Source organism: Haliotis rufescens, unplaced genomic scaffold, assembly GCF_023055435.1.
Source record: "Haliotis rufescens isolate VD_foot unplaced genomic scaffold, xgHalRufe1.0.p SCAF_1, whole genome shotgun sequence".
Lineage (NCBI taxonomy): Eukaryota > Metazoa > Mollusca > Gastropoda > Lepetellida > Haliotidae > Haliotis > Haliotis rufescens.
This window is the reverse complement of record NW_025963779.1, coordinates 85,746,760-85,868,655: the sequence shown is the minus strand read 5'-3', so window position 1 is coordinate 85,868,655 and position 121,896 is coordinate 85,746,760. Positions and strand designations below refer to the sequence as shown.

The 121,896-nt window shown below is 41.3% G+C and overlaps 7 protein-coding genes across 13 annotated transcripts; 4 read left to right on the top strand and 3 right to left on the bottom strand.

The window, feature by feature from the left end:
* Window positions 1-271: 271 nt before the first annotated feature.
* LOC124147110 (chromatin assembly factor 1 subunit A-like) lies at window positions 272-18,440 on the top strand. The gene is made up of 15 exons (XM_046517740.2): window positions 272-451; window positions 2,049-2,123; window positions 3,250-4,397; window positions 6,407-6,589; window positions 7,435-7,544; window positions 8,615-8,675; window positions 9,453-9,533; window positions 10,674-10,799; window positions 10,958-11,034; window positions 11,625-11,832; window positions 12,231-12,308; window positions 12,903-13,016; window positions 13,389-13,550; window positions 14,445-14,568; window positions 14,933-18,440. Exons 1-15 carry the CDS (start codon window positions 406-408, stop codon window positions 16,138-16,140), a joined length of 3,801 nt encoding a protein of 1,266 aa, XP_046373696.2. The 5' UTR covers window positions 272-405; the 3' UTR covers window positions 16,141-18,440.
* A 1,765-nt stretch (window positions 18,441-20,205) lies between these two features.
* LOC124147111 (snRNA-activating protein complex subunit 3-like) lies at window positions 20,206-32,499 on the bottom strand. The gene is made up of 9 exons (XM_046517741.2): window positions 32,308-32,499; window positions 29,673-29,762; window positions 27,801-27,906; window positions 25,650-25,766; window positions 25,098-25,238; window positions 24,030-24,112; window positions 23,144-23,314; window positions 21,727-21,834; window positions 20,206-21,320 (listed from the first exon to the last, which is right to left on the bottom strand). Exons 1-9 carry the CDS (start codon window positions 32,484-32,486, stop codon window positions 21,179-21,181), a joined length of 1,137 nt encoding a protein of 378 aa, XP_046373697.2. The 5' UTR covers window positions 32,487-32,499; the 3' UTR covers window positions 20,206-21,178.
* Window positions 32,500-32,853: 354 nt separating this feature from the next.
* Window positions 32,854-55,213, top strand: LOC124147112. 5 transcript variants are annotated; one of them, XM_046517743.2, is made up of 3 exons: window positions 32,854-33,007; window positions 46,745-46,958; window positions 53,365-55,213. In XM_046517743.2, the coding sequence occupies exons 2-3, from the start codon at window positions 46,750-46,752 to the stop codon at window positions 53,552-53,554; spliced, it is 399 nt and encodes a 132-aa protein (XP_046373699.2). In that variant the 5' UTR covers window positions 32,854-33,007; window positions 46,745-46,749; the 3' UTR covers window positions 53,555-55,213. The 5 variants fall into 5 exon arrangements, with proteins under 5 accessions (XP_046373699.2, XP_046373698.2, XP_046373701.2 ...); XM_046517742.2 differs by lacking the exon at window positions 32,854-33,007 and adding an exon at window positions 38,783-38,863; XM_046517745.2 differs by lacking the exon at window positions 32,854-33,007 and adding an exon at window positions 42,622-42,688.
* A 9,524-nt stretch (window positions 55,214-64,737) lies between these two features.
* LOC124147113 lies at window positions 64,738-72,198 on the top strand. Its single transcript, XM_046517747.2, has 4 exons — window positions 64,738-65,763; window positions 69,249-69,482; window positions 69,982-70,987; window positions 71,268-72,198. The coding sequence occupies exons 1-4, from the start codon at window positions 65,337-65,339 to the stop codon at window positions 71,287-71,289; spliced, it is 1,689 nt and encodes a 562-aa protein (XP_046373703.2). The 5' UTR covers window positions 64,738-65,336; the 3' UTR covers window positions 71,290-72,198.
* Window positions 72,199-82,591: 10,393 nt separating this feature from the next.
* LOC124147048 lies at window positions 82,592-91,788 on the bottom strand. Of its 2 annotated transcripts, none has more exons than XM_046517651.2 (4): window positions 91,304-91,788; window positions 85,907-86,140; window positions 83,884-84,886; window positions 82,592-83,690 (listed from the first exon to the last, which is right to left on the bottom strand). In XM_046517651.2, the coding sequence occupies exons 1-4, from the start codon at window positions 91,749-91,751 to the stop codon at window positions 83,663-83,665; spliced, it is 1,713 nt and encodes a 570-aa protein (XP_046373607.1). In that variant the 5' UTR covers window positions 91,752-91,788; the 3' UTR covers window positions 82,592-83,662. The 2 variants fall into 2 exon arrangements, with proteins under 2 accessions (XP_046373607.1, XP_046373608.1); XM_046517652.2 differs by having other exon boundaries at window positions 82,592-83,687.
* Window positions 91,789-96,868: 5,080 nt separating this feature from the next.
* Window positions 96,869-101,237, bottom strand: LOC124147049. 2 transcript variants are annotated; one of them, XM_048402698.1, is made up of 3 exons: window positions 101,028-101,237; window positions 100,013-100,129; window positions 96,869-98,242 (listed from the first exon to the last, which is right to left on the bottom strand). In XM_048402698.1, the coding sequence occupies exons 2-3, from the start codon at window positions 100,042-100,044 to the stop codon at window positions 97,270-97,272; spliced, it is 1,005 nt and encodes a 334-aa protein (XP_048258655.1). In that variant the 5' UTR covers window positions 100,045-100,129; window positions 101,028-101,237; the 3' UTR covers window positions 96,869-97,269. The 2 variants fall into 2 exon arrangements, with proteins under 2 accessions (XP_048258655.1, XP_046373609.2); XM_046517653.2 differs by having other exon boundaries at window positions 100,013-100,099.
* A 197-nt stretch (window positions 101,238-101,434) lies between these two features.
* On the top strand, window positions 101,435-119,572 carry LOC124147050 (probable UDP-sugar transporter protein SLC35A4). The gene is made up of 10 exons (XM_046517654.2): window positions 101,435-101,564; window positions 102,076-102,170; window positions 108,513-108,618; window positions 108,730-108,894; window positions 109,821-109,879; window positions 113,249-113,311; window positions 114,152-114,296; window positions 115,171-115,270; window positions 118,439-118,500; window positions 119,203-119,572. The coding sequence occupies exons 1-10, from the start codon at window positions 101,517-101,519 to the stop codon at window positions 119,389-119,391; spliced, it is 1,032 nt and encodes a 343-aa protein (XP_046373610.1). The 5' UTR covers window positions 101,435-101,516; the 3' UTR covers window positions 119,392-119,572.
* The last annotated feature ends 2,324 nt before the right edge of the window (window positions 119,573-121,896 follow it).

Here is a 121,896-nt window from a genome sequence, read left to right as displayed (position 1 = left end):
TGACACCTACACAAGTTGCCTCCCCTGTGTTACTATTTATGAAGACATTTGATTAGTTGTGTGCCAAATAGAATAATTTATTTGGTCAGAGTAATTACGCAGAAAAGAATAATATCATCGAACGATAAATGTTTTTTTAAAGTACGTAATTTAGGGTACACATTTTCTTCATGGTATATTTTACTGTTGCATGTCTTATAAAAACAGTAGTGAGAAACCTAAAAATACTAGCCAATCATTTTATCTCTCTGTCAATACTCCGTGGAAAGGCGCCAGGGATGAACACACAACATTCGCGCCAAGTGTGAGCATTGTCATGTCGTGGTAACATAGTGAGGCTGGTCACCAGTTCTGTTTGTGTATTTATGTTTTTAGGTAAACGGGCTTCGCACCTTACTTTGGAAAATGGCACAAGTGGCCAGCTGTGCCGAAAAACATGTTGATCTACCAGGTGAGTACAGCTTATTGCGACTAACTCCTAAAATATGATTATAAATGGAGTTCTAAGATTGACGTTTCTGGAAACGCCAATGTTTGCTTTAGCTACATTTATTAACTGAGCTCTTATTTTGAAGATACACGATTCCAGTACGGCCCAGTACGTTTTCCTCACAAAATAATGTGATCGTTCAGAATTCTGAGTCCTGCTGTTGTTGATGCAGCTGAAACGTTATCACAGGTCTACGTCATGTTTATCCATGCTGTTATGCGCCTCTGTGATCGAGTTTGTCAGTAGCAGTACTTTTTATAATGTATGCTCTAATACCATGAGGCTAGTCACAAGTTGTTATGCTAATTTAATTATAATAATGCTTCATTTACGTACTATATATTATTTCCCCTTGGCAATGGGCATCAACACCTGCTGGTTGTCATGAACACGATAAAGATGGGTAGGGTCCTCCTCAGTAGCACGAGTACCTTATGCTTGTTATAAGAACTGACTGTCATACTTCAATTACTTTGATGGTTGGTCATGCTATTAACCACTAGTTTATCTGGTCCAGACTTGGTTATTTACAGGTGGCTGTAATATTGCTGTAATATTGCTGACTGGCTCATTGTCAGTGAGGTGACACTCGTATTTTCAGTTTACAAATTTGATCAACCTACCACATGAACCAGGACCAAAAGCCACAAATAAAACAAAAAAGTTATAATATATTTTATTTGTTCCACAGCTCAAGCTTTGATGGATAAAAAAAATATAACATACTACTTAAAAAAACCTTTATATAAAATAATTGATGAAATAACACTTGATACATATTTATGACAGCGTCAAAACCGTAAACATCCTGCTGTATTATGGTGTGAACCAAATGTAAGAGGCATGTAAGAGGTTAGCAAACCATCTGTGTTACATAAAACGTGTAACATAAAACGTGTCGTCTGAGCACTAAATAATACTTTTCCCACACATTGCGGTTATTTTACAGAGTAGAACATCAGGTTTGCATAAATGGCATGACGTTCACTCCACAATTTTTGGTAGCTGAATTTAGCAGTCTGGGAGTCTTCTTGGGATAATGATGACCATTTGTTATGAGCCATTTTTCATTAGGAGGAATTGTTAACATCAGTGGTCTATATCTGGACCTGCTCACAAGCGGATAATTCAGCCCAAAGTCTGCAGCAAATATCAGTAAAAGTTTGTAATTGGAAACACAACTTTCCCTGTTATATCATAACAGGTAATGTTATGGCTTGATAGAAGTGAATTTTATTTTAGTGACCAACTTGAGCATTATTCCCAGCCTAGGGCACCTAGTTTGGAATCTCTTAACATGAACCATGAACACATTTAGCAAATGTTTAGTAAACTTAAACATGTTAAATGAAGTGAACAATAGCTTCAGGTGCTTGACTCAACGTCACCTGTTCAGAAAACCATGTTCTATAGAAATTATTTTATTACCATATAGCATGTTTTTGTTTTGTATGACGGACATGCCAGATGACCTCATGACACTACATGCATGTTGTTATGACACATTTAGGATGTCTAAAGACAAGATAATAGTCATGATAATTTCTCTTCTTTACAGGAGCGCCATCCTCTGAGGGTATGACCATCGTTGATGATGATGATTCACCATCATCTGCAAAGAAATTGAAGCAAGGTGAGCTGAGATTTTTGTGTTAACATGGAGTGCGTGCAGTCAATGACTAAGGCCACTAGCCTGAAGCCAATGTCTAGTAACCTTGGCTGATATTATCCTTATAGTTATAATAGGCCATACTAGCATGAAGTCTACTGAAAATAACATTTGGCTACTGAAAATAAAATTTGGCTAGTACAGTAAAGTACGGTTATTACGAACTCAAAGGGACTACTAATTTTAGTTCGTTATAACCGTAGTTCGTTATAAGCGTGTTCGTTATAACCGTAGTTTACTGTAGTTTCAAATGTTTTTTGCAACAGACTGAGAATGTGTTTGCCAAGTGACATGGCAGTAATATTACTGGTAATACTGGTGTCGGAGTACTTGTTGGTATTGGTAGGGGGTTGTTGGTTGCATATTACAATAACAATGTACTTTTTGTAATCAAGTAAATGTTTGAAGGGCCTTTGAAAAATGGAAATCAGCGTTTAATATTTAGAGAATAAACCAGCAAGCTACAAGGATTTAAGGATTACAGTAAACTATGGTTATAACAAACTCTAAAGGACCTCTAATATTAGTTGTAATTGTAGTTAAGCATAAATACAGCAAATGTCTGGGACCAAAAGGGTGTTTGTCATAACCATAGTTTGTGATATCCGTCAGTTTGTAATAAACATAGTTTACCGTACCTGATAATCAGATCTTTAAGTAGGTTATTCTTTTTATTTCTTGACATTTTTAGAGAGAAAATTAAGAAAAAAAATGAAATGTCAACCCTACAGCAAACTGCATCGAAGACAGCCCATAATTTTTAGAAGCTGTCATGTAATCAGTTTGTGATGTCATGAACAATGTGTTCTCAACAATGAAACACTGTGATGTATTATGGCTTCAATTGACAAATCAGCAATGAGAAACTCTAGAATGCAAACATGCCTTGCAATATGACAATATTAAGCATATAAATTCGGCCAGTCCACCTCTCCATAGTGTAGTGCATAAACATGATAAAGGCGTTGAAAGATGGCAACTGCAAGTTGCTACATAAGTGAAATAATCTTCTACACCATTTCACATGTTTCACGTCCCCCACCTCACCTGCCAGTAACAGAATGTAGTTATATTTCTTCATGTGTTTCAGCACGCCTCCCATTTAAACCAATTGGCCCAAAATCTCAAATATGTGTCAACCCCGCTCCTCATGGGGTGCCAAAGAAACGCAAATTGTCAGATCAAGAATCACCAAGCGCCAAAGCTCCCAAGATTTTCAACAAACACCAAGCTGACCGGCTCAAGCACGATATCCCAGAAAAGACTCCTTCTGACATTGCCGACCATGACAATGAGGTGAGCTCCAGCTCCGAGGCAGAAAATGTCCCCGTCTCGGGGATGGCGAAACGCAAACCCTGCGAGACCAACATCCTGGAGAGGTTTATTCGCAAGTCATCCCAAGAGGAGATATCTTCAACCAACGAAGTAGTAGATTTAACCGAGATTAGTGAGGAGATTATTGATAACTGTGACAATGCTAAAGCCCTTGAGGTGACCAGCTCTAAGGGGACCAAGAAGGCAGGTGACAAGCTCACTGGTACGTCCGATGAGAAGGCCCAGCCTGTTGTTGATGAGAAGGCCCAACCTGTTGTTGATGAGAAGGCCCAGCCTGTTGTTGATGAGAAGGGAGGTGAAGTTCAACCTGAAGATGTAAATAATGTTCTGGCAATAATAGATGAGGATGAAGCTAAAAAAGACAGTATTACAGAACCTGAGTGTAAAGATGAAGGGAATAAAACTGAATTTACAACTGTTGCTGAACCAGAGCCTATTAAGTGTGTGGATGTTGATATGGTGGAAGAGGAAGACGTACCTATTTCTCATGAAAAGGAACAGGTGACACAAGTCGATAATGCCAGGTTGAATGATCTGGATGCATCAGCCATTAGCGTTCAGTCTGACGAAAACAAAAGCTCAGAACTAAATGGTTCGTCAAGTAGTAAAACTGATAGTGATGAGGAGAGTAGCACCTCTTCAGACGAGTCTGATGATGAGGATGAGGATGTTGATGATACCTCATTGAACGAAACCCAAAACAGTGGTGGAGATGTCTCCATGAATGACAGCCTGGCAGACAAGTCGGTGTCCTCCCAAGACAAAAGCCCAACTGCCAACTCATCCACTTGCAAAACACCCAAAACAAAACAACAGAAGTGCAGTGTTTCCAAGACACCAGGTGGCAGCACGGTACAGACAAGTACACCCAAGAACCTGCGTGAGAGACCAGCAAGCATCAAGGTATGTCTGATCGTGATATGTAGGGCTCTCATTGTTAAAGTATCTATTTTAGCATGGATTTACAGGGATAGACAAACACAAGTCCGTTACTCATAGACAAGTGAAAATCTAGAGGGACCAGTTGTTTTCCCCCAAATCTTTTTTTTTTTTCAGATAACCACTAATCCAAAATCATCACTTTGTATGTAACTTTTCTGCAAGTCAGTTCGAACTAGTAGCTTATGTTACATAGATCTGTTGAGAAAACAACTGGTCCCTCTAAATTTTTCACTGGTCTCGGACTAATGGACTAGTGGCCATGTCTATCCCTGGTTGGGTTTGAGCATTGGTGTCTACCCCTGATGATATTACCGTAATATAAACTAACTGCCAAAAGATATGCAAATACCATACATATTGGTTAATATATGAGGAATTACTCATATTCAAGAGATTGGATCGATGCACAAATAAACATACTGTTATGCTGTGTGAATTTAAGAATAAAGACACTCTATGGTAACACTTGACTGATTGTTAGTTTTGTCATTAACTTATAAGTAGTACACATTGGAAACATCTCTTCTTAACCATGTTAACTTACATACTTCTCTATATGTTTCTATGGTTCGTTCTTTTCGCGGCGAGTATATGTTGTTAGAATTCCATCCACAGATAATGGTTGTCATGGCTTTGTGCAGATGACTTGTATTTCACTGATAACATGGCCAATAAAGAGGACTGAAAAGATTTAGTAGCAAGTTTCTCAATTTGCCTTCCTCCACAAAGTTTTGAAATCCTAGATAAATCCTTGACATTTAAAGATTAAGCAGAGTTAATATGATTTGCCAGTTGGAGTCATCTGATTTATCTGAAAAAGAAATGCTGGTTTTGGCTACTTTTCACAAATCTCAATTTCAAAATACAAGTTGTTGACCAAAAAAACACTTACCTTTAGCATGTGTTTAGCATCACCCTGCCCTTTGTTTCACTTGAGACTTACTACGCTTTTGCAACCAAAGAAAGACGAGTGAGTCATCTGCTTGGATCATGTGGATACTTCATTTTGGAGGCTTATACGATAATAGTCTTCTCAAACCAGTCGATCTGTAACTGAAGTGACCTGAGAGTATACTGGTCAGTGACAAGGAACCATTGCTTTCAGTGCTGAACCACCAAGTTTATAATATCAATAAAAGCAAAAAGTATCTTGGTGCGGAAAAGTCAAACATTATTTCTCACCATGTTGTGAGGATGCTGTGATCATACCCATTCCATATGTTTATTTCTGTCCCTTTGACCGAGGGTGTCTGAAATTCACGGTCCAACCTATTCTTTACCTGTAACCTGAATCTACATATGTGTAGAATTAATGTTAAGATTTCTTTAATTATATCGATCACCCTGGATGGAGTGAATAAGCATGGTGATTATTGTACCTGATGATGTGGATCACTGTACGTGATGTAGGGCGTTGTACCTGATGTGGATATTGTCTCTCTCTCCCCTCCCTGCAAAGGGAAGGGAGACATATTGTTTTGGGCCCAGTTCCTTTTCACTTTGGCGTCGGCGTTCCCATCCTATTCCGAGACTTAACTTGGAAACTGTTGCCATATGCATTGCTCATCAGCTTAACTGGTGCCTTGTGCTATTTGAATTTGTTCACAATTTTACTTTTTTTTACGTTTCCATGGAAACAATTTTGACTTAGTCTCAAACAAGGTAGGGTTTATTTCCGGGACAGAACTTGAAAACCATTCAACATTTTTGTATGAAACTGCACATATGCATTGCTCATCTGCTTAACTGGTGCCTTTTGCTATTTTGAAATCTGTCAAAATTGTATTTGTTTTATGTTTCCATGGAAACAAATTGACACTTGACTTGTGAAGTAGCAAGGCATGGGCAGCTAGAAGCTTGGTATGATGTGCTACATAATGGTGTGAATGTGATCTACATGAATTTGAACAGTGTGAAGATAACTGCAGGATATGGGTGCCCGATACACAATTTGAATATTCTGTTTTTAGATGTCGGAAATCAAAAAGCAAGAGAAGAAACAGGATCGGGAAGCGAAGAGACAGAAACTCCGAGAACAGAAGGAACAAGAGCGACAACAGCAGAAGGAAAAGAAAGAACAAGAGAGGTTGGAGGCAAAGAAGAAAAAAGATGAAGAAAAGGCTGAAAAGGAACGGAAGAAAAAAGAAGAAAAGGTAAGTTTCAACACACGCTCTTGTTACATCATAATAACTGTTCCTCCTCTTCTTGGGTGGGTGGGGGCACAGGTGGCACAGTCAAAGGCACAGCAATTCGCCATGCAGCGTTGGGTCCTTTGGGCACGCCAGAAACACATGATCATGGGTTCTTGTCTTGTTTCGCCCTGATTATGTTTCTAGTTTTGTCAGCACCATACCCTTGCTCGTGGGTTTCACCAAATGGGCAAACATCTGAGATCTGCATCACTTGGGGCTTTCCTCCCACATTTTGCTGATGTGCTGTGATATAACTGGAATACTGTGCAAAGTGGTGTTAAACCCATCCCAAATCTGCCACTCACTCACTCACTCACTCACTCACTCACTCACTCACTCACTCACTCACTCACTCACTCACTCACTCACTCACTCACTCACTCACTCACTCACTCACTCACTCACTCACCCACCCACCCACCCACCCACCCACCCACTCACTCACTCACTCACTCACTCACTCACTCACTCACTCACTCACCCACCCACCCACCCACTCTTTCACTCACTCTTTAGGCATGCCAGAAACCTATGATCATAAGCTCAAGTCCCAGTTGAACCAGATTATGTTTCTAAGTTGGTCATCACCCTACCTGATCTTGTGAGTTTCACCATAGTCTTAGGCACCAAAGACCTGTTTCACTTCAGGCTTTCGTCCCACATCAAGCTGTCACGACTTGATACTGAAATACTCCATCCTCACACAGGCTCAATCACCAGGTCAGTGAGCAGCACTGAGCACTATAGTGAGAACTACTCCCTCAACCCTTTGTTTTGTACGCTAGTTGACTGTTTACCTTTTCCAGGACAAGAAGGAACGTGAGCGGCAGGAGAAGAAGGATCAGCTGGAGCGTGAGAAGCAGGAGAAACTCCAGCAGAAGGAGGAGGAGAAGAAGAAGAAGCAGGAGATAATAGAGTAAGATTGGTGCACTCGCTGGAGATAAGGATGTTCAGATGTGTAGGTTTGGTATGAGGCTGATGAAACAAAATTGTGACACAACTTTGTTCACAAAAACATGTTTTTGTGTGTGCAGCGTCGTCATTAATTGTGATCATTTTTATTTTTCTGATCGTGTTTCCTGCCTACATTATTAAATCACAAGACGCTGTGGATCATTATGTATATCATCTTGTCTTAATAAGAATTTGTAAGAATAAAAGTTTGGGTTTGTCAGGCACGAAAAAAATAATTTTCTCAGACAATTTATTGTTACAGCATAAGAGCTGTCATGAACAATATTGAACAACTCCAATTATGAGGACTAAATCACTGATATGACATCATTTTGAGATGGGCAGGGATATGAACTATCAAAACAGTTGGGAGTGCATTAGCTGGTGAGTCACACCTTGTTGAAGTCAAATATCAGTGGTTCTTGAAGGGCACATTAGGACTGCCTATGGTGCAGATGCAGGGATCACTTTGGGGTGAACTTTGGGATGCACATAATCGATTACTATGATTGCATTATATTTTCCGATTAAATCAAAATCTTAAGAAAGTTCTGTTAAAACATCACATCAACAACTTTGCAGGAGATGAGAAACAATGTTTTTTATCAGTTTCCAACAGGAAACAATGATTATCAAATGATTAATGACAAGAATTTTACATGTACATGATGGTTGTTGACGATTACAGTGGCGGAAACTAACATCTTTAGGCCACTTGTCCTCATAATGATAACATAGCTAACTCCTTAAAAATGGCAAATTTCTACTAGTCCTTATGATGCCTTTACTTTTGGGCAGTTTGGCAAGGAGTACAGGACGAGCTTCAATTTCTATCACTCCATTGAAGGTCAAGGTCACTGGAATGGTCAAATGTAAGGAAGTTCTTGTTCTGTGTGTATACTGAACCAACCGCCTGAGTTTGTATCACATGGTTGTAAGAGCTGGTGCACATGTTTCCATATAGAAACAACTGAGCATTTACTAAGTGTCAAGCATATACTTTTCACAGCTAAAATATATGACTCTTTTCAGCGCTAAACTGGAAGAGAAGCGAAAGAAGGATGAGGAAAAGCAGAAGGAAGAAGATGAAAAGGTAAAGATGAGGTCAGCACTAAGTCACAACTGTGCAGTCAGTCTGACATAGCATGTTTCCCAATGGGTTATAAAATGCAATAGTTTTGCATGAAATCCTTTTTAGCCCCTATTCACTGGCAAATCTGTCTCACGAATGGCCTTGTAGCAGTTGAGGTCTTAAGATTATATGTATAGGTTAAAACACGTCCGAGGGTTGTTATGATATTTAAAACCCGCATCCCGAGGGATACACTCACTGGGCTACAGATATGAAGGTTGCGAGTTCGATCCTCGGGAATATAAAGAAAACATTTGTCATTTGATTTTACATTTCATTACATGTTACAATCTGAACGGAAGTTATATTAATTAAATACCCAGGACATTATATAAAATCCCTGGGATATTAAAACACAATTTATAGCAAATATGACTTGAATATCCTATAAAATCCAGGGGATATTATATAAAATCCCAGGGACATTACAACGTCCCTGTTTATGAGATTTAACCCGACTGGAGAATAATAGGATGACGTCACTGGAGGTTTATAAGGAGGGGCACAGGTGGCCCAGACGTCCAAAGTGCTGCAATTCACTGTGCAGAGTTGCATCCCTTGGGGATCACCACCTATGATTGTGTGTTTGATTCCTGGTTCATCAGATAGTCTGAGATCTGCATCACCTCAGACTTTATTTCCACATTTAGGTGCCACGCCACGCCATGATATAACAGGAATACTGTTAGAAGCAGCCTTAAACTAAACTCGGTCACTAAAAATTATGATCATTTTCAGAATAAGAAAAAACAGAAGGAAAAACAAACATTCACCAGCTTCTTCTTCATCAAGAAAGCACAGTCACAGACACCATCGAAGGTAAGGCACTTTCCCCAGTTCCAGGAGCAACTTTTGATGCATCCATGCAAGATTTTTGTATAAATGCAGATAATTATTTCCAAGTTGTATGGCATCAATGTGCTTTGCCTTGTCTTGTCACCCTGTACCTTTTGCCTCAATCTCATTAAAATCAGATCTAAGATCTCTCTAAGATTACGGGTCACGTCAGAACGACCTTTCGCGAAACTAATAACCAGAAGTCGATATCAGCCAATGAGATAGCAGCTTTCTCGAGCTTTACGGCACTCGTTTCAACCTGGTGACTTCCATTTCAGACTAAGCTTGAAAAATATGTTGACACAATTCTCGATTAAAATTTTCAAAGCTGAACCAAAGAACATTCCAGAATGTCTAATATATTGTTGTGATTGTATGGCAGAGCTTCCCACATACTGTGCAACGCCTCCTCCGTTCAAATGTTTTTATCACGCGAGAGATACACGATAATTTTGACGGAATCAGTCGTACAGGCCATAACTGTCGTTCGGAATACCCTGTTAACATTTTCGAGGTTGCTTGATTGGAAAACACATTCTGACTATCACTTTCATGATCTGGTAAGCGACGCTCTGATTGGTCAGATGAAAGGTCGTCCTGACGTGACCCGTAATGGGATGTCCTCACATCTTTGTTCAGCGATAGCGAGAACTAAGATCTGATTTTAATGAGATTGCTTCTGCCTGAGCACTGGTTAGTGAGATTGTTTTTAGTGATATGGGACTGCCTTTGTGGTCTAGTGGTACAGCGTCCGCCCAGAGAGCACAAAGTCCAGGGCTTGATCTCCTGCTGAGTCATACCAGTTGACGTTTTTATCCTGTCTGGCGCTTGACATTAAGGGTCTTAAACAAGGACTGGTCGGCTCGCAGTCAGTATACTGTGTCTGAGTGGGGTATTCATGTTAAACTGCAGCATGGTATCAGTGGGCTAGCACTATTAAATCGGCATTAGTTTGGACTTGTACAAGCAGCCTCACACACATGTACCTGCACATCGCTATATAAGTGCAATAATCTTGGACTCGATGTTAAACCCATTTCACCTCACCTTCAGTGATAACAGTGAGAGAAGTTGTTACAGGAATGGATGCTGAGTGGTAGTCAACATGTCTTGTTTTCGCAGGTGAAGGAGCAGTCCCACTTCTTCATGCCGTTCGAGGTGAAGAAGGACATGTTTCTGGCACCGCCCACTCGGCGAGAATTGCAGGAGGAAGACAAGGCAGTGCTGGACCAACATCTCCAGACACAGGTCGGTACGCTTGTCATCTTCACCACTGTCCATTTCAGATGACGTTAAATCCTACATATGAGACTCCAACTTGTGGCAGTCAAATCAGCAAGATGTTTAAGAAATGAATCGGGAACGATTCACAGGGGAATTGATAATTGTTTTTTGTCTCTTTTTAGGAAAGTCAACCTTTGTACATCAAGGAGATAACAAATTCTTCATACCAGAAGAAACAGAGTTCTCGAACTCTTCCACGGTAAGATTCGGGTACTTGAACAGACTAATGTGAGGTATCATGTTGTATATTCTATCATGGTATTGCAGGGCATTGGCACTTCGAATCTGCACACACACCCAAAGTAAATTGAAGTCTTTGAGTCCTGGGTCCTTGAGGTTTGCTGCTATTGTATTTCATTTTCAGTCTTGTGTCCCCTTAAGTGTGGACTTCCTGGCTATAACAAGGACTCCCAGACACTTGGACCCTTATTGTTTATGGGTAGTTTCCAAGATGGTTGTCAACACCATGCACCCATAAAGATCCGGGTTAGAATAAGTCTCCAGCAACCCATGCTTGCAACGAGAGGCGACTCTGCTTGTTGTAAGAGTTGATTAACTGGAACGTGGTCAGGCTCGCTGACTTGGTTAATGCATGTCATCGTATCCCAATTGTGTAGATCGATGGTCATGATGTCAGTCAATGCATTGTTTGGTCCAGTCTCGATTATTTACAGTCCGCTATCATGTAGCTGGAATATTGATGAGTGAAACATTTAGCAGCAAATCAACCATACAACCTACCTACTTTTGTTACTTGCTTGTCATTGTGCAATAATCTGTCTTTTTCAGACTGGCAGTGTCGCCGCCTGTCGATGTGGACGATGAAGACAGTGTGAAATGTATGGACGTCATCGAGGAGGAGGAGAAGAATAAGAATCTAGTCCGCCATCACTGCAAACTGCTGCAGTTTCACACCAACTATCGTCCGCCTTACTACGGCACCTGGCGCAAGAAGAGTACAGTGCTCAACCCCAGGAAGCCATTTAAACAGGATACGGTTAGTTGCATTGACAGCTTTACGCCCTTACATTGGGGAAAACTCACCTGTAGTTCGTTTGCAGCAAAATCATACCAACAAATAAATAAGTTTTGTGCCATTTCAGACAAATTTTTGCTTTCGGATTTATATCTGTTTTGCATTTCATCGGTACAATTTTGCAGCAAACAAACTATAATATAGGCTTCAAATATTTCTGACAGAAAATAAAGATTATGTTGCAAGGATAGCACACTTTATTCAGTACAATACAAATAATCTGCCTGTCATTGATAGAGTACACGCATATACATGTAAGTAGTAACTTTTATAAGCAGCTTGTTCGACTGCTGTTCACTTACCAGTGAGGTGAAGCTTTCTGATTGGATTGTAAGTCTGTGTTTTTTGTTTGCTTACAGGAACTGTTTGACTACGAGGTTGACAGTGATGACGAGTGGGAAGAAGAGGAACCGGGTGAGAGTGTCTCCAGTAGCGAGGTAAGGCTCAAGTCTTCTCACAGGGGCGTGTTGTCTCACCCAGCCGAGGGCTTTAAAGATTGGCTGTTTCACATGTTCAAGTCACATTATTGCAGCTGTGGCTTTATATATTAATTGCTCATTACACACCCTCCCATCCTCAACACAGGGGTTTCTGTATTCTAGATTTGGTTACTCTTGAGTCTCATTTTCAGGCTCGTATATAAGCTTAGGAAACATCATTAAAATTTTCATCAATACCAAAAAGAGCACAAGCAGGTTGCCTAGAACAAGTTTCTAAAACAAGATCCATTTTGATTCATTTGATCAGAGAAAGCCTTCTGTCAGTGATGATAAATATCTCTTATATTTCATGTAAACCTGTGGTCAGTATTCAGCTGTGAGTGGAACTAACTGATAACAGTAAATGAAACGGGTCAAGAACTAAGGAGGGGAACTACTACAATGTACAGCAGTAATAGGACAGAATAATGTCAGGCGTGTTTAATTATGGATTAAATGTTGCATTCGAAAGAAGCACACTCTCATTTTAAACAGTTAATCTTGTGAGATATTTTGTGTTTTTGAGACCTTGATTTGTCGATCTGTCTCCAGGATGAGGGTGATGAGAAAGAGGACAAGGACGAAGATGAGGAAGAGGAGGAGGACGGGTGGATGGTCCCCCACGGTTACCTGTCTGAGGATGAGGGCTGTGAGCAGGACGAGGAGGTAACTCAACAGCTCATCACGTGACACTTCAAATTATTACATTAAATTAAGTGTGGGATAATAGTACAATGATAAATTCTTTTAATATTCAATCTAAAAAAATAGATTGAAGTAATTTCTGTCAAGTCATCTCGGACACTGTTTTATCTCAAATTCATCAGAAATGGGTGTTACCTTTGTACTTTATCACAACAGTTCTGTGGCAGAGCTTGCATTGATGTGAGTATATGTTCAGGGTCTAGCAGGGTATCAAAAATACAAAGCCAGGGAAATTTGTCGTAAGGGTCAATTAAGCGAGACCCCTTGTCAGCTGAAGCACTGCTAATGTTTCTTAGACACATTTCCTGGTTTACATCTGGTTTATGTTCTCAGATCACCCCTGATGTGCTGAAGGCTCGTCAGATGGCGAAGCAGGAGGCATGGGAGGCGGAGCAGAAGCGCCAGAAACAGCCGGTCCGAGCTGTCGTGATTGGCGTAGCCTGGGAAGGGGAGGCTATTGCGTCTCACCTGGCGGCCAAACTGGCCCAGTTCCAGGTGAGCCAACTCTTCACCAAGATTATCATGAACTTGGTTGCTTTATTTGATTTATTACCCATGTGGTGAAGATACAGGTGGTGAGATACTAAATCAGTAAGTCACATGTGTCATACAAGGTTCAACTTGTTTTACTCATTTTGATTGGATAACCATGACCGCTGTCACACTGGAACTACTTTTTTCATTCATAAAAAAATCACAAAATGGCATACATTTTACAAAACCTTTTTCTTCTACGAGACAGAACTGAACTTTATTCAACCAAACAAGATAGTCACACGCATCAGATTTGCTTTGCATTCTATATTACACACTCTACACACATTATATAATCAATAAATACCACTTTTACAAAACTCATGAACTTTCTATGTTATCTGACCTCACTTTCGCAAGTTCAGATACGATAGAAATTCCATAAGTTTTGTAAAAATAGTATCTAACGAGAATAAGTGTAGTATTCTCTATGTAGCATTCAGGTACTCTTTGAATAATAGAAATATGTCGAAACTATGATGTGTTATTTTGTTTAGTTTTACTGAACCAAAAAATTGGCAAAGGAGAAAAATTTTCAGTTATATATTTGAAAAGTGACAGTTTCTCGAAAGTTCAGTATGTCAAAAGATATGACCTTAAGACTCCTTGAACAAAAATGTTCAAAGAAAAGCTGTGTATTTGAAGTTTTTAGTTTGAATTTAAGTATGTATTTGAAGTTTTTAGTTTGAATACAAGTATGTATTTGAAGTTTTTAGTTTGAATTTAAGTATGTATTTGAAGTTTTTAGTTTGAATTTAAGTATGTATTTGAAGTTTTTAGTTTGAATTTAATGACAAGGAAGCAACTGTTACCAGATCAGGTGTCTTGGAGTTTGTAATGGAAGTGTGTTTTCAGGCTGTGTGTTTGTCTATGCTGCCAATTGACACGAGGTCTCGGCCCGGGGACAACGCGGGTGGTGGGAAGGATGGAGACAGGACATCGTTTGGAAAAGGAAACAGGAAACCTGTGCCAGAGGAGGGTGAGTACTTGTCACCTGGTGGAGGTAACAGAGTTCATTGTAATGTTAGCTTTAACAAGTGACATCCCTTTCCTTTTGTCATTGTTTATGGTCTTACTTAACATTTCGAGGGGTAGTAAGGTGTCCTTGTTGTAGAAATGTTTGTTCATTGTGTTAGACCTGTGTTCAATTCTCACTATCTGTATAATATGTGAAGCTCGTTATTGGTGTCACAATGCTTGATTGTTACAAAAGGCACTACATCTTTTGTTTTTAAGTACTGTTTGAAATGATCAATATTTGACATCTATTGGTACTTCCTACCAAATTTGAGTTGTTCTTTTGAGAGTATGTGTATTCATTGTTTCTAATTTCTCATTTTCAGCCATGCCTGATCTTATACGGTTATTGCATGGCAACTTGATTGGGATCAAGAAACTGATCAAGGAGTTCAGGTTGTACTGGAAGAAAAAGACTTCGGGCAGTCTGGGTGAGGCAGACGGTGACAATATGGATGTGGATGAAAGTGTGACCGACAAGAACGCCTCAGTGTTGGAGGGCTCTTGTACGGAGGAAAAGAACGCTCAAGTGAGTGCTGTGGACGTCAATTCTGGTGGTGGCGGAGGAGGAGAGGAGGACAATAAGGACACATCTGACGGGTTTGGGATGTCAAAACGGCAGCTAGAGATGAAAATCATGTCTATTGCCTTGCGGGAAAGGAGACCAAATTTTAAGAAAGTGTGTTGGTATGTGAAAGAAGAGGTTCTCAAACAGTATGAGATAGAGGAGCCAGCTCTACCCAATGCCTGGCAGTATGTGTCCAAGGGCTTGATCAAGGTGAAGAACGAAGAGGCTGCTGGGAGGAAAACTCCCAATAACTTGGCTGAATCGTTCACCGATTCAGTGTCAGTCATCATGAAGGAAGAGCCGGCTGCAGAAGAGGCTGAAGCTAAACCCCTTCCAAAGGACCAACCCTCAATCATGCAGTTTGCAAAGAAAATGCAACCTAGTGAACTGCCCAAACCCAAGATACGAAGAGTACAGCTTAAGCCTGCTACTCCTGTTCCCACTCCAAGTGCTGAGAGGTCCCCTGTCGCCGACTTTGATACATCAGCAGGTGAAGAAGTGCTTGGTCCATATAAAACACTGCCAAAAGATCAAAGATCAATTATGGATTTTGCCAAGAAACCTCCAAATGGTGCACGGACTGTTCCTCCAAGCGTTGTTAAAAAAATGCTCTTGTCACCCAAGTCATCATCTAGTGCTGATCTCAAAACAAGCCCAAAACAGGTACTCTCAAGGGAGACAACCCCCAAACAGAAAGTATCAAGGGAGACAACTCCCAAACAGAAAGTACCAAGGGAGACAACCCCCAAACAGATACTTTCAAGGGAGACAACCCCTAAACAGACAATATCAAAGGAGACAACCCTGAAAGGGGAAGCTGTGGCTAAGGTGTCTGTGAAGGGGGTTGTCCCAACACCATCTGCGACAGCAGTCACTTCTCAGGACAATGATGTTGCCAAGAAAACAGTGATAAGTGCTAGCAAGGAGGAGGCAATGGACGTAGATGATTGCATTATCATTGACTAGGGTTTTTAGGTGTAGGTATAATCTAGAATATTCTACTTTGTGTTTAATAGCAAATACTATTAGTTGTGTGTTTATGTGTACAGATATTGCATATATATTTAAAAATTAATTAATACAAAACATTTTCATCACTCCTAAGTTTACTTTGAATTAATCTTTAAGACATTTGGTGTATGGTTGATACAAGGCATGTCTTGACTTCTGCCTCTTGCTCACAGCTCAGAAATCACTGGATTGCATGGGTCAAGTCCAACTACACCAAAGCACACATGTGGTTTATGTAACTGTTTTGGGGGTGAGAAATCATTTGTCCTTCCAAACGACATATGGTGGTGTTCTTAGCCTTTCAATGCACAGGAAATATTTTTGTTGGAATCATTGTGGAGAGGAAGGCATTTATTAATTTATTTTTTATTAGTTCAAGTTTGTCTTCCACCGAGATGGCGACTGAACTGGGACTGGAACTTCACAATTGTCAAAAAAAACAACCCCAACTGTTTCTTTCAGTGACAAATTATGTATGTTTCTGAACTATCAGTAACTGTTACCACAACTTCTTGCATGCTCCTCAAGGCGATATCTGCCGTTCTGTAAATGGCGAAGCAACAAATGGAGGTAATAAACAGTTGTCGTGTTTAAAGAGATCAAGGAAAACAGGTAGGGATGCAAGAAGAATTATGTCTAACGTCCCTCAGCCTGTGTAGTCTGTGTGGTGATGCTGGGCTGAGATGACCCGTCTTCCATGTGTTTAACCTTTAGCCTGCTGAATTGTTTTAGCATACGGCGCTGTAAAGAGGGTGGCCGATTTCAAACAGTCTTCCATGTGTTTAAAGGAGAAGCAGGAGGGAAAAGCTTACAATTTCAACATTGAATACAATTTTAAAAAGGTTATAGTCAAGGATTTGTGATTGCTAATGAATGGGAATAGAACATTTGAATTCTTGTTCAACATCATTCAAGTGGGACATTTCGATACGTGAAGAAATGTAATGTCTCTGTGAACAGTGGAGTATTTCATTTTCCGCATACTCTGATATCTGACAAGAAGTAGCAACACAAACAGGGTTAAGCATGCAATTAGTCTAGGGCTTCAAGGTTGAAGATTATATCAGCGTTTTGATACTCTTTTGTTAACTTACGTGACACAAATTCATCATATATTTCATGACTGCTTTCTTTTTAAGAAACAAACAAATCTTAAATAAGATTAATTGAACAGCGGTATGACTGTGTAGTGGCTGCATGATTGAACTAGTCATGTGTATAACACCGATGCAGTCCGCAACATTAACCAGTAGTCTGAAACCCAAGTCCAGTAAAATTCTGCTCGGTCTAGTTAACTGCTCATGATAGTTTAACACTAAAAATCATCTGATAATGATGAGCCATGTCTGGGCTAGTTGACTCAAGCGTTTGGCAGACTGCCTGTGTTTGCACCACAAGGCAGCTTTCGGTATACGAAACTTTCAGATAGTAATACCCAGGTGTGTCCTGTTAATCTACTAAGTAGTCCATCTCTCAAACTATTCAGAGAAAGTTTTAAATGAAGTGCTGAACTGTCAGTGTTGTTCGAAGTTATGTATAATTTGTAAGAATCCGTAAGAAGACCTGAAAATTTTGTATTTTCAAGTTGGCTGTGCTTTATCATCAGGTATATCAACTCGTTTACCTGTTACCAAAATCGTGCAATCATGCTCCATAGAGGGGCCTAGTTTTAAACTTTAAAGATTGAATATTGGTAGTTTATCTGGCGAACTGAAGCTAATTACTACTTTCGCTAACCCAGATAATGTGTAAGTAATGCATACATCAGTTATTTGTCTTACTGTACAAGTGTTCAAGGTATTTATTGGTTGGTGAAACCAAACTTGCAAAAATTCTGTCATCTGCTTAATGCAATAATTTGTCAGTGGATGAAACCCATTTTGGGATAGATTTATTACTAATATTGTCAGTATTAATATGAATATATAATCGTAGATTACCAACTGAATATATACCGTACCATTCTTCTTTTCCATATTGTCTCCAGGTTATAAGTAATTTAAATGTGCTCAGGGTATTGTTAACATGTCAGCAGCGTATCTTCACGACATTGCCGAGTCGGCCCTCCAGTGCATCATTTGGTAAGTGATACTTCCTTCTTGAATCAAATAACCATGAACTTTATTTATAACAAAATTATTTTAACAGTAATACCATTATGTACCTTTTGTCTTCAGTGTCACGTCGACATTTGTGTGTATTACAGAGAAGGGTGAATGAGTGATACATGTAAATAAATAATCTGATCAAACATCTTCCTGTGTTGTGTGTATTCCTTCAACAGATCAGCATGGGTTAATGTGTTGTACCCAGATTGCAGTTATTGGTTTGACGCCAGTATCAGTACCTCACCAGTTTGTAGATCCTGTTTAATGCTGCATTCAGCAATATTCCAGCTGTTGGAGGCGGCCTGTAAATACTGTAAATTGTGAAATTAATGTGTCTCCAAAAGAATGCGACCACTGGACCCTAGCCAAAAATGAGACTCAATATGAATGCGACACCCCCTCCTCTCAAGCATCAGTGGATTTCTATCTAAAGATGTCCTCATACAGGTTTATAATCCTCACCTTAATCCAACCTAACTTTAATCCAATCACACACCAAATAGCACCTCTTATTAGTGCTGAGTAAAGTACTTCTGCAAAAAACAATACATGCGTGCTGGCTCGTGTCGGCCTTTGACGCAGTCGCAAAGAACAAGGGTGGCGTCTGTCTGGACTTGCAGGTGTGATCAGTGATGACATAAGTGAGTAGAACTCTTGTCTTGACCCCAGCAGTGACAATTCACAGGATGTAATTGGTGCTTGAATGACATTGTTTACATACTTGCAAGTATAGAAGTGCTGCTCAATAAACTGGTGTGGAATACATCAGCGTATGTCTAAGTTGGTATTTTTGCTTATTGTTGATATAAATGCGATTTTTAAAAATGCGAGCAAAGACCACACGCATTTTTCACATTTAATTCACGCTTGCATTAATTTCAAGATTTACAGTAATTGATTACACCATCAGCATTGATCCACAATGACATGCAATTGGCCAAGTCACTGAGCTGAACCACCTGATCTATTTAGTTGCCTCATATGACAAGGGTAGTTTGCTGGGGGGACCTATATTCTTACCCTGATTCCTCAAGGATAGCAGTTGATGGAGGAACATTGAGATAACAATGAAAGTACCCAGAAAGTATTATTGTTTGAATCCCTGATTTGCCAGGATGCTGATCCTGGTCTGAGATCAACTTGTCCCTGTGTTGGTTTCAGCGGAGTTGATAAGGAATCAACCTACACCCCTTTGTGCTTTCCTCCCACAATAGCTGACAAACCGTAATACTGTGCAAAGCATTTTAGAACTCTCTCACTTTTACAGTGCTGAAGGGGAGATTCTTGGGTAGTTTTCCATATCTCGTCAATGAGCCAAGTGAAATGAGAATCAGGTGGTTCCAGTGTGACCCGGGCACGGACACAAACTAACCAGCATTTGTTTGTTTAATGCCAAACCATAGCAATATTCCAGCTATATGACAGCGGTCTGTAAATAACCAAGTCAGGACCAGACAATCCAGTGATTGACATCATGAGCATTGATCCAAACAATTGGGATATGATGACTGCATCAACTAAGTCAGCTGCCTGACACTCGATCCCATTAGTCGTCTCGGAAGACAAGCATGGGTTGCTAAAGACCTATTCTAACCCGGATCTTCATGGGTCATAACCAGCATTAAAAACAAAATTTTCTTTCAGCACCAAAATTTATTTCAAACAGGACTAGGTTTGTGCTCAAAAGGTGATATTGCTGTAATAACACGATTGTGTATATAATGCTGGCTTGTATATTAGAATCTTGTTAATGTAATCCAACAAACATGGGCTTGACATTGCTGGGTCCATGTTTCTGTTAGCAGCGGTTTGTGGCACGTAGTCTTGGTCTTGTACATCATAGCTTCCATCAGCAGATGTGGCATATACAGGCGAGGTGCAACAAGTCGTCTCGTTCAAGAAAACTGACAAATATAGTTCCAGTTTTATTTACAATGTCACAGTGGAGTTCACAGTAATGCCCAAGGAGGATTCACTAAATGTGTCATCATTGTCATGATAATGGCCTGCCCGGGAAGGAAGTTGATCAGAGATAATAAACATCAGTTTTCATTAAGCCGAGTTTGCATTACCATTAGTAAGTGACATGTCAGTTCTACATCCATAAAAAATTCCTGGGACTGGCATGCACAATATTGCTATTACACAAGTTTGGCTGAATTGTAGTATAATTCTACATTTTAACGCATGTCTATGTCAGACTACTTTTGTCCACACTCCATCTGATGTTGACCCCACTGTTTTTCACTGGTGAGCCCAAAGTGCCCTCCCTACCTTGCAAAAACATGGGGACTGTGTCTCAGGGTGATAGTCTTCAAAATACCAGTCCTTGGACATTTGATTTTAGTTTACAGAATATTCATGTTGATAAACTGTCGAATGTGAAAAGTTGGGTGTTTTTTTCTGAACCACAGTCTTTCAAAATCATCTAGTTTAATAACGTTCTCATTATGAAAACGAACCAAACAGATTCCCCACTGAAAGCAATTAGTATTGCCTTAAGATTATGTTAAATTAAACCAGCTGGTCACAAAACAGAACATTTTCCAACAGAATATCAAAAACCTAAGACCATCCAGTTAATCCATGAGTGAATGTGTGAATATTGTCTTGCACTAATGACAGCAACATTGTCATGGTGAGAATATGACAGGTATTGATAATTAGATGTTTTTCATCACTGAATTGTCATTATTCAAACCAAATATTTGTGAGGTTTGCTCAAGTAATGAGGTGTGAACATGACCTGTATAGGGCGTATATTCAGGTGATATCAGCATCCATTCCGATGTTATTGCTGTTTACTGGCACGCCAGGATCGAGACTCAGGATCTGTTCTCAATGTTGTCATATCACAGACAGCCTATGAGCATGAGGACACACGTTCATGTGGGGTGCTCCGAACTCTTGTAAGCAACGAAGTTGCCGATCTTATTGCCGTCTTCATCATAGAGCAGAGCTTTGAAGCACCTGTGGCACATGAAGGCTGGATTGCTGGGGAGCAGGGGGCAGTCATAGATGATCCACCTGCAAGTGTGACGCACATGTTATATCACAGATACAATTACACAAAGCGTTGTTATGGTTGAACTATTAAAAAAAATACTCAAGTGTGTATGTGAAAAAAAAAATCAATTCATTTGGTTATGGTTATTTAGTTTGCATAATTTACAGAAATACAGTTTATCTTGAGCTTTGACCCATGTAGTGATCAACGTAAGCCTTCACCACAAGAATAGAGCACCTCGCATCTAAAACCTTGAAACAAATACTGTACAAAATACTCGTGACTGAACCATTTACTTAGAAACACTGACATAAAGGTGAAAACAGTATCACGAGTTCCCCTTTGTGTCAAAGTTAACTTCATGATTGGAGGAAAGCCGTGCAGATACTACATGCCAAGGTAACCTAAAGTTCAAAGTGCACTTACCCGGCAGTGTTTATCATGCAGGATTTACAGATCTTGCGTTTGTGGTTCATTTCGCGGCAGAGATACGGGTACGACCGCAGGTCCTGGGGATCCATGGGGTGGAGCATGCTGTAACAGGAAGACACATGAGGCACGCACAGCTTGGCACCGGCACTTTGTGAACAACTCAGTCGTACAAGGCTCTCTTTGTTAAGCTAATAAAAAAATAGTCTTGGTTCTCAGGCACCGCCTGCATCATCATAAAGTTCACAGCATGTTTGCTTTTTGTTTCCATTTAAAAAAATAGAAATATCCTTAAATTTTCAAAGCCCAATGGAGTTAAATACTGTATTCCAGTATTTTACTCAAGAAGGAATACATTTATGTAGGGAGGCCCTTTCCCAGGTTGATTGTACACAACTGTTTATTTGGTTACATACTAGTTTGAACAACCGAAGAAACAAAAAAGACACTGCCCACCTGCACTATATTTAAAAAAACCATTGCCTGAGAACCAATTTCATTTTTTAAAGCCTTCTGTGATTGCAACCCTAGTATGAGATGAGGGGAGGTGAAATGGGGGAAATGTCGCCTTCAAGATTATTGCACTTACATTGTGTTTGTTTGTTGTTTGACGCCGCACTCAGCAAATTTTCAAGCTACATGGCAGCGGTCTGTAAGTCATCGAGTCTGGACCAGACAATCCAGTGATAGACAACATGAGCATCGATCCACGCAATTGGGATGCATCAACCAAGTCAGCGAGTCTGACCACCCGATCCCGTAAGTCGCATCTTACAACAAGCATAGTCACCTTTTAGGGCAAGCATACACTTATATTGTGACATGAATGAATGTGTGTGTGTCTGCTACAACTGGTCTGGACTAATGCTGGTTTTATAGTGCTAACCCACTGAGATACCATGCAATAGTTTAAAAAGCATACACAACTCAGGCACAGTATACTGACTCCAAGCCACCCAGTCCTTGTTTTAGCCCCTTAATGCCGACAAGTACCATCTTTTAACGTCTATTGGCATGACACAGCCAGGGATTGAAGCCCCGACCTTCTGCTCTCTGGGCGGACGCTCTACCACTAGACCACAGAGGCAGTAGGTCTGGAAGTAATTCTTTTGAATTAGTAGTATGAACTTGGAGGCCTTGAGGATATGAAGAAGGATCTGCATCTAGTTTTGCCCCTATTCAGGGACCTACTCTACCCCAGAACACAGATTGGATAATGAAAATAGATTCTAAAATAAGAACATCGATATGAATGTTATATGTATCTAAGCAGTATTTGTTATGGATGCTATGCTACTATGACCTGTATAATGGTGATGTTTGGTGATGTATTATAATGTATTATAATGTATTATGATGTATTGTGGTGTATGGTCATGTATTGCGAGGGCTTCCACTGAGAGAGGAGACCTACCGAATGTCGGTGAAGATGAGGAGGTGTTCACAGTCACCCTGATGCTGGTAGAAGTAGGGTTTGCCCACCACAAGGTCTAGGTCAAGGAAAGTTGTGTCCTCCATCTTGGCTTTCTCAAAAGGACCAATCCTGTCCCATCTATTCTCCTGACTGACCCACTCTGTTATGATTCTAAAAATAAACATTTAACAAATATGAATACTTCTGGTAGCAAATGAATAAAACAGCTGCTTCATAGGCATCAGCTTCAGGGAAATCAATGTATCATGGCTGCCTCTTTAGGCCAAAACACAGGCTAATGCGCAGAGGAACTAAACAATGAATATAGTACTTAGTCCATAACTACTAATACTTTCTAACCCGTGAAGATCCGGGGTAGAAAAGGTCTTCAGCAACCCATGCTTGCCTTAAAAAGAGACTTGCTTGTCGTAAGAGGCAACTAACGGGATCGGGTGGTCAGACTCGCTGACCTGGTTGATGCATGTCATCGTATCCAAATTACATGGATCGATGCTCATGATGTCAATCACTGGATTGTGTGGCCCAGCCTTGATTATTTAGAGACCGCCATCATATAGCTGGAATACTGCTGAGAGCAGCGTTTAGCAACAAACAAAACAAAACTGATACTTTCTACGTTCTGTCTCCTCCAACACTGTCAAAGTTGAAATATTTTTCTACTTAACAAATAACACACCTTGCATTAAATGTTGGGGAAAACAATGCTTACAAAATCGCTCATTGCAATTCAAAGGCTCACAAAACTCCTGCTATCCTACTTCACATGCTCAGTAGAAAAGAAACCGTAAAGAGATAATTGTTGTCAATATGGCAGATATTCAGTGACTGTTGGTTGCCAGAAGGTGGGCTACACAGACATACTCACTGGCTGTAGTCTCGGTTGTCAGGATAGCGCAGATCATTGTAGAAGGTTCCTTCGATGAAGAAAAACCCTGACTTGTAAATATCCTACAAAACATGTATGCAATACGTCACTGAGTAGTTTGGTTATTTCAAGTATCAAAAACATGAAAATATACAAGTTTGGAAGTTAAAACATTTTCATGGGTTTCACTGGAGATGAGTTTGCTTTTCAATTGCAGTGAAACATCGTTGTGTCGAACTTTGATGTGTCAAATTTTCGGTTGTCCCGAAGTAAAAACTCGGTCCCTGTGCATTCCTTCTTTATTTATCATTTTCGGTTGAGTCGAACCGCGCATAACTCGGAGTATTTAAGTAGGTCTCCTTCCACTTCGACACAACAGTGTTTGACTGTATATGCATTTACTTGAAAGGTCAATCAGAAAGTGAAAACAGAATGGCATCCTGTGACAAGAGCTCACTTTGTATCATGGACAAGCATTTGAAATCATAAACACAACCTAATACACAGGTAACGTTAGAGGACTGTCAGGATAACAACAAGCCCATATATAGGCAATGATGGAGGACCCTTTAGGATAACTTTAACACCATATAAGGGCAACGTTAGAGGACCGTCATGATAACTACAACACCATAAAAGGGCAATGTTGGAGGACTGTCAAGATAACTACAACACCATATATGGGCAATGTTGGAGGACCTTCAGGATAACAACAAGCCCATACATGGGCAACGTTAGAGGACCGTCATGATAACTACACACCATATATGGGCAATGTTGGAGGACCTTCTGGATAACTACAAGCCTATATATGGGCAATGATGGAGGACCGTCATGATAACTACAACACCATAAAAGGGCAATGTTGGAGGACCGTCAAGATATCTACAAGCCCATATATGGGCAATGATGGAGGACGCTTTAGGATAACTACAACACCATATATGGGCAATGTTGGAGGACCGTCAACATAACTACAAGCCCATATATGGGCAATGTTAGAGGACTGCCAGGATAACTATAACACTTATTCCAATGTTGAATCTGTACAAAACACATGAGCTTCACCTTTGCATATGTGAACTGTGTGACGTCTGGGTGTGCACTGTGATCGCCGCTGACAGCGTAGTCGTTGGAACACCTGATGACGTCGCGCAGCTCACTGAGTCTGTGGCTGCCAAGGACCAGGTAGGTCTCCGACATGACCAACTACAAACACAGGCCAATACATGTATCCTAGGTGTGGGGAGTGGTTCATACACACCAGAGGTCAGACAATCAGTCAAGATGCAGTAAATTCCATATTTATGGTCTCAAGATAATGGCAATAATGGCAAGATAATGGAATAAAATGGAATAAAACCAGGTCTTTGAAAGGCAATTATACATATAAGGAAGATAATTATGGATGCCAACTTCTTTATTATGAGGAACACAATGTTTCGGAGTATATGCTTACTCCTTCATTAGGTGAATGAATGCCATGAGGCAGAGAGCATATATATGTACATGTAAGGACAACTCAATGACGTCAGGACAAATTAGTCAGTTAATCAGAAGACATTTTTGTAACAAACAACTAAACATTTCATTAAAGAAGTTAGAATTCCATGTCCTCACCCGTGAACTTGGCTGATTGCGATACGGCTTGTGGACTTGGACTGTCAGCACAACGTTGGGTTCCCTGACCTTGGTGTCAACGCCATCTGGTGCCGGATAGCTGAATTTCTCCTCTGTCTAACAGAAACACATAAACATCTACAGACATCAGGGGGAAATATTTTTCCAGTCGTATCAGTCTCTGTCTGTGTCACGTTTAGGCATGTTCAGAAGAAGGAGCTTCTCTTTGTTGTTAGATACATCTTGATGAGTTTTATTACCAGTTACAAATTTAAACAAGAGTTTGCCACTAACATGGCTATATCCCCCGCATCTGTTTCAGAATTTATGACATGATTAAATCTAAACAAACCCTCATCTTTTTTAACCGAGGTGAAACTTGTCATGGAAATTGTGAAAAAAAGAAGAGTTTGGAACCTAAGTCCATCTTGTTGCCATGGAAACGTAAAAAATAAAAATTTATAAAATTCATAAATAGCAAAAGGCACCAGTTCAGTATGTACCTGACAGACCTGCAAAGTTTCATGAAAAAGTATTGAACGGTTAATGAGTTATGCTCCGGAAACGAAACGTGACAGACGTATGGACGGACGGAGCCCGTATCTATATCCCCCACCAACTTTGTTGGGCCGGGGATACTAAAAAATAACCTAAGGAAATGATGGGCCATGAGATACTGGCACATCCTGTTTGCCATACTACTTCCCAAGCCAGGGATATGGGCCAGGTTTCCCTCATCCGAAAAAGGAATGCAAGTTGTGCTGTTGAGACATTTTGGATGTGTCACATACTCACTGTCCGAGTCAAATCGTCAATTGTCTCACGCAATATTTGACATGGGTAGTAGTTTGTTTAGTAAACAACGAATAACAACCAAGCAAAACATGTTTGTTACACAGAATGTTACAGTCACTCAAACAAGAAGGGGGATAACTTTAGTCTTGCACCACTGACTTGTTAAGGATATTTTTATTTTTTTTATATTTTAGACGGCCGTAAAATTTTGCTGGCCACAGGCTAGTGGGCAGCGTCTATTTTGAAGACTGAAAATGTTTAAATTTGCACCACAATGAAGTTATGTTTATCTCCTACAGGAGGTGAGATAAATGGGGCCCAGGGCTCTGGATTGCATTATATAAACAAGGGCAGATACAGCATTTTTTAAAGGGAGGGGTCCAAAATATCAAACTCCTCTCAGATAATTTTACTGCCTACATCATACTACATTTGGTTTTCAAAAGGGAGGGGTCCGGGCCCCCTGAACCCCCTCTGGATCAGCCTATGATAACACATGCACCTGTGCATCCCAAAATAGAGAAACGCAACATTATATTTATGACCACATGCACCAAGTGCACGTAACAAAAAATCATTTGTTTTGTCTGACTAACCCTTACTTGTCCACACATCTTTGAACACCCTCACTGACTTTATTAACCTCACTACATCACTAATCCCTGCGTTATGTGTAATTCATGACACATGACCTTTTTTATGCATCTGTGTTTCAACTTTGAAAAGGTTATGGGTGTAACCTTTTTTTTGTCTGGTGCAACTAGCTTTTCATGTCAATATGCACCTAGTGCAAGCTAAATCAAGTGCCTTAAATCGTACCCTGTGTTTTTACATCGCTTTCTAAGATTATCACATTCATATAGCAATGTGCATGCATGCATGAGTTTGCCTGACTGTACTAGACCAGACTTACATCAGTCTTATTGTGCTTGACACACTGAATACCATGCCATAATATGACATGGATACCCCACTCAGTGCCACCCAGCAAGTACTATCTTATGACATCCTTTGGCATGACACGGCCAGAGGATCAAACCACAGACTTTCCGCTCTCTGGTCAGATGCCCTAACCATGTCTTCTACACAAGACTAGACACAATACTCTAGTCGGAGACTAGACACAGTACTCTAGTCTGTGTCACAGTCCCAGAACCCTATAACTTCCACTCAACTCTTACTGTAATGCTATAGTCATAATGAAGCAAGTCCAGGTTTTCAACAGGCTCTGAATCTTGCATTTCACCGGGGCTCCTTTTTAATTAAAATGTTGTTTGTTCTATCAAAATTACATAATCTCAGAGACTAAGCAATAGTCTAATGACACACAAGCATAGAAGATAAGGAGTAAGCTACCTTGAAATATCGATACCAGTCAACATAGTTGTACTTCATCTTCCGTAGAATATGATTGTGATATGTCGGGTTCTTCATCCTCTTGTCCAGCTCTGCTGCTTGGTTCCTGGGAAAAGAAAGTTGGTTTGGTTGGTTTGTTGTTTAACGCCGCACTCAGCAATATTCCAGGTATATGACAGCGGTCTGTAAATAATCGAGTCTGGAGCAGACAATCCAGTGATTGAAATCATGAGCATCGATCCACGCAATTGGGATCGATGACATGCATCAACCAAGTCAGCGAGCCTGACCACCCGATCCCGTTAGTTGCCTTTTATGACAAGCATGGGTTGCTGAAGACCTATTCTAGCCCGGAATCTTCACAGGTCGGGGGAAAAGAAAGCATCGGCTTCACTGGTTTCCGGTTTTCGTGACTTTAAACCTGTTCAAAATCAGACTTCCCACACAGCAAAAGACTGCAATATTGGTATCACTGTCGGCAGCTTATGAGCATACACCTGTACACAGGTGTCAAGATCAAATGCACCTTTGTAGGGCTTGGAAGAGTCCAAATTTACTACCCACGTATCCGACCCCCTATGACCAAATCCTACCTAGGTACACGCTGTTGGTCTCAAGTGTTTTACTGGAACCATGGCAAAAACTATTTAGATACACATATAAAATGATCTGATCATGCATACACTGAAGTTGAGTTTTACCCACACATAAATGTCAGAATGACTGTGTGTTTAGTCAGAGAGAATGCTAACATCATCGATGTGTAGTGTAACCATGGAATTTTATTGTTTTTGCAGTTGAACATAGATCACATGACTGACCATGGGTCCTGGTTGTCCTACTCAGGACACAAGCCACCCGAGTAACCGAGTTACCCATCCCAGCTGTAATGTACTGGAAATTGGTTGGAATCTCATCACTGATCATGTTGCAGTGCCGTAGCCAGCCGGGGGGCAGTTGCCCCCCTAATTTTTTTGTAGAAAACAGTTTTATTTGAATCAAGTTGGGGATAAGTGATACTTGTACAAATATTTGCCCCCCCTGTCAAAAAAAGTTAACTACGCCCTTGTGTTGATCATTGGTTTATTGGCATGTTACATCTGATCAATCTAGATCATAAACAAAAAAATTTAACGAATTCTGTATTTTCTAGCAGTTCACATGTCAAAATGCCTGATTTTATCATGATTTGAAATAAAAAATAATTATTGCTAAAGAAAAAGGCCTGAATGTTTTGTGTGTTTATGTGCAATGCAGTTACCATGGTTACATTTAATCACATCGGGATCAAATAAAATGTAAAACTTAAAACAACAGTTGCATGTTTATAAACATTTTCCCTTCAATCAATTATTGACACCTACAATTATGTTACATCTAAAATAATGAATGCATTTTGATAAAGCATTCAAAATGCAAGGGTGTCCTTGAGGATTGCTCCTATATCATCACTGGAGTCACACTCGAATGGGCGTGTCACAGTGATGGAATTAATTAGTGTCAAGTGCTTCCCTGAGTACCGCGGAGTGCACCAGTGACGTGTACAAGAGGCGGTATACCGTCTCACGTGCACATTACGTCTGTGACTGATTATCTGAATTTAGGGACCCCATGAAATTGTAATTTTTAACATTTGGGCATTGACAAGTACCCCGTGACTTTCATAAGACAGCGATAGAAATTGGAATTGTCCTGTAGTCCTTGCCAAACTGCCCAATAATTAAGGTATCCTAAGGACTAGTAAAAATTTGCCCTTTTTAGGGGTTTTGCTAAATGTTGTCATCATAAGGACTAGTGGGCTAAAACTGTTAGTTTCTATCGCTGTGAGACCACTGTTAGTATAACCAATCATCAGAACATATTAATACTCACTTTAAGGTTGTCAGGTCGATATCACTTGGAACAGTCTCGTACATGACTTTCCTGTCAAGGGTGTCGCTGCTACTCATCAGGGTTTCAGGGCTGTAGGACAGACACAGTGGCTTCTAATGAGTTTCACAATAACCGATCTCGTTAAAATCAGATCTTAGTTCTCGCTATTGCTAAACAAAGATCTGAGGACATCCCATTACGGGTCACGTCAGAACGATGTTTCATCCAACCAATCAGAGCGTCGCTTACCAGATCATGAAAGTGACAGTCGGAATGTGTTTTCTAATCATGCAACCACGAAATAATTAACACGGGGTATTCCGAATGACAGTTACAGGTTTTATGATTATGTCCATACAATCTAGGCCACCTGTAAATCATTCCAGAATGTTCTTATCAGTTTTAAATTTTTTAATCGAGAACATGTCAAAATATGTTTCGAAACTAGTGTCGTAAAGCTTGAGAAAGCTACCTTCTGATTGGCTAATGTCGATTTCTTGTCAGTCATTTCATTAGTCGATCAAAGGTCGTTCTGACGTGACCCGTAATGGGATGTCCTCAGATCTTCGTTTAGCGGTAGCGAAAACTAAGATCTGATTTTAATGAGATTGCACTATAACTAGCAACAGTATTCACAGGGCCAAGGTTGGTGATATTGTTAACACTATTTGTTCATAACTATTTGACTTGACTATTATACTTCATTTGACCTACGACTTGAGATGCACCATTTGTCTCGTGCAGGAATAACGTGTAAAATTTGGAAATCACATGCAGCATGTTGCATATCGTGATAAGATTAAAGACACTCTTTGGTAACACTTGACAGATTGTTAAGTTTTGTTCTCAATTAGTATACACTGGAAACATCTCTTCTTAACATACATATTCCTCTAATGTTTCTATTGTTTGCCTTTCTTTTGGTAGTGAGTATATATATACTGTTAAGACCAAATTAGTTGGTACACCTTGACACTCTTCTGTTTTTATTCGTATACCACAGCATAATGTGTTCAGTTCAGTTCAGTGGCCAGTTCAGGGGACCAGTACTACAGTAATCAATCCAAGTTGGAATGCGGTGAATTTGTAGTCACTGCCAACTCGTAGACAGAATTTACGGTGAATTCGTACACAAACCAGGAGTGAATTTGTAGTTACATTTGTTGTATTGGAATTGAATGACAATATTTACCATCTGTTCTTTCACTCACCTCAACAGTGTTTTGGGTTTTACTTTGTAACTGCTATTATAAATACATAATACAGAAAGAGGATCATTCAGTAATTGTTGAGCGGGGTGGATTACTGTAATAATTTCTGTAAATCTGGAAAGTATAAATTATTGTGAGTGGCTAACATTAACTGTAACTGTCTGAAAAGATTTGTGACACCCTGTTGATGAGATAAAAGCTAATTTGCATGTTGCTATCTTTATAAGTAGTAGCAGAGACCATATATCTATTATATGGTCTCCGGTAGTAGGCATTTTTAGGAAATGGTAACTCTTGTGACAGTGTCAGTCAGTGATTTTTAGACCATAGATACATGTCTTGTTGTAATGGTCTAATTGACAGGGTGGATTGGAGTTGTGTGTTTATCGAACAGCAAAGACTGGCTTGCATCTGTCTGGACTACTCAGTGATATGCATGCAACTTGACGAGATGTGGGAGATTAATTTACTAAGCTTTCTTGATTAGACTATTGACACTGAGTGACCATATGAAATTAAGGTAACAGGGTGTGAGAGATTATTCATTTAATCATGTATTGACTGGTTTGACAATGTGTGAAATGAATAAAAGAAACATGCCTCCTTCATTTTAGTTGTTTGTTATTGGTCTGCCAAAATAACTGCATCAATAAACTATTGCAAGTGTGTGTCACTCGCAGTTTTCACAGTACTTTCCTGTTCGCAAATATTTCCAGATGGACAATATTTTGTTGTGATAGGATTTGCAGGATCCTTTGTAACTATCATAAATAAATGATCAGCTAAGTATCTACAAGCTGAGATGTACAGTTGGTCAGAAGTGAGGATCTATGCTGAAGGAGATTAATTGTCGCTTCCGCATCTATCGCTATTAAAGGTAACTGGCAGAACTTGCATGACATTTGGTTCGAAATGGACAACTGTGTAAAATACGAGCAAGAAGTAAGGAAGCGTCATAATGCATGAAATTTTTATTTTCATTCAAAATTGAAGACTTTTTCGTAAGAAATATTTTATTATTCAGTTATATTTCTCTATTGTATTTTGTATTGTACGTTTCACCGTAAATTTTGTCTACAAGATGGGATTGGCGACAAATTCTCCAAGGCTACTAATTGGTTTGGTTACAAATTCACCTGCAGCCATTCGTTGATACAAGCCCATGTTATCTGTAATGTCTTAAGATTGCCAACATCTTCGACCCTCCCACAGGCCTATATGGATAGGTTATGCGCAGGAACTTTTTTTAGAATTCTTAACTTTAACAATCTCTCATGTATGTGGAGTATTTTGTATAAACCAAACTCGTCATCTATTTCTACGGTACGATATCTCTTCACAGCATTAAAATCAGATCTTTTACGATACAAAGTTTGTTTAACACGGGGACGTTATCACAAACATGTCGAAGACAGCGGACTTGCCTGCACACTTCAGATACTTCTTTGACAGTGTCAGTCGGAACGTTCATCATGGCTGATATAGATTCAATCTCGCTATCATTTGCAATATTTGAATATTTAATCTGGTCGCCCCATTGCTCAAGAAACTGTCGAACGTTAACCCTGTTTTCCCCGGTTTCTGAAGCCATGGGGGTCGCCATTTTGTATGCTAAAATATGGAATGTTCAATTTAAAGCGAATATAGTTCTAGAGTCCATGATATTGTTATATGCGGAGTCAACAATCCCCGGTAGTAATCTGAAATAATAAGCTTAACACATATTTGAAGTTTGATACGAATTTATATCTGAAAAAGTATTATTCAAGAAGTATGAAATCACAGCAACAGGTGCCCGATGTCATACATTTGATTTGAACCTTTTCGATTACCCGAGGAAAAACTATTCAGGGGGTTGTCTGGACCCTCAATTGGTCTTTTGCATGACTACGATAGAATAAAGATTTCAGTAAATTTAATCACAATCATGTTGTTGAAAGACTAGTTATTTACAAAATCAAATGGTAACGGTGTTGATTTATTAATCGATATTGAATATAAAGTACTAAGAGTGAACCTACCTATCCCCGCTTGAGGCAAGTGGATTATTCCTGACTCAAAATTTGGCGGTAAATAATAATACTAAGGCTGGTGTTTGTTGTTGCTGTTACAAGTAATAATCTGGTAGGTTCACATTTTATTTATAATGTGTGCTGGTTTTCGTACATTCGCCTGCAAAAGTCAAATAATCGAAAATAAATTCTATTTCACTTTTACCACGATCATGATCTGATTATTATTTATTAGATCCAAACTCGACATCAAGTCCGTGTCCCAGATAGGCACATCAAAGCTGTACTTGTGCGCCGTCAGTGGTGTGCCCTGCTGATATATGATGGTCCAACGGCTGCAACCACAAACGGTGGTAAGCCAGTGGCCCACCCGTGGCAAGCAACTACACCATAACCCCATGGGGACCCTGGGTAGAATGTGACTCCAAACTCCATTGGTGGTCATAAGAAGCGATCGAATTGGGCTACCCATGAAAATCCTGATTAGAATAGATGTTCAGCAACTCATGCTTGTCGGATAGGATGGCCAGGTTTGGTAACTTGGTTGATACATGTCACCACATACCAATTCCGTAGATTGATGCTCATGATGTCAATCACTAATGGGCGATCTATTTCAATTGATCTTCCCGTCACTAACTCGCTAGGTGCGCTGATCCGCACATCTTCCTGGGCCAAGAGAGTTAACTGACTATAAAAGTCCATTTTCCACCCTTGCCGAACTAGGCTGGTATTATGGAGTTACATTTTGGCTGGACTAACGAGTCTGTGTATAGTCCAATCAAATTTGCGAAACCGAAATCAAAATCCGGTTTGTAAACTGTCATGAAGATTTCGGTCGATTGCAGGATTTGGACAGCATGTGCACCTCAACTCGTCAGATATTTTCCAAATCTTTTCATATTGTTAATCAAGGTGCTCATGTGATTTGATGCATTTCGTGATGTAAGACCCGTTTTATCACAATATAGATCTTGATTATCGATCAGATTGTTTTGACAGGGCGCCTCCATTTTGTGTGAAGCAAATGCAAGTGATACGAGAGGTGGAATTTGATTGGTCCATAGGAAGCAGTGATTTTGACACAAAAGGCTGTATACAGGTCAATGACTTGGACCTAAAAAATGTAATAAGTTAATGGCAAAAGTCAAAAAGTCAAATAAACAAAGATGGCAGATGCAGTAAAATTTCAACGTTACATCACTCCTTTAAATAAAAATCGGGCATAGATTCAGTGGGAAAACATTGTGATGGGTTTCCGGATGCTGAAGAAACATTCATTGTTTTTTCGCTCATGACATGAACAACTGTAAAACATCTCATTCACTTATAACGGACAACTTTATGATAAAAACACACCATCATCTGAGTATTTACAATTTCTGTTTGACGCCAGACCTCTCGATATAGTGCAAGTATTTGTGATAGAGAACGTATGTCCGAAAAACCTGTGATCCGACAATAGTAGTATTGTGTCATGAATAAGAATAAAGGCATACATGATGCTGAAAGCTCTGATCGAAAACAGGACAATATGTGTACTTTACATTCTCTCGATTGACTCAAAACTTCATGAGAGCATTTCATTGGTCATCAAAATCCATACCGTAAGTAGGAATAATCCTTACTATTTACTTTTTAATCATGAAATTATGACATGTGTGACCCCTTGCTTGGCATTTCTATCGGTCAAAAGTCCGACAAATTCAACAAACCATCAGCCAAATTAAAATTTTATCGGTCTATACTGGTGACCGACGGATATCTGAAACTCTATGCAGAGGTTGAAAATTATGGAAAATGTTACTTGACCAAGTGCAAGTATGACCAACAATCCTTCTTGCATTATTTCAAAATGTACTTGCCCAAAATCAAGCTAATAAATTCAGTGAAACATTTCTGTTTCAGAACTGATATACACCTCCATGGAGGTAATATGCAATAACAGAATGCAGTAATACAGTATTTGTATAACTTCTGCATTGTCTGTTCGTTGTTATTTTGTACCACTTTCATGACAGTGCTGTATGTAGGACCAGACAGCAGCGACGTCACATCACTGCAGCCGCATGTACTCCCTGTACTTCTACATAGAGCAGGGGCGGTCGGGTAGCCTAGTGGTTAAGGCGTTGGATCGTCACGCCAAAGACCCGGGTTTGATTCCCGACATGGGTACAATGTGTGAAGCCCATTTCTGGTGTCCCCCGCCGTGATATTGCTGGAATATTGCTAAAAGCGGTGTAAAACCATACTCACTCACTCACACACTCACTCTACATAGAGCATCCTTCTCATATGACACACACTCCAAATGTACATCTGAAATGTTGTCCTTTTCAAATACTCATTTATGAAATTTGAACATCCATCAATAAAAGTTCTTTTTCGATTGCGAGCTTATATATTTGGATACTTCAAAAGACGTATTCAATAAAACATTTCATCAAAGCATGACCTGACAAAGCTAGATCATCCTCGCATTATAAATGTCTAGAAATGTAGTCAACTGTCCGTATTCCATTTTCTAGAAGTGTGTGCCGTATATGGAAGGGTTGCTATGATTTATCAGTGAAACAAGACTGGTCCTTTTCGTTGTCCTGCCTGACATCGACGTATATTAATCTCATTGGCTGACTGGTGTAGCTGTATGCATATTAGATTGCTTGTCTAGGACATTAGCAACATATTATCTAATCAAAAATAACTACATGTGGAGATTGCACATTTTTTTACACCACATAAGTTTACAGAACATACTCTTCTCGCATGTGATTGGATGAACTTGAAGGTCAAGGTCACTCTTTATTTCGGCATAAAAAAGGCTTGTTTACAAGATAACTTGAGTATTAACAATTAGTATTGGCGAAACTTTGAATACATGATCTCCAGGCCGTCCATAACTGAGATTGAAGGTCAAGGTCATTAAACCGGAAGTGCTTATCATTTTGTCATTAGGATAGCATAGGACTTTCGATTTTTGATGTACTGCATTGACCATGTATTTTCCCAAATCAATAGTGATGTTATTAAAGCAGAAGTGCTTATAACTTTGCTATTTGGGTAGCTGGAGGTGTGGCACTTTCTCTTTCAAAGTTGTACTGCATTGGGCATGTGTGAGGTCAACAGTCACCTTAAGTGGTCAAGTCAAATGGTTCATGTTAATGTTTCTGGACCCGTGAAGATCAGGGGTAGAATAGGTCTTTATAAACTGAAACTTACAGGAAACGGCGACTGTGCTTGTCGTAAGATCGGGTGGTCAGGCTTGCTGAGTTGGTTGATACATGTCATTGTATCCCAATTGCGTGGATCAATGCTAATGATGTCAATCACTGGATTGTCTAGTCCAGACTTGATTATTTACAGACCGCTGTCATATAGCTGGAATATTGCTGAGTGCTGCATTAAACAACCAAAGAAGCAAAACAAACAAACATGTTTCTGATGGGAAAGTTTTTGTTGCATTCAGGAAATGATGGCGATGGGTCTGCTTCTTTTTTTGCATGTAATGGAAACAACTGTCTTGTTTTGTGATAATTTCTTGTATCAGTAAATGTGGGTCAGGTGATTGAACACACTAGCAGAAACAGTCGTGGATCCTTCACTTGAAGGCTTAAAGCTATTAATCAACTGTCCACTGTGCCTGTTAGTTGCTGGTAGTGGAATGATTCTCAACATGAGTGTCCCTGCCTCAGTCTGTTTCACACCCACTGATAACCTCAATCCATTTTAATTTTCTCTGCTTCTAAATATACACTCACCTGTCTGTTATGCCTCCTTGCTTATAAAGCTGAATTCAACTATTTCACTCATTCATGAGGCCTCTTGGAGGTTTTGTTTCTGAGGTGGCTCAGTTGTTAGTATTTGTGAAGTTTGTTTTCAGTAGTGACTGTTATTTGTTGATGTTTCTGAGCAAGGTTTTGAGAGAGACAATGGCATTCAGACATTTTCACGATATTTATCATCTCTTAATAAAAATATATTCTTCTTTAACATAACCAATTTTGAATAAGATGATCTGAAGGAGATTTTGGAATAAAATCAGGCACTGGCCCAGATAATTAACTGATCTGAAACCCTGTTGTATATGGGTCTCTGTTTGATAGCTACAGACCGCCTCCGTGGTGTAGTGGTAGAACGTCTGCCCGGATAGCGGAAGGTCTGGGGTTTGATCCCTGGGCCGCATCATACCAAAAGACGTTAAAAGATGGTACTTGTTGTTACCCTGTCTGGCGCTCGGCATTAAGGGGCTAAAACAAGGACTGGTCGGCTCGGAGTCAGTATACTGTGTCTGAGTGGGGTATTCATGTTAAACTGCGGCATGGTATCTCAGTGAGCTAGCACTATAAATCGGCATCAATCCGAACTAGTACAAGCAGCCACACAAACACACACGTACATGCATGTCGCTATATAAGTGCAATAATCTTGGATGTGATGTTAAACCCCTTTTCACCTCACCTCACCTTGACAGCTATAACATTTCACTGATGGCGGTGCAGGTGTCACGACTTGGGGATTTACCATGACTTAGAAAAGTGGGGGTCCAGGGAACCCCCGATGATTAGTGTTGAGGGTCCTTGCCGGCAATATGAGGGTAAAGTAATGAAATGATGTATGTAGTTAACTGTACTTTAATATAATTGCCCGGAATGAATCAATGATCATGTGGACAGTGCTCATGTTTGATGGATGAAAATTAAACCATTACTGCTCTTGATTTGCTGAAGGTAAAATGTATATTGTTGTGCATCCAGTATAATCCTTTTTTGCGGCCATTCTCTTCATTTGTGAGTACTGGACGAGTGGACACACATGTGTGAGTTGCGTAAGGCCTGCCACTGAGTATATCGAGAGTGTATCAAGGTACATATCGTATTCTTGCATATGTCCCTACCTGAGAGCTGAATAACATCTTGAGTGGTTCCTCATTGTGTTGCCATGGTACCCCATGGACATGGAAAAGGTGCGTCACAATTTTTGTGTAAACTTAAGAAATTTACGCTTTACAATACACAGTATGAGTGTCCTTGTCGGGGTAGATTTAACAACAAATTTGTAGATAGCAGGGCTTGCTCCTTTTGGAAGTTACTGGTCTTTCTTCAAACTTCCTGGCACCTAAATTGTTGAGACAGCAAAGTTGCTGAACCTGTGGTCACGTAGCCACCTAGCCGGGCTCTGAAAACTTTAGAACTAGTCTCACCTGAAACGTCTTTTACTGCACTCTGAGATTAAATCTTGGCCTCCATTTGCCTCATTTCGTGGTGATTTATGAGCAAATGTGGATGTTGCTATACACATTACAAAATGGCGGCAGGTTGTCATTGTACGGAGCTGGTCAACATCTATCTTTCTTTTAGTGAATCATTCAAAAGACACGCACGCATGCACGCACACACGCGCACAAGCATGCACGCGCACACACACACGCACGCACAATATTTTCTCATTGAAATTACATGATTCACAAGTAGTGTCCAATTTAATAAAATTAAACAAACATGGTGAAGGGATGAAATTTTGTTGACTGGCCATCGACTTTACATTTCAGCAAGCCCTTTGTAATTTTAACTGGCCACAGGCCAACAGTTAAATCAACCCCTGCTTCTGTTGATTCACATTCTTATTCTGTGTCTTTTTTTGTCTTTTTCAAATTTACTTTCTTTTTAGTGTTAACTTAACACCTATCAAAAACGAAATACTACCTGCTAAATCTGTTTGCATTTTCATGAGCATGAATCAACCAGTAGTGGTTGATAGCATGTGGTAGATCCAGGAATGGGATTTGAACTCCCCCTTGCGAAAATAACATGAAGACTGGTCTACTGCTCCCACCCTCACCTTAAGTGTTTGAACTAATCTTGCAACCCTCTTGGGGCCCCTTGTGAAGGATGTGTTGGCTGAGTGTAGACCTGCCTGGTCCCAGCCTTGTGTATAGCACTGCATGTTCAGGCTCTCACAATGATACCTGGTAAGTTGCTCTATCCTTATTGTGGAGGGGAGAATGCTTTACAGTAACACTTTGTGTTTGTTTATGTGCATCGTCCATCCAGCTGGATGCAGACACCTCAGTCTTCACCGAGCATGTGGTGTGTTTATTGATGGTTGAGGGGATGTTTTGATGATGGTACAGATCCTCTTAATCTTGGTACTTTACTCGGAATGTTAAACAAAGATGGTCAGTATGGATGAAAATAAAGAAAACATTTACTTGATAATGAATAGATATTACAATCAAGTGTTCATAGAATCATTTTATGGTTCAAGTATGAAAACAATTTGTCGAGATTTTTTCTTTCCAGGGCAAAGATATTTCCTGTTTTGTTTTTAGTTATTTTTGAGAAATTCTTCGTCAAGAATTTGTATAAAGCTAAGAAAAATTCATCATAGTGTTTTATGTTTTTGCAAGTATGATACTGTATTAGGAAAACAGTTTTATTGTAGGGAAATTTGATTTTTGGCTCAGTGTATGTCTGTCTGAAGTATTTAGAATTTATGTTTCTATATTTGCATCTGAGCTTTGATTATTTTTGAACATGTCTGTGAACTTATGTTTATTTGAAACATTTTGAAGCATCCTCTTGAAATTTGATCCTGTTAAAGTGTATGTCAGTTTACTGATTAGTGTTCAAAATCAACAAAAGTCCACTGGTCAAAGACAATTTAAGTTCATGAAGTACCAGTGACATTTCCTTGTGGACTAGTACTTTTACCATTAGGTAGTTGGTGGCAACTCTGTAGGATGTTTTTTTCAGACCTTAGAAGTAGGAACCAGTCCTGTTGTCCTTGCCAAAATGCCCAATAGTTAAGGTATCATAAGGGCTAGTGGAAAATTGCCATTTAAAAGGGTTTCGCTGCATGTTTTTATTATATTAAGGACTAGTGGACTAAAACTGTTAGTTCCTATCACTGAATTGGTGTGGTGGCCATGGATATTGGTGAAGTAAATTAACAATGATTGAAGAGATGTTGACAGTTTGAACTTACCCCTAATAGTATACATGTATGCACAATGTGGATAAATGTTCGTAAGTTGGTGTGTTCGACAACTCAGTTTTCTTTCATCCAATTGGCAATACACTTTTGCTCTTCCACTGAGATATAAATTGGTAGAGTTGGGGTCTGGAATTACCTAATAAATATTCTCTTGTCACCTATTAACAAATGGTAATGAATTGGGTTATTGTAACCATTGATCTGAATAAGACAAAATAACCACTTGAGGAAGTTTCCAGCCTGATCGACCAATCTTTATTTTAGAACCAAGTAATTGGAAGTGTGACATTTATGTATTTGGCCTGATGCACTGAATGTTCCAACACAGAACATGACGCTGATGGGTTGCAGACTCCAGGTTGGGGGAGAGTGTTTGTGAAGCTGTAGCAAGCACCTGCTTGTGTTGTGATGTCCATGCTACAGCAAGTCTCACATACCTTCCGTGATGTTATCTCCCTCAGACTGCCTCGTGTGATGCCACTGTTAGAGGTAGCATTGGGAAATGGCTTACTTCATTCATGTGAGATCTCTGCGATCACTTCCAGATGGCACTGGTGACTAGAGGTGTATTGTATCGGCAGTCCATCTGTCTGTTTATTCATCTGCCTTCAGTGCCTTGACCTTATACCTTGTACTTTCTCTTAGAAAGCTGATACAGAAATTTGATGAAACTTCTGCTTAGCCATAAAGGTACCAATCAGCTTCAATTGAAAGGTCGCGTACCAGTGAGTCATTAGTGCTTCATGATTACGAAAGTCCCAAGCTACAAATTGGGGGTCATGTTATCTTTAGGTAGAAACTTACGGGAACAATATCCTGCAACCTTTCTGTATACAAATCTAACACGGAGGCAAACAAATTCAGAGTGCGTCTAATGGGAATTGTGTGTGCATATTTAGGAATGAATGATGCCGTGTCATAATTTGGTGTCTATTCATATTAATTTCCGTTATAATCATTTAAAAAATACAGAACAGTTGAATGATATGTTTCAGTTGGGGAACTCCATATCTGTTTTTATCTAAAGTCCTCTGAGCATGTGTAATCTTACATCCCTTGTGGGAGAGTACTGTATCAATTTCTAGCTTGGGACTTTTTTTTATATGGAACACTTACAATTAAAGGGTCCCCTTGACCCCCAAAATATATAATCCAGACATAACTGAGAATCTATGTTTAGGCCTACTATAATTATATAGTACTGATTACACTTTTACATAAGCCTTTTACATTTTCAAATTATTTTCCAAATTTTCTTTCCAACTGATAGTTTGTTTGGATGTTTGTTACTATGAACTGATTCAAGTTTAATCAACACATCAAAATTGAAATTTCACTGTATATAGTAACCAAGTTTGTTGGAACTTGATTGGAAGTCAAATCTTGCTGCCAGTGACCATATCTGAAAATAAAAAAAACATGAATCATTCATCGTAACATCTTCTAAGAAGCCACATGACCAATGTAATGAAACGTGCTTGATGCCACTGGTGGTGACACCTGAATTTGTTCAAGAGGTTTGCTTCTGATGGTGCCATGGTAGCTCTATTGAATACCTTTTCTTTATTGCTACTGCGCAGCCATATCTGCTCAAATTAGATTGAAAAAGGTATTTATGGCCATTTCTCTAGTTTTAGAGGAAACATGATGTGCACAGCATGTTGGGGCTTTATGCAAAGTATGCACACTGGTTGTTATGTTTAGAACTCCTTATTAGCAAAAGATGATTTGACGTCAGTTCCTGTAGATATAAAAAGTAATACAAACAATAATAACTCCACGGACTTCTGTTCCAATCAAAACCAAGTCTGTACACAACGGTATGAAAACAGGGACACAACCCCTCCCACTCTATTATCAGCCAATTAGGAAACCGTTGCTCGCTAGTGGACGTATCCTATTCAGTTTATGGATGAATTAATGTAAAAATAATTGTTTGGTTAGCCAATCAAATGACATGGAATCACTTGCAATGTATTTGTGAAACACATGAAACCCAAACCCGCATGGTTTGCAGAATGGAGAGAAAAAAACACCTATGACTCATTTGGATAAATATTTATCGAAGAAACTAAGTATTCGAGGAATGAGATATTTATCTCGTTCATGTTGAAAGCAATGATTCCAAAATTCAGATATGACAAAGATCAAGAAATGTATTGAAAGTTGGTCTGGAACAACACTCACTCACTCACTCACTCACTCACTCAGTAATGAGGCCCGTGGTCTGGAACAACACTCACTCACTCACTCAGTAATGAGGCCTGTGGCTTGGAACAACACTCACTCACTCACTCAGTAATGAGGCCTGTGGCTTGGAACAACACTCACTCACTCAGTAATGAGGCCTGTGGCTTGGAACAGCCCTCTATCAGTCAGTAATGAGGCCCATGGTCTGGAACAACACTCACTCACTCACTCACTCATGAAGCCCATGGTCTGGAACAACACTCACTCACTCACTCACTCACTCACTCACTCACTCACTCATGAGGCCCATGGCCGGAATCAACACTCACTCCCTGGTTGCCTGCTCAAGATCTATACCCTGCGGTGCTCATGCCATCATTTCATCTTTTCTATAATTAGAGCAGTTCCTCTCCTAATTTGTCAGCCGAAAGTCTTGCAACATCAAACAGGTCAGGTCTTGCAACATCATATTCATGTCTGTGCTTGTTCAGTTTCTCGTGTATATAAATCGGGGCATATCAGCTCGCATTGAGACATGTTCCTCCTGTTGGCTGTGAGGTGTCCTCGTCTGGCGTGCTCCTGTATCTCCATTCCTCCAGGTGGTAGTCAGGTAGGGGGACACAGCGAAGGCTACAGTGTCACATGTGTTATCACCGTGTACACACCTTGACCAGTAGCTAGGCTGTGTCAAGTGGTGCTTGTATAGTGTATAGATGACCAGGACATCCTCACAGTAAGAGGTGCCTGGAGTCACAGGTATTGTATGCTGCTATACCGCCTAGAAGATCAGAAAGGATTGTTGATTGGCTTGTGTTAGGAAAACTGGTTCAAAGATAATGTATGGTTGAGGAGGCAGTTGTTGGACTGATTTTTAAAAGCTAAACGTTTATTGGAAGAAGGTAGGTAAGTGGTACAATTGAAGTTTTTTACCTGTGAAGAATGGTGCAGAATAGGTCTTCAGCAACCCATGCTTGTTCAACATCAAAGATTTATGAGATACTTTATTTGCCGGTCCATAGGGATTGGCAGTCATATGAATTACCGGTCCAAGCCCAATTTTACTTGTAAAAACTGGTATTTACCGGTAAACGGGAACACTGGTTCTAAGTTAAGGAGAGGAAGAATAGGTTCCCTGTACCTGGTGTTTTACGCAGGAGCTATCTAGGATAAGACAGTGGATGTTTACAGTATGTGACATCATGGATACTTGTGAGGGACTGTTTGTTACCAGATACTGGGGAGTGTTGCTCTTGCTGTCAACCACTGGTCTGTCTGGTTCAGACCACTATGATGGGTGATTTGACTAGAATATTTCCAAAACATTGAACAAGACACTAACACAAGCCTCATGTGAAAATTACGGCTCATATTTCCCCTATTTTGTCATTGCTTTGCCAAGCCTGCGACTTTAGCCACTAGTACGAAAGCCAGAGCGTCGTAAAATTTCTGCCATTAAATTCAGATTTTTCAAGTTTAGAAACTGGGACTGAAATACACAGACAGTAATGCTCAATTTGTGTTTGGATGCAGACCTTAAAGGTTTTGACGCAGACTATTTATCTTGGGAACATTAGATCTACTGGCCATTAGTGCAGTCAGAGAACTGGCATTAAGAAATTCTGACAAGACAGCTACAACAGATACGGTATGAGTGTGGCCTATTGACTGGACCACTTTAAATAACGGGGGCACGGATGGTACAGTCTAAATCGCTACAATTCACTCTGCAGAGTTGTGTCCCTTGCATTATTTACACCCTACGACTGACAGATGTACCAAACAAACATGTGCAGTCGTTGAAGTAGTTAGTTACTTTGAATGGGCCAAGCTATATCAGTCCTTGGGAGGCAGAATTTGACAGACATGGTCAATGAAATCTTTTATAACACAACACATTTCTCTGCTTCTTTAAATCTATTTTCCTCCTGATGCTGAATTCATAAAGCTGGCTAGATCAATCTAGATTGGTTTTTTTACATAAAATACATACATTCTAGTCGTGGTACAGGACTAGAGGCAGAATGTACACATCATTAATTATTGTTGTGAATCAAACAATTTGGAAAGGTTTCAGTGCACAATAGGGCTGTTACGATTCACTCGCGTATTCGGTAAATCGAACCGTATCCATTCATGAATTGAATTCGTTATTCGTTGCCATTAGAATCGAATATTTATGAATATGCAAGTATGTGCATTTACATACCCTGTACCTAAAAATATCCATAAGAACATATTATATGCATAGATTTCTTTAATGACAACACTCTTACAATATTTAATTTAACAGTAGTGTGGTTACTGGTCATTGTCGCCTTTGAGCAGATACTACTAACTGGATAAGTGCAGTATATAAATGTATAATATATTTATAATTAACAAACCATGTCAAAACACTTATGTTGTTAATGTTTCTCTGAATATAACAAATAATACATCAACTGCTGACTTGCTATTGTATTCGTGAATTAATATTCATATTCGTTACCCTATATTCGTGATACGAATCGTATTCACCTCATAGTGTATTCGTTGCAGCCCTAGTGCACAATATGCTTTGAATTCTGTGACAATGTTTTATTTATCTGATAGATGTAGATCCTCCCATTTACCTTGTTATCACCTACTGATGATGTAAGGGGATATGTGGAGGAGATGTTGCTGTACCATACCATGTGGTAGTCAGTGTTGTTGGAGTGCCTCCCCAACTGACGTGTGAACACCTGCACTCATGAAGTTGTTGTGAGGGAACACGATGCTGTGGATGATATTCTGAGCAGGTGCAAAATTATCTTGAGTGCTGAACATCTTGAAAAAGCATTAAACTTAAATTTATAGACTTGTGCCATTATCATATGTTTATGAACGCAACTTCGTTCAATGTACCATGTGATGAAATTGCAGAGCTGCAGATAAGCTGTGTATTTGCGTAATATACGCATTAAATGATCTGAAATACACAGACAAATCCTAGCATATCAAATACGCAACAAACACATATAAATATGCTATTGAAATAAAATTAATGCATATATAACAATTATTAGATAAAACGATTGCATATATTACTGTTAGATAAAATCGTTGTGTGTCAGCCGTTCACCAAATTCACTTACCAACAGTTACATTCGGCAAAGCTTCTGCAACAGCCCTACTGATAGATGCCAATTGATAAACACATTGTGCCTAGTCAATGTACATGTTGTATCTTAATTAGGCGCTGATTGGTCATTAAAACAATGGCACCTTTCTTACAATGCTAGGTTTTGTAAACAAAAATGGCTTCCTGGAGAGGGAGCCGCAAGCAGACGGAGATGTGTATACTACAATTCACATAGTTTTAAATGATTTACAGGGATTGTTCAAAACATGTTTTAAGTTAAATACCCAAATGTGAAGAAAAGGGTGGGTAAAATTTTTTTGAATACCCTCTAAAACTTGTGGATATCTGATCAAAATTAGACCCGCAGGCCTCAAAGTTTAATTTTTTAACAAGTTCCTTTTTCCAGTTAGCCACTTGTAAAATCAACAAGACAAGCAAAAATGTTAGGTAGCCAAAAACATTTAAAATTATCTTTTATTAAATAACTATTATAATATGTATACAAGTCCATTGCTTTCCATTGCGACCGTGAAAACACGATCAAGAAAATGGCGTTGCAAATGTCAATCAAATTATTTACGTTTGTGTCTACGTATGTGAAGCAATAGAATTTAGTTGCCACAAGATATTTTTCAAGGTAGCCATTTGGCGACCTCTTAATTTTAGTCAGTAGGCAAATTAAAAATTTAGGTCGCATTGGCGACGGTTTTAGTCACAACTTTGAGGCCTGGACACCTGGGTAAAATACCCAGATAACCAAAAGCTTATCTATAGCTCTGAAATTGTGCTTTATGCTTTTGATATATGTTTAATTTTTAATTCTTGGGCATTTCATGGAAAAAGGCGTCTTAATTCACTTTGACTTGATCTGTTTCAGGAACATATCTGAACATGTCAATATTTCTTCATGATATTTCCACCAAGCAGGGAGGAAATGTCATCTGATGACTACTGTTTGTGAGGTGTGATTACCTTTAAATGATTCAGGAATACCAGGCAATATTTACTCTTTACTTTTTCCCTATCTGGCAACATGGTCAAGTTTTATTTTCATCAATAGAAGAGTCTAACTGCCTATGTGGCAGAGCTTGTTGATGTATTGTTATCATGGAACCAGCCTCATTGTCATTGAGTATTGGGGCCGGTGGGGTAGCCTGGTGGTAAAAGTGTTTGCTCGTCACGCCGAAGACCTGGGTTCTATTTCCAACATGGGTACAATGTGTGAAGCCCATTTCTGGTGTCCCCAGCCGTGATATTGCTGGAATATTGATAAAAGCGGTGTAAAACCATACTCACCCACTCACTGACTATAGTCTCAGACCAAATGTTCTTTACACATGCACTTTTGCATTTTCCCAAAAAGAAAAACATAGATTTTCAACATGGTTGATAAAAGCAGGATTATTATTACTAGACTGAACAGAATTTTACTAGACTAGGGCTTCAGTCACATACTCTATTGTTTTTAACATTCATTGATGTTCACACTCACATAATACCCACCTCCTTCTCATATAGATTGTTGATAAATTGTTGTTAAAGTAGTGATTGTGTTCTTTTCAGACAAGATGGTTTGGGGTGCAATCGTGGGTTTCCTGAGCAGCCAGGTCCTGGGAGCGCTGTGGTACGCTCCCTTCCTGTTTGGGGGTCCGTGGATGAAGGCAACCTTCCCGGGGAAGTCGCCCCAGCAGATAGCACAGAACGGCTTCGCCATCGCCTACACCTTCACGCTGGTTTCTACAGCAACGTTGGCGCTGCTCCTTCAGTTCATTCTCATGTAAGTCCAGCAGAACCCTCTGTATTCCACGACAGTGCAGTGAAGTCCAGCAGAACCTCTGTATTCCACGACAGTGAAGTGAAGTCCAGCAGAACCCTCTGTATTCCATGACAGTGCAGTAAAGTCCAGCAGAACCCTCTGTATTCCACGACAGTGCAGTAAAGTCCAGCAGAACCCCCTGTATTCCCTGACAGTGCAGTGAAGTCCAGCAGAACCCCCTGTATTCCCTGACAGTTCAGTAAAGTCCAGCAGAACCCCCTGTATTTCCTGACAGTTCAGTAAAGTCCAGCAGAACCCCTGTATTTCCTGACAGTGTAGTAAAGACCAGCAGAACCCTCTGTATTCCACGACAGTGTAGTAAAGTCCAGCAGAACCCCCTGTATTCCCTGACAGTGCAGTGAAGTCCAGCAGAACCCCCTGTATTCCCTGACAGTTCAGTAAAGTCCAGCAGAACCCCCTGTATTTCCTGACAGTTCAGTAAAGTCCAGCAGAACCCCTGTATTTCCTGACAGTGTAGTAAAGACCAGCAGAACCCTCTGTATTCCACGACAGTGTAGTAAAGTCCAGCAGAACCCTCTGTATTCCACGACAGTGTAGTAAAGTCCAGCAGAACCCTCTGTATTCCACGACAGTGTAGTAAAGTCCAGCAGAGCCCCCTGTAATCCCTGACAGTGTAGTAAAGTCCAGCAGAAACCCCTGTATTCCCTGACAGTGTAGTAAAGTCCAGAGACCCTCTGTATTCCACGACAGTGCAGTAAAGTCCAGCAGAACCCTCTGTATTCCCTGACAGTGCAGTCAAGTCTAGCAGAACCCTCTGTATTCCACGACAGTGAAGTGAAGTCCAGCAGAACCCCCTGTATTTCCTGACAGTGTAGTAAAGTCCAGCAGAGCCCCCTGTATTCCACGACAGTGTAGTAAACTCCAGCAGAAACCCCAGTATTCCCTGACAGTGTAGTAAAGTCCAGAGACCCTCTGTATTCCCTGACAGTGCAGTAAAGTCCAGCAGAACCCTCTGTATTCCATGACAGTGCAGTAAAGTCCAGCAGAACCCTCTGTATTCCATGACGGTGTAGTAAAGTCCAGCAGAAACCCCTGTATTCCCTGACAGTGTAGTAAAGTCCAGAGACCCTCTGTATTCCCTGACAGTGCAGTAAAGTCCAGCAGAACCCTCTGTATTCCATGACAGTGCAGTAAAGTCTAGCAGAACCCTCTGTATTCCACGACAGTGCAGTAAAGTCCAGCAGAACCCCCTGTATTCCCTGACAGTGTAGTTAAGTCCAGCAGAACCCTCTGTATTCCATGACAGTGCAGTAAAGTCCAGCAAAGCCCCATGTATTCCCTGACAGTGTAGTAAAGTCTAGCAGAACCCTCTGTATTCCACAACAGTGCAGTGAAGTCCAGCCGAACCCCTTGTATTTCCTGACAGTGCAGTAAAGTCCAGCAGAGCCCCCTGTATTCCACGACAGTGTAGTAAAGTCCAGCAGAAACCCCTGTATTCCCTGACAGTGCAGTAAAGTCCAGCAGAACCCTCTGTTTTGCATGACAGTGCAGTAAAGTCCAGCAGAGCCCCCTGTATTCCACGACAGTGTAGTAAAGTCCATCAAAGCCCCCTGTATTACACGACAGTGTAGTAAAGTCCAGCAGAAACCCCTGTATTCCCTGACAGTGCAGTAAAGTCCAGCAGAACCCTCTGTTTTGCATGACAGTGCAGTAAAGTCCAGCAGAGCCCCCTGTATTCCACGACAGTGTAGTAAAGTCCATCAAAGCCCCCTGTATTACACGACAGTGTAGTAAAGTCCAGCAGAACCCTCTGTATTCCAGGACAGTGTAGTAAAGTCCAGCAGAACCCTCTGTATTCCACGGCAGTGTAGTAAAGTCCAGCAGAACCCTCTGTATTCCATGACAGTGCAGTAAAGTCCAGCAAAGCCCCATGTATTCCCTGACAGTGTAGTAAAGTCTAGCAGAACCCTCTGTATTCAACGACAGTGCAGTGAAGTCCAGCCGAACCCCTTGTATTTCCTGACAGTGCAGTAAAGTCCAGCAGAGCCCCCTGTATTCCACGACAGTGTAGTAAAGTCCAGCAGAAACCCCTGTATTCCCTGACAGTGCAGTAAAGTCCAGCAGAACCCTCTGTTTTGCATGACAGTGCAGTAAAGTCCAGCAGAGCCCCCTGTATTCCACGACAGTGTAGTAAAGTCCATCAAAGCCCCCTGTATTACACGACAGTGTAGTAAAGTCCAGCAGAACCCTCTGTATTCCAGGACAGTGTAGTAAAGTCCAGCAGAACCCTCTGTATTCCATGACAGTGTAGTAAAGTCCAGCAGAACCCTCTGTATTCCACGACAGTGTAGTAAAGTCCAGCAGAGCCCCCTGTAATCCCTGACAGTGTAGTAAAGTCCAGCAGAAACCCCTGTATTCCCTGACAGTGTAGTAAAGTCCAGAGACCCTCTGTATTCCATGACAGTGCAGTAAAGTCCAGCAAAACCCTCTGTATTCCCTGACAGTGCAGTCAAGTCTAGCAGAACCCTCTGTATTCCACGACAGTGAAGTGAAGTCCAGCAGAACCCCCTGTATTTCCTGACAGTGCAGTAAAGTCCAGCAGAGCCCCCTGTATTCCACAACAGTGTAGTAAAGTCAAGCAGAACCCCCTGTATTCCCTGACAGTGCAGTAAAGTCCAGCAGAGCCCCCTGTATTCCACGACAGTGTAGTAAAGTCCAGCAGAAACCCCAGTATTCCCTGACAGTGCAGTGAAGTCCAGCAGAACCCTCTGTTTTCCATGACAGTGCAGTAAAGTCCAGCAGAACCCTCTGTATTCCATGACGGTGGAGTAAAGTCCAGCAGAAACCCCTGTATTCCCTGACAGTGTAGTAAAGTCCAGAGACCCTCTGTATTCCCTGACAGTGCAGTAAAGTCCAGCAGAACCCTCTGTATTCCACGACAGTGCAGTAAAGTCTAGCAGAACCCTCTGTATTCCACGACAGTGCAGTGAAGTCCAGCAGAACCCCTTGTATTTCCTGACAGTGCAGTAAAGTCCAGCAGAGCCCCCTGTATTCCACGACAGTGTAGTAAAGTCCAGCAGAAACCCCTGTATTCCCTGACAGTGCAGTAAAGTCCAGCAGAGCCCCCTGTATTCCACGACAGTGTAGTAAAGTCCAGCAGAACCCCCTGTATTCCCTGACAGTGCAGTGAAGTCTAACAGAACCCTCTGTATTCCACGACAGTGCAGTGAAGTCCAGCCGAACCCCTTGTATTTCCTGACAGTGCAGTAAAGTCCAGCAGAGCCCCCTGTATTCCACGACAGTGTAGTAAAGTCCAGCAGAAACCCCTGTATTCCCTGACAGTGCAGTAAAGTCCAGCAGAACCCTCTGTTTTGCATGACAGTGCAGTAAAGTCCAGCAGAGCCCCCTGTATTCCACGACAGTGTAGTAAAGTCCATCAAAGCCCCCTGTATTACACGACAGTGTAGTAAAGTCCAGCAGAACCCTCTGTATTCCACGACAGTGTAGTAAAGTCCAGCAGAACCCTCTGTATTCCACGACAGTGTAGTAAAGTCCAGCAGAACCCTCTGTATTCCACGACAGTGTAGTAAAGTCCAGCAGAGCCCCCTGTAATCCCTGACAGTGTAGTAAAGTCCAGCAGAAACCCCTGTATTCCCTGACAGTGTAGTAAAGTCCAGAGACCCTCTGTATTCCACGACAGTACAGTAAAGTCCAGCAGAACCCTCTGTATTCCCTGACAGTGCAGTCAAGTCTAGCAGAACCCTCTGTATTCCACGACAGTGAAGTGAAGTCCAGCAGAACCCCCTGTATTTCCTGACAGTGTAGTAAAGTCAAGCAGAACCCCCTGTATTCCCTGACAGTGCAGTAAAGTCCAGCAGAGCCCCCTGTATTCCACGACAGTGTAGTAAAGTCCAGCAGAAACCCCAGTATTCCCTGACAGTGCAGTGAAGTCCAGCAGAACCCTCTGTTTTCCATGACAGTGCAGTAAAGTCCAGCAGATCCCTCTGTATTCAATGACAGTGTAGTAAAGTCCAGCAGAAACCCCTGTATTCCCTGACAGTGTAGTAAAGTCCAGAGATCCTCTGTATTCCCTGACAGTGCAGTAAAGTCCAGCAGAACCCTCTGTATTCCATGACAGTGCAGTAAAGTCTAGCAGAACCCTTGTATTCCACGACAGTGCATTGAAGTCCAGCAGAACCCCTTGTATTTCCTGACAGTGCAGTAAAGTCCAGCAGAGCCCCCTGTATTCCACGACAGTGTAGTAAAGTCCAGCAGAAACCCCTGTATTCCACGACAGTGCAGTAAAGTCCAGCAGAGCCCCCTGTATTCCACGACAGTGTAGTAAAGTCCAGTAGAAACCCCTGTATTCCCTGACAGTGCAGTAAAGTCCAGCAGAGCCCCCTGTATTCCACGACAGTGTAGTAAAGTCCAGCAGAAACCCCTGTATTCCCTGACAGTTCAGTAAAGTCCATCAAAGCCCCCTGTATTACACGACAGTGTAGTAAAGTCCAGCAGAACCCTCTGTATTCCACGACAGTGTAGTAAAGTCCAGCAGAACCCTCTGTATTCCACGACAGTGTAGTAAAGTCCAGCAGAACCCTCTGTATTCCACGACAGTGTAGTAAAGTCCAGCAGAGCCCCCTGTAATCCCTGACAGTGTAGTAAAGTCCAGCAGAAACCCCTGTATTCCCTGACAGTGTAGTAAAGTCCAGAGACCCTCTGTATTCCACGACAGTGCAGTAAAGTCCAGCAGAACCCTCTGTATTCCCTGACAGTGCAGTCAAGTCTAGCAGAACCCTCTGTATTCCACGACAGTGAAGTGAAGTCCAGCAGAACCCCCTGTATTTCCTGACAGTGCAGTAAAGTCCAGCAGAGCCCCCTGTATTCCACGACAGTGTAGTAAAGTCGAGCAGAACCCCCTGTATTCCCTGACAGTGCAGTAAAGTCCAGCAGAGCCCCCTGTATTCCACGACAGTGTAGTAAAGTCCAGCAGAAACCCCAGTATTCCCTGACAGTGCAGTGAAGTCCAGCAGAACCCTCTGTTTTCCATGACAGTGCAGTGAAGTCCAGCAGAACCCTCTGTTTTCCATGACAGTGCAGTAAAGTCCAGCAGAACCCTCTGTTTTCCATGACAGTGCAGTAAAGTCCAGCGAAAACCCCTGTATTCCCTGACAGTGTAGTAAAGTCCAGAGACCCTCTGTATTCCCTGACAGTGCAGTAAAGTCCAGCAGAACCCTCTGTATTCCATGACAGTGCAGTAAAGTCCAGCAGAGCCCCCTGTATTCCACGACAGTGTAGTAAAGTCCAGCAGAAACCCCTGTATTCCCTGACAGTGCAGTAAAGTCCAGCAGAGCCCCCTGTATTCCACGACAGTGTAGTAAAGTCCAGCAGAAACCCCTGTATTCCCTGACAGTGCAGTGAAGTCCAGCAGAACCCTCTGTTTTCCATGACAGTGCAGTAAAGTCCAGAGACCCTCTGTATTCCCTGACAGTGTAGTAAAGTCCAGCAGAACCATCTGTATTCCATGACAGTGCAGTAAAGTCCAGCAGAGCCCCCTGTATTCCACGACAGTGTAGTAAAGTCCAGCAGAAACCCCTGTATTCCCTGACAGTGCAGTAAAGTCCAGCAGAGCCCCCTGTATTCCACGACAGTGTAGTAAAGTCCAGCAGAAACCCCTGTATTCCCTGACAGTGCAGTGAAGTCCAGCAGAACCCTCTGTATTCCATGACAGTGCAGTAAAGTCCAGCAGAACCCTCTGTATTCCATGACAGTGCAGTAAAGTCCAGCAAAGCCCCTTGTATTCCACGACAGTGTAGTAAAGTCCAGCAGAACCCTCTGTATTCCACGACAGTGCAGTAAAGTCCAGCAGAACCCCTCTGTATTCCACGACAGTGTAGTAAAGTCCAGCAGAACCCTCTGTATTCCACGACAGTGTAGTAAAGTCCAGCAGAGCCCCCTGTAATCCACGACAGTGTAGTAAAGTCCAGCAGAAACCCCTGTATTCCCTGACAGTGTAGTAAAGTCCAGAGATTCTCTGTGTCCCTTGGGCATGCCAGAAACCTCTGATCATAGATTTTGAATCCCGGTTAGTCCTGATTATGTTTCTAGGTCTGCCAACACTATCCTTGCTTGTGTGTTTTACCAAAGTAGTAAACATATGTTCCTAGCATGTTAAGCTGACTAGCGCGGATATAACTAGAATACTGTTCAGAGTGGTGTTAAACCCAACACACTTCCACTAAACATATGAACTCTTCTTTCCTTATTTGACTGAACATTATTTTAGTAGATTCACACTTTGAACTAGTGGCTAAAAGTTACGAATACAACATAAAAATGCAATGAAGAGAAAGTGTCGAAGATATATTTGGGAACATATATTTTTGATTCCATCATTTGTCCACAGCACATTCCTGAAGGTGACGTCGGTCCAGGTTGCCGTGAAGACCGGCCTTGGCCTTGGCGCTCTGATGACCCTGGCCAATATCTCGCACCTCTGCTTTGCCAGGCGGTCCCTGCTCGCCTTCGTCATTGACCATGCTTATGATGCTCTGTGCTTTGCCATCACCAGTGCAGCCATTGTCTACTTTCAGTAGTCGGAGATGGGTTTCTGGGGCTCTATTGCAGAATTCATCTAATGGTGCCTTTGAAAAAAAATCGAAAGAGGTATGATATTGGCAGATCAGATGTACCCAGTTCTATTTTACCTTTCATTGTCAACTTTATTAGATATCATCATACTCTCTGACCATCATTGTCATCAAGTCAGCTGTATGTGTTGGGCAGGTATTCTCTACTGTTACTTTGACCGACCTTGACCTTGACTGCTGAGTCCCATGTTAGACCTATACAGGTAAACAGACCTCAGTTTTGTTTTTGGTTTGCTTTATATGTAGAATATAACTTGTCAGTACTGTAGTGTTGTACCCTTTGACGTATTGATGAATGTTGAATCACTTTTATAGTAAGCAACTCTTCAGTGTCTTTTATCTACAGATTTTCAAACATAGAAAGTTTGTTTTTATCATAGAGCTTTAAAACATTATCTGTTGTATTTGTCTTGAGATTTTTCATGACATGTAGTTTTTATGGAATTATTGCTGTTATGTTATGGTGATTGAGGCATAAAGTTTTATGCAATCTTCTTGAATGCCAATATCAGGGAAGTCCACTTGTTATTATTAATAGAGACATTATTAATATGTCGCCCTTACTATAATATGTATATTGAGATACACAAGGAAAATGCAGACAGACCCACATAAGGGAAATATTTTCTAATCTTAGTCATACTTTAAATAGCATAATCTGTATGTTAAAAACAACATTTTTTACAGAAAGATATTGAACCAACCTCAGGCAAACAAATACTATTTACATTAAAGATAACTTATTTGGAATATAAAAAAAAATACTTGTGTTTTTTTGTCAACCTTACTGACCCATTGTTTCACTTGCAACCCAAATGTCATTATTGCCGCTGGAAGCAGTTGTCAAGAAACCCATATTTATCATTTCGAAAAAAATAGAAGTTTCCTTGTATCATCAATCTCTTTACAAGTCATTCACTGTAAAACCTTTTCTCATATCATTATTTCATTATTTCATGTATCCATGTTTTGCTACAATTAATAATAGCTACATGATAGAGGTATAGTCATGCTGTTAGTCAGGTTTGGGCTGGATGTTAATCACAACTGGTGTATGAAAGTTCTCAGGGAAGCAATCTGTAATCACATAACCCATTGACTTGGTAGCTCGCTTCAACAAAATATCATGAAAATACGAGTGAGAAAATTTTCTTATTTTGGAGGTTCTTATGGCATGTTTGATATTTGCTGCCCAGAAGTTGTCAGAAATTGGATATTTTGAAAATGTATCCATCCTGGCTTTGTTATTCACCATTGACTAATCTGGTTCCAGTTGACCAGTGGCCATGCTGTTCAGTGTTGACCACTGACTAGAATGGTTTTACTGCATCGTACAAAAGAAACATCCACATGAAGATCATCTATCTTGGGTTATAGACTAGAACTAGTTTGTTCTTGTAGAAAATTATTTTAATATTTTGTTAAGTTTGTTTTCTGAGTAATAGATATAGGGAATTCACTGTTTTCAAATTAAATTAATGATTTGAAAATATTGAGGCTCAAACTGTTTTACTGTTGATTGTTTATCAAGTTTGTAATGCCAACATTTTATATCCATGTACTGTCTGTAATTCAAATAGCAATAAACTTTCTTACAAAATGTCACACTTGGTTGTACTGTCACTGATTGATATAGTGCTGCGTGTCCATTCCCAAATTGAAACGATATTGTAATCCAGAAATCAACAATAGAATACACAGCCATATACCGGTAACAAGAGGGCAATATGAACCGAGTAAGATGAGCAATTTAGCAATTTAGTCCAGCGTTTTGACCAAGGAGTCCTTGTACCGGAGGTTCATAGATCAATACTCTGCTTTTAGTCAGAGGTTTGTTCTGGATTGTTGCTAACAGCATTAAACAACATTCACTCACTGATATAGCACCTATGATATCTGGGTCAGAAAGGTCTTCAGCAACTCATACTTGCAGTAAAAGGTGACTACGCTCTGGTGGTCAGACTTGCTGACTTGGTTGATGCATGTCAATGTATCCCAATTGCATGGATAGAAGCTCATGATGTCAATCACCGGATTGTCTGGTCTCGTATATTTACAGCCCAGGATAAACAACAATCAAACACACACTGATATAGGACTGAGGGGTGGCCCAGTGGTTGAGATGGTGGCTTGGATTCAGAGTGGGGCTCATTCTTCCCCTCCTGGAATGTCCCAGGAACATTGCTAAAAGTGAAATAATTGCTCTTCTACTATCATATTAATACACATCTATGAAGAGAAATTACAACACAAAGAGGCGGTCGGGTAGCCTAGTGGTTAAAGCGTTCGCTCATCACGCCGAAGACCCAGGTTCGATTCCCGACATGGGTACAATGTGTGAAGCCCATTTCTGGTGTCCCCAGCAGTGATATTGCTGGAATATTGCTAAAAGCAGTGTAAAACCATACTCTCTCACTCTCTCACAACACAAAGAAAACATACTTAGTAATTGTAGGCTTTTAACAAGTATGTACAAAAGAAGCTAAAGAACACCTGACTTTTTAAAAACACAGCCTTCCAATTGTAGGTGTTCTTTACTTGTTTTGGGTTGTATATATATCATGGTTTTGTGGTTTTGTGGTGTACTCATATTTCTCACCATTTCCCCCGAGGGACGACATATTTTATGACACTTCATTTAATATTTGCTTGGTAGCATGGTTTCGTCGAAAATGCTGGTCATAAGTTATATGTGACAAAATTCTAGATGGAAGGCGCGACACCTTTCACCAGACACTTGTTAAAGGGGTGTTCACCAGACACTTGTTAAAGGGGTGTGTGGTTATCATTATATGCCCAACTAGGTGTCTATTCGTCTTCTGGGGGCACGGGTGGCCCAGTTGTCTAAGGCGCCGCGATTCGTTGTGCAGAGTTGCGTCCCTTGGGCACGCCAGAAGCTTATGATTGTGGGTTCTAATCCCGGTTCGCCCCGATTATGTTTCTAGGTTTGTCAGCACCATACCTGTGCTCGTGGGTTTCACCGAAGTGGTAAACGTCTGAGACCTGCATTACTTTGGGCTTTCCTCCCATATTAAGCTGACACGCCGCGATATAACTGGAATACTGTTAAAAGCAGCGTTAAACCCAACTCACTCACTTACTATTCGTCTTCTTGTTCACGAGGTGACCCAGCTTGTACTGTGGGAATAGTTCCTCAGTATGGTCAACAGAGACAGAACATGATTTCTCGTGACAAACCAAGGTAGTACGATTAATATCTACTTTCACTGGAAGTATGGCGGATACAAACGGAAATGTCGTCTGTTGTGGTTAGATTGTTTTGACTCCCACACTGCAGCAGGAAAATGTAGGAAGTTTGTCTCCGAGCAATATCCATTATCCCAGATATATTTGGAAACAATACTATAATTTATGCAGATAACGTCTGACCTATGTAATTAATTAGAAAATAAATGCTTACTTGCTTTCAGCAAGACGTGGTTTAGAAATGTGAGCTTATTGTTTGTTTGTGTGAAGTTTGAATGAGCCTGCCGCTTGAAGTCCTCAAAGTAGTGGTCGTGCTAAGTTAATCTACAACGAAATCCAGTAGGATACACAGGACTTAACGTTGTCATATATAGGTAGGTAAAAATTAATGTGCAAAATGATAAAAATATGGCGGATAATTGCATTTTCTCGTGGTGTGACTTTGTTGGGCAGTGAGAACTATCGTCTCATGGTCTACCATAGTGTCATTTTGAGGCAGACTGAAAGTATTATTTCAGTGAGATATCGACCAGACATGCATTTTCAGATTTATATAGTATTGCATCACTTAATGTATGATGGCTATCTTGTATTTCTCATTTACGTCTCAGAACACAATACAGAGATGTATGTGCCCGCACATGTCCAGACTGAAGATGGAAAACCGCAGCTAGCATATTTATTAATATACTCGTAAAAAAAAGAAACGCAAAGCCAGATGTGTGTGAGGTAGGAAATACATTTATACGAGGAACCGTACAAGGTATTGAGCCAAAATGTTGTGGAATGAACACTTGGTGATTGTAGTCATCTCAGTTATCGGTACATTGAAAAAAGGCCAAGGTGAAGGTCAGCAAGCATCAATAACGCGTATGTCCCCCGTTCGAATCCGTTGCGGCCTGACATCTCCTGTCCATGGAAGAGACGGGTATGCGAATCACATATGGGGAATGGTAGCCCACTTGGCCTGCAACGCAAAAGCCAACTGCTACAACGTCTGGGGCTGTGGTCAACGTCGGCGTAGCCGTCTATCCAATTCATCCCACAGGTCCTTTATCGGGTTCAAATCCGGGGATCTGGAGGGCCAGGGGAGAACAGCAACGTTGTTGTTGTGTAGACAGGCTCTTGTGATCCGTGTTGTATGCGGTCGAGCGTTGTCCTGCTGGAATAGGCCGTTGCCGTTGGCTGCAACTGGAAGGACGTGTGATAGGAGAACATCGTTGATGTATCGTTGAGCCGTAAGATTGCCCTGGATATGGACCAAACCTGTCCTGCCATAATCAGAGATATCCGCCCACATCATAACGCTACCCCAATCAAACCTGTCCACTTCCTGTACGCAGTTTCCGGCGTAACGTTCTCCCCGACGTCTGTAGATCCGTGCTCTTCCATCCCCTCGACGGAGGAGAAATCTTAATTCTTCGCTGAACCAGACATCTCTCCATCGCAGTTGAGGCCATATGCCCTGTGTTGACGACACCAATGCAGTCGTTGTTGACAGTGATGTCGACTCAGTATGACGCGTCGAACAGGACGTCTTGTTCGTAGACCTGCTGCTCTTAAACGGTTTCGTACGTTTCACTATTTTGTGGTGTGATAAGTGTGGCATATGTGATTTACATAACTTCCTGTTTTGATTTATACATGTCATCGTATCCCAATTGCGTGGATCGATGCTCATGATGTCAATCACTTGATTGTCTGGTCCAGACTCGATTATTTACAGACCGCCGTCATATAGCTGCATTACTGCTGAGTGCGGCGTTAAACAACAAACCAAATCCTGTTTTGAATTATGCATAATCAGTTTGCATACGACCTACTTTTGGTCATGGGACATCGTCCTAACAAATGGGTTCTTTTCTTACCAATTTCGTATGGAGGTTGGGGGAATTCCTCTTCAAAAACATTCCAGAAACTATTATGAAAAAAATATTGACGTGTTTACTTTCGAGTAGCTGTGACATACCGTAGCGAGTCCTGTATTCGATCAAGCGATGTAATATTGTGCTTAGATTTGCATAAGTACATAGTAAACAGGGAGTGTGGTTTCGAGATTTACCGGTACCGCGATAATATCGAGCATGAGTCAGACTTTTTCATGATATGTGTGACCCGTGGAAATCCGAGCAGATAATAGGTCTTCAGCAACCCATGCTTGCCGTAAGAGGCGACGATGCTTGTCGTAAGAGGTGACTAACGGGATCGGGTGGTCAGCCTCGCTGACTTGGTTGATGCATGTCATCGTATCCCAATAGCGTGGATCGACGCTCTAGATATCAATCACTGGATTGTCTGGTCCAGATTCGATTATTCACAAATCGCCGTCATATAGTTGGAATATTGCTGAGTGAGGCGTTCAACAACAAACAAACAAAACCATCATATGTGTACATACGAAGTAAATAAATAATTATGAAAATATTCCTAACTGAATTATTACACTAAACATGTTTGTCTTAGTCGGGCATAATGATCAAATGGAGTAAAACTCTATGATAAGAGTAATTGTTAGATAGATGTAAACAAATTTGGAAAAGAAACCACATATTTGCCTCAGACATGTATAGTGATATTTGTACATACGAAATGCATAAATGATTATGAACATATTTTTTAAAACATTGCTTTCTGTAAATTGTTACACTAAACACGTTTGTGTTAGTCGGGCTAAATAATCAAACGGAGTCAAACTGTTGACCCAGTTCCAGTGTTGCGAGGTGTGAGCACTTTTGTACCGCGTGAATAATTGACGTATCAGTCTACAGGAGTAAACATACAGTATGCTAAGCATAAGGGAGGTAACTCTCATAGAGAAGTAGGATTCATAAAAACTACACATTCACAACGTTGTGGGTTTCAATCTCCACTGATCTAGTTAATTGTAAAAGAGTATTACAACAATGTAAATATGACTTTGAAAATATATATTATGAAAAAATATTAATAACTTTACCACTATAGATATACAAAAGATTGTTTATGCTTTTCCGTCCAGCCATCGTGTCACTGTCATAATTGTTCGTTCAGTTCTAGACAATGCAACATATGTTGCTGACATATAATGTGCCAACAAAAAGGTTTTTATCCCATTCGATTCAGTAAAATTTTAAACCTTAATTATCTATACCTCTATGATTGTATCAATTTAATACCTCTCGTTCCTGGAAAACAATAACCCATGTTCCAGGAAGTCATTGTTGTGAAAACATATTACTAGTTTTCTTCTCATGATATGTTTGTTTTTTATTTGTATTTAAGCTCATATGTGTCATGTTCTCATTCCTGATACTGAAGGTACTACATGCAAATTACAGTTTGTGTCACTTTCTGGGTTACATATGTGCGCTTGTTGACAGTATAGGTACTTGCATCAATATGTAGGCTTTACAAACTCTCTTCGCGCCGTATTGATCCTCTGGATCTAAGTTATCTTGTGTCTATAGTTTGTAATTAAGGACAGTGCCATGTCCAATCTGATATATGGTTGCGCTTCCTTGTCAATCAACCCATGGTTACCCAACCCTTAATATTTCATTAAGCACCATGTTCTGGATGTTCCGCTCGGAAGAAACTCCCCCAGGATTGCCTGGAAACGCCACTCATCGTTATGCGTGTGTACGACGTTAGAGGAGGTATTCCTGTTTATGTTGCGGAACGGCGATGCCGATGTGTTGTGCTTTAACCCCCACCCAAGAGCAAATTCCCTCGAGACAGCACGGTTTCAAATCCAAGACGCTGCGTATTATTGAAGGCATGCCGTTGTTCAGGACAGGGGTGGACGTATCGGGATATGTATGTTTGAGATCTGCACACAAGTGACACGAGTCCACATTACACTAGAGGGGCATCATTTTAACCATCGACCCGTGCAGTTTTCGGGGTAGAATTGGTCTTCAGCACCCCATGCTTGCCGTAAAAGGCAACTATGCTTGTCGTAAAAGGCGACTAACGGGATCGGGTGGTCAGGCTCGCTGACTTGGTTGATGCATGTCATCGTATCCCAATTGCGTAGATCGATGCTCATGATATTAATCACTGTATTGTCTGGTCCAGATTTGATTATTTACAGACCGCCGTCATATAGTTGGAATATTGCCGAGTGCGGCGTTAAACAACAAACAAACCAACCAACGTTGTAACCATCAGATATGCATACCGCTTTATTGGCGCTATAAAACCGGCATAAGTCCAGAGTAGCACAAGGACACACACACACGCACGCACATACACACTCGTCGCTGCAAGTGCAGTGATCTCAGACGCGACATTAGACCCCTTTTTAAGTCACCTCAGATATGGACAGCAAAACGGACAGAGTTATTTTTTTCTTAATTAGTCAAACATTCTTTCTTCAAAGGCATTAAAACCAAGAACAAACTAACGCGAGAACAATACACAGGTGACCGAATTTGGAACTGTTCAAGACACCAGTGATATTTCACTTGATACTTGAGAAATAAGGGACCGAACTTGTAATTCCCACCGAGCTGAAACATTGTGAAGATGTATAGGCCCATGTAGGACCATTATGTGACTTGGATCTTTTCATGCCAAGCACCGGAAAATAAGAATGAATTTTTTTTTCATTGAATGATATTATTTTTTTTATGAACAATCTTGTAAGAATCTTCACTTGAGAAGCTGCAAGATCTTGGAATCTGGCGTGATGTGTTGTAACACATTGAGATTAAGAATTATTTATGTCAGTAAATTAGAATGAAATATCTTTTGCAAAAATAAAAATATGAAAACAATATTTAAGTATTTTTTTCTTTCTTTCTGAAACCACAAAACCAAGACAGCGTTTTTTGAACAGTAATATGACTTGGGTCTTTATGGTATTAAAGCATTAGGTGCCACTTTGGGAGTATCATTATATTTTTAAAAATGGAAATTTCGTGTATTTTGTTTGGTTATGTCAATTATGTACGGATGTTTCATGTTTTATCAATCCCTGACATAGGTTTTCGTACATTTAAATACAGGATACTAGCTTGTTCCCACCATACCTTGAGACTTCAGAGTAGGTACAACGTCAATGTATGTATGTGTGTCTACCTACTTACATGTATGTATGTGCGTGCGTGCGTGCATGCATGTATGTGTGTATGTTTGTGTGTGTGTGTGTGTGTGTGTGTGTGTGAGTGTCTGTGTGTCTGTATGCATGTGTGTCTGTGTGAGTGTATGTGTACTGTGTATTTGAGTGAGAGTCTATTTTATCTGTTTGTGTATATGTGTCTGTGTGTATGAATGTGTCTGAGAATGTGTGTCGCTACCTCTCATATTAGTAGCATATTAACGTATAAAACAATGCGATTTTAGTAGGATTTAAGTATAAACGTATTAAAAAATGAGATTTCATTAGGATAGAAGTATTCATAACATATACTCCAGTAGGATAATTGTTTCAAAATGTAGATATCAGTAGGATATAAGTATTCAAGATTGAGTTATCAGTAGGATAAAAGTATTCAAAATCTAGAAATTTAGTAGGATATAAGTATTGAAAATTAAGTTTTATCATTAGGATTTGAGTATTCAAATCTGAGATTTAATGTTAATACAATTATTCATAATTTAGTTATCAATAGGATATATGTATTCATAATTTAGATAAGGTAGGATAGAAGTATTCATAATTTAGATTAGGTGGGATAGAATTATTCATAATTAAGATATCAGTAGGATAGAAGTATTCATAATTTAGTTATCAGTAGGATATTAATATTCATAAATTAGTTATCAGTAGGATATAAGTATTCATAATTTAGATTTCAGTGGGAAATAACTATTCAAAAATTAAATATCAGTAGGATGTAAGTTTTCCAAATTGACATTTCAGTAGGATAAAAGTATTCATAATTTTGACATCAGTAGGATAGAGCGATTCATAACTAAGCCATTAGAAAAGCACAACACTCATGGCAGGTGTTGGAATGCGGGCATGAGAATTTCGTTTGGAAATTCCAGTGCAAGGTACAGTGTTGCCAAGTTTCCAAGTCACGTATAGTTCCAACAGTTTATTTACTATTGTCTGTGTTTTCAACTTGAATTAACACATTCTTCTTACGCAAACGAGCGTCCGTGCTCTTTTGTTGCAAGTGTCAATTAAACTTCTCACCTTTTTTCACAGAAAGTGAATATAAACTAACCCACGTCATTCCGAAAAAAGGAACAACCAACAGGGAATGCCTGTTGAATGAGAACTAGTTGCACTTAACTGAGAAGTTCTGTTGAGCACTAGGTATATTCCTAATCTATAGTCCTATTATCACATAATGTGCGTCTGGAACGTATCCTTATATACACAATAACATAACACCGTAACAAGTATTCGTTCACCCGTATTCCGAACCATTTCACTTATATCTGTAACGTCTGGATTAACGGGGTTTCGCTCTAGGTTGTAATCAGCACTCTGCCATGTTAAACAAGACAACAGTTTGCCGTTATTACCAGTATCGGAGATAACCCAATGCGGGCGACACAAAGATTTGAGCTTCCCGTATGTATGAAGGTGATCGAACACTGTTATGTGCTAACGAGCGAAGTCTCTGATCACCACGATGCACCAACTACCCAACTCTGTAATAGTTTCAATAGAGACTCTCATGGACTGACTTCAGGTCAGCACAAAGGAATAACTCTTCCGTTTTTATCTGATCTACCCCCGAAACATAAACAATTAATATGTCCATATGTGACTCTAGATAATCGTTCGGGAATATATTTCGCTGTTTATATTCTCCAACATATGCCAGAGCACTGTTCGTTTGTTGTTTAGCGCTGCACTCAGCAATATTACAGCTATATGACGGTGGTCTGTAAATAATCGAGTCTGGACCACACAATCCAGTGATTGATATTACGAGCAGCGATCTACGCAATTGGGATACGATGACATGCATCAGTCAAGCCTGACCACCCGATCCCGTTAGTCGCCTCTTACGACAAACATAGTCGCCTGTTACGGCAAGCATGGGTTGCTAAAGACCTATTCTACCCCGGATCTTCACGAGTCGCCCTAGCACTGAGGGAGATAATATTCCGAATGGCACTCTCCAAACAAGATATCAGTTTCTCAAAACATATCAGCCACAAAACGCACAATGATCTAATTGTCAATGTACGTTCCTACTGACTGGGAATTAATAAGGCATCAATGAATGCTTGTAATTTTCTTCCGACTGGAAAGCAATACGATTCTAGTTTCATTAGTCCTGAACTCAAAACCCGGAACACTTCACCTTCCAACAAAATGGTACAGTGCTGAAATCTATAACGTTCTTTTAGTCCTTAGATGCCCTAATGCATAATATATACATAATGATAATTAATGACAAAGGATATAAATATTCATTAACTTGGAGGGGTCGGATACATTTGAGTCAACGTTGGATCGAAGCTAGTTTTCAAATGCACATCTTCGACAACAAAAGCAGTTTTAATCTGCATACCATGCGCTTATATGAATTAAAGTCTCTTGACCTTATTGTACCGTACACACGCCCAAAGCAAAATCACAAATGAACCTACTTACCGACACGGCCATAGTCCTTGGGCTGTTTCTATTGTATGTATATATACGTACACATGGCTACTTCTACTTGATCGTCGGTGTGAGAACTCGGTGCACACCACAACAATGAAGCCAACCCCAGTCCTGGCCGAACGCTACAGAGGACATGTCGATATCAATTGGTTTGAAATACACCAATGGTGTTGAAAATGAAATGGTGAAAAAAAGGTTCAATGTATCAACAATCTAATTTACATTCCGTCCATCCTAAAACATACTGAACAAGTGACTTGTCCGGTATGGCCCGCCAACGTGATGAAGTCTAAACAAGAAGCCAATTGACACAAGCCGACTAATACCGAGGCCATGTTTGTACCTACAGGCTAGCTTGCTCGCTGGCGGTCGTGTACACGAGACCAAGACCATCCTAGATCTGACCATCTTGTCCCTACTATAAAACGCCGTCTTTCCTGTGTCACGCCAGTGCAAGCCCAGCAGACGTTAGGGACAGAGCCAAACCACGGCTCCAGCAGACGATAAGTGGGCACTGATTGGAAATAAAAAAACGATTGGATGAAATATCGTCTGCCGTGAGTTCTTCAACCGTCTAACACCAGCCGTCTGGTTAGCCAGAATAGGAAATCAACGACTGCAATCGGAGTTGAAGTGGGAAACACTTCAAGACGATTTATCCACTACTGGTTTCAACTTGGATTGACCTTTGGAGTGGTGTTGCTGTGAATATTTCTCGAACTTTCGAACTTTCGTCGAAGAGTATTTGAGACAAGTTGACCTTAGCGTCCTGCTGCTGAACTTTTGGAAAGAGACAGAAAGTGATTGGCTACTGCACTACTGCACTGCTATCTTGCACCTTACTGGCTGAATCTGCTTCCCACGCACTGCTCCAAGTGCTAGTTTAGCCTCACCCCCGCATCTGCTCAAAACTTCAAAATAGCTTCAAAATTCAAGAAGCCCGGGAGTCAGCTGGGCACGTGCAGCATGATGAGTCGTTTGCGTGAAAAGTGCATCGTCATCTTCATCATCCTCACTGTCATCGGCGTTGTCCAGTTGAGTCTGATCGTGAGGAAGCGGCGTGCACAGTCCCCCAACCCTTGTCGCCGAGTCTATGGCGTCCAGTGGGTCCGCGACCCAGACACATGTCACCGCTACTACATCTGTGTAGCCGGGCGCTCAGTCCAGATGCCGCCATGTCCTCGCAACTACGTCTGGTCCGTCTCCGGCAGGAACTGCGTCCCCGACAACTCCCGCTGGAACGACTGCAACATCACCAGCTCCTCAAATGCCTCCACAGAAGCAGCCAGCTTCACAATGAACGGCAGACGTGGGTTTGCCGCGGTGTCCGACCGGATGGACGCGCTCGTGCGTATCCCCAGCCCAGAGGATAAGCGACAGGAAGCCATTAGACGTAAGTACAAGTTCTGGTTGTAGTCGTTGGCAACGTGGGGTGGCATAAATCATTTTTTGGAGTCACTGTTTCAAAACAAGCATTTTCTGTGAATGGAAGAATCGTATTTATTCATTTGGACCCGCAACATGTCCAGCGTTCTGACTGAAGAAACTTACACCCCCCAAAACAATTATCATATTATCGGCCAATAAGAGTTGTTAGAAACATATCGGGTATATTGCTGTCACGAATATGTTTTATCACATTTCATGAACTGGAACGAGAGGTCGCCTAAGGTGGGAAGAGTATAGTTTCACCGACTACTTTGTTTAAGAACATTGTTTAGGTCAAGACTTTTATCAGCTCAATAGTTATCACATTTTGTGTGTAGTTGTCTCAAGGTGAACTGTAAAACCCCACTTCTACACATATACAACAGACCCGTGAAGATCCGGGGTAGAATAGGTCTACAGCAACCAATGCTTGCCGTAAAAGGCGTCTATGCTTGTCGTAAGAGGCGACTAACGGGATTGGGTGGTCAACGGGATCGGGAACGGGATGCGCTGACTTGGTTGATGCATGTCATCGTATCCCAATTGCGTGGATCGATGCTCATGTAGTCAGTCACTGTATTGTCTGGTCCAGACTCGATTATTTACAGACTGCTGTCATATAGCTGTAATATTGCTGAGTGCGGCGTTAAACAACAAACAAACAGAGAAAATGACACTCTCATTACCTATAATTTTCTACTCCCGAAAGGTCGAGATATGAGGGATAACTTTGGTCCACCAGAAAGTGCACTTTTCAAAGATGCGTGACCCAAGAAAATCTGTTTTGGTTGAAGAAACACGATTCCTGAAATCATTTAAAATACGCCATCGCGACGCTTGTAGCCCGACATCTCCGTTTAGCATTATGAAAGATTCTTACTTGTCAGATAGGTAAGCACTTCTGATGATTGTCATGACAACTCATGAATGTTTTCCTCGTGTATGTAGAGGGTCACAGAGGGTCCTTCTAATACATCACCCTGTATAATCCAGATAATTCCACAGATAAAATACAGTCTTGTTTAACTCCGTTTCGCTGAAAATATGAAAATCGCTAACGTATTAATATTTCTCCGTGAATGGTGGACAGTAGCTAATCTCTGACACATGAACCTAATGATAACCGGTGCCAAGCGACAATACGTGGAGCATTAATAATGTAATAATTTGTCCTAGGGTGTATGCTCATTCAACCTGTACATGGGGATTGTGGTAAGAATAGCCCCAACCCCCAGCAATCGATGCTGGTCGTAGGAGGCGACTAAATGCATTTGTGGTAAAGCTGGGCGACCTGGTATGGCATCGTACCCCGACGGCATGGGTCGATGTTCAGAATGACTTAATGATTTGCAGGCCGCGGTGATATAGCTGACATATTGCGGCGTTAAACAGTGAACGAACGAACAGACAAACAGACAAACAAACGAACAAACAACACTGTATGTCGTTTACTACCAGCTATCATCAAGTTTCTGCAGTGTCCGATTATTTTCACTGAGTTTGTTGCCATCACTTTCACTTGACATGTTGATGTTTGGGTGTGTTTTCAGTATGTTACCATAACGTTGACACCATAGTTCTAAATTTAAAACAGCGATTTCATGTCTCATATGGTAGTTTGCTGAAAAATGCATCATTGGCTGTCTTTTACAATTTAAAATATACAGACGTGGGTATAACATAAACGTTAGCACTAGAAAATAACCAGTCTCGATTATAGGACGAAACAGATTCCATTGGGGTAACAAGCAAAATAGCGCTGAAAATGACGTGAATGGATCACTCACGCGCAATATGTGTAGGCTCTTTAAAAGATAGAATTCATATTCATGAGAAAATTCGAAGAAATAGATAAGTGGTAAATAAATATGGTGATGAATATTCTTTTGTTTGTATGTAACTTTGTTGACAGAAACACACGTATGTGTTCGTAATCGAAGTCGACTTGTTCGAATCCAAAAAGAAAATTCATTAAAATTTCTAAAGGTTTTGTCAAATAGTTATCCACCCCATAAATCCACGTCTTTGTTAAAAGAAAGTATTCTAAAAAGTATAATTAATAATTCGACACACCGGCCCTTTGTTTTCTATCCATAAACCAAAAAAGTATAAATTTTGCAGCAATGGTTAAATCTTAAAGAATAACCCCAACAGCAAAATTTGATTTGTTTACCGATGATATATAATAATTTATCATCACTCTCTGCGTCTGGAGCATCACGTAGGTGAATATGATGAGTATTGCCCAACCTGAGTTGACGTTATTTGTCCATCCACTCCCACTGTTTGGGCTCCCCTAGATATGACGGTCAAGTATTGACCCTCAGCACATTGTTGCTACCTGAATGGTCACGTAGAGCACCTTGTGTTTATTGCAAGTGTTAGTTTTGACCACTTAGCGTCTGCAACGTAACGTACCGTGACCCTGACCTCGCCACCAGCACGTAGCCGTTGAGATATTGTGTACCAGAGTTCGGCAGTGTGGAAGGTCCGTGTATGACCTTGTTGAATGTAAACACGTTCACCTGAAACAGTCCCGTTATAATCATGTTGTGTAACTGTGCCTGGACTTCTTATGGTGTAGTGCGGGGATGTAACTTTGTTTGAACTCTTGTCGGGGCTGTCACTTTAGTTTTCTGTTTGAATACTGCACAGCGAGGCCACTGAGGAGCCGCCGGGATAGAGAACAATGTTATGTGTAAGATTATGAAAACAAATGCACAAACAACATAAAATAACATTTGTAAAATATTTGTCATCTTAGCAAATGTACACACAAAATTATTAATATGCATCGGTAGAATTTTTTTTTTTTAGTCTACTAGACCTTATAATGATAACATATAGCAAACCCCTTAAAAATGGCAAATTTCTACAAGTCCTTATGATTCCTTAACTATTGGGCAGTTTGGCAAGGACTAGTGCCAATTTCTATTGCTGAATATGGAGTATGTATACGATCTTTGGGTGACGCTTAGAGGCTTGATATGTAATTACAGACAATTAAATAATGGTCCACTCCTTTAATACAATTGCCGAAGCAAGCTGATAATCCATACTAAATTATTAAATGTGTTCATGTGCATGCGTAACGTTGAAAATGGGGAATATATCTTAACATGTCAACATGTAATCACCCAATGCGAACTGAGACCCGTGAAGATCCGCGCAAGAATAGGTCTTCAGCGACCCATGCTTGCCGTTAAAGCGAGGACGCTTGTGGTAAGAGGCGACTAACGGGATCGGGTTGTCAGGCTCGCTGACATGGTTGATGCATGCCATCGTATCCCAATTGCGTGGATCGATGCTCATGATGCCAATCACTGGATTGTGTGGTCCAGACTCGATTATTTAGAGACCGCCATTATATAGCTGGAATATTGCTGAGTGCGGCGTTAAACAACAAAGAAACAAACAAACTATGCTCACCAAGCGTCTATCTGTTTCCAGGCGTGTACCCGAACCACCCGTGCGTGTTCACCAAACAGGAGACGCTGCTTCCCCACCCCGAGTACTGCCACTGGTACTTCAACTGCTCCCTCATCCCCCGGGAGGAGGACTGGGCGTACCTTGAGCCCCTCACCCAGGAGTGTCCCTACCCCAACCTCTTCTCCATCAGCACCAGGGAGTGCACCCACTTCAGGGAGGTGGACTGTGGCGCCAGGAAGGTCCTTCAAGCACCATGTAAGTAGCACATCAAAATTACATTTCTCACACTAATCAACTTAGGAACAGAGCTTGGGGAGCTTTTTAAGCAATTATATCTTAGCACCATGTGAGAAGCACATCGATTGAATATCAAAATAACATCTCTCATACTAATCAACTTGAGAACATTAATGACATCTCTAGCTTGGGGAGCTTTTTAAGCAATGATAGCTTAGCAATTGACTCAATGACTGCAAGAACGCAGTTGACACATTCATGCAAAAGGTTGATGGACACGCAGTTGGGATTTGAACCCGGATTTTTAGCACTGCGATGGACGCTTTAATCACAAGGCTACCCCCCTCCCCTTTCATCCATGTAATCCTGTACCCTGTATCTGTGACTTCAGCTGATGATGTATAGAATAATACAAACTTGTGCTCGCGAAAGACAGTTGCATAATAATACAATATCAGTTGCACTAAAAATGCCCTTAGGTTTCCTGGTAGGGTTACATTGTCATGTTGTGTTCCAGGCGAGTACCGGATGAACCAATGCCACCAGAGCCCGTGCCTCCCCTGCCCCGTCCGCCACGGCAGTTGTGTGGGGCTGGAGGACGGAAACCACCCATTCCCAGATCGCGAGTGGACCCCTAAATACCTCGTCTGTGAGTCCAACAGAACGGTGGACCAGAAGGACTGCCCTGAAGACACGCCCATCTTCTCCCCTGGCACGAGAAAATGCGAGAGGTTGATGGACATACCGAAACAAAATGGCGGCACCCAACCATCTTGTATCGGACGTCACAATGGTTACTACCCAGATGAGACAGGCCGATGTGACGCCTACTTCAGATGCACCGAAGGGAAGTTTGCCGAACACGGTACATGCGGAGAAGGGGAGGTGTTTGACCCGATCCACCAGAGATGTGCTTTTGACACGGCTACAGCGCCATGTGGCAACACAACCATTGACTTCTGCCACGGGGTACAAGATGGCTTCTATGCTGACCCCTTCGGCCGCTGCACCATGTACCACCACTGCAAACACGGCCAGATGATGGGGTACATGCGCTGCCCGTACGGTTCCTTCAGTCCAGCAAAGGGTAAATGCAAATTCTCCCTTCAAATCCCAGCCCCGTGCGGAGATGAACCCAACATCTGCTTCAACAAAAGGGATGGCAACTACGCCGACGTGAGGAACCACTGCATGTCCTACTACCGCTGCCATCGAAACTTCGTCGTGCATATCGACGAATGTCGGAACGGCCTCGTCTTCAACCACGTCACTGGAAAATGCGACGTTGTCAACAACACCCCTCCCCCCTGCGGCCTTGCTCCGTCTTGTCTGGGAAAACTTGACGGGGCCTACCCTGCCCCACTGAGGGGGTGCCAGTACTACTACGCGTGCGAGAACGAGATGTTCAGGGGCTACGGCAAGTGTTCGTTACGACAGGGCGGTTTCTACTTCAACCCAACGACCAGAGAGTGCGATTTCCCAACCAATATCTGTTCACCTTGCGGGGTCAAAAGAAGTAACTGGTAGGCTATTTTCCTGTTTCTTATAATAAAGACAGAAATCTGCTGCAATTGATTTTCCATTGAACCAATGTTATAAATAAATTTTCATCGTTTGCGAAAATGGTATCAGGTGCTGAAAACCAACTGATATAGTTTTGAAAAATTAGATGTAAAACGAATACGTGTTTTTTAAATATTTTCAGTAATAGATACGTAGAAACTACATAGTTATGTGTGTGGCTGTGATTGGTATGGTTCTCAACTTGTGTTTGTATGTCTACATGAATTATTTCTTTTTCAGTACGTTGTTACAGTTGGCGTGACGTCGTCCCTCGTCCGGCTTCCTCTGCCAAACCATCCCAATAAAACTCATGCAGTACAACTGTTTTTTGTTATTTAAACAGTTTGGTATAAGTGTAAGGCCAGTCGCAAATACCTTCTCGAATATCCTGCATATGGATTAAAGGAGGCCAACACTAGCACCCTAGAGTGTTCATCATGTGTATTAACGGACAAACTTGTGTTACCCATTCGGAACTTACATATCTTTTCACAACTCTGAAGTAATTAGAGTACCTGATAATCAACCACGACAGACATACGTTGGAAGAAAGCTCCTGAAGTATTTAAATGAAAAGGCACAGACCAAACAAACCAAGACATGGGCTGTTGAAAGAAGCTACGAGATGCCCTGTGTTCCAAACTCGTGTGACACTCAATCAGAACGTACTTATGGATCTTGTCATATCTCTAATGCAGACACAAGTTGTTCCAGTCGTTAATGGACTTTGATCGGTCCTGTAGACACTTCACAAGAAATGACTTATCACAAGACAACGTTATTTGTACAGAATGTGTACGTACCATCTGATCAGTGAGTGAAACAGAAGAGATGACGGTCCGTAGCAAGCCTTGTACAGAAATGTGTACAGTAAAGCGGTGCTATGCATTTGTACATTGTGTACCTCATGTGATACTGTAGTGTAGTGTATATACCTGCATGTCAAGGGCTGTACACCTGGCCCAGGTAAAGCGTTGATGTGATACTCCTCCCACTACTGCCCTTGGCGGTGACCCAGCTGACGTTATTCCCACACTCTCTCTGCTACAAGATTCCCCACCCCCGCTCCACGACAGTGTTCATGTTTCGTCCATGTTTGTAGCTTTTCAAGCCCACGCTGATGCAACTGAATGTATATAAATGTGCAAACTGAATAAAAACGTTGCCACAATTCGTTTGTCTTTTTCAATTCGAGAAGGGTGGTGAGGTGGTCTGGGGGTTAATGCGTTCGCTCGTCACGGCGAAGGCCCGGGTTCGATTCCCGACACGGGTACAATGTGTGAAGCCCATTTCTGTTGTCACCCGGCGTGATGTTGCTGGAATATTGCTAAAAGCGGCGTAAAAACATACTCACTCACTCAGTGCTAGAAAGGAGAATGTAATGCCACGGACTTAGAATCAGGGGATTTGGTCTTATGTTTTAGGCCGCAGTCAGCAATATTCCAGCTGTATGACAGTAGGGATCATCAGAGGTAGATCTCAGCTGCTTATGTTTTCAAATTTGAAGGTCAAGTATAACTCTGATATCTCATAAGTATGTGATATGACCATTATAACATTTCAGACTCAGAACGGTGCAGAAACACAGCACTGTTATTTGTTTTGGAATTCACCAACTGCTTTAGTATATATAAAGCTGTTAGCTCTTCATAATCAATATGCGGCTTGGATTCCTCAAGTGGGTGCAATATGTGAACGCCCGTCATAAAGCTGGAATATTGGAAAACAGGACGCTCAAATCCATACTCACTCACTCACTCACTCGGCATGGACAAAATACCCTAGTCAGTGAATACTATACTAACATTAAACAGAACACGTTAATTCAAGGTAGTAGAAATCAATGATTTTGAATTTGTACTTAAGAGTGAATCATGTCATTGAGTTCTAGATTATTATTATATCAACATCCGTGTATCTTCAAGCTAAATAGTGTTACCTAGAGGACGTACGGGGCACACAGTGATAAACCCAACTCACTCACTCACTCACTCACTAGGTGTTCGGAGAGTAAGTGGAGGCATGTTCATACACTCTAGTTGACACATAGTAACAATATGCATGCCTCAACGCAAGACGTGTTCACTGCCTCGAGAACTGTGGAAGGCGGGTTTCCTCGCCCTTCAAAATGCTGTAGCGTTTATAATGTTATTAAACGACGTTGTTTCTGTGTTTTATAGTTGCTGTGCTAAATCTTTACCACTTGTGTGTTTAGCCCTTTGTCTTCTTCAGGGGGTATTTATGACCGAACATAAATCACTGAAACACGACCGGACAATATCAGCCTCCTGGTTTTGGCTTGGAATTATTTCAACAATACCAATGTCAGCGTTAATCTGAGATGGTAATGGCAACATGGTAACACACTTGCTTGCGACCCAGCCTCTATGGTGTTGTCACCAAGGTTTCCATCATGCACTATGGGCGGTCATGTATTCGTTGTGATGAAAGTAGCAAGTGAGAGTATTTATGCAAAAATCTTACACTATAGCGTTGTACGTGACATATCTTGAACTTACAAATTACAATAACCGCTCTTGGAGACATGTCGTGATCAAACTGTAAGCGTTGCACGAGACAGGTCATGAATTATTAAAACCCTGTGCAAGGCACGTCAAGATCATACAATGAAAATATTGTACGAGATATGACATCAGTGTATAGTCAAACATTGGACGAGACTTGCCGTGATCAAACATATGTGTTGTCTAAAACATGTCAATATCAAACATAAGCGTTGTCCGAGGCAAGTCATGATCAAACATAAGCGTTGTCCAAGACATGTCAAGATCAAACATAAGCGTTGTCCGAGACAAGTCATGATCAAACATAAGCGTTGCCCAAGACATGTCAAGATCAAACATAAGCGTTGTCCAAGACATGTCAAGATCAAACATAAGCGTTGTCCGAGACAAGTCATGATCAAACATAAGCGTTGCCCAAGACATGTCAAGATCAAACATAAGCGTTGTCCGAGACAAGTCATGATCAAACATAAGCGTTGTCCGAGACAAGTCAAGATCAAACATAAGCGTTGTCCGAGACAAGTCAAGATCAAACATAAGCGTTGTCCGAGACAAGTCATGATCAAACATAAGTGTTGTCCAAGACATGTGAAAGATCAAACATAAGCGTTGTCCGAGACAAGTCATGATCAAACATAAGCGTTGTCCAAGACATGTCAAGATCATGCATAACCGTTGTCCGAGACATGTCAAGATGAAACATAAGCGTTGTCCGAGACATGTCGAGGTCATGCATAAGAGTTGTCCGAGACATGTCAAGATGAAACATAAGCATTGCCTGAGAGATATCAAGACCAAACATAAGTGTTGTCCGAGACATGTCAAAATCAAACATAAGCGTTGTCCAAGACATGTCAAGATCAAACATAAGCGTTGTCCGAGACATGTCAAAATCAAACATAAGCGTTGTCCAAGACATGTCAAGATCAAACATAAGCGTTGTCCGAGACATGTCAAGATCAAACATAAGCGTTGTCCGAGACATGTCAAGATCAAACATAAGTGTTGTCCGAGACATGTCAAGATCAAACATAAGCGTTGTCCGAGACATGTCAAGATCAAACATAAGCGTTGTCCGAGACATGTCAAAATCAAACATAAGCGTTGTCCGAGACATGTCAAGATCAAACATAAGCTTTTATCTCTCAATATGTGACCAGTGTGACTAACGCTGTTGTTTTAAGAGATTTTCAGAGGATTCCGTGTTAGAATTGGTCCTCAGCAACCTCTGCTGGTCGTAAGAGGCGGCCAAATGGATCGTGTGGTCAGGCTCGATGACCAGATGGATCGTGTGGTCCGGCTCGATGACCAGATGGATCGTGTGGTCAGGCTCGGTGACCAGATGGATCGTGTGGTCCGGCTCGATGACCAGATGGATCGTGTGGTCCGGCTCGATGACCAGAAGGATCGTGTGGTCCGGCTCGATGACCAGATGGATCGTGTGGTCAGGCTCGATGACGTGGTTGATGGTGTGTCATCGGAACCCGACGACGTGGTTCGTTGTTCACAATACCAATCACTGGATTGTCGGGCCACACTCGATTATGTACATGCCACCGTCATACAGCTGGAATATTGCTGAGTGCGGCGTTATACAAACAAACAAACAAACAAATCAAGTGAGTGAGTTAATGAGTTGCGTTTAACGCCCTTTTAGCAAAATTCCAGCAATATCACATCAGGGGACACCAGAAATGGGCTTCACACATTATAGCCATGTAGGGAATCGAACCTACACCTTCGGCGAGACGAGCGAACGCTTTAATCACTAGGGTACCCCGCTGCGCCCAATAACTCCAGTAGTTGGTTACTTGTGTGATCCCCAGCTACATATGGTGATCGTAAGAGATAATGGATGGGGGTCATTGTAACCTGACGACGTGGATCGATGCTCATAATATCAATCACTGGATTGTCTGGTCCAGATTCGAGTATTTGCACTGTCATATAGATGTTGTATCAGTTGTACAGTGCGGTGTCAAACAACAACCGAAGTAAGCACGTAGTCCCGTTTCGTCTCTCCCTGGCATGTCGTGTGGATGGAAGTAGTAGGTTGCCGTGTGTAATCTGCGTGTGGCTTGACCTCTGTCGGGGCCTTGGAGTAGTTTAGGGGGCGGTCGGGTAGTGGTTAAAGCCGAAGACCCGGGTTCGATTCCAAACATGGGTACAATGTGTGAAGCCCATTTCTGGTGTCCCCCGTCGTGATATTGCTGGAATATTGCTTAAAGCGGCGTAAAACCAAACTCACTCACTCACTGAAGTAGTTTGGGTACATCAGGTTTGGAGTGATCTTGTCTCAACTTAAGGTTTTAGGAAACTACGAATGGGATATTTTGTAACAAACACATCGAGGCAATATGTAGTTTCTTTGATAGGCATTTAGAAGTTGGAGTACTAAGTAGGATAAGAATATATGGATGAACAACTTTCTTCATTACAATTAAGAGCGACGTTTCAGTGTAGGTTCTAACACCGTGATCACTTGCTTGATAACGATGTTAGAACCTACACCGAAACGTCGCTCTTAATTGAAATGAAGAAGTTGTTCATCCATAAATTTTATCCTTACTTAAAAATGTAGTTGTTATACTTAGACAAGTACAACACGAACACTGTACTTTAACTGCCTTTTCGTTACAACGCTTGTAAAGGAGTTTGTGAGCCAGATATATTTCAAGCGCCTAAATATCACGGCTGCCCAGAAACATATTGACAAACCTGGATTTGACTTTAAAATACGAGACTTGCAGTCCCAACTGTTCCAGCTATGTTAAGCAGAAACCCCACAGCTTCCACTCACATGAAAATAATGCTACAGGTTATGCCTGAAATTATATAAAAATGACATTCAAAAGTTCTAGCTTGTGTCTTTATTCAAATTGCTTTCATAAGATCTAGTTTATGTGTGTTGAGACCAAATATGTTTCCTGTATCCAAACACAAACGATATCATAAAAAGCAATGAACAACCAGACACCAAGCTACAACGTGTGTCGTCGTTCTAAGAAAAGTCGCAATAAACGTGACTCTATTTAACACTGCAACAGCAGCATGCACACACTCAAGGCGGTTGTCCCACGCAATGATTCACATGTTTCATTGTCCTCCATGCGTTCATTGCCATGCGTCTAGAACATGTTCTTCAATTCCGAGACGCCGGAATGTATAGGACTTTGCATCAAAGCATAAAGGATTGATTGTATCTGCGTTATTCGTCAAACATATTCATTTCCTATGAGGATGGATTTATCAGAAGAAATATATGTGACATTTCTAATTGCCATTTACAGTATTTGACCATGGTGGAGTCGACACTGGGGTTACTTCATTTTGACCCAGGTGACATTTCAACATTGAGCTAAACAAGGACTATAAGGCCAGACGGAAATACATGACATTGCCTATCCTTTTTTCTGACATGATTCAGTCATGAAGCAGGGAGAAATTTTAATTGGACGTCGACCATACTCGAGTCTTGTGTAACATCCATTCCTGCATGTCGCTGGATTGATGTAGGGTGTGAACTTATCCGGGTGGAATAGGTCTTCAGCAACCCATGCTTGCTGTTGAAGGCAACTATGTTTGTCGTCTGGGGCGACTAAAGGGATCGGGTGGCCAGGCTCGCTGACTTGGTTGATGGATATGATCGTATCCCAATTGCGTGGATCGATGCTCATGATGTCACTGGATTGTCTGGTCCATACTCGAATATTCACAGACCGCCGTCATACAGCTGGAATATTGCTGAGTGCGGCGTTAAACAACAAACAAACAAACGAACAGAACATATCATACTGTATTCAGGGCGCGCTTGGGTAGCCTAGTGGTTAAAGCGTTCACTCGTCACACCGAAGACCCTGGGTTCAATTCCCACATGGTTATGATATACTCACCGCCAAAAGAAACGCGAACTATAAAAACATATAGAGAAGGATGTACCTTAAGAAGAGATGTTTCCAACGTGTACCAATTAATGACAAAACTAACAATCAGTCAAGTGTTACCATAGGGTGGCTTTATTCTTATCACGATATGCTGCACGTGATTTCCAACTTGACACGCTAATCCTGCACAACAGACAAATGCTGCATCTCGAGTCATGGATCTATGACGTCACATGTGATGCGTTTATGAGCATACATTCACACAACATACTAGTATTTTGGTTTGTGCATCGATCCAATCTAATATCACTTGAAGTCTTCAAGTGAATATAAATGGAGCCCATTTATTTGACAAAAAGTGGCGTAAAATCACACTCACTCACTACAGTTTCCACTACATTTGTGACCCGCGACGATCCGGGTTAGAATAGGTCTTCAGAAACCCATGCTTGTCTCCCCCCGTGAAGATCCGGGGTAGAATAGGTCTTCAGCAACCCATGCTTGTCGTAAAAGGCGACTATGCTTGTCGTAAGAGGCGACCAACGGGATCGGGTGGGCAGGTTGGCTGACTTGGTTGCTGCATGTCTTCGTATCCCAATAGCGTAGATGCTCATGATGCCAATCACTGAATTTCTGGTCCAGACTCGATTACTTACAAACCGCCTTGATAAAGATGGAATATTGCTGAGTGCGGCGTTAAACAACAAACAACAACAACAACAACAACACTGCATACGTCGGCGCTGCACCGACGCAAACAGCATGCACCGACAAGCTAGTGCAAAACGATTTCCTGAGCGTGATTGTAGAGACAGTAAATATTAAATGTGAATGTGCCAACACTAACACTTGACCACGCTGCTGTAGGCGGCGCTAACACAAGGTGCGGCGGGCTGGCCTCCCTGCTCTGTTGACTTGAGTAATTCGCAAATTTACACCGACCCACAGGGTCTGTACTATCTCGCGAGAGGTTGTTTATATTTATTTTAACAGCCTATTTGTATCAGCTGCACTGATAAAGAATTGTTGGCAATAGATTTGTGCTTTGTCATCACATTTCACACGGGACCAACACAGGTCTAACTATCTTTTTAAACGGCCGACCCTTTTCACATTGGAGAGTTCACAGTAAACCCGAAGTTAGCCATAGTGATTTGATATTTGTTTCAAATTATACCTAATCGGAAACAGATGAATTGCATGACTTCTAACCAGTTATGCATCCATGTGCCAACATATTGCTAACTGGTTATGAGCGTGTGTATCACGGCGCGGTACACCAGGAATGGGCTTCACACAATTTATCTTGTGGGGAATCGAATTCGGGGCTTCGGCGTGACAAACTAACGCTTAACCACTTGGCTATCCCACCGTCCTATGAAATGGAAACTTTTTTTAATAATAATAATAAAAATAATAATAATAATAATAATAATAATATTAAAGTGTATATTGCGCTATATTGCATCATTGCGCTACACCATTTATATGGTAATATTATTGTGCTACAATTGATAAGAATTTGAACAAAGATTATTTCCGTTAAATGCCTAAAACTGTTTCAATGTTATGTGGACAGAACACCTTTAGAATACCAAACTCACACCCATGTTCACCTGCATCATCACGGGACTTTGTGGACAGGCGTCCTTCTCACACACATTACAGACCGCCTCCGTGGTCTAGTGGTAGAGCGGCCGCCAGGAGAGCGAGGTTCAATCCCGGCCGGATCATACTTAGAGACGTTAAAACATGGTACTGGTTGTAACCTAGTCCTGCACCATGACTGTGGAATTTATATTTCTTAGGTATTTTTTTAACTAAAAGCCTAGGCAAGTCTAGATCAAACTAACCAAGTCTAGCTTGCTTGATTCCACAGCAGAAAACAGCAGAAGAGGAAAGGTTCTTTCGGGAAAATATTTTTATTATTTTAAAGACATGTTCCATTGACAAAGTGTTAGTCTAGTTGTAACCCTGTCTGGCGCTCGGCATTAAGTTGCTAAAACAACGACTGGTCGGCTCGGAGTCGGTATACTGTGTCTGAATGGGGTATTCATGTTACACTGCGGTATGGTATCTCAGTGGGCTGGCACAATAAATCGGCTTCAGTCCGGGCTAGTACAAGCAGCCACACACACACTTGCATGCACGTCGCTAAATAAGTACAAACATCTTGGACGCGACGTCAAACCCCATTTCACCTCACCCCACATACATTACCGATATACTACAAGGCTTTTATTACTCAACATTATATGATACACTTTGAAGCCCCGGGTATAGAATTGGTCTTCATCAACCCAGGCTTTCCGACTTGTAAGATGCATTTAATCGTATCCCAATTGCGTAGAGCAATGCTCATGATGTCAATGACTAGATTGTCTGGTCCAGACTCGATAATTTACAGACCGCCGTCATATAGCTGGAATACTGTGGCTTCGTTAAACAGTCAGACAAACATATATGTGGTATGAATACATGGAGAATATTTTTCATGGGTCTCCTGTCCCTTATATTTGCTGTGAATAATGAATGTTTAGTGATTGAACTGTCTTGTTTATTCACTGCCCGTTTCTGTAACATCGTATTACTTAATATTCTATTTTAATCTTTTCCAAATGCTTTACCTTTGCCATCATAAAAATATACACACCGCGCACACACAGAAATAGTTTGTAAAGTTTACTTAGTGAATTACACTGTCCGCTCAGACACTGTGAGCAGACTTTAAAAATCAGTTAATATCTTTTTACTAGGTGGTCTGTCGTCACTGACTAAAAAAAAGTTAAGTTGTAATCATACATACTTTCATTGTCAGCTTCCTGTATAAGAGAAATACTTTTAGACATACAGCAACAACACATTGATGAACAAAAAACAAAAAACCTCTGTAAGATGCGAACCTGCAACTTCTCATTTGAATTCCATCACGCTACCACCTGCAGAGACAAATGTGCGTACTGCTTAGGATTGAAACATATTCTTCAACATTTTTTGCATGTGTTTACATTCGTAACACATGTTTTACAGTGGGGTTTAAGTGATTCTTACTAATCTTCAGCATCTTCGTGCACACTACCAGGCAGAATAGTACATTTGTTGATTACTAACCTTCTGGCCGCTGTTACTAATTCCGTTAGTAGAATTCACTTATCTTTTTTCTCTAGTCACCATGAATTTACCAGGGGAGTACTTTCAGCCGGTAACACGAGGTAGGTCTGGCTGGATTTCTGTATATATGTACGTGTACATTACTCGATTCTTTAAATTGCGGCATTAGTGTATCAAAATCATATATGTGTAGGAAGCTGAGTAGAAATGATGCAGTGTGTGGCCAAGTAAATACGATGAAAGAATGTTGAGACGAAATTACTACAGCGTGTTCATAATACAGCTGACAAGAGCACCTTAGCGAGAACACATCACTCCAATATGTACTGAACTACACTGGCTGTCAATCCAACACAGAGTGCAATTTACAGGAACTGAGAGTACCATACAAGCCTGCACGTTCCCCACGGTCAAAAGATCAACATTTGCTTGTGGTACCAAAGTCAGTTCCAAAACATAAGGCGATAGGTAGTTTCAACATGCTGGCCCATTGGTATGGAATAATCTGCTACAAGAAATTCGAGAAACAGAAAATCTGACAATCTTAAAAAGACTCTTAAAACCTGTCTCTTCAAAAGAGCCTTTGGCTAGACCAATCAGGGTCTAAGCGCATTTGAGCAATAAATTTAATGATGTGGGAAATTTGCCTGTCGTACTCTCACTTGCATTATTACCGTATGTGTATGTCACGCTTTACAGTAAATGGATGGATGCTGGGTCCAGGTTGAACTTGCGTAGCGTCACCTTTGTGATCTACTTGTTAAACTATTATCTGACAGTCATGTAAGTATTTTTACCATGTTGTAACGCTTGCGTGAGGGCTGTGGGTTAGTCTAGTGGTTACAGTGGTCACTTGTCACACTGAAGGACCGGGATCGATTCCCCACATGAGTACAATGTGTGAAAGGCAATACTGGAATAATGCAACGTAAAACCCGGCTCATGCACTCTTACGCCGTGATAACGCATTTTTAGATTTTTCAAAACTCAAGTAGAAATAACAAAATATACTTAAAATAATTTAATTAATCTAAACGCCCAGTCTCATCTGTTGCCAGTGATATATATCAGTCAGACACGGATCAACGCTACAAGCATATGGTTAGCTGATAACTCATCTGACATCTTTACGCATTTTCGCCTTACATTCCAATAAAAATATCTTGAAATTGTAATTTGTGCGGGGATCGGCTTCTCTTTGCTAAGTTTAGGAGAAGAGAGTGAATGAGTACGGTTTTATGCCGTTTTTAGCAATATTCCAGCAATATCACGGCGGGGGACACCAGAAATGGGCTTCACACATTGTACCCATGTCGGGAATCGAACCTGGGTCTTCGGCGTGACGAGCGAACGCTTTAACCACCAGGCTACCCGACCGCCCTAGGAGAAAAGATGTTATACCGTGTTAAGCCATCCTCACAGGACAGCAACGGACACATGTTAATAGCGCAAAGCCAACTCATATTCCCTTGTGACCTTTCTTATAACAGTTTAGTTTCAACTTGATTCCAGAAAGAAGGCAGTTGTCTAACGAGCTGGATTTCACCTTGCGTAGTTGCGTCCCTAAGATGGGGCAAGATCCGATGATCGTGGGTTCGAATACCCGATTCGCCCTGATTATGATCCTCAGTGTGTCAGGTTCACGCCCATGCTCGTGGCTGTAATGAAATGGGTAAACGGCTACCACGTACGACCAGCTGGTACTCTGTTGTAACGGAACTACTGCTCAAAGTGGCGTTACATCCATATCAATCAACTTGATTGATTTATAGGTAACCCGAGACTGAAGCCCTTTAGAATCTTGAAGAAAGATCAATATTGTTTGCACGGTATACGCGTCTTACAAGATCGCCATGGTTGCAATGCTGCAGGGATCGTATGCCGTTGTCCGGATGTTACATCCTTCATGACCAGGGAAACACTTATAGCTATGCCATTGAATGCTTCAAGCCGTTATGTGTGACACTAAATTATTTGGCGAAGAGGAACTAAAAACAAAAATGGCGTAGTTCATGTTAACATTATTTATTTTATGTACAGCATTTATTTACACATATTTACAAACTGATCAGTGTTGTATATACATAAATATTTACACCTGTGTACAATGGATGAATACAACATGGTGGGTTATAGACTCGCTGGAGTCATATGACAAACACGTGACTGAACACACATTTGATGAAGTACACACAATCTCACACACAATCTCTCTCACACACACACACACACACACACACACACACACACACACACACACACACACACACACACACTCACACACACACACACAGTCACACGAACATACTGTCACACACAGACATACGTTTATCGAAGACGTATCTCATTCTAATTTTTAGTCAGTACTATACAGGACGCAGGCTCTTTGTACAACATGTATGACATATTTACATCGACAGTCACAGTGATGAAATACCTGTTCTTTTCTTCTTTACTGTAATACAGGTATTTCGCGATACTTATCATGAGCTTTGTATTCATAATAGATAAAGATATATTACACATATGGACATTTGGGTGAATCTAGCATTTTGAAGGAATATAGAGATGGCGTAGGTGAGTATATGCAGGGCACACTAGCAGGAAATGAAACTTGTCTTCTATTAGGCCAAATTGACAGAGTCTGCAAAATCTTTCTTTACTGGGGATGTTGCATTTTCTACGAGTTTCTATTTCTATTTCTATATAATGGCTTACTCAAGTAAACTGCTCTTGTTCCATTGTGTGTGCAATTCATAAATGAATAATTGAAATAGGGAGGGGCTTAAAACGCAACCTTGTCCAACACCTAAATTACAATGAAATTGGTTTGACAAGACAATCGATATGACAGCAGGATACTGGCGTCTTGAGGTATGGGAGAAGCTGCCGAGCATCCCTATCACGTGATGCTGAGGTTTCAAAGGCGTTTCCAAGATGTGGTGACTTGTGACTGGCCAGAGAGGAACGAGGCAGTACATATGAAGTTGAAGAATTGAATCAATGCAACATTCTTTTGATTATGTCACGTGCTTCTACAAGAAGAAGATTGTCTTTGTTGTTCGCATCAATTCCTCGTGCACACTGCACTCGGCCAAACCATCTTCTCATATTATTATACTGAGAATCTATTGCCACCGCTGCTGAAACAGATGATAAGGAGAATGTCACCTGAAACTGCTTCAAATATCTACATAAACATTGATAACGGGGATATATTTAAGTCTTTTCCTATGAATATAATTCAAGAGCAATTATAGATCGAGTGGAACATACAATTTACAAAAATATGCGCTTTAAAAAGAATCTTGCATAATAAAAATGATATTGCCTTACCAATCTATTTTCTTGAATCCACACGGACCACATATGTTTTTGGGGAAGTCACATTTCTGCGAATATTGGTTAAAGTAGAACCCTCCTGTCGCCAGAGAACACTTCTCGTATCCCCGGAACAGACCATCACTGCACTTGTAGAAGTACTGGCATCCTTTGAGAGGGGAGGGGTAGCGTCCGTCCTTCCGGCCGAAGCAGCTGGGAGCCATGCCACAGGGAGGTGGTGTGTTGTTAACGTCGTCGCATTTCCCTGTCACATGATTGAACACAAAGCCAACTGCGCATGTCTTCATAAGAATTGTGAAGTTCCGGCTGCAGCGGAAGTATGACATACAATTTTTTTTCAGATCGGGATAAGCACCGTCGGGTTTCTTGAAGCAGAGGTTTTCCTGTTTGCCACATGGAGCCGGGAGGTCTTCGGACATCTCGCACTGACCTGTCTTGGGGCTGAAGGAACCAAACGGGCACTTGAGGTATCCCAAAAGTCGCTCGCCTTTACAATGGTAGTACATGGGACATCGGCCGTAGGCATCGGCGTACATGCCGTCTTGGTGGTCTCTGCAGAGTAGGGCACTATTGTTGCCGCAAGGGGGGGCTGCGTCGTCACTACATTGGCGTTTGCGTGGATCAAAGAGTCTACCGTTGCCACAGGTTGCGAAGTCAACGAACTTGTTGTTGCGACATTCAAAGAAGTAATCACATCGGCCGGTTTCGTCCGGATGAAAGCCGTCGTGTCGGCCGGTACATGCTGGTTGAAGCCCACCATGTTCCTTTGGGATGTTGTGGAGTGCTTCGCAATGCTTGCTGGCTGGGGAGAAGATTGGGGTTTTGTCTGCGCAGTCGCGCTGGTCGACCGTTCTCTCGTCCTTGCAGATGATGTATCTGGGCGTCCACTCACGCTGGGGGAAGGAGTGGTTGCCGTTTTTCTTGCCAACACAGCTGCCGAATCGTATGTTGCAGGGTCGACAGTGCGCCTTGGTGCACATATTCTTTCGGTATTCGCCTGTGAACAAAACACATTGTGTCGAACTCATGCACTGCTACACTGCACACACCACAGACGCTATATCAAGTTTGTTTGTTTGTTTGTTGTTTAACGCCGCACTCAGCAATAATCCAGCTACGACGGTCTGAAAATAATCGAGTCTGGACCAGACAATCCAGTGATTGACATCATGAGCATCGATCCGCGCAATTGGGATACGATGACATGCATGAACCTTGTCAGCGAGGTTGAACACCCTGTAGTCGCCTTTTACGGCAAGCATGGTTTGCTGAAGACCTATATCAAGAGACAGAAATTCAATCATGTCTTAGATGCCTTAATGTTTAGCAGATAACCTTTTTTTTCATAATGTTGGCTTAATTCGGAAATATCGTCTTTCAGTATTTCATTGAAAATAACAAAATGATGCATCCATGTAAACCATGTGTTTGCCACAATACGTAACCCTTCCTAACCCTAAGAAATCAGATACATTATTCATTCATGCAAAAATAGTATTGTAAAGTTGCCAAAGGTATTCTGTTAAATTGAGTTAATTCCACTTTTCGATGGGAGAGTGAGTTGGGTTTAACGACGTTTTGAAACAATATTTCAGTAATATCATGGCGTGTCAGCTTGATGTTCCCACAGACCCAAAGTGACTACTTTGGTGAAACCCAAGACCACGGGTATGGTGCTAACAAACGTAGAAATATAATTAGGGAGAACCGGGATTCGAACCCATGCTAACAGGTTTATGGCACGCCTAGGGGACACAACTCTGCACCGCGAAGGAACCTGGTCGGAGATAATTCAATAGCAATCGTATATTTGGAACACGTGCTTATGTAGAATTATTGTCTATTGGAGCTTAGATTAACAATAAACCCAAAGGAATATATAAATAGATCAGTCAATAAGTAGTTACGTAATAAATTCGGTTGACATTGTCAACATTTGAACACTACACTTTTTCATTTTTTGATTTAACAAAAATCGTAATCGTGAAACAGAAAAAGTGAAGTCTAATATACTTACATGGCTCTTTCTTGATGTTTCTTGAACCACAATCAACAGTGTCATATTTCTCGCACTTTCTCGAAGTGAGCGAGAAGAGACGAGGGTACTGGCATTCCTCGGTGAGCGGCTCCTGGTAGACCCAGACTTCAGAGCTGGCGTTGAGCGAGCAGTTGAAGTACCAGTGGCAGTTCTTGGGATGCGGCAGCAGGACCTCCTCCCGCGAGAACACACAGGGGTGGTTCGGGAACACACCTTGAGAAAGTAACACGGCTTGATGAAAATTCCAATCTTACAGCACTACTTTCAAATGAATCTCATGAATATTAACATCTGAACGTTTTGATATAAAACGTCCACGCCAGAGAATAATCAGTCCCGGTTATCTGCCGAAACATACAAGTCCCTTGGGCACGCCAGAAACCTATGATTGTGGGTTCGAATCCCGGTTCGCCCCAATTATGTTTCTAGGTTTGTCAGCATCATACCCGTGCTCGTGGGTTCACCGAAGTGGTAAACGTCTGAGACCTGCATCACTTCGGGCTTTCCTCCCACATTAAGCTGACACGCCGTGATATAACTGGAATAATGTTAAAAGCGGCGTTAAACCAAACTCACTCCCTCACTCACTCACGTAAAAGGCAAAATAGTGGTCAAAATGGAAGACTGACAATCAGTGCTGACACCATGTGTTCGCGAAAAGGGTAAGCATGTCCTGCGCTACCGGTGCATTCCTGTCATCAGTTACCCCAAACCTGATTTTTTTCAAATTGTCAATGAATCATCCGAACATCCCAGATATTGTTCTCACTATCCGGGACAACTACTCTTACTAGTCACGGAAAGTGAAGTCTCTACGACGCCGAACACCTTTGATGAGATTGTTTGGCTACAAATGTCCCATACCGACCCACTGGGAGCCTGTTTTATACTAGCACTGCCGACCATTCAGCTTCATGCAATCACACGTCATGTGCACGTCAGTGCGTGGGTTTAGCACAAACAGTTACACCCAGCAGTGTGTGAGGAAAGCCGAATTTGACATTGGTTGAAACCCACGGGTAGGTAAACACACGATCATAATCGGAGCGAATCTTGGATTCAAACCACGAACACAGCTATAAACATGCACCTTAGATTACAGTACCTAATATGACATATGACAAGCAGAAATACTATCGAACATTTCAAGAAAGAAATAGTCAAAATATTTGAATAAAGCGACAAAACCCTTTCCATATCCAATAGAAATCTCTGCATAAGGCTGGGTCGATTGTACTATTCCGACTATATCATGAACATGTGTATATGAATAACTATCACATAGTCATGATACCAAGTGTTCGCGAAAAGGTGAGCGTATTCTGCCCCACCGGTGGAACCTGTCACAAACACATGCAAAGGCAAGTCAACTGTTCACCTGAAAATACACGGGAACATATGGTACAAGTCAAAACAGGGAATTGCATCGGACATATATTTTGGTCACTGATGCGTCAAATTTGGAAATGTCCTCAACATGTCTGCCATAATACTTTTTGAAAGTTAGAATGTTGTAACCTTGTAACCTTGATCAAACAACTTCTGAGCAAGAGTCGTATGACGCTCTTTGAAATTTTGGTAGAAAGAGCATGCTCGATTGTAAAGTTGTGAAATGTAAACGCCAAAGGCAGGAGCGGATGGTATATTGCTCGACATGAAGGGAAAGTTGACAATTGGAAAGTTGAAGTCACCCCTCTTTTCATACAGCCTTGTGGAGAGTGTTTTACCACTCTGAATCTTTATGCATACATCTGAATATGCAACAAAATAGATGAGGCGGTCTCATTGGTCTACAAAATCACTGTGAACTTGACACTTAAAAAACAAATGAGTAATATTAAAAGCATACAAGGAAATGCAACCAAAATCTGTTATTTTATATTATCTTGAACATCCTTTAACTAACAATTGAGAAGACTGGACCATCACTGTTCTGGCTGTTGTGCTGTGTTAACAAACAATAAATTCATCTGTTAGAAAATCGTATTTTGTTTGCGTCGTTTTTATCTTCCATGATGGTCAGTGATGTCAGTGATGTCAGTGATGGTCAGTGATGTCAGTGATGGTCAGTGATGGTCAGTGATGCACGGGAACTTTTTTCCGTTAGAACACAAAGCCCTGAATGCAAAGCCATCTTACACCAAGTTATTCAAGTACCTTTGGGTTAATGCATTGCACTTAAAGATTATATGTTTGACAACCCAGAGCAATGCCGACTCCTCTGTACACAGCAGATGCGAGACTTGTCCCGAGACAAAGTCTAAACCAAATACTGGAGACCAAACATAGGTAGCGGCGAGCTGGACATGTGAGCGTGGTTGCGGCACGTGACCCGCTCCCACTATATACACATTCTAACGTATTCTGTCTATTACGGCATGTCGCCTGCCATGTTAAAGAGAAGAAACTGATCGATTTTTATTTACCAAACCCAAATCTTTATTAGCTTATTTAGATGAGTTTGAAGAAATGGGTTATCACGTGAACATTTACGACACACATCGTTGTGGAATGGAGGAAGCTCTGGTGAGCTACAGTGCTGAGTCGTACTTTGTGTATCGGTCTTAAACCTTAAATGTTTCAGAGCTTATAAGAGGAAAACAATAGCTATCGGTAACCTGGGACTAGTGGGCATTAAACAGTCCAAGCAAGCGCATGTACATCGTCGACCTTGACCTGTGATGATGGTCCCGCCACTGTACATCTTGGTGCTTCTTTTCAAAATGGGATTGAGACATTGCACACTCCGTCGCAGTGGTGACTCAGCATAACACCACTGCCACAGGCTAATTTGCATATCACGTGAACGGACTTTTCTCTTGTTTGTAAACAAACGCGCTTTTTCAGAAATCAGTATAGAACAGGACTAATGCAAGTAGTTGGGGGCGCTTTACATATTGTTTTGCATAACTATACAGATATGCTACTACAACTGCGACAGTGAGTTGCATGACAATATATATTTATGCATCAAAGTGACCGTGTCGCTAGCTCTCCGTTGGGCTTCGATGACAGCACGTGGAGCCGTACAACCAATGTAAACATAGGATAACTACGCAAAAACAAGTAGATTTTTACATATTTGCATACTTTCTCAATGAAAGTTAACCATTCTTTGACATTTGTTTATGAAAATGTGTAGACTTGTCAAACATGAAACGGATGAAAAGCATATGCAATATCTTGAATGGACTGTGAAAGATGTGACGAATCGTCACATGGCGCTGGCCTGTGGCAGAGGTACTATGCTAGCTGGCTGCCGGCCGCATGGAACTCTGGGTAGGAGAGTGGTACTATGCTAGCTGGCTGCCGGCCGCATGGAACTCTGGGTAGGAGAGTGGAGACATTGGTCACCGCCGGATGTTGCAGTAACTTTCTAACTCACAGGACATAGCCCTTGTTCACAGACTCGGAAGTATAGGCATGCGAGTTAAAAAATTACGGGGAACATTTTATCTACCGTTTGCTCCAACTGTTGGTTGCTGCAGGAAAAAGCTTTTTTGAAAATTTAGGATAGGAAAGTTTCATGATTGAGGCTTCGTCTTGCATTGCTCTACAGATTTAAAAAGGGCTAAAATCTGCATACATTTTTTCAGTATTACAGATCTTTTTAATCTGTTAAAGTACTATTTTCCGTTTGTATTATCCGTTTGTCCAACCAAGCTGGTGAGCTGCACGACCATTCAAAGACCTGTATTCTGAACAGGGAGGAGGGGTAGCCTAGCGGACAAAGTGTTCGCCCATCACACTGCAGGTCCGGGTATGAGGGGCGGTCGGGTAGCCTAGTGGTTAAAGCGTTCGCTCGCCACGCCGAAGACCCGGGTTCGATTCCCGACATGGGTACGATGTGTGAAGCCCATTTCTGGTGTCCCCCGCCGTGATATTGCTGGAATATTGCTAAAAGCGGCGTAAAACCATACTCACTCACTCACTCCGGCTATGATCCAATATAGGTACACTGTATGTAGTATAGTCTTAGTGTCCCTGCAATGGTATTGCACCGAAGGCCACACTCAGGCACTTACACTTTTGAACATAGTATGTTTGGAAGGAAGAATATAGCTTTCTGGAATATTGTAAGAGCTGATATGATATCTGACTCAATTCCTCAATCACTTGAAGAGCAACGATACCGCGATACAGCAGCATGGAATTTAAACAATATAACATTCCTTAAGTAATTATGAAAATTATCATTTGGTATTAATAATACAGTAAATATAAAACGTCAATGCCAGAGAAAAAACAGTCTCGATTATACGCCGGAACAAATTCCATTGGGCGTAAAGGCAAAATAACAGTGAAAGGTATATGAATGGATCACTGAAAATCAGCGATGACACCAGGTGTTCGCGAAAAGGGTAAGCATGAACAACAAATGATGACTTAAATAATGCATAAGGTTTGTTTTTAAATAGCTGCTAAAAGAGGCAGTCTTGTTCCAATGAACATCGGATCTAAATACAAGAAAAAGATTGTATGTGGTGAATATATTGCCTTTCCTTTTGAATCGACAAAGTATACTTGACTGTCGCAGCCTAGTTCATCTTGCCGTTATTCAATGCTCGAGTGACCATATTAAACCTTTACAGGCAAGGGTATGAATTGTTTCTTCATGGAAAATATTAATATCAAGACTCCAGTCTCTGAACCATACAGCAAAATAACAACCGAACGATGAGCTACTAGCTATAGTATTCTGAAATCGTGTGGTTTTGAGTTATCCATTTATATATTTGTTATTTCTGTTTGGCCTTTTCGACCAACAGAATCGGCTTTGGTGGATAATCAAGACTTGGTTATTCACTAGCGTTGACGATTTATGTTTGAATATAGGCATTGCTTTATATTTACAAAAGTACATTTTGGGCTTTTGTAGCAACATTCATATTATAGTGTATTCATGCCAGTGTTTTCAAATAAATTAAAGCTAAATTTGTATTAGAAGAAACACTCTCTGAGTTAACCCTTGATAATTTCATATTTCACACATAATAATTTGTTTTTGAAATACAATGACTTTTGTTTTCTCCAGGTGAACACAGTTGATAATCGTTACAGTATTTTCCCAAAATATTTATCATTTTCTGTACATTTTATTATAATGTACGATATGGAAGGGCATCCATCACGGATAATGGACGGAAAGTATTTAGAGACTTCTATTGATAGTGACAATCTGAGCTATGTGTCTAACCATGGTTATGCGACGGACCTGTACCGTATCTACTCTATAGCAAGCATCTTGACCCTTTGGTTTCAAGCGTGCTATTGCTAAATGTGATTACATAATCGCCCTTACATTGTTCTTAAAAGATTGATCGGAAAGGGTCTAAATGAGAAGAAACTTAGACAGGTTCAAGTAACTGTACTTACTTTTGATTTTGTTGATGCGGACTTCATTGGGGTCCGCCTGGTTCATCAGCGCATCCATCCTGTCCGATGTTGCAGAGAAGTTGGTTTTGCTGGGGTTGTGGAAGGCGACGGCCCCGTCGTTAGCTCTATGCTGTTCCTGTTGTTCCAGATGCTGGTTAAGTAGATCCATTGGGCAGTCATTCCAGTGCGACACCTCGGGTACACAGTTCCTGCCCGCCACTGACCACACGTACTTCTTGGGGCAAGGAGGCATCTTGACGGGGAGTCCTGTCACGCATATGTAGTACTCGGAACACGACTTTGGGTCTCGCACCCAGTGGACGCCGATACTTCTTGTACATGGATCTTTGATAAGGCGGCCGTTGCGGACAATGAAGTGAAGCTGAACGACACCGATGGCGGTGAGAATGATGATCGCTGTGAGACAATTCTCGCAGAGTCGGTTCATGACTGAAGACGGAATCCAAGGCTCTCTAGTTGTGACGTTATGGAGGCTGGGGTGAAGTGTGATGGTGTCAGCTCTGTCCCGGCTTTTAAACGTCCCCGACTCTGGAACTCGAGCGTGTACATGAACTTCAGTGCAAGGTGAATGCAAGGGTTCTTAGCGCGAGTTGCAAACATGGCGGCGATTAAGGTCCGAGGGGACAACACTGCAGCCTGGCCGCCATGTTTGTTCGCCAAATTTACGAGACAATGTCATGGACCGTGGTCCGAGTGGCCAGTTTGTGTGTAGAACGGGGAATTTTAATTGATTTACACATACTGCTCCAGATATTTAGATGAACTTTGTTTAGATGAGACTGTGGACAGAGGTACAACAAAGTGTATGATCTGATGTAGCTCCATCGTGTGCCTCCAATTACTTTCAGCAGGCACCACGTGCGGGTATATTTAGAGCACCTGTTTGGAGGCAACAAATAATGGCTCTAAATTTGACAGCAGCGGTGTCATGTTAAATTTCTATAGGTGGTATTGTTGGTTTGACGCTTTGTGTGGTCATTTCTTTTGTTCATGTTTGTTGGAAGCAACGGGGGAGGTGTGAAACGGTAAATATACAGAGCTTGTAAACTGCGAATGTACAGCGTTGGAATTGAGGCAGTGTCTTGCGAGGTAAGTCTTCTTATTCAGCTATAGCAGTTCAGTAACTGATAGTTAATAATCTTATTGAAGACTTTAGGCTTTCAGTAAGCAACGCAAGTTTTCTTATTCAACTTTAGCATTTCATTAGCTATACGTAACATTCATAATCTACTCCTAATAATGACGTAAGTTATACATTAACATCGACCTCCCGTATCTCAAATGCCGGCGGGACAGTTAGAAGAAATTTTACTACTGAATACAGGAGCCCCATTCGCTGAAACGTTTGTTTTAATACTTCTGCTTTCTGTAATATTTCATTCTAAAATATGAATTAAGCCATAAAAGTCAGCTTGGATCAACGGATCATTAATCAGGGTTTCGTCAAGAATGCATAAGATGGGTATACAGGCCTCTGAGTGAACGATTTTTCATGAACTTTATTATTAATGTGCATAATGTCATCTGGTTACATTGTTGCCTCCCGGGGTATGAGGTCGATGGTGTAAAACCCCACCCCATGATTTAGCCCTCTGTGTTTAGTTTAATGTGGAACTGAGGCATCAATACTGGGCTGTCTGGGTTGACCTTTTATTAGCATCTTTAATAGGGGATTACGAATGTTCTAGAAACAGACAATTATCCCCGACACAAGCTGGTTTTACCAATATATCTGTCCCAAACAAACCGCAACCTCTCGCACACACTTTGTATATCGCAGAAACATCCCTGACCCAGACTTGGAAAGGTGTTTTGGAGCCCTTCTACCAAAGCTGGGGGAGGGATTTAGTTGAAGTTCGAAATGTTCATTTGGTCAGTTTCGTTCCCTGTTCAAAACTACAACTAACACATAACAATAACCTTTGAACTGAAGTACATTCACTGTAGGCAAAGGTAAGAGAAAATAGATACTATATAAGACATAAGACAATATTTCACTGATACAGTTTTTTCGTACGCTTTAGGAGCGAATTATTGATTATATCAATGACGTTAGTATGGGCGCATTGTCGAGGTCAGATGGAATTTGTAACAACAGTTTTCTGAATGTAACTATCGGTGATGGAAAGTACTAGCAATGGCATTTTTCTGAATCCTCTACCAGACATCATATATTCAATCATACCTAGTTATGTCTAGGTAGCGTTGTAGTTAAAACCCACTCACTCACTTACTCACTATCTAATAATATGCCTTTAACAATTGCCCTCTATTTATCATGTGTTCTGTGCGAGTACATACAATAAAAACGTTGAATTTTGACTGACAACACATTACAATGAGTTTTCAACCTGTTTATTGCTGTACTGACTGAACATGATGGAACGTTGATGCTTTCATTACGGGTCCACGTCCGCAGAGGGAGAGAGAGAATCCTTCTCAACATGATATTTTTTAATTTCTTCCCAACCTAATATTAAAACCCGGTTTAATCGATCGGAGAACGAGGTCATATTGTCATTTATTCAATTAAATCAATATCACCATCTCCATCTCCCACTGTGGAGTTGAGCTGCATCTGGCGGGAGTGTCATCAACCAGTCTTCCATGTCGCTGTTCACGGCCACGCCAGCATCAGCTGGTCCAGCAGTCTGATGTCTCACTTCTCACATCAATGATGTATGTCACTATACCCAGTGATTGCCTGTTTTATGTCGTGAACATTGATCAATGTGGCCAGTTGTATATTTCTCTGACGTTAATGTTCCCTATCACGCAAAACTAGAAACATAGTTTCAGATTTTCCATTGTGATTTAACTGCTTGAAAATATTTTCGCCGGAAATAACTAATAGTGGAACATATTCTTTGTCACCTTAACCCCTTTCATGGTTTCATCAGTGACCAAAATTATGTTCCATGCAATGTCGTATTTTGGCTTGTTCTATATGTTCCCGTGTTTGTTCAGGTGAACACTTGACTTGCATTTGCATGTGTTTGTGACGGGTGGGAGAGGATGCGCTCACATTTTCGCGAACACCTGGTATGATCCATTGCACGTCATAGTGATTCATTAAGTCATATGTATGATATGTAGTAAAATGATAAAATGCTTTCAAAAGAAATTATTAATTTCATTTCAGTATAACTTTATTTACATGACTTTATAGAACTGAGAATAACGAAATTTGCTTATGGATGTCACGACCAGACATATTGACAATTTATCCTTATTGTTATATCTCGCTGTCAACTAACATGCTCCCGAGAAACGTGACAGTGGAGTGAAATTCAAATTGACATTCCCCAATGTCAGTCTAAAGCACACAGTGGTGTATGATGCGTCTGAAGGTAGCGTCTTCATCCTCGCTGATGTTGACGTGTATTTATACACACGCTTTGAAATGACACTGTGCCCAAAGTACAGTTAAGTAGCATCTGACACATTAATATATGCCGTACCAGTTTCAGTCCAATCAATAACAACGGGACGATGTTAGTCTGTCTTACAGACCCTGATACAAATATATATCAAATACAGCCCATGCAAGTCTATAATGTTTGGCAAGTCTAGATCACTGCAGTATTTGAAAATGAAGAGAGTCACTGGGCTCCTTTTTATTATATTTTTATTAAGATAACTAAACATCTGTTTTTTTATGTACGATATGTTCATTTCAGGGACTAGATTTTAGTCTAGGACGATGTGTGTGAACTGCCGTGTAGGCTATGTTCGTTTCATCTTTAGTTCGTAGAAGCTCTACGAGGTGGATGATGGTTAGTTTGTCTATGGTGTAGTCTGAATCGAACAGGTGAGGTGAGGTGAGGTGAGGTGAGGTGAGGTGAGGTGAGGTGAAATTGGGTTTAACGTCGCGTCCAATACTATTGCACTTATATAGCGACGCACGTGTGTGTGTGTGTGTCGGAGCCGACTTGTTTTAGCCCCTTAATGTCGAGCGCCAGACAGGGTAACAACAAGTACCATCTTTTAACGTCTTTTGGTATGACGCGGCCGGGGATCTTCCGCTCTCCGGGCATACGTCTACCACGGCCACGGAGGCGGTCTCTAGTCGAACAGACGATGCATACCAGTTTCATTTATATTTAGGTATTAAATTCTTTATATGTTCTTATATGACTTTATATGTTCTTCAGGCTGCAATTTCCCATAAATCTGTCATTGAAAAGGAATGTTAATCTTTATAATGTGTAACATATCAGATAGCAAATGAATAATAGTTCAACTTGAATGTTAAAAACACTTCATTCACTTCAATCACAGTACCGTTTCGCATGACTTGATGATTTTTAGATTCTTTCCATATTGTCAAATATAAATGTGAATGCCGTTGCCTTTGAGTTAATTAGGCGATACACCTACTGTATTTTGATTTGCAATAGTCCAGCTATTACGGCGGTCTGTAAAAAATCGAGTCTGGACCAGTCAATCCAGTTATTGACGAAATTGGGATACGATGACATGCATCAACCAAGTCAGCGAGACTGACCACCCGATCCCGTTAGTCGCCTCTTACAACAAGCATATTCGTCATTTACGGGTTGCTAAAGACCTATTCTACCCAGGAGGCACGGGCCTATTGTGTTTTGGGGGCGGTCGGGTAGCCTAGTGGTTAAAGCGTTCGCTCGTCACGCCGAAGACCCGGGTTCGATTCCCGACATGGGTACATTGTGTGAAGCCCAATTCTGGTGTCCCCCGCCGTGATATTGCTGGAATATTGCTAAAAGCGGCGTAAAACCATACTCACTCACTCACTCTATTGTGTTTTGAAATGTTATGTAGTCCCACTGAGTAGATACCTCTTATTTTGATTTGGAACCAGTCGTTTCATAAGATATACATTAAGTGATACCAACATGAGCATGGCAAGTTTATACTCCGCAGATGCCCTCTGTGGTACAGTATAGTTTGTACATACATTCACAAATCAGTGATGACACCAGGTTTTTGCGAAAAGGGTAATCCTGTCCTGACCTACTGGTAGCATCAAACCAGTGAGCCACGCCCATACATGACAAGTATCGTTTATTTAGGTATATTTGTAGCCATTATTATAATAGAATCATAAGTTTCTTCAATAACCTTTTTCTTCTTACGTATATAGCTATGCGTCCATTGGGCGTTTGGACATCAATTTCGCCCTGATTTTGACCCCTGGATTGTACAAGGCCCATACCCATGTTCGTGGGTTTCACCAAGGTGGTAACGTCGTTTTCACCTGAGACAGGTGTGGTTTTGTTGAGTTTTGACACCTGGATCTGATGGGGAATCGTGTGTTGCTGTAGTCGTAGGTGCCACAATTCCAAGATTCGTCCCGGGTATATTCATGTGTTACTTGGTATCTTGATATATCGGTTCTCGTACGTTTCGCCAAAGTGGTAAACGTCTGAGACCACCTACATTTTTTCGGGCTCTCCGTGGTGTCTGGTTTGTTTACAGGCCGCCGTCGCGTGGTAAGGGTACTGCTGTGACTTCAGTGTTCAGAGTTATTACAGGGACAAAGACTTAAAAAGGAATAGGCTTTTTATTAAACAACTGGGTATATAGAGTTAGTACAGGGGCAAACAATGACACGTAATTATAGGGCGAACCCTGGCCGCCAGATTGAAAGGGAAGAGCCCTGCTACCCTTTAAATACAGAGGGTAGCATAAGAGACAGACACAGAGAGACGGCCTGGCAGTGAAGACGACCAGACCAGCAGAGCAGCCCCGAGGAACAGCCTTAGAAGACTAGCACCAAGAAGACCATCACTTTGGGACAATCTCTGGGCACACCTGTAACACCTTTTAAGTCTCTGCCACGTTTATTGATCACTGTTCTCTAAATGCGTAGACATAGACTAGTTAAAATCTACAGAAAACCAACAGCACGGTCGTTGCGTTACAAGTTGCTGGGTAAACATTTCTAAGAAACTGATTGCGAAAGGTTAATCCTTGCCAGGGATGAAATACGATCCAATGCGAGTGGTATTCCTCTCTAGTATCTCCAGAGTGCCATTGGAGCTGTATTCCCGTCGAACAAATGGATGGATGGCCTTCAGTTTGTTGCAGGGTAAAATGGCACGCTTGTTCATCGGAATCCCTGCTCCGAACTTGTGATCAGTCGGTGTGTTCTGACAGATGCTGAGACTATAATGATGGCGGATGATGCTTTCTGTATTTCTGGGTGTTGGAAGCAGGAGGCCCATGAAAGGTCGCCTGCAGAGCGGAAACACATCAGTCCGCTTATACACAAATTTTGAGAACATGGCGGCATCCACATCCAGAACGTGTGTGCCATTGTCGGTGAAGAAGCTAATGTCAAGCGAGGGCCACCTCCACGAGCGGTTAGGGACAGGTTGGGATTCTTGATTGTAAAATTTCCACCTGCGAACACCATGTCGGTTGATGATAAAGTCTGGTGCTTGTGTGGACAGTGAGGTGAACAGTGCTGGTTTGTCGTCTGCTCGCACTACAAGGTCAAGGTCATCGTCCCAAGGAATCATGCCGTGATGACGATAAGAGCCAAGCAACGAACCGGAATACAAAAAATATGTAACGTTAACTGGTACGGCTTTAAGGAAAGTTTTAAGGAGGACCTCAAATACATGCCGCTCCTTTTCAGTTATTTTGACATGAAAAAGTTGGATTTTCCTTTCCACTCGTATTGCTTCTTCTCTGCTGACAGCTGTTGTTGTTGGTCTTGCAGCGTTTCTGCGTAGAGTGGAAAACGAAGCAATAGGAGTTATTTCCTTTGTCGATGGCCCGGGGGAATCTGCGTGGACGTCCGGGGCGGATGTCGGCGGCATTGGATTATCGTTGTAGTAGCTGAACACGACAATGATTGTCGTTACAACTGTTAAACACAATATTCTATTTCCTTTTTTCATGAGGGCAATCGGCCTGTGTCTGTGATTAATCCTGGAATGACATGACATGAGACGCATGTAGATAACTATAACTATACCAGGTCTATGCATGGAACCATATGGACCTGTGCAATGGTAATACTAGATTTTTACTGAAATTTGTGATCCGAAAATATTGTGATTCAAATTCCATATACAATCGAGTGCTGTCTTCCATACATAATCATATCCAAAAAAAATATTCAATATCCCCAGCCTTTTTGTTCAGTATACATTACAATCTGGTTATAATGCTACCTTTTGTACATTGGAAAATGTGGCACTATAACCAGGTCGGCATTAGAACCAGGTCGGCACTATCACCAGGTCGGCACTATAACCAGGTCGGCACTATAACCAGGTCGGCACTATAACCAGGTCGGTAATATCACCAGGTCGGCACTATAACCAGGTCGGTACTATCACCAGGTCGGTAATATCACCAGGTCGGCACTATAACCAGGTCGGCACTATAACCAGGTCGGCACTATAACCAGGTCGGTAATATTACCAGGTCGGCACTATAACCAGGTCGGTACTATAACCAGGTCGGCACTATCACCAGGTCGGCACTATAACCAGGTCGGCACTATAACCAGGTCGGTACTATCACCAGGTCGGCACTATAACCAGGTCGGTACTATAACCAGGTCGGCACTATAACCAGTTCGGCACTATAACCAGGTCGGCACTATCACCAGGTCGGCACTATCACCAGGTCGGCACTATAACCGATCGGCACTATAACCAGGTCAGTACTATCACCAGGTCGGCACTAAAACCAGGTCGGCACTATAACGAGTAGGTGAAAGATGGACCTGGTTTGCGTAATACAGAAATATTAGAAGAACCAAAACACATTCAATTTCAAAGGGAATAAAGTGAGTTACCAATGAAATGCTACCAAGAGTCATGTCAATTGAATGAGCTAATGAACATGGTATTGCAATGAAGATCACACTAATTTGTTTGTGATTTTAGGAAAGAGGGTGTTGTTTTGAGCTTCCTCTAAGAAAGATTTAAATAGGATTAGACGTGAAAGCAACTGTGGTCATTTCACTGAGAGAGGGACTGGTTTCAGTGGCCAAAATAATGTCCGATGAAATTCCCTGTACCATATGTTCCCGATTTTTCCAGACGAACAAGTGATTTTCCTTTGCATGTGTTTGTAACGGGTGCCACCGTCGAGCACTATACGTTCGCATTTTCGCGACCACCTGGTATCATCAGTATTTGACAGTGTTTCATAAACACATGCTGATTGGCATTAGCATATAGACAGGATTGACATGATAAAAAGGTAATTGGATAATGCAGTGACATGACATAATCACCAGTGGTATTATAACCAGATTGTACTGTCTATTGGCCTTCGCCTCATCTACACACCCCCACAAACAATACCATTTGCATGTGTACCATGTTCAGTTTCAATACAGTACATCAGTATATACGGCACAAGTTTGTATTTGTTGATGACAATCTCTTAAATAAGGGGAACAAAGTAATGCTGATTATTCTGAGTGAAAATGTTGCTCTGAATGGTCCCTTTCAGTCTTAAGTGGGATGGAGGAGGGTGGCCAATGTTTTGCGAGACGGAACTAATAAATGATAGTTGATCTGCTGATATGAGATAAAGGAGGAAAACATTCTGTGTATATAACGTTATAATTAAACTCCGAGGTGTAACATTTTCAAACAAAACCTAGGAGGAGTAAGTAACTAACTTATGAACCGTCTAAATTCGAGAAATACCCGAAAGAATAGGAAAGTATCAGGATACCTTATAGTGAAACAATACAGCAACCGTGGCATGAAACGATTTCGTTGTCAGTGGGCGAGAGAAAGTCCACGTACAGCATGTAGACAACTGAAGTCAAGACATGTGTGATTGAACACCCTGGTGAAAATAAAGAAGGATGTTCCTTTTATCTAAAAAAGCTAGGTCGAACAAACTGAAAAATATAAATATATAATCTTCAATCAGGTTTTATAATTCAAACGTAAAACCTCCAAGCAGGTATTACAGTTCAAATGGAAGGTCTCTCAGCAGGTGTCACTTGAAAATAGTGCATCTCTCTTAAGGTTACTTTGAGATCGGAAGATAGCATGTATTATTTTTCATGCCTTCATGAATATAACGTGTCCTGGAGATATATTAACATAAGCCTTCATAGCTTCTCTGCCGATCCAGATTCAATGAATGATATATGTTTTATCAATGATATATGATATAAAGTATTAGATAGCAAAATGTCCACAATACTATAGGCAAAAGTAGCTGCAGTATTTCTTATTTTCGTGTCATAACATATCTGACGAGTTATGTACATATGTATAACTGTTTGAGGTGTAAATGGCAGTAAGTGGATAGTATCAAGTTCATGTCAATATATATATTTATATATTAATTTCTAATACTTCTCGTGGACCGCCTCCGTGGTCTTGTGGCAGAGCGTCCGGACTGGTCGGCTCGGAGTCAGTATACTGTGTCTGAGTGGGGTATTCATGTTAAACTGCGGCATGGTATCTCAGTGAGCTAGCACTATAAATCGGCATCAGTCCGGACTAGTACAAGCAGCCACACAAACACACACACGTACATGCACGTCGCTATATAAGTGCAATAATCTTGGACGCGACGTTAAACCCCATTTCACCTCACATCTAATACTTCTCAACTGGAGACACATAGCCATATCCCCATAATATATGCCCATGCCACTTTGAATTTGGAAAATTAAAAGGTATATTGAAATATCACATAAACTGCAGATGGAAAGTATAGTGTGTTTTACCTTTGTCTGAGCGATAGTTCTCGATGGCGAGCTGCTTCTCAGATAGTGAGTTCTTTACAGAGCACCTGTTTACATATCGTTTATATTGGACAAGCTGTACACACACCCAGTTAATAATGGATATTGTTCTACACGTGTATCCAGGCATGCAGTACACAAAGAATACGCGTGTATCCATGCATGCAGTACACAAAGACATGTTGGTCATAGTAGTAACATAGACATGACACAGCTGTCACATGGCCTGATGTTGGGTCTGATGTTCATAAGATGTCTGCGCTGTTGTTGAGCCTGATGGTTGAGACAAGGTGTCTGCGCTGTTGTGGAGCCTGATGGTTGAGACAACGTGTCTGCACAGATGTAGGGTCTGATGGTTGAGACAAGGTGTCAGCACTGTTGTGGAGTCTGATGGTTGAGACAATCAGTCTCCGCTGTTGTAGGGTCTGATGGTCGATAAGAATAATAATAGCGTGGATATCAGCAGGATCAATGGATCACAAAGGACTCCATCGTCACACAATGGCACAAGTTGAACAGGTTATACAAATATATCTATATGTTTCACATTGTAATTGATAAATTTCGTTTGTATATATGTGTAACTCACATGTTTGTGAATGCCACGTCATTGTACGTTTACGCCAGCATTTTACATGTGAGGTGAGGTGAGGTGAAATTGGGTTTAACGTCGCGTCCAAGATTATTGCACTTATATAGCGACGTGCATGCACGTGTATGTGTGTGTGTGGCTGCTTGTACTAGTCCGGACTGATGCCGATTTATAGTGCTAGCTCACTGAGATACCATGCCGCAGTTTAACATGAATACCCCACTCAGACACAGTATACTGACTCCGAGCCGACCAGTCCTTGTTTTGGCCCCTTAATGCCGAGCGCCAGACAGGGTAACAACAAGTACAATCTTTTAACGTCTTTTTGTATGACGCGGCCCGGGATCGAACCCTGGACCTTCCGCTCTCCGGGCGGACGCTCTACCACAAGACCACGGAGGCGGGTTTTTTTTACATGTGAAGTTTTATATACATCAGGAGTCGCAGATAGAAGAATCGGGATTCAAAGCCTCTTTCTGTGGTGCCAAACATGTGCTAAAGCCCATGCTATGGAAGATTCTATTAGTAACTGAGTGAGTATGTTTACCATTACATTTACACGAGGTTGTTTTAAGTGAGTAAGTTGAGTTTAACGTCGCTTTTAACAGTATTCCAGTTATATAACGACTTGTCAGCTTAATGTTGGAAAAGGGCCCGAATTGATGCAGGTCTCAGACGCGTATCATTTTGGTGAAACCCACGAGCACCGGGATGGCGCTGACCAACCTAGAAACATAATCGGGGCGAACCGAGATTCGAACCCACAATCATAGGTTTCTTGCGTGCCAGAGGGACGCAACTCTGCACAGCTAATTGCTGCGCCTCAGACGACTCGCCCCCCGTACCCCAAATTTGTTTTGAAGAATTTGCCTCTTTTCAAGGTTAAGTATGTTAAAGAATGTCTCTTTAGCTTTTTGTTTAACAAACAATTAAAATCGTCATTCTCGACCTTGAACTGTTAACCAGAATCATCGAAGCGAAAGTTACAATGAGCAATAGTTTGCAAGAGGTGAGGTGAGGTGAAATTGGGTTTAACGTCGCGTCCAAGATTATTGCACTTATATAGCGACGTGCATGCACGTGTATGTGTGTGTGTGGCTGCTTGTACTAGTCCGGACTAATGCCGATTTATAGTGCTAGCTCACTGAGATACCATGCCGCAGTTGAACATGAATACCCCACTCAGACACAGTATACTGACTCCGAGCCGACCAGTCCTTGTTTAAGCCCCTTAATGCCGAGCGCCAGACAGGGTAACAACAAGTACAATCTTTTAACGTCGCTCTAAAACGCTCTACCACAAGACCACGGAGGCGGTCAGTTTGCAAGAGGTGAAAACGTACACCAATACATCTGTGATGCCACTTGCTCACTGCATTATCTGCCAATAAAGCGACTTCAGCGTCAAGGTGAAAGGTAACCCCTAAGTTCGTGATCTAAAGAACCAGGTTGCAAGCCCCTTCCCAGCAGGTACGTTGTTTCAATGTTGAAATTGTATCAGCATTGTTTCAACATTGGCCTTTCGATATTGAAAATATGTTTAAATTGTTCATTGATTCAACATTGGCCTTTCGATATTGAAAATATGTTTAAATTGTTCATTGATTCAACATTGGCCTTTCGATATTGAAAACATGTTTAAATTGTTCATTGATTCAACATTGGCCTTTCGATATTGAAAATATGTTTAAATTGTTCATTGATTCAACATTGGCCTTTCGATATTGAAAACATGTTTAAATTGTTCATTGATTCAACATTGGCCTTTCGATATTGAAAACATGTTTAAATTGTTCATTGATTCAACATTGGCCTTTCGATATTGAAAACATGTTTAAATTGTTCATTGTTTCAACATTGGCCTTTCGATATTGAAAATATGTTTAAACTGTTCATTGATTCAACATTGGCCTTTCGATATTGAAAATATGTTTAAATTGTTCATTGATTCAACATTGGCCTTTCGATATTGAAAACATGTTTAAATTGTTCATTGATTCAACATTGGCCTTTCGATATTGAAAACATGTTTAAATTGTTCATTGATTCAACATTGGCCTTTCGATATTGAAAACATGTTTAAATTGTTCATTGATTCAACATTGGCCTTTCGATATTGAAAATATGTTTAAATTGTTCATTGATTCAACATTGGCCTTTCGATATTGAAAACATGTTTAAATTGTTCATTGATTCAACATTGGCCTTTCGATATTGAAAATATGTTTAAATTGTTCATTGATTCAACATTGACCTTTCGATATTGGAAATATGTTGACATTCGATAATGTTTTCAACATTGATGCAGCATTGGCCTTTCGATGTCATATCGTGCTATATATAGCTGTATATATCAATGCAACAAATAATCAACCAATACCCAACCAAATCAACACTGATATCTTTTGTTGATTTAACGTCGACATTTCAATTTTCAAATCCAACCAAAAGTCAAGGTCAATCCAATTTTCAAGTGCATGCAATGTCATTTCAATGTTGAAGCACGAAATTGTTTCAACATTGACAACTGATGTTGATTGAACGTCATCACAGCTTTCGAATCCGAAAGTCAAAGTCGTTTCAAGTTAAAGCATGACATTGTTTAATATTGATTTCAAATTCGACATTTCAACATCATTTCAACTATCAAATCACTGGCATTCCAATGTTGAAGCATGACATTGATTTTTTGACTGAACATTGTTGTACCTCCTGAACTAAGAACATCGACTCGTTACGATCGAAATTTCCATCCGTTGATGACCATCTTACTGTTTTTTTAATCAAATTGGAAATGTATGTTCACATTTCAGCACTTCTGACTCAAGTTTTTTCTTTGTTTGTGCAAAATGCGCCGTTACTTATGCCTCGTACTTATCCTAAATATATTATAAATATCAGGTTACAGACTGATCATTTGGGATCGAACATAAGTCTTATTGTATGTAGAACCCTCATTACCGCACACGGGTAAGCGTCGACCACGAATGTGACAACTAACTATTTATATTTATGATAATAATTACATCAGCAGAAGTACGGTGACCACTGGCTATCGTTAGAATATAAACTGCTGCGTTCTCATTGGACAGTACATGCATGACTATAATACACTTTCTTTAAATGACCCTGAATAAATTGACTATACTTGACTGACGAGTTATGCTTATGTAATCTATAATAAAGCAGAGACTTACGCTGCTTGACAGGTGGCCTGGCGCTTGGGGCGTCAATCACCAATCCTTAATTACAAGTGATGGACACCTTCATTAAGGACGGACAGGGCAAGCTGTGAGATTTCATTATAGATAGAACTTTAATTGTGTGACGTCAGTGAGCCATGTGTGGTAGACGGTAAGGCTTTACTCCAATGATTTAACTTCAGATTTGTTTATGCTTATTTGTTGTGGAAATATGTATGCACATTGCAAATATATATGACAATATGTCAAAACAATAATAATCGTTATTTCACACAAGTGTTTATAATTGTAATATGATTCTTGAAGCTATTAAATTAGTAATATCTAACCTATTTGCACTGTCATTTGCATACATAACTTGAAACTGGGTAAATCGACAGGACCGGGTGGAATTCTTCCTGAAATGGTGAAATGTTGCAGAACTTCAATCATAACATACTTAACTATAATTTGTAATAGGATTATACATTGGTGTGTATTCCCTTACGAGCTGGCAAATGGTATTGTAGTTCCTCTGCATGATATGAAAATAAAATGATATTAATAATAATAGAGGTATAACGCTGATGGATGTATTTGGAAAGATGACAACAATATTAAATGATAGATGCAAGACCTTTACGGAAGTTTATGATACAATTTCTGAAGCTCAGGCCGGATTTCGAAGCAGATGCAGTACAATTGATAACATATTTACATTACAGTGTTTAGCACAAAAATATCTCTCTAAACGTCGGGGAGGATTTTATTGTTTGTTTGTTGATTTCCGTAAAGCGTTCGATTCGATTAACGGAAACTCTAGTGGTATTCAATAATGAAAAAAGGAAAACACGGTCGTTTATTGTTGGTTTGAAGGATCTATACTCTAAGATTCAGTGTGCTGTCATGACATCAAATAATTCTCTTTCAGATTCATACTATAGTTATCTGGGTGTTCTGTTTTCAAATAGATTGTCTTGGAGTGTTGGACTAAATGCTTTGATACCCTCAAGATAAAAGCCAATAAGCCTTTGTTTGACATTAAAAAATGCAGTTTCACACAGTTAACATTTTATTTAAATTAAGATAAAGTCCATTCTTCTTTACGGTGCGGAGATCTGAGGTTGCGAGGCTAGTCAAATTGTCGAAACGTTTAATGCTAAGTTTTGTAAATTTGTTTTAGGAGTTGGTAAATATGTATCAAGTACGGCAATATTGGCTGAATGTGGAAGATATGGTTTGCATGTGGATTATATGAAGTGTGTTAAATACTGGTGTAATTATATAGAATGAACGATGAAAGATATCCCCGACAGTGGTATTTGTTAATGAAGAAGCTGGATGAATGTGGTAGAATTCCTATGGCAACTCATGTTAAATATTCACTCGACATTTATGGATTTGGCTATGTGTGGCACGAATATTGACAGAATATTTGTGATGTTAACTGTGCCTTGCAGCTGTTTAGAAAGCGTTTGTTGGATTGTAAGAAACAGAGAAAACAGATGAAAATTTGTGAGTCTTGTAAATTAAGGTATTATTCACACGTCAAGATATTATTGTATATGGAATATTACGTTACAGCTTTCATAAATAGAGACCATAGAGGTATGCTGTGCCTGTAGAGATTAAGTGAATTGCCTATACGGTGTAATCTGGGCAGAAGAGAGGATATTGTTTATTCACAAAGCTTTTGTCGGCTGTGTCACAATGGTTGTATTAAAGACGAAGTCCATTTTGTGTTTGTCTGCCCGTTTTACGCATCATAAAGACAAAAGTATATTCCTGCAATATTCTATAACAATCCACGTATTAATACCTTTAGCAATCTCTTAAATAGCCAAAATGACTGTATACTCAGAATGTAGCTAAGTATGTGTAGCTAAGCTCTATTATTACGTACAAAGGCCTAATATTATACCCTAAGTATTGTTTTCAATTTACATTGCCTCAAGTTACTATATATAACTGAAATGTACATGGGCCTATGTCCTCCCACACATTAATAAACATAAATATGTGTATGGCAGTGTGTTTAACAGCGCTGTAGTACGAATTGTTTTGTAAGCATTTAGACACGAAACCGTGTACCTGAGTAGGGTAGTACCCCATCGTACCTCAGTATGGTACTACCCCATCGTACCTCAGATCTATTTAATTAACATATATACTGAACCGCAAAAGAAACGTCACCAAGGATAGATATATGAGAAACATTATTTGTCCATACACTGTAAACATACTCTGAGAGATATTAAAAAGATGAAACTTGGCAAAACTAATCATCAAGGTTGAAAAGGCAAAACACAACTAGTCTCTGAGAAAATGCCATCAAGTCAGTATCTCGTGTGTTCACCATTTGCATTGATGACTGCCGTGCAACGTCGATACATGGAATGAATGAGGCGGTTGATGAAGGCTATAGGCACTTGAGCCCACACTCTGAGGAACGCGAGACGCAGTTCAGCTGCAGTTGTCATTCAGCCGTCTTTGAATCTCGTCCCACAAGTGCTCAATGGGATATAAATCGTGACTGAGGGCAGGCCACTGCATGGTTCTGATGCCATTCTGCTGGAGGAAGTCTCTTGCTGCTCTCGCAGTGTGGGCACGGGCGTTATCATGCTGAAACTCGTGGTTGCGGCGACGTGCAAAATGAGGCGTGTATGGCGTGTGGTCTCAAGACTTGATGAATGTACCGAGGTGCTGTGACACCATTGCCCCTCCCTGGACCGATGTTCTGGAAGACCACAGGGCCGACCCTCTGTGCAAGACCAATTCCACCACAGACCATGATGCTCGGACCACCCCACGAGTGTCTCTCAACAACACAAGCATCCGAATAACGTTCCCCACGGCGTCGCCAGACTCTCTCTCTCTCTCTTTCTCTCTCTCTCTCTCTGCCCTCTGCTGTTGAGATACAGAAACGGCTCTCGTCTGAGAACAGGACTCTTCTCCACTGCTAATGGCACCAACGCTAGTGCTGTGTTGCCCACTAGAGACGGCCCCGGCGATGACGTGGTGTCAGAATTGGCCCTCGGTATGGCCTGTAACAGTGGAGGTGGCTGCTCGTCAATCGTCGACGCACGATGTCCGCACTAATGTGTCGCTGGTGTGTCCCCATGGTCTGTCGAGCAGTTTCCGCGGTAGTAATGATCCTGACATCGGGTGGTGACCCTTGGTCTTCCACTACGTGGTCGGTCATCTGTAGTGTTGGTGGTCTGTTACCGTTGCTGGAGCCTGTATATGGTCCTTACGTGGACATGAAATGCATTGGCTACTTGCCGGGCGGTTTGTCCAGCTTGCAATCGTCCAAGGGATTGGTGTCGCTGATTTCTTGTCAATCTTGGCATGTGGTAGCAATTCAATAACGAATGAATGTTATCCAGTCTGGGTGGATTTTTATAGGGCAAGAAATGGGGGAACGCATTGCATTGCAATTTGCACGGAACTCACGTGCATCAGGTTACCATGGCCGTTGCCGTAATGCGTTTGGGCGATCGGTTTTATTGTCATCTGCTTTGGTTTTTTTATCATCAAAATTCATTTTTCCGGACAAGGTAATGTTAAATTTGAGAATATTTGGCAAAAATTACCCAAATATTTAAATAACAACTTTTCATGCAATGTTACTTGGGGCGACGTTTCTTTTGCGGTTTAGTATATATAAAACATAGATACAATTTTTGTTTCCAGGGTGTTCATCTACAGCTCATTCACCATCCTGGCGCACCTGTGTCTGGTGGAGGGGAAACTGCCGTTCAGGTCATCGTCAGTCATCCTCTGTACAGAAGTCCTCAAGGTTTGTTTCGTTGTAGAACCTGTTTTATTATTTTGCATTTGAAATCTCTTTCTCAGAGCAGAACATTCATTGACAGATTGTGATTAAATTGATGTATTGTTTGTGTTGCAGATTGTCTTGTCGATAGCAATGTTGTTGCCGGAACTGCGGAGAGGTGACATGACCATGCCGTCACTGTCCAACTGTCTGCTGTTAATGGTTCCAGCCGTGCTGTACTGCATCAACAACAACCTCAGCGTTTACATGCAGGTGCAGATGGACCCCACCACCTACCAGGTAATGCTGGCTGAAAACAATAGCCTGGGGTCGATCTTTGTCATACCCACCGATTGACGTTACATATATTTCTGTGTCGGCTAGGTAGCCCAGTGGTCGCTTTTAGGCGTGCCAGAAAACTGAATGTGGGTTCAAATTCCAGATTCGTCGTGCTTATATATATTGGTTTGTCTGCACCACACAAGTGGTCATAGGTTTCATCAAAATGGTAACGTCTAACGTCAATTCCGGTTTCCACATCCAGCTGTCACGCCGTGACATAACTGAAATATTGTTCAAAGCGGCACTTAACCAAACATATTCACTCACTCACTGTCTAAACAAATGTGCACGTGGTAGTAATGTGTCAATATCCAATCTCCTGCTCTGATGGTACTCGTTTTTAAAAAGAGAGAGATTAAAACCGGACAAAAGAAAGTATACACCAATGTTTGATGGTGGCTAAAATGGTTATTCGATGGTGATGTGTTTGATACGGGTATCAAAATTGTGTTTTAGCGACGTTTTAAGGATTCAATCGGGTAGCCTAGTGATGGAAGCGTTCGCTCGTCACGCCAAAGACCCGGTTTCGATTCCCGACATGGGTACAATGTGGGAAGCCCAATTCTGGTGTCACCCGCCGTGTTATTGCTGGAATATTGCTAAAAGCGGCGTTAAACCATACTCACTCAACCCAGAAACGTTTTGTGAACGTTTGTAAATTTTGTTCAAATCCAATTTTCAAACTTATACTCTTTTGCCCGGCAGGGTACTGGTAGTGAAGGACATGCTTATCCTTTTCGTAAGCATCGGGTGTCCTTACTGATTTTCTGTGATCCATACATATAATTTTCACCGCTTTTTGCCCTTTACGCCCAATGGAAACTGTTTCGTCGGATAATCGAGACTGGTCATTCTCTGGCATTGACCTTTCATATATTTCGTAGATTTTGGGCAACATGAAGGTTGCCACAACGGCGGTCCTGTACAGGATTATCATTCAACGGTGAGTCAGACTTGGATCATAATCGTTGTTTAAATCTCAGAATTTCGGAGTTACATATACTGAGAGGCAATGAAAACGCAATCAGCATTTTTTATCATAGAATAGTAACAGAGGTGAAAACAAAGTGATTAGTTATTGAAAAATGTTACTTAGCGTGATAATTGTCTTCTGTCGTCGTGTGTACAGACATGTTTGGTTGTGTGCACACCACAATGATAAAAACGCCCAAATACATCTTCAGCTTGCAGTCCTGAAATGCACGTGCACGACATGAATTTTGAATTGCATGCAAACAGTACACATTGCTCCCCTATAAAATCACATCATGATTTGAAACTGGTGTCCATATGCACCATGCCACGGTTAACCCAAGATCAGCGACACCAGGCCATTGGAATGCTGCGAGCTGACACTCCACAGACTGACGTTGCACAACACTTTAATGTCCATCCATCAACTGTCAGTCGTCACAGGCAGGGTGGAGGATCGGCCACGCCCAGGCGTTCAACGGGTGACAACAGGATGTCAGGATCGCTATATTGTCATGCAACACCGCCGACGTCGATTTGAGACAGCTGTACAGACTGCAAACAACACTATCGGAAGCAGAGGAAGATCCATCAGCAATCGAACTGTGCGTCGACGTCTTGCTGCAGCAGGGATACGGTCACGTCGACCGTACCAAGGTCAGATCTTAAAGCATAATCACAGACTTCAACGACAACGATGGGCTGCAGCAGGTGGTTTTCTGGGAAACGTCGGTTGGAGGAATGTTGTTTTCTCTGATGAGTCTCGCTTTAACGTCTCCTTCCCAGATGGACGGCTCCGTGTGTACCGACGTCAAGGTGAACATTATGTGCGACCTTGTGTTAGTGAACGAGATCGCTTTGGTGGTGGAGGATTAATGGTTTGGGGAGCCATAAATGCTGTGTTTAAATCACAGCTTGTTATTGTGCAAGGTAACTTGACGGCACGACGTTACGTGGATACTGTTCTACAGCCAGTTCTTCTTCCTCTCTTAAGACAGCATGGTGGAAACCGGCCAGTGTTTCAGCATGACAATGCTCGGCCTCATACTGCCATCCTGACACGGAATTTTCTTCAGAGAAACAACTTGGAGGTCATGCAGCGGCCCTCAAGGTCACCAGACATGAACCCAATTGAGCACCTGTGGGACGAACTTAGTAGGCGTGTGAGACGACAACAGATTCCGCCCCGCAATGTTGCTCACTCAGGCATTGCAGTATCACTGGAACGTAATCCCGGCTCATTTCATCCGTCGTTTATGTGATTCCATGCCAAGGCGTTTGCAAGCTTGTGTTCGTGCTCAAGGTGGACACACCAGATACTGAGGGTCTGTTCAATCTCTCTTCTGTAAATGGGGTTGGAACTGATGATATTGGACACTGCTTTATGCAGAATTTCTCTATCGTCATCAGTCTTTGCTAATATACTTAATAGAAGCTTTGAAATTTTCTTATGTTAATAAAATTCACGTTTGAAAATTGGATTGCGTTTTCATTGCCTCTCAGTATATTTTATGATTCCTGGATCTAACGTAAACTTCCATAGAATAAATACTTTTAGGACACCATGCATCATGGAATGTTTTAAATTATATGACTACAAATTGTCATCATGCGATGTAAGATTACCAGATTAGCTGGCTGTTGCAGCATCAGTATACGTTTTTGTACGATCCCATTTTAACATACTCGTTGTTTTAGTCATCCTTACATACAAATATCGCTTGACATCTGACCTCTTCCGAGGCAAGGGAAACTGACAATAAAAATGCAGCTTCCGTCCTGGCCAAAATAGGCAGGAATTTTTTGGCTAGATCGTAGCGCCACTAGTGGCTATAGCGAGTTGTGTCCCTTCTATGTCTCTCCTATTGACCAATCATATACAACTACCATATTACTTGCAATTGCTTCAAACAAAATGGCAGCATTTTGATTGGACAATGCATAGACTCCTTAGTCCAGCAAAAAACATAACTTCGAAATTCCAGCCTCGGCAAGGCCGGAAACTGGACTTTTAAAGTCAGTAAACTCCCTTGCCTCGGGAAGATGGACAACTGATAATTGACTTCACGTTGCCTACCCTAAGAAGAGTGTAAATGGAACATTCCATCTTTGATCATGGATCTTGTACCTGTGTACTAGCCATCTTGTAACTTGTGGTCTTGTGACAAATTTCCACATGTAAACTTAAATCCTTTTGTGCCTGATGTTTTGAAAAAAACCCTGCTGCACAGAAATTGAATGTTCTTTCAAATGCCCTCAATTGATATTTTCAAGTCAAGACTTCAAAACTCTCTCTTAACTCTAGCGTACATATACATGTGTGTTGTTAGCGCTTTGGGCGTGCTTTGTTGAGTGGAAGTTAGCCCATTTACGAGAATTCTTCCTATTTTATTATTACTATAATTACGACCAGTTGTAGATATGATGTCATATGGCCAGGGACCCGTGAAGATCAGGGGTAGAGCAGTTCTTCAGTAACCCATGCTTGCAGTAAAAGGCGACTATGCTTGTCGTAAGAGGCGACTAACGGGATCGGGTGGTCAGGCTCGCTGACTTGTTGATGCATGTCATCGTATCCCAATTGAGATGCTCGATGCTCATGATGTCAATCACTGGACTGTCTGGTCCAGACTCAATTTTTTACAGACCGCCGTCATATAGCTGGAATATTGCTGAGTGCAGCGTTAAACAACAAACAAACATGTGCCCAGGAGATTGTGTTGTTGCTGTCGACTTTACGAGTGCTTCAGATTGATCATTTTTCACACATGGAATTAACTGAGAAATAATTATCAAAGAGCGTTCTGTTTTGAGTTGCACTCGTGTCAGTTATTACATTACATGAATAAGAATATTAATTCATTGGACTAAATGCTAACTTTAGTCAGAAAGTTGACATATGTTCCCAAGTGATGCATAATACTATGGCATGGAGAAGTCTTGTCTCAATACATAATACAGTAAACTACGGTTATAACGAACACGCTTATAGCGAACTGACGGATATAACGAACTTACTTTTTGGGTCCAGACTATTTGCTTTAGTTATGCTGTATATATGCTTATCACGAACTACGGTTATAACGAACTAAAATTAGTAGTCCCTTTGAGTTCGTTATAACCGTACTTTACTGTATACTGATCACGTGATCAGTTGAAATAATACATCCGTGACTGAAAAACACGGACTGGACTGACAACGCACTTGAGTGATATCGGCGAGCAAGATACTGACTGGCATGGCCCGGATTATGTATTGTCGTACCGCATGTAATATTGGGCAAGAGTTCTCACTGTATCCTGATGTTGAGGTTGGACATCTGTTGCCTTGTTGCTGCAGCAAGCCGACCGTTGTGCAGTGGATATCAATTGGCCTTCTCAGCATCTCTGGCATACTGGACAGGTAGGTCTTCTTCCACAACGCCTTTCCTATGTTAGAATCAGCATTCAAGGTATTTTTGAGCTACAACTATCGGGGTGGAGGGGGGAGGTACATTTTAAGTGCAAGACCTGCTTGGAGGTTTTACATTTGAATTAGAAGACCTAGGTTTCAATATGCGGCTAATGTTAAAGGTCACAATTTATTAACATGAAAATTCCCTGACGTGAATCGAACCTTCTACCTTCTATCATGTTTAGTACTGTAACCCACTGAGCCACCAGGCTAGCTGATAAGAAGGTGTTCGGTCTCACATGTCATGACTTCAGTTGTCTGCATGCTGCATGTAGTCTTTCTCTCGCACGTTGTCACCGAATTCGTTTTATTAACTACTGTAAGGTATCCCGATGTTTTTGAGACGGGTGCCACCGATGGGGCAGGATACGCTCACGTGTTCGCGACCATCTGGTGCCATCTCTATTTGACAGTGATTCATAAACGCATGGTCATGCTATTCGTGTGTGAATCGTATAATCGACTCTGCGTTTGTCTGAAGTTGCTATTGGGTATGGAAAGGGTTTTGTCACTTTATTAACGTAAAAGACCTCAGTAAAGCTTTCAAAAAGTTTTGTGGTAGACATGTGGAGGACATTTCCAAATTTGGTCGACGTCTGTGTGTGTGTGTGTGTGTGAGTGAGTGAGTGAGAGAGAGAGAGAGTGAGTGAGTGACTGTTTGTGTGTGTGTGCGTGCGTGCGTGCGTTGTGTGTGTGTGTGTGTGTGTGTGTGTGTGTGTGTGTGTGTGTGTGTGTGTGTGTGTGTGTGTGTGCGTGGAGAGAGGATCAATGTGACATCTCTCTGTTCAGCTATGGTGGTATGCAGACCGAGGGGGCTGTGCGGTCCGGGGAGATGCACCTGACTGTGTCCGGTCTGATCATGTTGTGCACCTACTGTTGTATATCAGGCTTCGCCGGGGTCTACACCGAATACATATTAAAGAAACACTATCAGGTAAGGTGCTGACTTAATTTCATTGCGCAAATGTGCTCATCTTCGAAAGCTTAAAACCTGGAATAAATCTATAATAAGATTATAGTATCCTTAAAGTCACCTGGTATTGAATTTCATCCACATGAGTCAACCTTAGAGGACGTGTTCACTGTTGATAGCTATGTTTAACAATCCCTGAATGTTCGCTCTTGGCGCACTTGTCAGCCACGGGGGGCACGGGTGGCCCAGTCGTCTAAGGCGCCGTGATTCGCTGTGCAGAGTTGCGTCCCCTGGGCACGCCAGAGACCTATGATTTTGGGTGGGAATCCCGTTTCGCCCCGAAATGTTTCTTGCTTTGTCAGCACCATACCCATGCTTGTGGGTTTCACCGAAGTGGTAAACGTCTTAGACCTGCATCCCTTCGGGCTTTGCTCCCACATTAAGCTGACATGCCGCGATTTAACAGACTTTCATTGCGCAAATGTGCTTGTCTTCGAAATCTTAAAACATTCTCTAAGACCGTCGAATGGAATGATTGTTGTACTGGACACAGTAATACATGAGTACAAAAGTCGAGTCTGTTAGTGTGTATTCCAAGTACAAACTTGTGTATCAGCCCGCAGTCGCGGGTGCAGCATACTGAACACAGTGTTGTCAAAGATGTTTAAAAGATATTGCTTCCCTGGATTAGGCTGACGAATATCTCTGACCTTTACCATGGCAGGTAAAATTAGCTAACCCGGAACATTTGAAAATTTCACTGGGTATGGCACTAGATTTAATTCGTTTCACTGTTCCACAACTGTGTCGATTAAACCAAAAATTTGATATATTCGTGTTAACCTATTATAACGTATGTAATGGCATGAACATTTTACCCGAATGTGTTTTCTAGACCTCCCTCCACGTTCAAAACACTCTGATGTACACATTCGGTATTGTCCTCAACGGTGGAGCGTGGGCCCTGCAGGAGGCATGGAGTGGCCAGGGAGAAGGTATTGTTATCTACCAGATTGAATAAAGTACAACCTCCGAGATATACGGAAACAATGAGTGAAATACGAAAGAAAACAAAACAGAGTAGTATAATTAAAAACTTGCAATTTGGCCTTGCAAAGATCCGCTGCTCGAGAGTTCGATTGATTGTCGACCTATGGTTGGAATCCTGGTTCGCCCCGACTATGTTTCTAGGTTTGTCAGCACCATACCTGTGCTCGTGGGTTTCGCGGAAGTGGTAAACGTCTGAGACCTGCATCACTTCGGGCTTTCCTCCCACAATACGCTGACACGCCGCGAACTGGATTCTGTTAAAAGTGGCGTTAAACCAAACTCACTCACTCAGTCACTCACTTACTTGTCAAACATGACCTAATTACCACAGTGTGTCACTACGCTAACTACATCAATGGATAATCTACCTGCTGTTGTTATTTTGCCGGTTGATGTATACTGAACGAAATTAAAAACTTCACAATCCTAAAATTTTAACATTTTGACCAGTTATCATTGTGGGCCCTTATTGTGTATTTAAACAGTATTGGCCACGTATTGTCTTCAGATAACACCCGTTTTTGTGCAGGTGAAACGATCAAAATCATGTGCACAGCACTATGGTGGCAAAAGTGGTTTTTCACGTGCAACTGGTCACGTGGCCATAATACCGCACGTGTTTTCAGCCATACTTGTTAGCAGTCATTAACAAAAAAAGAAAAACGCAAGCAAACAAAAGTCTTTATGGCCATTTGTCACGCCACGCCTTTCAAATGTGCAACGTGAACGTGCCATCGGCATGTTGCAGACGGGAACGTCCGTAGCTGAAGTCGCAAGGACGATAGGTTGTAGTCGACGGACTGTTTATGATTTACAGACGCGTCTACAGCAAACGGGTACCACCGCTGATCGCCCTCGGCCAGGTCGACCACGTGTGACGTCACATGCAGAGGATCGTCAGATTGTCTTACGTCACCTCCGTAACCGATTTTTGACGGCTACATCAACCAGAAATGAACTGTTTAGGGGTAGACTGAGTGCGCAAACTGTTCGAAACCGTCTGAGAACTGCTCACCTTCAAGCACGACGGCCATACTGCGGGCCGATTTTGACTCAATTAAACAGACGTCAACGTCAATTGTGGGCACAGCGACACTTACGATTGGAATCAAGTTGTCTTCAGTGATGAATCCCGATTTAATCTTCGATTTGCTGATGGTAGGGCGAGGGTGTGTAGGCGCCGTCATGCACGTTACGCCCAGTGTTGTGTACAGGAAGTTGACAGATTTCGAGGCGGAAGTGTCATGGTGTGGGGTGCTTTCTGTGGCAATGCACGTTCCAGGCTTCTTGTCATCCGTGGCAACCTCAACGCTGCTGCCCACCGCGACCAGGTACTGGCACCAGAGCTTCTGCCTTTTATGGCAGCACATGGACCCGATTTAATCTTCCAACACGACAATAGCAGACCCCACACAGCAATTTTGACAAGGAATTTCCTTCAGAATGCGGGAGTCAACGTCATTGACTGGCCGTAAAGGTCTCCCGACCTCAATCCCATGGAACACGTCTGGGATGCTCTTGGCAGAAGTCTGCGCACTCTCCAGAACCAACCACAGAATTTGCAAGATCTTGGCACCATTTTGCAGCAATAATGGCGTCGTCATCCCAATCATGTGTTCACAAGCATCACAAGGTCCATGCGGAGGCGTTGTGTGGCAGTTGTCAACGCACATGGTGGCCATACACGCTACTGAACTTGTGTTCTCAGATTCTCGTGCTTGGGACTTGATTTAAACCGTTAATGTTATTACCGAATACCGTAGGTGCTTCGAACAAATTATGGTTACCACCGTTAATTAAAATCCTTCTTTGGACATTAATGATTCAAAATTACCTTCTCTGATACATTTGACCGTTGTATATCATATATGGAAATTTTTAATTTGACTCAGTATATATTGACTTCTGTCACTGTCCGACTGACACATCCCTTCCCTGTGACGTAATAAATATTAATGCGCGCTTTCCTGGAGTGAGTGGGTGAGTGAGTTGGGTTTAACGCCGCTTTTAACAGTATTCCAGTTATATCGCGGCATTTTACTGATTTCACTATTTAGTTCTGTGCGTGTGGCTTTCTTGATCTGGAGTGGTTGTTTACTGGTTTCACTATTTAGTTCTGTATGTGCGGCTTTCTCGATCTTGAGTGGTTGTTTACTGATTTCACTATTTAGTTCTGTACGTGCGGCTTTCTTGACCTTGAGTGGTTGTTTACTGATTTCACTATTTAGTTCTGTTCGTGCGTCTTTCTTGATCTTGAGTGGTTGTTAAAATGATTTAACTATTAAGTTCTGTACGTGCGGCTTTCTTGATCTTGAGTGGTTATTTACTGATTTCACTATTTAGTTCTGTACGTGCGGCTTTCTTTATCTTTCTTGATCCCCTTTCTGGATTAACCTTTGCCTTTCAACTTGAGAACCACATCGAAACAGTATTGATGCAAATGTGTGGATTTCTATTATTTTCCCATGCATTCCCAAATTAGACACACGTGTAAATATTATCAAATGATTTGGAATATTGGGATATTGTTTTTGGCTTTTTTTCGTGTAGTGTACCTATGCTTAATATTTAGAATCCAGTTTGTTCATCGTGTATCATTTATTCGAACACTTCCTATAACATAAGAACAATACCAATTGATAAAAGAAACTGATTGTCTGGTAAATATCACTTCTCTTAGTTGACCGTCAACTATGATGGCGGCCATTGACGTGATATATTGTTTATTAAAGATGTCAAATGTCCTGATGATTGCATTCGGACATGACCAAACAAGGAGATTTTTAACCATTTACTTGTGTTAAATATGACTCTGCCAATACCATGTTTGTAATTTTAAAGCCATCTAATCAGTGTTCTGATTGGTTGAGAGAGGTCACATGCTTGTGAATACGATCGAGGTAGGTCCAGGACACTTCCTACTCTTCATTCACTCCCACTAGGTATGCGTTTTCATACATTTTTAAGCCAACTTAAGAAACATTAAATTGATATTTTATTACGTACAATGACATTTTTGATAAAGGGAACCCTATCAAGATTGAGGGTCACGATAAATATATTGGTGTTCGTTCGGGAATTTGAAGATTCGACACGTTTTGTTTGTATTGCAGATAGACGTATGGATTTATTCGAGGGTTTCACACTCAAAACATGGGCTTTGGTAGTTTCTCTGGTAAGGTTGTTACTATGTCACTCTTCCTTCTCGTGGAACCTGCTGTATTCCCTATAGAACTGGTATGACACATATGTTATATGTGGGATAAAACTTTCCTAGTAAATTACAAATTACTTCGAAGAGTACTTACACTTACTACAGAGTAAGGCACCTAATCGCCAGCCCCCCAAAAGTCAGCGACCTAACCCACTCCGCCCCCGTGGTTTCCACATACTGAAAGTCCAACAACTGGTAGTTTAGATCACGTACTTTGTGTACCCCTCTTATAGGTGTAAATAGACACGGTCCCCAAGTCACAAAAATTATGAATAGACAATGCCTTTTAGTAAAGTGGTCAAATGTAACATATGTTTTAGTTGGGATAACACTTGGTAAAGTACACATTCTAGTACTTGAGTCCCATTGTTTATTTGAGCATTGTTTATTCAAAACCGGTATGATTTGTTCGTTTGTTGAACGCCGCACTCAACAATATTCCAGCTATATGACGACGATTTGTAACAAATCGAGTCTGGACCAGACAGCCCAGTGATTGATATCATGAGCATCGAAATATGCGATTGGGATACGATGACATGCATCAACCAAGTCAGCGAGCCTTACCAACCGATCCCGTTAGTCGCCTTTTGCGACAAGCATAGTCACCTTTTACTGCAAGCATGGGTTGCTGAACACCTATAATACTGTATCTCTCCACAGGCCTTCAACGGGCTGATAATGTCGGCCATCATGAAGCACGGCAGCAACATCACACGTCTCTTCATCATCTCCAGCGCCATGTTGGTGACGACTCTACTCTCTGTCGCCATCTTCCAGTTGGCCCTCAACATGTATTATGTCCTGGCATTTATCTTGGTCATAGTGGCCCTGTACATGTATCATAGATGATTGTGGATAATCAACGATGTCATAGAAGGGTGAGTGAGGAAGTTGTCTAAAGATTATCTCTGTTTTCTGTGATATGTGTATATGCGAAGGTGCCCACTGACCTTAGCATGTGAGGTGTGATGTCCTGGGTAGGACGTGACAGTGTTTTGACTACGTTTCTTTCATTAATTAAAACACATCTGTGACGTCATTCTATTGTTTGAACGCTCCATTTTTTTTCAGGAATGGAGAGTTGCTTGTCAAGTGTACATTATCTTGAAGCAGTATTTGAATTTTTCACATATTTTCAACTACAGAATATTTTGTCAAAGTGTAAAAGTAGGGATGAGTTTTAAGTAGGGGAATATCCGCGTAACTCTCCATTCCTTAAAGATAATGGGCCTCGGCCCCTGCGGGGCCTCTGCTCCATTATGTTAAGGAATGGAGAGTTACTCGGACATTCCCCTCTACTTAAAGACCCCATAGTAAGAAATTCGTCGTTTTTATCATCAACAGCAACACACATGCAGAAAGGAGAAACGCGGAAAAGGAGTAATTCAAACAATTAGATACTGACAGCTTGCGTGGACGTGAAAAAAACCCCATAAAAGCTGTTGACTTTTAATTGTGACACTGTTACAACAAACTGAACCTTCCTGACCAATCCATCAGTAAAGTACTTTATTAATAATCCCAAATTAAGTGAGAAAACGCTTCAGACACGAGATTATAAAAAGCTTTTTTAATACCTTCTTTGATCTCGTTGTGGTAGTCTCCGTGGTCTAGTGGTAGAGCGTCCGCCCGGAGAGCGGAAGGTCCGGGGTTCGATCCCCGGCCGCGTCATACCAAAAGACGTTAAAAGATGGTACTTGTTGTTACCCTGTCTGGCGCTCGGCATTAAGGGGCTAAAACAAGGACTGGTCGGCTCGGAGTCAGTATACTGTGTCTGAGTGGGGTACTCATGTTAAACTGCGGCATGGTACCACAGTGAGCTAGCACTATAAATCGGCATCAGTCCGGACTTGTACAAGCAGCCACACAAACACACACACGTACATGCACGTCGCTATATAAGTGCAATATTCTTGGACGCGACGTTAAACCCTATTTCACCTCACCTCACCTCGTTGTGGTAGTTTACGTTTTGAAGTTATTCTGCTAAACAAATTGGTACTTAATCCTGCTGTTCCAACAACAGGAAAAGAGTGTTGAAGTTTTGGCATGTTAGGATGACCTTTTCATTAAACTTGTTCATAAATAGTAGCTGACAATAAATGTGTGAGAAATGTGACAAAGTATTTCAAGAATCAAATGTATAATGTTTAAAATTTAAAACAAGAACACCTTATTTTTATGCTGATTCGGATATCATTTATTGTAATGTGGATATTAACCATGTGTTTTTAACTTCCCCAGTTGGCTCTGTCCACTATACACTTTATTTATCAAGAATTCCAATGTAGACTTTTGTCTGTCGGTAAAGGTATGTTGGAGATAACATTAGATGTATGTTTTAAGAGAACACAAAAATCATAATCTCAGATTTGAAGAAAAAACGTAACCATAAATTTTATGACAGGAGTTGGGAAATTATTTACGAAATAACGTTTCCTTGTATTGATAGGAGAGACGTCCAATAACGATGGTTCCAATTCAGAATCATTCATAACGCACTGCTGGTTAACACATGTCTCAATAGAAAAGGATATGTATTATCTATCACCAATGTGTTCTTTCCGAGTATATTGATCTTGAATGATACTGAACATGTTTTAAACAATATTATATTTTCAATGTTAAACTTTGAATCAATGGTAGAGCTGCTACTGACATATTGTCGATGGTAACGGTGTGTTCATTTATGGGTTTAACGCCGTGTTGAAAATCTCTCCAGTTATATCACGGCGTGTCAGCGTAATGCGGGTATGCCCAATATGATTGATGCAAATCTTAGATATTCCTCCAGAAATCATTACAAAATGGTGGTTAATGACGTTCCCGTTCTGTTGTGTTTGTTTTAAGCTGATGTGATGATGATTTTTAGGAATTGGCACAGCTCCGTCCGCTACGGTTACGGTTGTGATCTCCGAATGTTATCCATGTCATGATATCATTGAAAACTGCTATCGCGAAACAAAGATCTGAAGACATCCCATTAAGAGTCACGCCAGAACGACCTTTCATCCGACCAATCAAAGCGTCGCTTACCAGATCATGAAAGTGACAGTCGGAGTGTGTTTTCTGATCATGCAACCTCGAAAACGTTAAAACGGGGTATTCCGAACGACAGTTACAGCCCGTACGACTGTTTCCGTCAAAATATCATCTATCTCTCGCTTCTGTGGGATACACATTTGAACGAAGGAGGCGTTGCACAGTACGTGGGAAGCACTGCCATACTATCGCAACCATATATTAGACATTCCGGAATGTTCGTTTGTTGAGTTTTCAAATTTTTAATCGAGAACTGTGTCAACATATTTTTCAAGCGTAGTCTGAAATGGAAGTCGCCAGGTTGAAACGAAT

What these genes read in the sequence shown, in the direction of transcription:
- LOC124147110 (XM_046517740.2), top strand. Translation starts at nt 406, where the DNA reads ATGGCACAAGTGGCCAGCTGTGCCGAAAAACATGTTGATCTACCAG. An exon ending in AGAGACCAGCAAGCATCAAG is followed by an intron (nt 4,398 to 6,406) that starts GTATGTCTGATC and finishes TTCTGTTTTTAG; the next exon opens with ATGTCGGAAATCAAAAAGCA. An exon ending in GGAAGAAAAAAGAAGAAAAG is followed by an intron (nt 6,590 to 7,434) that starts GTAAGTTTCAAC and finishes TACCTTTTCCAG; the next exon opens with GACAAGAAGGAACGTGAGCG.
- LOC124147111 (XM_046517741.2), bottom strand. Translation starts at nt 32,486, where the DNA reads ATGGCGACCCCCATGGCTTCAGAAACCGGGGAAAACAGGGTTAACGTT. An exon ending in CACAGTTCACATATGCAAAG is followed by an intron (nt 24,113 to 25,097) that starts GTGAAGCTCATG and finishes CATGTTTTGTAG; the next exon opens with GATATTTACAAGTCAGGGTT. An exon ending in GACAACCGAGACTACAGCCA is followed by an intron (nt 23,315 to 24,029) that starts GTGAGTATGTCT and finishes GTTTATTTTTAG; the next exon opens with AATCATAACAGAGTGGGTCA.
- LOC124147112 (XM_046517742.2), top strand. An exon ending in CTCCTTCAGTTCATTCTCAT is followed by an intron (nt 46,959 to 53,364) that starts GTAAGTCCAGCA and finishes ATTTGTCCACAG; the next exon opens with CACATTCCTGAAGGTGACGT.
- LOC124147113 (XM_046517747.2), top strand. Translation starts at nt 65,337, where the DNA reads ATGATGAGTCGTTTGCGTGAAAAGTGCATCGTCATCTTCATCATCCTC. An exon ending in GCGACAGGAAGCCATTAGAC is followed by an intron (nt 65,764 to 69,248) that starts GTAAGTACAAGT and finishes ATCTGTTTCCAG; the next exon opens with GCGTGTACCCGAACCACCCG. An exon ending in GAAGGTCCTTCAAGCACCAT is followed by an intron (nt 69,483 to 69,981) that starts GTAAGTAGCACA and finishes GTTGTGTTCCAG; the next exon opens with GCGAGTACCGGATGAACCAA.
- LOC124147048 (XM_046517651.2), bottom strand. Translation starts at nt 91,751, where the DNA reads ATGAACCGACTCTGCGAGAATTGTCTCACAGCGATCATCATTCTCACC. An exon ending in AAACATCAAGAAAGAGCCAT is followed by an intron (nt 84,887 to 85,906) that starts GTAAGTATATTA and finishes TTTTGTTCACAG; the next exon opens with GCGAATACCGAAAGAATATG. An exon ending in GGATTCAAGAAAATAGATTG is followed by an intron (nt 83,691 to 83,883) that starts GTAAGGCAATAT and finishes CATCTGTTTCAG; the next exon opens with CAGCGGTGGCAATAGATTCT.
- LOC124147049 (XM_048402698.1), bottom strand. Translation starts at nt 100,044, where the DNA reads ATGCCACGGTTGCTGTATTGTTTCACTATAAG. An exon ending in CTGTATTGTTTCACTATAAG is followed by an intron (nt 98,243 to 100,012) that starts GTATCCTGATAC and finishes ATGTCATTCCAG; the next exon opens with GATTAATCACAGACACAGGC.
- LOC124147050 (XM_046517654.2), top strand. Translation starts at nt 101,517, where the DNA reads ATGGATCACAAAGGACTCCATCGTCACACAATGGCACAAGTTGAACAG. An exon ending in TCTGTACAGAAGTCCTCAAG is followed by an intron (nt 108,619 to 108,729) that starts GTTTGTTTCGTT and finishes TTTGTGTTGCAG; the next exon opens with ATTGTCTTGTCGATAGCAAT. An exon ending in TGGACCCCACCACCTACCAG is followed by an intron (nt 108,895 to 109,820) that starts GTAATGCTGGCT and finishes TATATTTCGTAG; the next exon opens with ATTTTGGGCAACATGAAGGT.